The sequence below is a fragment of the Notamacropus eugenii genome, chromosome 6 (genome assembly GCF_028372415.1).
Source record: "Notamacropus eugenii isolate mMacEug1 chromosome 6, mMacEug1.pri_v2, whole genome shotgun sequence".
NCBI classification, from domain to species: Eukaryota; Metazoa; Chordata; class Mammalia; order Diprotodontia; family Macropodidae; genus Notamacropus; species Notamacropus eugenii.
The window spans coordinates 169,817,770-169,958,045 of record NC_092877.1 but is presented as its reverse complement, the minus strand read 5'-3'; positions in this window follow the sequence as shown (position 1 = coordinate 169,958,045).

The window sequence follows — 140,276 nt, the reverse complement described above, 5'->3', positions numbered from 1 at the left end:
TGGAGAGCATTTGAGGATAGTGCTAGGGTTAGAGTTAGGCTTAGCCTTCGCTTTCGTAGAATCGAGGGTTAGGCTTAAGGTAAGGCTTAGGGTTAGGGTTAGGGTTAGAATCAGGCGCATTTTTAGTGTTGTGGTTTTCTTCAGGGTATGGCTTAGAGTGCATTTAGTGGTAGGGGTATGAGTAGAGTTAGGATTAGGGTTAAGGTTTGTGTTGGTAGAATCGAGGTTTAGGGTTGGGCTTAGGGTCAGGAATGGCTTTTGGGTTAGAATCCAGTGCATTTAGGCTTAGGGATAGTGTTGAAATTGTCGATTTAGTGTTAGGGTTAGAATCGAGCACATTAGGGTTAGAGTTATGGTTAGAATCCACAGCATTTAGGCTTAGGGTTAGGGTTAGTTTTATTAGGGTCAGGATTAGAATCGAGAGCATTTAAGGATAGTGTTAGGGTTAGAGTTAGGTTTAGGGTTAGGTTTCGTAGAATTGAGGGTGAGCGTTAGGGTTAGGGTTAGAATCAAGCGCATTTTTAGTGTTAGGGGTTGGGTTAGGGTTAGGGTTAGAGTGCATACACAGGTAGGGATAGGAGTAGGGTTAGGATTTGGGTTAGGGTTTGTGTTGGTAGAATCGAGGTTTAGGGTTAGGCTTAGTGTCAGGATTGCCGTTTGTGTTCGAGTCGAGTGCATTTAGCGTAAGTCTTAGTGTTGAGATTGACGATTTAGAGTTAGTGTTAGAATCGAGCACATTAGGATTAGAGATACGGTTAGAATCCAGGGCTTTTAGGGTTAAGATTAGGGTTAGGGTTAGGGTTATGTTTAGGGTGAGGGTTAGAATCGAGTGCATTTAAGGATAGTGTTAGGGGTAGAGTTATGTATAAGTTTAGCTTTCGTAGAATGGAGGATTAGGGTTAGGGTTAGGATCAGGAGTGCCTTTTGGGTTAGAATCGAGTGCATTTAGGGTTAGGCTTAGTGTTGAGATTGACGATTTAGAGTTAGTGTTAGAATCAAGCACATTAGGATTAGAGTTATGGCTAGAATCCAGTGCATTTAGGTTTAGGATTAGGGGTAGGGTTAGGGTTATGTTTAGGGTGCGGGTTAGAATCGAGTGCATTTAAGGATAGTGTTAGGGTTAGAGTTAGGTATAGCGTTAGCTTTCGTAGAATCGAGGGTCAGTTTTAGGGTTAGTGTTATTGTTAGGATTAGGGTTAGAATCAAGCGCATTTTTAGTGTTAGGGTTGATGTTAAGGTTGGGGTTTGAGTGCATTTAGGGGTAGTGGACGAGTTGGGTTAGGATTAGGGTTAGGGATTGTGTTGCTGGAATCGAGGTTTTGGGTTAGGCTTAGGGTCAGGAGAGCATTTTCGGTCATAATTCAGAGCATTTAGGCTTACGGGTAGTGTTGAAATTGATAATTTAGTTCTAGCGTTAGGATGAAGCACATTTAGGGATAGAGTTATGATTAGAATTCAGTGCATTTAGGGTTAGGGTTAGGGGTAGGGGTAGGGTTAGGGGTAGGTTTAGGGTCAGGGTTAGAATCGAGAGCATTTAAGGATAGTGCTAGGGTTAGAGTTAGGTTTAGGGTTAGCTTCCGTAGAATCGAGTGTTAGGCTTAGGGTGAGGGTTAAGGTTAGAATCAAGCACAGTTTTAGTGTTAGCGTTAGGGTGAGGGTTAGGGTTAAAGTGCTTTTAGGGCTAGTGGTAGGGGTAGGGTTAGGATGAGGGGTAAGGTTTGTGTTGGTAGAATGGAGGTTTCGGTTGAGGCTTAGGGTCAGGATTGCATTTGGAATCAGAATCAAGTGTATTTAGGCTTTGGGTTAGTGTTGAAATTGACGATTTAGTTTGAGGGTTTGAATCGAGCACATTTAGGGTTAGAGTTATGGTTAAAATTCAGGGCATTTAGGGTTAGGTTTAGGGTTAGGGTTAGGTTTAGGGTCAGGGTTAAAATCGAGAGCATTTGAGGATAGTGCTAGGCTTAGAGTTAGGTTTAGTGTTCGCTTTCGTAGAATCGAGGGTTCGGCTTAAGGTTAGGCTTAGGGTTAGGGTTAGGGTTAGAATCAGGCGCATTTTTAGTGTTCTGCATTTCTTTAGGGTATGGCTTAGAGTGCATTTAAGGGTAGGGGTAGAAATAGGGTTAGGATTAGGGTTAAGGTTTGTGTTGGTAGAATCGAGGTTAAGCGTTAGGCTTAGGGTCAGGAATGGCTTTTGGGTTAGAATCCAGTGCACTTAGGCTTAGGGAGAGAGTGTTGAAATTGTCGATTTAGTGTTAGGGTTAGAATCGAGGTCACTTAGGGTTGGAGTTCTGGTAAGAATTCGTTAGGGTTAGGGTTAGTGTTAGGGGTAGGGGTAGGGTTAGAGTGCATTTAGGGCTAGGGGTAGGGGTAGGGTTAGGATTAGGGTTAGGGTTTGTGTTGGTAGAATCGAAGTTTGGCGTTAGGCTTAGCGTCAGGATTGCCTTTTGGGTTACACTCGAGTGCATTTAGGGTTAGGGTTAGTGTTGAGATTGACGATTTAGTGTGAGGCTTAGAATCAAGCACATGAGGGTTAGAGTTATGGTTAGAATCCACAGCATTTAGGCTTAGGGTTAGGGTTAGTTTTATTAGGGTCAGGATTAGAATCGAGAGCATTTAAGGATAGTGTTAGGGTTAGAGTTAGGTTAGGGTTAGGTTTCGTAGAATTGAGGGTGAGCGTTAGGGTTAGGGTTAGAATCAAGCGCATTTTTAGTGTTAGGGGTTAGGTTAGGGTTAGGGTTAGAGTGCATACACAGGTAGGGATAGGAGTAGGGTTAGGATTTGGGTTAGGATTTGTGTTGGTAGAATCGAGGTTTAGGGTTAGGCTTAGTGTCAGGATTGCCGTTTGTGTTCGAGTCGAGTGCATTTAGCGTAAGTCTTAGTGTTGAGATTGACGATTTAGAGTTAGTGTTAGAATCGAGCACATTAGGATTAGAGATACGGTTAGAATCCAGGGCTTTTAGGGTTAAGATTAGGGTTAGGGTTAGGGTTATGTTTAGGGTGAGGGTTAGAATCGAGTGCATTTAAGGATAGTGTTAGGGGTAGAGTTATGTATAAGTTTAGCTTTCGTAGAATGGAGGATTAGGGTTAGGGTTAGGATCAGGATTGCCTTTTGGGTTAGAATCGAGTGCATTTAGGGTTAGGGTTAGTGTTGAGATTGACGATTTAGGGTTAGTGTTAGAATCAAGCACATTAGGATTAGAGTTATGGCTAGAATCCAGTGCATTTAGGTTTAGGATTAGGGGTAGGGTTAGGGTTATGTTTAGGGTGCGGGTTAGAATCGAGTGCATTTAAGGATAGTGTTAGGGTTAGAGTTAGGTATAGCGTTAGCTTTCGTAGAATCGAGGGTCAGTTTTAGGGTTAGTGTTATTGTTAGGATTAGGGTTAGAATCAAGCGCATTTTTAGTGTTAGGGTTGATGTTAAGGTTGGGGTTTGAGTGCATTTAGGGGTAGTGGACGAGTTGGGTTAGGATTAGGGTTAGGGATTGTGTTGCTGGAATCGAGGTTTTGGGTTAGGCTTAGGGTCAGGAGAGCATTTTCGGTCATAATTCAGAGCATTTAGGCTTACGGGTAGTGTTGAAATTGATAATTTAGTTCTAGCGTTAGGATGAAGCACATTTAGGGATAGAGTTATGATTAGAATTCAGTGCATTTAGGGTTAGGGTTAGGGGTAGGGGTAGGGTTAGGGGTAGGTTTAGGGTCAGGGTTAGAATCGAGAGCATTTAAGGATAGTGCTAGGGTTAGAGTTAGGTTTAGGGTTAGCTTCCGTAGAATCGAGTGTTAGGCTTAGGGTGAGGGTTAAGGTTAGAATCAAGCACAGTTTTAGTGTTAGCGTTCGGGTGAGGGTTAGGGTTAAAGTGCTTTTAGGGCTAGTGGTAGGGGTAGGGTTAGGATGAGGGGTAAGGTTTGTGTTGGTAGAATGGAGGTTTCGGTTTAGGCTTAGGGTCAGGATTGCATTTGGAATCAGAATCAAGTGTATTTAGGCTTTGGGTTAGTGTTGAAATTGACGATTTAGTTTGAGGGTTTGAATCGAGCACATTTAGGGTTAGAGTTATGGTTAGAATTCAGTGCATTTAGGGTTAGGGTTAGGGTTAGGGTCAGGATTAAAATCGAGAGCATTTGAGGATAGTGCTAGGGTTAGAGTTAGGCTTAGCCTTCGCTTTCGTAGAATCGAGGGTTAGGCTTAAGGTAAGGCTTAGGGTTAGGGTTAGGGTTAGAATCAGGCGCATTTTTAGTGTTGTGGTTTTCTTCAGGGTATGGCTTAGAGTGCATTTAGTGGTAGGGGTATGAGTAGAGTTAGGATTAGGGTTAAGGTTTGTGTTGGTAGAATCGAGGTTTAGGGTTGGGCTTAGGGTCAGGAATGGGTTTTGGGTTAGAATCCAGTGCATTTAGGCTTAGGGATAGTGTTGAAATTGTCGATTTAGTGTTAGGGTTAGAATCGAGCACATTAGGGTTAGAGTTATGGTTAGAATCCACAGCATTTAGGCTTAGGGTTAGGGTTAGTTTTATTAGGGTCAGGATTAGAATCGAGAGCATTTAAGGATAGTGTTAGGGTTAGAGTTAGGTTTAGGGTTAGGTTTCGTAGAATTGAGGGTGAGCGTTAGGGTTAGGGTTAGAATCAAGCGCATTTTTAGTGTTAGGGGTTGGGTTAGGGTTAGGGTTAGAGTGCATACACAGGTAGGGATAGGAGTAGGGTTAGGATTTGGGTTAGGGTTTGTGTTGGTAGAATCGAGGTTTAGGGTTAGGCTTAGTGTCAGGATTGCCGTTTGTGTTCGAGTCGAGTGCATTTAGCGTAAGTCTTAGTGTTGAGATTGACGATTTAGAGTTAGTGTTAGAATCGAGCACATTAGGATTAGAGATACGGTTAGAATCCAGGGCTTTTAGGGTTAAGATTAGGGTTAGGGTTAGGGTTATGTTTAGGGTGAGGGTTAGAATCGAGTGCATTTAAGGATAGTGTTAGGGGTAGAGTTATGTATAAGTTTAGCTTTCGTAGAATGGAGGATTAGGGTTAGGGTTAGGATCAGGAGTGCCTTTTGGGTTAGAATCGAGTGCATTTAGGGTTAGGGTTAGTGTTGAGATTGACGATTTAGAGTTAGTGTTAGAATCAAGCACATTAGGATTAGAGTTATGGCTAGAATCCAGTGCATTTAGGTTTAGGATTAGGGGTAGGGTTAGGGTTATGTTTAGGGTGCGGGTTAGAATCGAGTGCATTTAAGGATAGTGTTAGGGTTAGAGTTAGGTATAGCGTTAGCTTTCGTAGAATCGAGGGTCAGTTTTAGGGTTAGTGTTATTGTTAGGATTAGGGTTAGAATCAAGCGCATTTTTAGTGTTAGGGTTGATGTTAAGGTTGGGGTTTGAGTGCATTTAGGGGTAGTGGACGAGTTGGGTTAGGATTAGGGTTAGGGATTGTGTTGCTGGAATCGAGGTTTTGGGTTAGGCTTAGGGTCAGGAGAGCATTTTCGGTCATAATTCAGAGCATTTAGGCTTACGGGTAGTGTTGAAATTGATAATTTAGTTCTAGCGTTAGGATGAAGCACATTTAGGGATAGAGTTATGATTAGAATTCAGTGCATTTAGGGTTAGGGTTAGGGGTAGGGGTAGGGGTAGGGTTAGGGGTAGGTTTAGGGTCAGGGTTAGAATCGAGAGCATTTAAGGATAGTGCTAGGGTTAGAGTTAGGTTTAGGGTTAGCTTCCGTAGAATCGAGTGTTAGGCTTAGGGTGAGGGTTAAGGTTAGAATCAAGCACAGTTTTAGTGTTAGCGTTAGGGTGAGGGTTAGGGTTAAAGTGCTTTTAGGGCTAGTGGTAGGGGTAGGGTTAGGATGAGGGGTAAGGTTTGTGTTGGTAGAATGGAGGTTTCGGTTTAGGCTTAGGGTCAGGATTGCATTTGGAATCAGAATCAAGTGTATTTAGGCTTTGGGTTAGTGTTGAAATTGACGATTTAGTTTGAGGGTTTGAATCGAGCACATTTAGGGTTAGAGTTATGGTTAAAATTCAGGGCATTTAGGGTTAGGTTTAGGGTTAGGGTTAGGTTTAGGGTCAGGGTTAAAATCGAGAGCATTTGAGGATAGTGCTAGGCTTAGAGTTAGGTTTAGTGTTCGCTTTCGTAGAATCGAGGGTTCGGCTTAAGGTTAGGCTTAGGGTTAGGGTTAGGGTTAGAATCAGGCGCATTTTTAGTGTTCTGCATTTCTTTAGGGTATGGCTTAGAGTGCATTTAAGGGTAGGGGTAGAAATAGGGTTAGGATTAGGGTTAAGGTTTGTGTTGGTAGAATCGAGGTTAAGGGTTAGGCTTAGGGTCAGGAATGGCTTTTGGGTTAGAATCCAGTGCACTTAGGCTTAGGGAGAGTGTTGAAATTGTCGATTTAGTGTTAGGGTTAGAATCGAGCTCACTTAGGGTTGGAGTTCTGGTAAGAATTCGTTAGGGTTAGGGTTAGTGTTAGGGGTAGGGGTAGGGTTAGAGTGCATTTAGGGGTAGGGGTAGGGGGTAGGGTTAGGATTAGGGTTAGGGTTTGTGTTGGTAGAATCGAAGTTTGGCGTTAGGCTTAGCGTCAGGATTGCCTTTTGGGTTACACTCGAGTGCATTTAGGGTTAGGGTTAGTGTTGAGATTGACGATTTAGTGTGAGGCTTAGAATCAAGCACATGAGGGTTAGAGTTATGGTTAGAATCCACAGCATTTAGGCTTAGGGTTAGGGTTAGTTTTATTAGGGTCAGGATTAGAATCGAGAGCATTTAAGGATAGTGTTAGGGTTAGAGTTAGGTTTAGGGTTAGGTTTCGTAGAATTGAGGGTGAGCGTTAGGGTTAGGGTTAGAATCAAGCGCATTTTTAGTGTTAGGGGTTAGGTTAGGGTTAGGGTTAGAGTGCATACACAGGTAGGGATAGGAGTAGGGGTTAGGATTTGGGTTAGGATTTGTGTTGGTAGAATCGAGGTTTAGGGTTAGGCTTAGTGTCAGGATTGCCGTTTGTGTTCGAGTCGAGTGCATTTAGCGTAAGTCTTAGTGTTGAGATTGACGATTTAGAGTTAGTGTTAGAATCGAGCACATTAGGATTAGAGATACGTTTAGAATCCAGGGCTTTTAGGGTTAAGATTAGGGTTAGGGTTAGGGTTATGTTTAGGGTGAGGGGTTAGAATCGAGTGCATTTAAGGATAGTGTTAGGGGTAGAGTTATGTATAAGTTTAGCTTTCGTAGAATGGAGGATTAGGGTTAGGGTTAGGATCAGGATTGCCTTTTGGGTTAGAATCGAGTGCATTTAGGGTTAGGCTTAGTGTTGAGATTGACGATTTAGAGTTAGTGTTAGAATCAAGCACATTAGGATTAGAGTTATGGCTAGAATCCAGTGCATTTAGGTTTAGGATTAGGGGTAGGGTTAGGGTTATGTTTAGGGTGCGGGTTAGAATCGAGTGCATTTAAGGATAGTGTTAGGGTTAGAGTTAGGTATAGCGTTAGCTTTCGTAGAATCGAGGGTCAGTTTTAGGGTTAGTGTTATTGTTAGGATTAGGGTTAGAATCAAGCGCATTTTTAGTGTTAGGGTTGATGTTAAGGTTGGGGTTTGAGTGCATTTAGGGGTAGTGGACGAGTTGGGTTAGGATTAGGGTTAGGGATTGTGTTGCTGGAATCGAGGTTTTGGGTTAGGCTTAGGGTCAGGAGAGCATTTTCGGTCATAATTCAGAGCATTTAGGCTTACGGGTAGTGTTGAAATTGATAATTTAGTTCTAGCGTTAGGATGAAGCACATTTAGGGATAGAGTTATGATTAGAATTCAGTGCATTTAGGGTTAGGGTTAGGGGTAGGGGTAGGGTTAGGGGTAGGTTTAGGGTCAGGGTTAGAATCGAGAGCATTTAAGGATAGTGCTAGGGTTAGAGTTAGGTTTAGGGTTAGCTTCCGTAGAATCGAGTGTTAGGCTTAGGGTGAGGGTTAAGGTTAGAATCAAGCACAGTTTTAGTGTTAGCGTTAGGGTGAGGGTTAGGGTTAAAGTGCTTTTAGGGCTAGTGGTAGGGGTAGGGTTAGGATGAGGGGTAAGGTTTGTGTTGGTAGAATGGAGGTTTCGGTTTAGGCTTAGGGTCAGGATTGCATTTGGAATCAGAATCAAGTGTATTTAGGCTTTGGGTTAGTGTTGAAATTGACGATTTAGTTTGAGGGTTTGAATCGAGCACATTTAGGGTTAGAGTTATGGTTAAAATTCAGGGCATTTAGGGTTAGGTTTAGGTTTAGGGTTAGGTTTAGGGTCAGGGTTAAAATCGAGAGCATTTGAGGATAGTGCTAGGCTTAGAGTTAGGTTTAGTGTTCGCTTTCGTAGAATCGAGGGTTCGGCTTAAGGTTAGGCTTAGGGTTAGGGTTAGGGTTAGAATCAGGCGCATTTTTAGTGTTCTGCATTTCTTTAGGGTATGGCTTAGAGTGCATTTAAGGGTAGGGGTAGAAATAGGGTTAGGATTAGGGTTAAGGTTTGTGTTGGTAGAATCGAGGTTAAGGGTTAGGCTTAGGGTCAGGAATGGCTTTTGGGTTAGAATCCAGTGCACTTAGGCTTAGGGAGAGTGTTGAAATTGTCGATTTAGTGTTAGGGTTAGAATCGAGCTCACTTAGGGTTGGAGTTCTGGTAAGAATTCGTTAGGGTTAGGGTTAGTGTTAGGGGTAGGGGTAGGGTTAGAGTGCATTTAGGGGTAGGGGTAGGGGTAGGGTTAGGATTAGGGTTAGGGTTTGTGTTGGTAGAATCGAAGTTTGGCGTTAGGCTTAGCGTCAGGATTGCCTTTTGGGTTACACTCGAGTGCATTTAGGGTTAGGGTTAGTGTTGAGATTGACGATTTAGTGTGAGGCTTAGAATCAAGCACATGAGGGTTAGAGTTATGGTTAGAATCCACAGCATTTAGGCTTAGGGTTAGGGTTAGGGTTATTAGGGTCAGGATTAGAATCGAGAGCATTTAAGGATAGTTTTAGGGTTAGAGTTAGGTTTAGGGTTAGGTTTCGTAGAATTGAGGGTTAGGGTTAGGGTTAGAGTCAAGCGCATTTTTAGTGTTAGGGGTTGGGTTAGGATTAGGGTTAGAGTGCATATAGAGGTAGGGATAAGAGTAGGGTTAGGATTAGGGTTAAGGTTTGTGTTGGTAGAATCGAGGTTTAAGGTTAGGCTTAGGGTCACGATTGCCTTCTGCGTTAGAGTCTAGTGCATTTAGGGTTAGGCTTAGTGTTGAGATTGACGATTTAGTGTTAGGGTTATAATCGAGCACATTAGGGTTAGAGTTATGGTTAGAATCCAGTGCATTTAGGGTTAGGATTAAGGTTAGGGTTAGGGTTATGTTCAGGGTGAGGGTTAGAATCGAGTGCATTTAAGGATAGTGTTAGGGGTAGAGTTATGTATAAAGTTAGCTTTCGTAGAATCCAGGGTTATGGTTAGGGTTAGGGTCAGGATTGCCTTTTGGGTTGGAATCGAGTGCATTTAGGGTTAGCGTTAGTGTTGATATTGACGATTTAGAGTTAGTGTTAGAATCAAGCACATTAGGATTAGAGTTATGGTTAGAATCCAGTGCATTTATTGTTAGGATTAGGGGTAGGGTTAGGGTTATGTTTAGGGTGAGGGTTAGAATCGAGTGCATTTAAGGGTAATGTTAGGGTCACAGTTAGATATAGGGTTAGCTTTCGTAGAATCGAGGGTTAGTGTTAGGGTTAATGTTAGGGTTAGGATTAGAGTTAGAATCAAGCTCATTTTTAGTGTTAGTCTTTGGGTTAGGATTAGGATTAGGGTTAGAATCAAGAGGATTTTTAGTGTTAGGGTTGGGGTTAGGGTTAAGATTTCAGTGCATTTAGGGATAGAGGAGGAGTTGGTTTAGGATTAGGGTTAGGATTTGTGGTGGTAGAATCGAGGTTTTGGGTTAGGCTTAGGGTCAGGAGAGCATTTTGGGTCATAATTCAGAGCATTTAAGCTTAGGGTTTGTGTTGAAATTGATGATTTAGTTTTAGCGTTAGAATCAAGCACGTTTAGGGATAGAGTTATGGTTGGAATTCAGCGCATTTAGGGTTAGGGTTAGGGTTAGATTTAGGGTCAGGGTTAGAATCGAGACCTTTTAATGATAGTGCTAGGATTAGCGTTAGCTTTAGGGTTAGCTTTCGTAGAATCGAGGGTTAGGCTTAGGGTTAGCCTTAGGTTGAGGGTTAGGGTTAGAATCAAGAACAGTTTTAGTGTTAGCGTTAGGGTGAGGGTTAGGGTTAAAGTGCTTTTAGGGCTAGTGGTACGGGTAGGGTTAGGATTAGGGTTAAGGTTTGTGTTGGTAGAATCGAGGTTTAGGTTTAGGCTTAGGGTCAGGATTGCATTTTGAATCAGAATCGAGTGTATTTAGGCTTTGGGTTAGTGTTCAAATTGACGCTTTAGTGGTAGGGTTTGAATCGAGCACATTTAGGGTTAGAGTTATGGTTAGAATTCAGTGCATTTAGGGTTAGGGTTAGGGTTAGGGTCAGGGTTAAAATCGAGAGCATTTAAGGACAGTGCTAGGGTTAGAGTGAGGTTTAGCTTTCACTTTCGTAGAATCGAGGGTTAGGCTTAAGGTTAGGCTTAGGGTTAGGGTTAAGGTTAGAATCAGGCGCATTTTTAGTGTTCTGGTTTTCGTCAGGGTATGGCTTACAGTGCATTTAGGGGTAGGGGTAGGAGTAGGGTTAGGATTAGGGTTAAGGTTTGTGTTGGTACAATCGAGGTTAAGGGTTAGGCTTAGGTCAGGAATGGCTTTTGGGTTAGAATCCAGTGCACTTAGGCTTAGGGATAGTGTTGAAATTGTCGATTTAGTGTTAGGGTTAGAATCTAGCACATTTAAGGTTAGAGTTTGGGTAAGAATTCGTTAGGGTTAGGGTTAGTGTTAGGGGTAGGGGTGGGGTTAGAGTGCATTTAGGGGTAGGGGTAGGGGTAGGGTTATGTTTAGGGTTAGGGTTTGTGTTGGTAGAATCGAAGTTTATTGTTAGGCATAGGGTCAGGATTGCCTTTTGGGTTACAATCGAGAGCATTTAGGGTTAGGGTTAGTGTTGAGATTGACGATTTAGTGTGAGGCTTAGAATCGAGCACATTAGGGTTAGAGTTATGGTTAGAATCCACTGCATTTAGGCTTAGGGTTAGGGGTAGTGTTGTCAGGGTCAGGATTAGAATCGAGAGCATTTAAGGATAGTGTTAGGGTTAGAGTTAGGTTTAGGGTTAGGTTTCGTAGAATTGAGGGTTAGGGTTAGGGTTGCAATCAAGCACATTTTTAGTGTTAGGGGTTGAGTTAGGGTTAGGGTTAGAGTGCATATAGAGGTAGGGATAGAAGTAGGGTTAGGATTAGGGTTAAGGTTTGTGTGGGTAGAATCGAGGTTTAGGTTTAGGCTTAGGGTCAGGATTGGATTTTGGATCAGAATCGAGTGTATTTAGGCTTTGGCTTAGTGTTTAAATTGACGGTTTAGTGTTAGGGTTTGAATCGAGCACATTTAGGGTTAGAGTTATGGTTAGAATTCAGTGCATTTAGGGTTAGGGTTAGGGTTAGGGTCAGGGTTAAAATGGAGAGCATTTGAGGATAGTGCTAGGGTTAGAGTTAGGCTTAGCCTTCGCTTTCGTAGAATCGAGGGTTAGGCTTAAGGTAAGGCTTAGGGTTAGGGTTAGGGTTAGAATCAGGCGCATTTTTAGTGTTGTGGTTTTCTTCAGGGTATGGCTTAGAGTGCATTTAGTGGTAGGGGTATGAGTAGAGTTAGGATTAGGGTTAAGGTTTGTGTTGGTAGAATCGAGGTTTAGGGTTGGGCTTAGGGTCAGGAATGGCTTTTGGGTTAGAATCCAGTGCATTTAGGCTTAGGGATAGTGTTGAAATTGTCGATTTAGTGTTAGGGTTAGAATCGAGCACATTAGGGTTAGAGTTATGGTTAGAATCCACAGCATTTAGGCTTAGGGTTAGGGTTAGTTTTATTAGGGTCAGGATTAGAATCGAGAGCATTTAAGGATAGTGTTAGGGTTAGAGTTAGGTTTAGGGTTAGGTTTCGTAGAATTGAGGGTGAGCGTTAGGGTTAGGGTTAGAATCAAGCGCATTTTTAGTGTTAGGGGTTGGGTTAGGGTTAGGGTTAGAGTGCATACACAGGTAGGGATAGGAGTAGGGTTAGGATTTGGGTTAGGGTTTGTGTTGGTAGAATCGAGGTTTAGGGTTAGGCTTAGTGTCAGGATTGCCGTTTGTGTTCGAGTCGAGTGCATTTAGCGTAAGTCTTAGTGTTGAGATTGACGATTTAGAGTTAGTGTTAGAATCGAGCACATTAGGATTAGAGATACGGTTAGAATCCAGGGCTTTTAGGGTTAAGATTAGGGTTAGGGTTAGGGTTATGTTTAGGGTGAGGGTTAGAATCGAGTGCATTTAAGGATAGTGTTAGGGGTAGAGTTATGTATAAGTTTAGCTTTCGTAGAATGGAGGATTAGGGTTAGGGTTAGGATCAGGAGTGCCTTTTGGGTTAGAATCGAGTGCATTTAGGGTTAGGGTTAGTGTTGAGATTGACGATTTAGAGTTAGTGTTAGAATCAAGCACATTAGGATTAGAGTTATGGCTAGAATCCAGTGCATTTAGGTTTAGGATTAGGGGTAGGGTTAGGGTTATGTTTAGGGTGCGGGTTAGAATCGAGTGCATTTAAGGATAGTGTTAGGGTTAGAGTTAGGTATAGCGTTAGCTTTCGTAGAATCGAGGGTCAGTTTTAGGGTTAGTGTTATTGTTAGGATTAGGGTTAGAATCAAGCGCATTTTTAGTGTTAGGGTTGATGTTAAGGTTGGGGTTTGAGTGCATTTAGGGGTAGTGGACGAGTTGGGTTAGGATTAGGGTTAGGGATTGTGTTGCTGGAATCGAGGTTTTGGGTTAGGCTTAGGGTCAGGAGAGCATTTTCGGTCATAATTCAGAGCATTTAGGCTTACGGGTAGTGTTGAAATTGATAATTTAGTTCTAGCGTTAGGATGAAGCACATTTAGGGATAGAGTTATGATTAGAATTCAGTGCATTTAGGGTTAGGGTTAGGGGTAGGGGTAGGGTTAGGGGTAGGTTTAGGGTCAGGGTTAGAATCGAGAGCATTTAAGGATAGTGCTAGGGTTAGAGTTAGGTTTAGGGTTAGCTTCCGTAGAATCGAGTGTTAGGCTTAGGGTGAGGGTTAAGGTTAGAATCAAGCACAGTTTTAGTGTTAGCGTTAGGGTGAGGGTTAGGGTTAAAGTGCTTTTAGGGCTAGTGGTAGGGGTAGGGTTAGGATGAGGGGTAAGGTTTGTGTTGGTAGAATGGAGGTTTCGGTTTAGGCTTAGGGTCAGGATTGCATTTGGAATCAGAATCAAGTGTATTTAGGCTTTGGGTTAGTGTTGAAATTGACGATTTAGTTTGAGGGTTTGAATCGAGCACATTTAGGGTTAGAGTTATGGTTAAAATTCAGGGCATTTAGGGTTAGGTTTAGGGTTAGGGTTAGGTTTAGGGTCAGGGTTAAAATCGAGAGCATTTGAGGATAGTGCTAGGCTTAGAGTTAGGTTTAGTGTTCGCTTTCGTAGAATCGAGGGTTCGGCTTAAGGTTAGGCTTAGGGTTAGGGTTAGGGTTAGAATCAGGCGCATTTTTAGTGTTCTGCATTTCTTTAGGGTATGGCTTAGAGTGCATTTAAGGGTAGGGGTAGAAATAGGGTTAGGATTAGGGTTAAGGTTTGTGTTGGTAGAATCGAGGTTAAGCGTTAGGCTTAGGGTCAGGAATGGCTTTTGGGTTAGAATCCAGTGCACTTAGGCTTAGGGAGAGAGTGTTGAAATTGTCGATTTAGTGTTAGGGTTAGAATCGAGGTCACTTAGGGTTGGAGTTCTGGTAAGAATTCGTTAGGGTTAGGGTTAGTGTTAGGGGTAGGGGTAGGGTTAGAGTGCATTTAGGGCTAGGGGTAGGGGTAGGGTTAGGATTAGGGTTAGGGTTTGTGTTGGTAGAATCGAAGTTTGGCGTTAGGCTTAGCGTCAGGATTGCCTTTTGGGTTACACTCGAGTGCATTTAGGGTTAGGGTTAGTGTTGAGATTGACGATTTAGTGTGAGGCTTAGAATCAAGCACATGAGGGTTAGAGTTATGGTTAGAATCCACAGCATTTAGGCTTAGGGTTAGGGTTAGTTTTATTAGGGTCAGGATTAGAATCGAGAGCATTTAAGGATAGTGTTAGGGTTAGAGTTAGGTTAGGGTTAGGTTTCGTAGAATTGAGGGTGAGCGTTAGGGTTAGGGTTAGAATCAAGCGCATTTTTAGTGTTAGGGGTTAGGTTAGGGTTAGGGTTAGAGTGCATACACAGGTAGGGATAGGAGTAGGGTTAGGATTTGGGTTAGGATTTGTGTTGGTAGAATCGAGGTTTAGGGTTAGGCTTAGTGTCAGGATTGCCGTTTGTGTTCGAGTCGAGTGCATTTAGCGTAAGTCTTAGTGTTGAGATTGACGATTTAGAGTTAGTGTTAGAATCGAGCACATTAGGATTAGAGATACGGTTAGAATCCAGGGCTTTTAGGGTTAAGATTAGGGTTAGGGTTAGGGTTATGTTTAGGGTGAGGGTTAGAATCGAGTGCATTTAAGGATAGTGTTAGGGGTAGAGTTATGTATAAGTTTAGCTTTCGTAGAATGGAGGATTAGGGTTAGGGTTAGGATCAGGATTGCCTTTTGGGTTAGAATCGAGTGCATTTAGGGTTAGGGTTAGTGTTGAGATTGACGATTTAGGGTTAGTGTTAGAATCAAGCACATTAGGATTAGAGTTATGGCTAGAATCCAGTGCATTTAGGTTTAGGATTAGGGGTAGGGTTAGGGTTATGTTTAGGGTGCGGGTTAGAATCGAGTGCATTTAAGGATAGTGTTAGGGTTAGAGTTAGGTATAGCGTTAGCTTTCGTAGAATCGAGGGTCAGTTTTAGGGTTAGTGTTATTGTTAGGATTAGGGTTAGAATCAAGCGCATTTTTAGTGTTAGGGTTGATGTTAAGGTTGGGGTTTGAGTGCATTTAGGGGTAGTGGACGAGTTGGGTTAGGATTAGGGTTAGGGATTGTGTTGCTGGAATCGAGGTTTTGGGTTAGGCTTAGGGTCAGGAGAGCATTTTCGGTCATAATTCAGAGCATTTAGGCTTACGGGTAGTGTTGAAATTGATAATTTAGTTCTAGCGTTAGGATGAAGCACATTTAGGGATAGAGTTATGATTAGAATTCAGTGCATTTAGGGTTAGGGTTAGGGGTAGGGGTAGGGTTAGGGGTAGGTTTAGGGTCAGGGTTAGAATCGAGAGCATTTAAGGATAGTGCTAGGGTTAGAGTTAGGTTTAGGGTTAGCTTCCGTAGAATCGAGTGTTAGGCTTAGGGTGAGGGTTAAGGTTAGAATCAAGCACAGTTTTAGTGTTAGCGTTCGGGTGAGGGTTAGGGTTAAAGTGCTTTTAGGGCTAGTGGTAGGGGTAGGGTTAGGATGAGGGGTAAGGTTTGTGTTGGTAGAATGGAGGTTTCGGTTTAGGCTTAGGGTCAGGATTGCATTTGGAATCAGAATCAAGTGTATTTAGGCTTTGGGTTAGTGTTGAAATTGACGATTTAGTTTGAGGGTTTGAATCGAGCACATTTAGGGTTAGAGTTATGGTTAGAATTCAGTGCATTTAGGGTTAGGGTTAGGGTTAGGGTCAGGATTAAAATCGAGAGCATTTGAGGATAGTGCTAGGGTTAGAGTTAGGCTTAGCCTTCGCTTTCGTAGAATCGAGGGTTAGGCTTAAGGTAAGGCTTAGGGTTAGGGTTAGGGTTAGAATCAGGCGCATTTTTAGTGTTGTGGTTTTCTTCAGGGTATGGCTTAGAGTGCATTTAGTGGTAGGGGTATGAGTAGAGTTAGGATTAGGGTTAAGGTTTGTGTTGGTAGAATCGAGGTTTAGGGTTGGGCTTAGGGTCAGGAATGGCTTTTGGGTTAGAATCCAGTGCATTTAGGCTTAGGGATAGTGTTGAAATTGTCGATTTAGTGTTAGGGTTAGAATCGAGCACATTAGGGTTAGAGTTATGGTTAGAATCCACAGCATTTAGGCTTAGGGTTAGGGTTAGTTTTATTAGGGTCAGGATTAGAATCGAGAGCATTTAAGGATAGTGTTAGGGTTAGAGTTAGGTTTAGGGTTAGGTTTCGTAGAATTGAGGGTGAGCGTTAGGGTTAGGGTTAGAATCAAGCGCATTTTTAGTGTTAGGGGTTGGGTTAGGGTTAGGGTTAGAGTGCATACACAGGTAGGGATAGGAGTAGGGTTAGGATTTGGGTTAGGGTTTGTGTTGGTAGAATCGAGGTTTAGGGTTAGGCTTAGTGTCAGGATTGCCGTTTGTGTTCGAGTCGAGTGCATTTAGCGTAAGTCTTAGTGTTGAGATTGACGATTTAGAGTTAGTGTTAGAATCGAGCACATTAGGATTAGAGATACGGTTAGAATCCAGGGCTTTTAGGGTTAAGATTAGGGTTAGGGTTAGGGTTATGTTTAGGGTGAGGGTTAGAATCGAGTGCATTTAAGGATAGTGTTAGGGGTAGAGTTATGTATAAGTTTAGCTTTCGTAGAATGGAGGATTAGGGTTAGGGTTAGGATCAGGAGTGCCTTTTGGGTTAGAATCGAGTGCATTTAGGGTTAGGGTTAGTGTTGAGATTGACGATTTAGAGTTAGTGTTAGAATCAAGCACATTAGGATTAGAGTTATGGCTAGAATCCAGTGCATTTAGGTTTAGGATTAGGGGTAGGGTTAGGGTTATGTTTAGGGTGCGGGTTAGAATCGAGTGCATTTAAGGATAGTGTTAGGGTTAGAGTTAGGTATAGCGTTAGCTTTCGTAGAATCGAGGGTCAGTTTTAGGGTTAGTGTTATTGTTAGGATTAGGGTTAGAATCAAGCGCATTTTTAGTGTTAGGGTTGATGTTAAGGTTGGGGTTTGAGTGCATTTAGGGGTAGTGGACGAGTTGGGTTAGGATTAGGGTTAGGGATTGTGTTGCTGGAATCGAGGTTTTGGGTTAGGCTTAGGGTCAGGAGAGCATTTTCGGTCATAATTCAGAGCATTTAGGCTTACGGGTAGTGTTGAAATTGATAATTTAGTTCTAGCGTTAGGATGAAGCACATTTAGGGATAGAGTTATGATTAGAATTCAGTGCATTTAGGGTTAGGGTTAGGGGTAGGGGTAGGGGTAGGGTTAGGGGTAGGTTTAGGGTCAGGGTTAGAATCGAGAGCATTTAAGGATAGTGCTAGGGTTAGAGTTAGGTTTAGGGTTAGCTTCCGTAGAATCGAGTGTTAGGCTTAGGGTGAGGGTTAAGGTTAGAATCAAGCACAGTTTTAGTGTTAGCGTTCGGGTGAGGGTTAGGGTTAAAGTGCTTTTAGGGCTAGTGGTAGGGGTAGGGTTAGGATGAGGGGTAAGGTTTGTGTTGGTAGAATGGAGGTTTCGGTTTAGGCTTAGGGTCAGGATTGCATTTGGAATCAGAATCAAGTGTATTTAGGCTTTGGGTTAGTGTTGAAATTGACGATTTAGTTTGAGGGTTTGAATCGAGCACATTTAGGGTTAGAGTTATGGTTAGAATTCAGTGCATTTAGGGTTAGGGTTAGGGTTAGGGTCAGGATTAAAATCGAGAGCATTTGAGGATAGTGCTAGGGTTAGAGTTAGGCTTAGCCTTCGCTTTCGTAGAATCGAGGGTTAGGCTTAAGGTAAGGCTTAGGGTTAGGGTTAGGGTTAGAATCAGGCGCATTTTTAGTGTTGTGGTTTTCTTCAGGGTATGGCTTAGAGTGCATTTAGTGGTAGGGGTATGAGTAGAGTTAGGATTAGGGTTAAGGTTTGTGTTGGTAGAATCGAGGTTTAGGGTTGGGCTTAGGGTCAGGAATGGCTTTTGGGTTAGAATCCAGTGCATTTAGGCTTAGGGATAGTGTTGAAATTGTCGATTTAGTGTTAGGGTTAGAATCGAGCACATTAGGGTTAGAGTTATGGTTAGAATCCACAGCATTTAGGCTTAGGGTTAGGGTTAGTTTTATTAGGGTCAGGATTAGAATCGAGAGCATTTAAGGATAGTGTTAGGGTTAGAGTTAGGTTTAGGGTTAGGTTTCGTAGAATTGAGGGTGAGCGTTAGGGTTAGGGTTAGAATCAAGCGCATTTTTAGTGTTAGGGGTTGGGTTAGGGTTAGGGTTAGAGTGCATACACAGGTAGGGATAGGAGTAGGGTTAGGATTTGGGTTAGGGTTTGTGTTGGTAGAATCGAGGTTTAGGGTTAGGCTTAGTGTCAGGATTGCCGTTTGTGTTCGAGTCGAGTGCATTTAGCGTAAGTCTTAGTGTTGAGATTGACGATTTAGAGTTAGTGTTAGAATCGAGCACATTAGGATTAGAGATACGGTTAGAATCCAGGGCTTTTAGGGTTAAGATTAGGGTTAGGGTTAGGGTTATGTTTAGGGTGAGGGTTAGAATCGAGTGCATTTAAGGATAGTGTTAGGGGTAGAGTTATGTATAAGTTTAGCTTTCGTAGAATGGAGGATTAGGGTTAGGGTTAGGATCAGGAGTGCCTTTTGGGTTAGAATCGAGTGCATTTAGGGTTAGGGTTAGTGTTGAGATTGACGATTTAGAGTTAGTGTTAGAATCAAGCACATTAGGATTAGAGTTATGGCTAGAATCCAGTGCATTTAGGTTTAGGATTAGGGGTAGGGTTAGGGTTATGTTTAGGGTGCGGGTTAGAATCGAGTGCATTTAAGGATAGTGTTAGGGTTAGAGTTAGGTATAGCGTTAGCTTTCGTAGAATCGAGGGTCAGTTTTAGGGTTAGTGTTATTGTTAGGATTAGGGTTAGAATCAAGCGCATTTTTAGTGTTAGGGTTGATGTTAAGGTTGGGGTTTGAGTGCATTTAGGGGTAGTGGACGAGTTGGGTTAGGATTAGGGTTAGGGATTGTGTTGCTGGAATCGAGGTTTTGGGTTAGGCTTAGGGTCAGGAGAGCATTTTCGGTCATAATTCAGAGCATTTAGGCTTACGGGTAGTGTTGAAATTGATAATTTAGTTCTAGCGTTAGGATGAAGCACATTTAGGGATAGAGTTATGATTAGAATTCAGTGCATTTAGGGTTAGGGTTAGGGGTAGGGGTAGGGGTAGGGTTAGGGGTAGGTTTAGGGTCAGGGTTAGAATCGAGAGCATTTAAGGATAGTGCTAGGGTTAGAGTTAGGTTTAGGGTTAGCTTCCGTAGAATCGAGTGTTAGGCTTAGGGTGAGGGTTAAGGTTAGAATCAAGCACAGTTTTAGTGTTAGCGTTAGGGTGAGGGTTAGGGTTAAAGTGCTTTTAGGGCTAGTGGTAGGGGTAGGGTTAGGATGAGGGGTAAGGTTTGTGTTGGTAGAATGGAGGTTTCGGTTTAGGCTTAGGGTCAGGATTGCATTTGGAATCAGAATCAAGTGTATTTAGGCTTTGGGTTAGTGTTGAAATTGACGATTTAGTTTGAGGGTTTGAATCGAGCACATTTAGGGTTAGAGTTATGGTTAAAATTCAGGGCATTTAGGGTTAGGTTTAGGGTTAGGGTTAGGTTTAGGGTCAGGGTTAAAATCGAGAGCATTTGAGGATAGTGCTAGGCTTAGAGTTAGGTTTAGTGTTCGCTTTCGTAGAATCGAGGGTTCGGCTTAAGGTTAGGCTTAGGGTTAGGGTTAGGGTTAGAATCAGGCGCATTTTTAGTGTTCTGCATTTCTTTAGGGTATGGCTTAGAGTGCATTTAAGGGTAGGGGTAGAAATAGGGTTAGGATTAGGGTTAAGGTTTGTGTTGGTAGAATCGAGGTTAAGCGTTAGGCTTAGGGTCAGGAATGGCTTTTGGGTTAGAATCCAGTGCACTTAGGCTTAGGGAGAGTGTTGAAATTGTCGATTTAGTGTTAGGGTTAGAATCGAGCTCACTTAGGGTTGGAGTTCGGGTAAGAATTCGTTAGGGTTAGGGTTAGTGTTAGGGGTAGGGGTAGGGTTAGAGTGCATTTAGGGGTAGGGGTAGGGGTAGGGTTAGGATTAGGGTTAGGGTTTGTGTTGGTAGAATCGAAGTTTGGCGTTAGGCTTAGCGTCAGGATTGCCTTTTGGGTTACACTCGAGTGCATTTAGGGTTAGGGTTAGTGTTGAGATTGACGATTTAGTGTGAGGCTTAGAATCAAGCACATGAGGGTTAGAGTTATGGTTAGAATCCACAGCATTTAGGCTTAGGGTTAGGGTTAGTTTTATTAGGGTCAGGATTAGAATCGAGAGCATTTAAGGATAGTGTTAGGGTTAGAGTTAGGTTTAGGGTTAGGTTTCGTAGAATTGAGGGTGAGCGTTAGGGTTAGGGTTAGAATCAAGCGCATTTTTAGTGTTAGGGGTTAGGTTAGGGTTAGGGTTAGAGTGCATACACAGGTAGGGATAGGAGTAGGGTTAGGATTTGGGTTAGGATTTGTGTTGGTAGAATCGAGGTTTAGGGTTAGGCTTAGTGTCAGGATTGCCGTTTGTGTTCGAGTCGAGTGCATTTAGCGTAAGTCTTAGTGTTGAGATTGACGATTTAGAGTTAGTGTTAGAATCGAGCACATTAGGATTAGAGATACGGTTAGAATCCAGGGCTTTTAGGGTTAAGATTAGGGTTAGGGTTAGGGTTATGTTTAGGGTGAGGGTTAGAATCGAGTGCATTTAAGGATAGTGTTAGGGGTAGAGTTATGTATAAGTTTAGCTTTCGTAGAATGGAGGATTAGGGTTAGGGTTAGGATCAGGATTGCCTTTTGGGTTAGAATCGAGTGCATTTAGGGTTAGGCTTAGTGTTGAGATTGACGATTTAGAGTTAGTGTTAGAATCAAGCACATTAGGATTAGAGTTATGGCTAGAATCCAGTGCATTTAGGTTTAGGATTAGGGGTAGGGTTAGGGTTATGTTTAGGGTGCGGGTTAGAATCGAGTGCATTTAAGGATAGTGTTAGGGTTAGAGTTAGGTATAGCGTTAGCTTTCGTAGAATCGAGGGTCAGTTTTAGGGTTAGTGTTATTGTTAGGATTAGGGTTAGAATCAAGCGCATTTTTAGTGTTAGGGTTGATGTTAAGGTTGGGGTTTGAGTGCATTTAGGGGTAGTGGACGAGTTGGGTTAGGATTAGGGTTAGGGATTGTGTTGCTGGAATCGAGGTTTTGGGTTAGGCTTAGGGTCAGGAGAGCATTTTCGGTCATAATTCAGAGCATTTAGGCTTACGGGTAGTGTTGAAATTGATAATTTAGTTCTAGCGTTAGGATGAAGCACATTTAGGGATAGAGTTATGATTAGAATTCAGTGCATTTAGGGTTAGGGTTAGGGGTAGGGGTAGGGTTAGGGGTAGGTTTAGGGTCAGGGTTAGAATCGAGAGCATTTAAGGATAGTGCTAGGGTTAGAGTTAGGTTTAGGGTTAGCTTCCGTAGAATCGAGTGTTAGGCTTAGGGTGAGGGTTAAGGTTAGAATCAAGCAGTTTTAGTGTTAGCGTTAGGGTGAGGGTTAGGGTTAAAGTGCTTTTAGGGCTAGTGGTAGGGGTAGGGTTAGGATGAGGGGTAAGGTTTGTGTTGGTAGAATGGAGGTTTCGGTTTAGGCTTAGGGTCAGGATTGCATTTGGAATCAGAATCAAGTGTATTTAGGCTTTGGGTTAGTGTTGAAATTGACGATTTAGTTTGAGGGTTTGAATCGAGCACATTTAGGGTTAGAGTTATGGTTAAAATTCAGGGCATTTAGGGTTAGGTTTAGGTTTAGGGTTAGGTTTAGGGTCAGGGTTAAAATCGAGAGCATTTGAGGATAGTGCTAGGCTTAGAGTTAGGTTTAGTGTTCGCTTTCGTAGAATCGAGGGTTCGGCTTAAGGTTAGGCTTAGGGTTAGGGTTAGGGTTAGAATCAGGCGCATTTTTAGTGTTCTGCATTTCTTTAGGGTATGGCTTAGAGTGCATTTAAGGGTAGGGGTAGAAATAGGGTTAGGATTAGGGTTAAGGTTTGTGTTGGTAGAATCGAGGTTAAGCGTTAGGCTTAGGGTCAGGAATGGCTTTTGGGTTAGAATCCAGTGCACTTAGGCTTAGGGAGAGTGTTGAAATTGTCGATTTAGTGTTAGGGTTAGAATCGAGCTCACTTAGGGTTGGAGTTCTGGTAAGAATTCGTTAGGGTTAGGGTTAGTGTTAGGGGTAGGGGTAGGGTTAGAGTGCATTTAGGGGTAGGGGTAGGGGTAGGGTTAGGATTAGGGTTAGGGTTTGTGTTGGTAGAATCGAAGTTTGGCGTTAGGCTTAGCGTCAGGATTGCCTTTTGGGTTACACTCGAGTGCATTTAGGGTTAGGGTTAGTGTTGAGATTGACGATTTAGTGTGAGGCTTAGAATCAAGCACATGAGGGTTAGAGTTATGGTTAGAATCCACAGCATTTAGGCTTAGGGTTAGGGTTAGTTTTATTAGGGTCAGGATTAGAATCGAGAGCATTTAAGGATAGTGTTAGGGTTAGAGTTAGGTTTAGGGTTAGGTTTCGTAGAATTGAGGGTGAGCGTTAGGGTTAGGGTTAGAATCAAGCGCATTTTTAGTGTTAGGGGTTAGGTTAGGGTTAGGGTTAGAGTGCATACACAGGTAGGGATAGGAGTAGGGTTAGGATTTGGGTTAGGATTTGTGTTGGTAGAATCGAGGTTTAGGGTTAGGCTTAGTGTCAGGATTGCCGTTTGTGTTCGAGTCGAGTGCATTTAGCGTAAGTCTTAGTGTTGAGATTGACGATTTAGAGTTAGTGTTAGAATCGAGCACATTAGGATTAGAGATACGGTTAGAATCCAGGGCTTTTAGGGTTAAGATTAGGGTTAGGGTTAGGGTTATGTTTAGGGTGAGGGTTAGAATCGAGTGCATTTAAGGATAGTGTTAGGGGTAGAGTTATGTATAAGTTTAGCTTTCGTAGAATGGAGGATTAGGGTTAGGGTTAGGATCAGGATTGCCTTTTGGGTTAGAATCGAGTGCATTTAGGGTTAGGCTTAGTGTTGAGATTGACGATTTAGAGTTAGTGTTAGAATCAAGCACATTAGGATTAGAGTTATGGCTAGAATCCAGTGCATTTAGGTTTAGGATTAGGGGTAGGGTTAGGGTTATGTTTAGGGTGCGGGTTAGAATCGAGTGCATTTAAGGATAGTGTTAGGGTTAGAGTTAGGTATAGCGTTAGCTTTCGTAGAATCGAGGGTCAGTTTTAGGGTTAGTGTTATTGTTAGGATTAGGGTTAGAATCAAGCGCATTTTTAGTGTTAGGGTTGATGTTAAGGTTGGGGTTTGAGTGCATTTAGGGGTAGTGGACGAGTTGGGTTAGGATTAAGGTTAGGGATTGTGTTGCTGGAATCGAGGTTTTGGGTTAGGCTTAGGGTCAGGAGAGCATTTTCGGTCATAATTCAGAGCATTTAGGCTTACGGGTAGTGTTGAAATTGATAATTTAGTTCTAGCGTTAGGATGAAGCACATTTAGGGATAGAGTTATGATTAGAATTCAGTGCATTTAGGGTTAGGGTTAGGGGTAGGGGTAGGGTTAGGGGTAGGTTTAGGGTCAGGGTTAGAATCGAGAGCATTTAAGGATAGTGCTAGGGTTAGAGTTAGGTTTAGGGTTAGCTTCCGTAGAATCGAGTGTTAGGCTTAGGGTGAGGGTTAAGGTTAGAATCAAGCACAGTTTTAGTGTTAGCGTTAGGGTGAGGGTTAGGGTTAAAGTGCTTTTAGGGCTAGTGGTAGGGGTAGGGTTAGGATGAGGGGTAAGGTTTGTGTTGGTAGAATGGAGGTTTCGGTTTAGGCTTAGGGTCAGGATTGCATTTGGAATCAGAATCAAGTGTATTTAGGCTTTGGGTTAGTGTTGAAATTGACGATTTAGTTTGAGGGTTTGAATCGAGCACATTTAGGGTTAGAGTTATGGTTAAAATTCAGGGCATTTAGGGTTAGGTTTAGGTTTAGGGTTAGGTTTAGGGTCAGGGTTAAAATCGAGAGCATTTGAGGATAGTGCTAGGCTTAGAGTTAGGTTTAGTGTTCGCTTTCGTAGAATCGAGGGTTCGGCTTAAGGTTAGGCTTAGGGTTAGGGTTAGGGTTAGAATCAGGCGCATTTTTAGTGTTCTGCATTTCTTTAGGGTATGGCTTAGAGTGCATTTAAGGGTAGGGGTAGAAATAGGGTTAGGATTAGGGTTAAGGTTTGTGTTGGTAGAATCGAGGTTAAGGGTTAGGCTTAGGGTCAGGAATGGCTTTTGGGTTAGAATCCAGTGCACTTAGGCTTAGGGAGAGTGTTGAAATTGTCGATTTAGTGTTAGGGTTAGAATCGAGCTCACTTAGGGTTGGAGTTCTGGTAAGAATTCGTTAGGGTTAGGGTTAGTGTTAGGGGTAGGGGTAGGGTTAGAGTGCATTTAGGGGTAGGGGTAGGGGTAGGGTTAGGATTAGGGTTAGGGTTTGTGTTGGTAGAATCGAAGTTTGGCGTTAGGCTTAGCGTCAGGATTGCCTTTTGGGTTACACTCGAGTGCATTTAGGGTTAGGGTTAGTGTTGAGATTGACGATTTAGTGTGAGGCTTAGAATCAAGCACATGAGGGTTAGAGTTATGGTTAGAATCCACAGCATTTAGGCTTAGGGTTAGGGTTAGGGTTATTAGGGTCAGGATTAGAATCGAGAGCATTTAAGGATAGTTTTAGGGTTAGAGTTAGGTTTAGGGTTAGGTTTCGTAGAATTGAGGGTTAGGGTTAGGGTTAGAGTCAAGCGCATTTTTAGTGTTAGGGGTTGGGTTAGGATTAGGGTTAGAGTGCATATAGAGGTAGGGATAAGAGTAGGGTTAGGATTAGGGTTAAGGTTTGTGTTGGTAGAATCGAGGTTTAAGGTTAGGCTTAGGGTCACGATTGCCTTCTGCGTTAGAGTCTAGTGCATTTAGGGTTAGGCTTAGTGTTGAGATTGACGATTTAGTGTTAGGGTTATAATCGAGCACATTAGGGTTAGAGTTATGGTTAGAATCCAGTGCATTTAGGGTTAGGATTAAGGTTAGGGTTAGGGTTATGTTCAGGGTGAGGGTTAGAATCGAGTGCATTTAAGGATAGTGTTAGGGGTAGAGTTATGTATAAAGTTAGCTTTCGTAGAATCCAGGGTTATGGTTAGGGTTAGGGTCAGGATTGCCTTTTGGGTTGGAATCGAGTGCATTTAGGGTTAGCGTTAGTGTTGATATTGACGATTTAGAGTTAGTGTTAGAATCAAGCACATTAGGATTAGAGTTATGGTTAGAATCCAGTGCATTTATTGTTAGGATTAGGGGTAGGGTTAGGGTTATGTTTAGGGTGAGGGTTAGAATCGAGTGCATTTAAGGGTAATGCTAGGGTCACAGTTAGGTATAGGGTTAGCTTTCGTAGAATCGAGGGTTAGTGTTAGGGTTAATGTTAGGGTTAGGATTAGAGTTAGAATCAAGCTCATTTTTAGTGTTAGTCTTTGGGTTAGGATTAGGATTAGGGTTAGAATCAAGAGGATTTTTAGTGTTAGGGTTGGGGTTAGGGTTAAGATTTCAGTGCATTTAGGGATAGAGGAGGAGTTGGTTTAGGATTAGGGTTAGGATTTGTGGTGGTAGAATCGAGGTTTTGGGTTAGGCTTAGGGTCAGGAGAGCATTTTGGGTCATAATTCAGAGCATTTAAGCTTAGGGTTAGTGTTGAAATTGATGATTTAGTTTTAGCGTTAGAATCAAGCACGTTTAGGGATAGAGTTATGGTTGGAATTCAGCGCATTTAGGGTTAGGGTTAGGGTTAGATTTAGGGTCAGGGTTAGAATCGAGACCTTTTAATGATAGTGCTAGGATTAGCGTTAGCTTTAGGGTTAGCTTTCGTAGAATCGAGGGTTAGGCTTAGGGTTAGCCTTAGGTTGAGGGTTAGGGTTAGAATCAAGAACAGTTATAGTGTTAGCGTTAGGGTGAGGGTTAGGGTTAAAGTGCTTTTAGGGCTAGTGGTACGGGTAGGGTTAGGATTAGGGTTAAGGTTTGTGTTGGTAGAATCGAGGTTTAGGTTTAGGCTTAGGGTCAGGATTGCATTTTGAATCAGAATCGAGTGTATTTAGGCTTTGGGTTAGTGTTCAAATTGACGCTTTAGTGGTAGGGTTTGAATCGAGCACATTTAGGGTTAGAGTTATGGTTAGAATTCAGTGCATTTAGGGTTAGGGTTAGGGTTAGGGTCAGGGTTAAAATCGAGAGCATTTAAGGACAGTGCTAGGGTTAGAGTTAGGTTTAGCGTTCACTTTCGTAGAATCGAGGGTTAGGCTTAAGGTTAGGCTTAGGGTTAGGGTTAAGGTTAGAATCAGGCGCATTTTTAGTGTTCTGGTTTTCGTCAGGGTATGGCTTACAGTGCATTTAGGGGTAGGGGTAGGAGTAGGGTTAGGATTAGGGTTAAGGTTTGTGTTGGTACAATCGAGGTTAAGGGTTAGGCTTAGGTCAGGAATGGCTTTTGGGTTAGAATCCAGTGCACTTAGGCTTAGGGATAGTGTTGAAATTGTCGATTTAGTGTTAGGGTTAGAATCTAGCACATTTAAGGTTAGAGTTTGGGTAAGAATTCGTTAGGGTTAGGGTTAGTGTTAGGGGTAGGGGTGGGGTTAGAGTGCATTTAGGGGTAGGGGTAAGGGTAGGGTTATGTTTAGGGTTAGGGTTTGTGTTGGTAGAATCGAAGTTTATTGTTAGGCATAGGGTCAGGATTGCCTTTTGGGTTACAATCGAGAGCATTTAGGGTTAGGGTTAGGGTTGAGATTGACGATTTAGTGTGAGGCTTAGAATCGAGCACATTAGGGTTAGAGTTATGGTTAGAATCCATTGCATTTAGGCTTAGGGTTAGGGTTAGTGTTGTCAGGGTCAGGATTAGAATCGAGAGCATTTAAGGATAGTGTTAGGGTTAGAGTTAGGTTTAGGGTTAGGTTTCGTAGAATTGAGGGTTAGGGTTAGGGTTGCAATCAAGCACATTTTTAGTGTTAGGGGTTGAGTTAGGGTTAGGGTTAGAGTGCATATAGAGGTAGGGATAGAAGTAGGGTTAGGATTAGGGTTAAGGTTTGTGTGGGTAGAATCGAGGTTTAGGTTTAGGCTTAGGGTCAGGATTGGATTTTGGATCAGAATCGAGTGTATTTAGGCTTTGGCTTAGTGTTTAAATTGACGGTTTAGTGTTAGGGTTTGAATCGAGCACATTTAGGGTTAGAGTTATGGTTAGAATTCAGTGCATTTAGGGTTAGGGTTAGGGTTAGGGTCAGGGTTAAAATGGAGAGCATTTGAGGATAGTGCTAGGGTTAGAGTTAGGCTTAGCCTTCGCTTTCGTAGAATCGAGGGTTAGGCTTAAGGTAAGGCTTAGGGTTAGGGTTAGGGTTAGAATCAGGCGCATTTTTAGTGTTGTGGTTTTCTTCAGGGTATGGCTTAGAGTGCATTTAGTGGTAGGGGTATGAGTAGAGTTAGGATTAGGGTTAAGGTTTGTGTTGGTAGAATCGAGGTTTAGGGTTGGGCTTAGGGTCAGGAATGGCTTTTGGGTTAGAATCCAGTGCATTTAGGCTTAGGGATAGTGTTGAAATTGTCGATTTAGTGTTAGGGTTAGAATCGAGCACATTAGGGTTAGAGTTATGGTTAGAATCCACAGCATTTAGGCTTAGGGTTAGGGTTAGTTTTATTAGGGTCAGGATTAGAATCGAGAGCATTTAAGGATAGTGTTAGGGTTAGAGTTAGGTTTAGGGTTAGGTTTCGTAGAATTGAGGGTGAGCGTTAGGGTTAGGGTTAGAATCAAGCGCATTTTTAGTGTTAGGGGTTGGGTTAGGGTTAGGGTTAGAGTGCATACACAGGTAGGGATAGGAGTAGGGTTAGGATTTGGGTTAGGGTTTGTGTTGGTAGAATCGAGGTTTAGGGTTAGGCTTAGTGTCAGGATTGCCGTTTGTGTTCGAGTCGAGTGCATTTAGCGTAAGTCTTAGTGTTGAGATTGACGATTTAGAGTTAGTGTTAGAATCGAGCACATTAGGATTAGAGATACGGTTAGAATCCAGGGCTTTTAGGGTTAAGATTAGGGTTAGGGTTAGGGTTATGTTTAGGGTGAGGGTTAGAATCGAGTGCATTTAAGGATAGTGTTAGGGGTAGAGTTATGTATAAGTTTAGCTTTCGTAGAATGGAGGATTAGGGTTAGGGTTAGGATCAGGATTGCCTTTTGGGTTAGAATCGAGTGCATTTAGGGTTAGGGTTAGTGTTGAGATTGACGATTTAGAGTTAGTGTTAGAATCAAGCACATTAGGATTAGAGTTATGGCTAGAATCCAGTGCATTTAGGTTTAGGATTAGGGGTAGGGTTAGGGTTATGTTTAGGGTGCGGGTTAGAATCGAGTGCATTTAAGGATAGTGTTAGGGTTAGAGTTAGGTATAGCGTTAGCTTTCGTAGAATCGAGGGTCAGTTTTAGGGTTAGTGTTATTGTTAGGATTAGGGTTAGAATCAAGCGCATTTTTAGTGTTAGGGTTGATGTTAAGGTTGGGGTTTGAGTGCATTTAGGGGTAGTGGACGAGTTGGGTTAGGATTAGGGTTAGGGATTGTGTTGCTGGAATCGAGGTTTTGGGTTAGGCTTAGGGTCAGGAGAGCATTTTCGGTCATAATTCAGAGCATTTAGGCTTACGGGTAGTGTTGAAATTGATAATTTAGTTCTAGCGTTAGGATGAAGCACATTTAGGGATAGAGTTATGATTAGAATTCAGTGCATTTAGGGTTAGGGGTAGGGGTAGGGGTAGGGTTAGGGGTAGGTTTAGGGTCAGGGTTAGAATCGAGAGCATTTAAGGATAGTGCTAGGGTTAGAGTTAGGTTTAGGGTTAGCTTCCGTAGAATCGAGTGTTAGGCTTAGGGTGAGGGTTAAGGTTAGAATCAAGCACAGTTTTAGTGTTAGCGTTCGGGTGAGGGTTAGGGTTAAAGTGCTTTTAGGGCTAGTGGTAGGGGTAGGGTTAGGATGAGGGGTAAGGTTTGTGTTGGTAGAATGGAGGTTTCGGTTTAGGCTTAGGGTCAGGATTGCATTTGGAATCAGAATCAAGTGTATTTAGGCTTTGGGTTAGTGTTGAAATTGACGATTTAGTTTGAGGGTTTGAATCGAGCACATTTAGGGTTAGAGTTATGGTTAAAATTCAGGGCATTTAGGGTTAGGTTTAGGGTTAGGGTTAGGTTTAGGGTCAGGGTTAAAATCGAGAGCATTTGAGGATAGTGCTAGGCTTAGAGTTAGGTTTAGTGTTCGCTTTCGTAGAATCGAGGGTTCGGCTTAAGGTTAGGCTTAGGGTTAGGGTTAGGGTTAGAATCAGGCGCATTTTTAGTGTTCTGCATTTCTTTAGGGTATGGCTTAGAGTGCATTTAAGGGTAGGGGTAGAAATAGGGTTAGGATTAGGGTTAAGGTTTGTGTTGGTAGAATCGAGGTTAAGGGTTAGGCTTAGGGTCAGGAATGGCTTTTGGGTTAGAATCCAGTGCACTTAGGCTTAGGGAGAGTGTTGAAATTGTCGATTTAGTGTTAGGGTTAGAATCGAGCTCACTTAGGGGTTGGAGTTCGGGTAAGAATTCGTTAGGGTTAGGGTTAGTGTTAGGGGTAGGGGTAGGGGTTAGAGTGCATTTAGGGGTAGGGGTAGGGGTAGGGTTAGGATTAGGGTTAGGGTTTGTGTTGGTAGAATCGAAGTTTGGCGTTAGGCTTAGCGTCAGGATTGCCTTTTGGGTTACACTCGAGTGCATTTAGGGTTAGGGTTAGTGTTGAGATTGACGATTTAGTGTGAGGCTTAGAATCAAGCACATGAGGGTTAGAGTTATGGTTAGAATCCACAGCATTTAGGCTTAGGGTTAGGGTTAGGGTTATTAGGGTCAGGATTAGAATCGAGAGCATTTAAGGATAGTTTTAGGGTTAGAGTTAGGTTTAGGGTTAGGTTTCGTAGAATTGAGGGTTAGGGTTAGGGTTAGAGTCAAGCGCATTTTTAGTGTTAGGGGTTGGGTTAGGATTAGGGTTAGAGTGCATATAGAGGTAGGGATAAGAGTAGGGTTAGGATTAGGGTTAAGGTTTGTGTTGGTAGAATCGAGGTTTAAGGTTAGGCTTAGGGTCACGATTGCCTTCTGCGTTAGAGTCTAGTGCATTTAGGGTTAGGCTTAGTGTTGAAATTGACGATTTAGTGTTAGGGTTATAATCGAGCACATTAGGGTTAGAGTTATGGTTAGAATCCAGTGCATTTAGGGTTAGGATTAAGGTTAGGGTTAGGGTTATGTTCAGGGTGAGGGTTAGAATCGAGTGCATTTAAGGATAGTGTTAGGGGTAGAGTTATGTATAAAGTTAGCTTTCGTAGAATCCAGGGTTATGGTTAGGGTTAGGGTCAGGATTGCCTTTTGGGTTGGAATCGAGTGCATTTAGGGTTAGCGTTAGTGTTGATATTGACGATTTAGAGTTAGTGTTAGAATCAAGCACATTAGGATTAGAGTTATGGTTAGAATCCAGTGCATTTAGGGTTAGGATTAGGGTTAGGGTTAGGGTTATGTTTAGGGTGAGGGTTAGAATCGAGTGCATTTAAGGGTAGTGTTAGGGTCACAGTTAGGTATAGGGTTAGCTTTCGTAGAATCGAGGGTTAGTGTTAGGGTTAATGTTAGGGTTAGGATTAGAGTTAGAATCAAGCTCATTTTTAGTGTTAGGCTTTGGGTTAGCATTAGGATTAGGGTTAGAATCAAGAGCATTTTTAGTGTTAGGGTTGGGGTTAGGGTTAAGATTTCAGTGCATTTAGGGATAGAGGAGGAGTTGGTTTAGGATTAGGGTTAGGATTTGTGGTGGTAGAATCGAGGTTTTGGGTTAGGCTTAGGGTCAGGAGAGCATTTTGGGTCATAATTCAGAGCATTTAAGCTTAGGGTTAGTGTTGAAATTGATGATTTAGTTTTAGCGTTAGAATCAAGCACGTTTAGGGATAGAGTTATGGTTGGAATTCAGCGCATTTAGGGTTAGGGTTAGGGTTAGATTTAGGGTCAGGGTTAGAATCGAGACCTTTTAATGATAGTGCTAGGATTAGCGTTAGCTTTAGGGTTAGCTTTCGTAGAATCGAGGGTTAGGCTTAGGGTTAGCCTTAGGTTGAGGGTTAGGGTTAGAATCAAGAACAGTTATAGTGTTAGCGTTAGGGTGAGGGTTAGGGTTAAAGTGCTTTTAGGGCTAGTGGTACGGGTAGGGTTAGGATTAGGGTTAAGGTTTGTGTTGGTAGAATCGAGGTTTAGGTTTAGGCTTAGGGTCAGGATTGCATTTTGAATCAGAATCGAGTGTATTTAGGCTTTGGGTTAGTGTTCAAATTGACGCTTTAGTGGTAGGGTTTGAATCGAGCACATTTAGGGTTAGAGTTATGGTTAGAATTCAGTGCATTTAGGGTTAGGGTTAGGGTTAGGGTCAGGGTTAAAATCGAGAGCATTTAAGGACAGTGCTAGGGTTAGAGTTAGGTTTAGCGTTCACTTTCGTAGAATCGAGGGTTAGGCTTAAGGTTAGGCTTAGGGTTAGGGTTAAGGTTAGAATCAGGCGCATTTTTAGTGTTCTGGTTTTCGTCAGGGTATGGCTTACAGTGCATTTAGGGGTAGGGGTAGGAGTAGGGTTAGGATTAGGGTTAAGGTTTGTGTTGGTACAATCGAGGTTAAGGGTTAGGCTTAGGTCAGGAATGGCTTTTGGGTTAGAATCCAGTGCACTTAGGCTTAGGGATAGTGTTGAAATTGTCGATTTAGTGTTAGGGTTAGAATCTAGCACATTTAAGGTTAGAGTTTGGGTAAGAATTCGTTAGGGTTAGGGTTAGTGTTAGGGGTAGGGGTGGGGTTAGAGTGCATTTAGGGGTAGGGGTAAGGGTAGGGTTATGTTTAGGGTTAGGGTTTGTGTTGGTAGAATCGAAGTTTATTGTTAGGCATAGGGTCAGGATTGCCTTTTGGGTTACAATCGAGAGCATTTAGGGTTAGGGTTAGGGTTGAGATTGACGATTTAGTGTGAGGCTTAGAATCGAGCACATTAGGGTTAGAGTTATGGTTAGAATCCATTGCATTTAGGCTTAGGGTTAGGGTTAGTGTTGTCAGGGTCAGGATTAGAATCGAGAGCATTTAAGGATAGTGTTAGGGTTAGAGTTAGGTTTAGGGTTAGGTTTCGTAGAATTGAGGGTTAGGGTTAGGGTTGCAATCAAGCACATTTTTAGTGTTAGGGGTTGAGTTAGGGTTAGGGTTAGAGTGCATATAGAGGTAGGGATAGAAGTAGGGTTAGGATTAGGGTTAAGGTTTGTGTGGGTAGAATCGAGGTTTAGGTTTAGGCTTAGGGTCAGGATTGGATTTTGGATCAGAATCGAGTGTATTTAGGCTTTGGCTTAGTGTTTAAATTGACGGTTTAGTGTTAGGGTTTGAATCGAGCACATTTAGGGTTAGAGTTATGGTTAGAATTCAGTGCATTTAGGGTTAGGGTTAGGGTTAGGGTCAGGGTTAAAATGGAGAGCATTTGAGGATAGTGCTAGGGTTAGAGTTAGGCTTAGCCTTCGCTTTCGTAGAATCGAGGGTTAGGCTTAAGGTAAGGCTTAGGGTTAGGGTTAGGGTTAGAATCAGGCGCATTTTTAGTGTTGTGGTTTTCTTCAGGGTATGGCTTAGAGTGCATTTAGTGGTAGGGGTATGAGTAGAGTTAGGATTAGGGTTAAGGTTTGTGTTGGTAGAATCGAGGTTTAGGGTTGGGCTTAGGGTCAGGAATGGCTTTTGGGTTAGAATCCAGTGCATTTAGGCTTAGGGATAGTGTTGAAATTGTCGATTTAGTGTTAGGGTTAGAATCGAGCACATTAGGGTTAGAGTTATGGTTAGAATCCACAGCATTTAGGCTTAGGGTTAGGGTTAGTTTTATTAGGGTCAGGATTAGAATCGAGAGCATTTAAGGATAGTGTTAGGGTTAGAGTTAGGTTTAGGGTTAGGTTTCGTAGAATTGAGGGTGAGCGTTAGGGTTAGGGTTAGAATCAAGCGCATTTTTAGTGTTAGGGGTTGGGTTAGGGTTAGGGTTAGAGTGCATACACAGGTAGGGATAGGAGTAGGGTTAGGATTTGGGTTAGGGTTTGTGTTGGTAGAATCGAGGTTTAGGGTTAGGCTTAGTGTCAGGATTGCCGTTTGTGTTCGAGTCGAGTGCATTTAGCGTAAGTCTTAGTGTTGAGATTGACGATTTAGAGTTAGTGTTAGAATCGAGCACATTAGGATTAGAGATACGGTTAGAATCCAGGGCTTTTAGGGTTAAGATTAGGGTTAGGGTTAGGGTTATGTTTAGGGTGAGGGTTAGAATCGAGTGCATTTAAGGATAGTGTTAGGGGTAGAGTTATGTATAAGTTTAGCTTTCGTAGAATGGAGGATTAGGGTTAGGGTTAGGATCAGGATTGCCTTTTGGGTTAGAATCGAGTGCATTTAGGGTTAGGGTTAGTGTTGAGATTGACGATTTAGAGTTAGTGTTAGAATCAAGCACATTAGGATTAGAGTTATGGCTAGAATCCAGTGCATTTAGGTTTAGGATTAGGGGTAGGGTTAGGGTTAGGTTTAGGGTGCGGGTTAGAATCGAGTGCATTTAAGGATAGTGTTAGGGTTAGAGTTAGGTATAGCGTTAGCTTTCGTAGAATCGAGGGTCAGTTTTAGGGTTAGTGTTATTGTTAGGATTAGGGTTAGAATCAAGCGCATTTTTAGTGTTAGGGTTGATGTTAAGGTTGGGGTTTGAGTGCATTTAGGGGTAGTGGACGAGTTGGGTTAGGATTAGGGTTAGGGATTGTGTTGCTGGAATCGAGGTTTTGGGTTAGGCTTAGGGTCAGGAGAGCATTTTCGGTCATAATTCAGAGCATTTAGGCTTACGGGTAGTGTTGAAATTGATAATTTAGTTCTAGCGTTAGGATGAAGCACATTTAGGGATAGAGTTATGATTAGAATTCAGTGCATTTAGGGTTAGGGGTAGGGGTAGGGGTAGGGTTAGGGGTAGGTTTAGGGTCAGGGTTAGAATCGAGAGCATTTAAGGATAGTGCTAGGGTTAGAGTTAGGTTTAGGGTTAGCTTCCGTAGAATCGAGTGTTAGGCTTAGGGTGAGGGTTAAGGTTAGAATCAAGCACAGTTTTAGTGTTAGCGTTCGGGTGAGGGTTAGGGTTAAAGTGCTTTTAGGGCTAGTGGTAGGGGTAGGGTTAGGATGAGGGGTAAGGTTTGTGTTGGTAGAATGGAGGTTTCGGTTTAGGCTTAGGGTCAGGATTGCATTTGGAATCAGAATCAAGTGTATTTAGGCTTTGGGTTAGTGTTGAAATTGACGATTTAGTTTGAGGGTTTGAATCGAGCACATTTAGGGTTAGAGTTATGGTTAAAATTCAGGGCATTTAGGGTTAGGTTTAGGTTTAGGGTTAGGTTTAGGGTCAGGGTTAAAATCGAGAGCATTTGAGGATAGTGCTAGGCTTAGAGTTAGGTTTAGTGTTCGCTTTCGTAGAATCGAGTGTTCGGCTTAAGGTTAGGCTTAGGGTTAGGGTTAGGGTTAGAATCAGGCGCATTTTTAGTGTTCTGCATTTCTTTAGGGTATGGCTTAGAGTGCATTTAAGGGTAGGGGTAGAAATAGGGTTAGGATTAGGGTTAAGGTTTGTGTTGGTAGAATCGAGGTTAAGGGTTAGGCTTAGGGTCAGGAATGGCTTTTGGGTTAGAATCCAGTGCACTTAGGCTTAGGGAGAGTGTTGAAATTGTCGATTTAGTGTTAGGGTTAGAATCGAGCTCACTTAGGGTTGGAGTTCGGGTAAGAATTCGTTAGGGTTAGGGTTAGTGTTAGGGGTAGGGGTAGGGTTAGAGTGCATTTAGGGGTAGGGGTAGGGGTAGGGTTAGGATTAGGGTTAGGGTTTGTGTTGGTAGAATCGAAGTTTGGCGTTAGGCTTAGCGTCAGGATTGCCTTTTGGGTTACACTCGAGTGCATTTAGGGTTAGGGTTAGTGTTGAGATTGACGATTTAGTGTGAGGCTTAGAATCAAGCACATGAGGGTTAGAGTTATGGTTAGAATCCACAGCATTTAGGCTTAGGGTTAGGGTTAGGGTTATTAGGGTCAGGATTAGAATCGAGAGCATTTAAGGATAGTTTTAGGGTTAGAGTTAGGTTTAGGGTTAGGTTTCGTAGAATTGAGGGTTAGGGTTAGGGTTAGAGTCAAGCGCATTTTTAGTGTTAGGGGTTGGGTTAGGATTAGGGTTAGAGTGCATATAGAGGTAGGGATAAGAGTAGGGTTAGGATTAGGGTTAAGGTTTGTGTTGGTAGAATCGAGGTTTAAGGTTAGGCTTAGGGTCACGATTGCCTTCTGCGTTAGAGTCTAGTGCATTTAGGGTTAGGCTTAGTGTTGAAATTGACGATTTAGTGTTAGGGTTATAATCGAGCACATTAGGGTTAGAGTTATGGTTAGAATCCAGTGCATTTAGGGTTAGGATTAAGGTTAGGGTTAGGGTTATGTTCAGGGTGAGGGTTAGAATCGAGTGCATTTAAGGATAGTGTTAGGGGTAGAGTTATGTATAAAGTTAGCTTTCGTAGAATCCAGGGTTATGGTTAGGGTTAGGGTCAGGATTGCCTTTTGGGTTGGAATCGAGTGCATTTAGGGTTAGCGTTAGTGTTGATATTGACGATTTAGAGTTAGTGTTAGAATCAAGCACATTAGGATTAGAGTTATGGTTAGAATCCAGTGCATTTAGGGTTAGGATTAGGGTTAGGGTTAGGGTTATGTTTAGGGTGAGGGTTAGAATCGAGTGCATTTAAGGGTAGTGTTAGGGTCACAGTTAGGTATAGGGTTAGCTTTCGTAGAATCGAGGGTTAGTGTTAGGGTTAATGTTAGGGTTAGGATTAGAGTTAGAATCAAGCTCATTTTTAGTGTTAGGCTTTGGGTTAGCATTAGGATTAGGGTTAGAATCAAGAGCATTTTTAGTGTTAGGGTTGGGGTTAGGGTTAAGATTTCAGTGCATTTAGGGATAGAGGAGGAGTTGGTTTAGGATTAGGGTTAGGATTTGTGGTGGTAGAATCGAGGTTTTGGGTTAGGCTTAGGGTCAGGAGAGCATTTTGGGTCATAATTCAGAGCATTTAAGCTTAGGGTTAGTGTTGAAATTGATGATTTAGTTTTAGCGTTAGAATCAAGCACGTTTAGGGATAGAGTTATGGTTGGAATTCAGTGCATTTAGGGTTAGGGTTAGGGTTAGATTTAGGGTCAGGGTTAGAATCGAGACCTTTTAATGATAGTGCTAGGATTAGCGTTAGCTTTAGGGTTAGCTTTCGTAGAATAGAGGGTTAGGCTTAGGGTTAGCCTTAGGTTGAGGGTTAGGGTTAGAATCAAGAACAGTTTTAGTGTTAGCGTTAGGGTGAGGGTTAGGGTTAAAGTGCTTTTAGGGCTAGTGGTACGGGTAGGGTTAAGATTTGGGTTAAGGTTTGTGTTGGTAGAATCGAGGTTTAGGTTTAGGCTTAGGGTCAGGATTGCATTTTGAATCAGAATCGAGTGTATTTAGGCTTTGGGTTAGTGTTCAAATTGACGCTTTAGTGGTAGGGTTTGAATCGAGCACATTTAGGGTTAGAGTTATGGTTAGAATTCAGTGCATTTAGGGTTAGGGTTAGGGTTAGGGTCAGGGTTAAAATCGAGAGCATTTAAGGACAGTGCTAGGGTTAGAGTGAGGTTTAGCGTTCACTTTCGTAGAATCGAGGGTTAGGCTTAAGGTAAGGCTTAGGGTTAGGGTTAAGGTTAGAATCAGGCGCATTTTTAGTGTTCTGGTTTTCGTCAGGGTATGGCTTACAGTGCATTTAGGGGTAGGGGTAGGAGTAGGGTTAGGATTAGGGTTAAGGTTTGTGTTGGTACAATCGAGGTTAAGGGTTAGGCTTAGGTCAGGAATGGCTTTTGGGTTAGAATCCAGTGCACTTAGGCTTAGGGATAGTGTTGAAATTGTCGATTTAGTGTTAGGGTTAGAATCTAGCACATTTAAGGTTAGAGTTTGGGTAAGAATTCGTTAGGGTTAGGGTTAGTGTTAGGGGTAGGGGTGGGGTTAGAGTGCATTTAGGGGTAGGGGTAGGGGTAGGGTTATGTTTAGGGTTAGGGTTTGTGTTGGTAGAATCGAAGTTTATTGTTAAGCATAGGGTCAGGATTGCCTTTTGGGTTACAATCGAGAGCATTTAGGGTTAGGGTTAGTGTTGAGATTGACGATTTAGTGTGAGGCTTAGAATCGAGCACATTAGGGTTAGAGTTATGGTTAGAATCCACTGCATTTAGGCTTAGGGTTAGGGGTAGTGTTGTCAGGGTCAGGATTAGAATCGAGAGCATTTAAGGATAGTGTTAGGGTTAGAGTTAGGTTTAGGGTTAGGTTTCGTAGAATTGAGGGTTAGGGTTAGGGTTGCAATCAAGCACATTTTTAGTGTTAGGGGTTGAGTTAGGGTTAGGGTTAGAGTGCATATAGAGGTAGGGATAGAAGTAGGGTTAGGATTAGGGTTAAGGTTTGTGTGGGTAGAATCGAGGTTTAGGTTTAGGCTTAGGGTCAGGATTGCATTTTGGATCAGAATCGAGTGTATTTAGGCTTTGGCTTAGTGTTTAAATTGACGGTTTAGTGTTAGGGTTTGAATCGAGCACATTTAGGGTTAGAGTTATGGTTAGAATTCAGTGCATTTAGGGTTAGGGTTAGGGTTAGGGTCAGGGTTAAAATGGAGAGCATTTGAGGATAGTGCTAGGGTTAGAGTTAGGCTTAGCCTTCGCTTTCGTAGAATCGAGGGTTAGGCTTAAGGTAAGGCTTAGGGTTAGGGTTAGGGTTAGAATCAGGCGCATTTTTAGTGTTGTGGTTTTCTTCAGGGTATGGCTTAGAGTGCATTTAGTGGTAGGGGTATGAGTAGAGTTAGGATTAGGGTTAAGGTTTGTGTTGGTAGAATCGAGGTTTAGGGTTGGGCTTAGGGTCAGGAATGGCTTTTGGGTTAGAATCCAGTGCATTTAGGCTTAGGGATAGTGTTGAAATTGTCGATTTAGTGTTAGGGTTAGAATCGAGCACATTAGGGTTAGAGTTATGGTTAGAATCCACAGCATTTAGGCTTAGGGTTAGGGTTAGTTTTATTAGGGTCAGGATTAGAATCGAGAGCATTTAAGGATAGTGTTAGGGTTAGAGTTAGGTTTAGGGTTAGGTTTCGTAGAATTGAGGGTGAGCGTTAGGGTTAGGGTTAGAATCAAGCGCATTTTTAGTGTTAGGGGTTGGGTTAGGGTTAGGGTTAGAGTGCATACACAGGTAGGGATAGGAGTAGGGTTAGGATTTGGGTTAGGGTTTGTGTTGGTAGAATCGAGGTTTAGGGTTAGGCTTAGTGTCAGGATTGCCGTTTGTGTTCGAGTCGAGTGCATTTAGCGTAAGTCTTAGTGTTGAGATTGACGATTTAGAGTTAGTGTTAGAATCGAGCACATTAGGATTAGAGATACGGTTAGAATCCAGGGCTTTTAGGGTTAAGATTAGGGTTAGGGTTAGGGTTATGTTTAGGGTGAGGGTTAGAATCGAGTGCATTTAAGGATAGTGTTAGGGGTAGAGTTATGTATAAGTTTAGCTTTCGTAGAATGGAGGATTAGGGTTAGGGTTAGGATCAGGAGTGCCTTTTGGGTTAGAATCGAGTGCATTTAGGGTTAGGGTTAGTGTTGAGATTGACGATTTAGAGTTAGTGTTAGAATCAAGCACATTAGGATTAGAGTTATGGCTAGAATCCAGTGCATTTAGGTTTAGGATTAGGGGTAGGGTTAGGGTTATGTTTAGGGTGCGGGTTAGAATCGAGTGCATTTAAGGATAGTGTTAGGGTTAGAGTTAGGTATAGCGTTAGCTTTCGTAGAATCGAGGGTCAGTTTTAGGGTTAGTGTTATTGTTAGGATTAGGGTTAGAATCAAGCGCATTTTTAGTGTTAGGGTTGATGTTAAGGTTGGGGTTTGAGTGCATTTAGGGGTAGTGGACGAGTTGGGTTAGGATTAGGGTTAGGGATTGTGTTGCTGGAATCGAGGTTTTGGGTTAGGCTTAGGGTCAGGAGAGCATTTTCGGTCATAATTCAGAGCATTTAGGCTTACGGGTAGTGTTGAAATTGATAATTTAGTTCTAGCGTTAGGATGAAGCACATTTAGGGATAGAGTTATGATTAGAATTCAGTGCATTTAGGGTTAGGGGTAGGGGTAGGGGTAGGGTTAGGGGTAGGTTTAGGGTCAGGGTTAGAATCGAGAGCATTTAAGGATAGTGCTAGGGTTAGAGTTAGGTTTAGGGTTAGCTTCCGTAGAATCGAGTGTTAGGCTTAGGGTGAGGGTTAAGGTTAGAATCAAGCACAGTTTTAGTGTTAGCGTTAGGGTGAGGGTTAGGGTTAAAGTGCTTTTAGGGCTAGTGGTAGGGGTAGGGTTAGGATGAGGGGTAAGGTTTGTGTTGGTAGAATGGAGGTTTCGGTTTAGGCTTAGGGTCAGGATTGCATTTGGAATCAGAATCAAGTGTATTTAGGCTTTGGGTTAGTGTTGAAATTGACGATTTAGTTTGAGGGTTTGAATCGAGCACATTTAGGGTTAGAGTTATGGTTAAAATTCAGGGCATTTAGGGTTAGGTTTAGGGTTAGGGTTAGGTTTAGGGTCAGGGTTAAAATCGAGAGCATTTGAGGATAGTGCTAGGCTTAGAGTTAGGTTTAGTGTTCGCTTTCGTAGAATCGAGGGTTCGGCTTAAGGTTAGGCTTAGGGTTAGGGTTAGGGTTAGAATCAGGCACATTTTTAGTGTTCTGCATTTCTTTAGGGTATGGCTTAGAGTGCATTTAAGGGTAGGGGTAGAAATAGGGTTAGGATTAGGGTTAAGGTTTGTGTTGGTAGAATCGAGGTTAAGCGTTAGGCTTAGGGTCAGGAATGGCTTTTGGGTTAGAATCCAGTGCACTTAGGCTTAGGGAGAGTGTTGAAATTGTCGATTTAGTGTTAGGGTTAGAATCGAGGTCACTAAGGGTTGGAGTTCGGGTAAGAATTCGTTAGGGTTAGGGTTAGTGTTAGGGGTAGGGGTAGGGTTAGAGTGCATTTAGGGGTAGGGGTAGGGGTAGGGTTAGGATTAGGGTTAGGGTTTGTGTTGGTAGAATCGAAGTTTGGGGTTAGGCTTAGCGTCAGGATTGCCTTTTGGGTTACACTCGAGTGCATTTAGGGTTAGGGTTAGTGTTGAGATTGACGATTTAGTGTGAGGCTTAGAATCAAGCACATGAGGGTTAGAGTTATGGTTAGAATCCACAGCATTTAGGCTTAGGGTTAGGGTTAGGGTTATTAGGGTCAGGATTAGAATCGAGAGCATTTAAGGATAGTTTTAGGGTTAGAGTTAGGTTTAGGGTTAGGTTTCGTAGAATTGAGGGTTAGGGTTAGGGTTAGAGTCAAGCGCATTTTTAGTGTTAGGGGTTGGGTTAGGATTAGGGTTAGAGTGCATATAGAGGTAGGGATAAGAGTAGGGTTAGGATTAGGGTTAAGGTTTGTGTTGGTAGAATCGAGGTTTAAGGTTAGGCTTAGGGTCACGATTGCCTTCTGCGTTAGAGTCTAGTGCATTTAGGGTTAGGCTTAGTGTTGAGATTGACGATTTAGTGTTAGGGTTATAATCGAGCACATTAGGGTTAGAGTTATGGTTAGAATCCAGTGCATTTAGGGTTAGGATTAAGGTTAGGGTTAGGGTTATGTTCAGGGTGAGGGTTAGAATCGAGTGCATTTAAGGATAATATTAGGGGTAGAGTTATGTATAAAGTTAGCTTTCGTAGAATCCAGGGTTATGGTTAGGGTTAGGGTCAGGATTGCCTTTTGGGTTAGAATCGAGTGCATTTAGGGTTAGCGTTAGTGTTGATATTGACGATTTAGAGTTAGTGTGAGAATCAAGCCCATTAGGATTAGAGTTATGGTTAGAATCCAGTGCATTTAGGGTTAGGATTAGGGTTAGGGTTAGGGTTATGTTTAGGGTGAGGGTTAGAATCGAGTGCATTTAAGGGTAGTGTTAGGGTCACAGTTAGGTATAGGGTTAGTTTCGTAGAATCGAGGGTTAGTGTTAGGGTTAATGTTAGGGTTAGGATTAGAGTTAGAATCAAGCTCATTTTTAGTGTTAGGGTTGGGGTTAGGGTTAGGATTTCAGTGCATTTAGGGATAGAGGAGGAGTTGGTTTCGGATTAGGGTTAGGATTTGTGGTGGTAGAATCGAGGTTTTGGGTTAGGCTTAGGGTCAGGAGAGCATTTTGGGTCATAATTCAGAGCATTTAAGCTTACGGTTAGTGTTGAAATTGATGATTTAGTTTTAGCGTTAGAATCAAGCACGTTTAGGGATAGAGTTATGGTTGGAATTCAGTGCATTTAGGGTTAGGGTTAGGGTTAGATTTAGGGTCAGGGTTAGAATCGAGACCTTTTAATGATAGTGCTAGGATTAGCGTTAGCTTTAGGGTTAGCTTTCGTAGAATCGAGGGTTAGGCTTAAGGTTAGCCTTAGGTTGAGGGTTAGGGTTAGAATCAAGAACAGTTTTAGTGTTAGCGTTAGGGTGAGGGTTAGGGTTAAAGTGCTTTTAGGGCTAGTGGTACGGGTAGGGTTAAGATTAGGGTTAAGGTTTGTGTTGGTAGAATCGAGGTTTAGGTTTAGGCTTAGGGTCAGGATTGCATTTTGAATCAGAATCGAGTGTATTTAGGCTTTGGGTTAGTGTTCAAATTGACGCTTTAGTGGTAGGGTTTGAATCGAGCACATTTAGGGTTAGAGTTATGGTTAGAATTCAGTGCATTTAGGGTTAGGGTTAGGGTTAGGGTCAGGGTTAAAATCGAGAGCATTTAAGGACAGTGCTAGGGTTAGAGTGAGGTTTAGCGTTCACTTTCGTAGAATCGAGGGTTAGGCTTAAGGTTAGGCTTAGGGTTAGGGTTAAGGTTAGAATCAGGCGCATTTTTAGTGTTCTGGTTTTCGTCAGGGTATGGCTTACAGTGCATTTAGGGGTAGGGGTAGGAGTAGGGTTAGGATTAGGGTTAAGGTTTGTGTTGGTACAATCGAGGTTAAGGGTTAGGCTTAGGTCAGGAATGGCTTTTGGGTTAGAATCCAGTGCACTTAGGCTTAGGGATAGTGTTGAAATTGTCGATTTAGTGTTAGGGTTAGAATCTAGCACATTTAAGGTTAGAGTTTGGGTAAGAATTCGTTAGGGTTAGGGTTAGTGTTAGGGGTAGGGGTGGGGTTAGAGTGCATTTAGGGGTAGGGGTAAGGGTAGGGTTATGTTTAGGGTTAGGGTTTGTGTTGGTAGAATCGAAGTTTATTGTTAGGCATAGGGTCAGGATTGCCTTTTGGGTTACAATCGAGAGCATTTAGGGTTAGGGTTAGGGTTGAGATTGACGATTTAGTGTGAGGCTTAGAATCGAGCACATTAGGGTTAGAGTTATGGTTAGAATCCATTGCATTTAGGCTTAGGGTTAGGGTTAGTGTTGTCAGGGTCAGGATTAGAATCGAGAGCATTTAAGGATAGTGTTAGGGTTAGAGTTAGGTTTAGGGTTAGGTTTCGTAGAATTGAGGGTTAGGGTTAGGGTTGCAATCAAGCACATTTTTAGTGTTAGGGGTTGAGTTAGGGTTAGGGTTAGAGTGCATATAGAGGTAGGGATAGAAGTAGGGTTAGGATTAGGGTTAAGGTTTGTGTGGGTAGAATCGAGGTTTAGGTTTAGGCTTAGGGTCAGGATTGGATTTTGGATCAGAATCGAGTGTATTTAGGCTTTGGCTTAGTGTTTAAATTGACGGTTTAGTGTTAGGGTTTGAATCGAGCACATTTAGGGTTAGAGTTATGGTTAGAATTCAGTGCATTTAGGGTTAGGGTTAGGGTTAGGGTCAGGGTTAAAATGGAGAGCATTTGAGGATAGTGCTAGGGTTAGAGTTAGGCTTAGCCTTCGCTTTCGTAGAATCGAGGGTTAGGCTTAAGGTAAGGCTTAGGGTTAGGGTTAGGGTTAGAATCAGGCGCATTTTTAGTGTTGTGGTTTTCTTCAGGGTATGGCTTAGAGTGCATTTAGTGGTAGGGGTATGAGTAGAGTTAGGATTAGGGTTAAGGTTTGTGTTGGTAGAATCGAGGTTTAGGGTTGGGCTTAGGGTCAGGAATGGCTTTTGGGTTAGAATCCAGTGCATTTAGGCTTAGGGATAGTGTTGAAATTGTCGATTTAGTGTTAGGGTTAGAATCGAGCACATTAGGGTTAGAGTTATGGTTAGAATCCACAGCATTTAGGCTTAGGGTTAGGGTTAGTTTTATTAGGGTCAGGATTAGAATCGAGAGCATTTAAGGATAGTGTTAGGGTTAGAGTTAGGTTTAGGGTTAGGTTTCGTAGAATTGAGGGTGAGCGTTAGGGTTAGGGTTAGAATCAAGCGCATTTTTAGTGTTAGGGGTTGGGTTAGGGTTAGGGTTAGAGTGCATACACAGGTAGGGATAGGAGTAGGGTTAGGATTTGGGTTAGGGTTTGTGTTGGTAGAATCGAGGTTTAGGGTTAGGCTTAGTGTCAGGATTGCCGTTTGTGTTCGAGTCGAGTGCATTTAGCGTAAGTCTTAGTGTTGAGATTGACGATTTAGAGTTAGTGTTAGAATCGAGCACATTAGGATTAGAGATACGGTTAGAATCCAGGGCTTTTAGGGTTAAGATTAGGGTTAGGGTTAGGGTTATGTTTAGGGTGAGGGTTAGAATCGAGTGCATTTAAGGATAGTGTTAGGGGTAGAGTTATGTATAAGTTTAGCTTTCGTAGAATGGAGGATTAGGGTTAGGGTTAGGATCAGGAGTGCCTTTTGGGTTAGAATCGAGTGCATTTAGGGTTAGGGTTAGTGTTGAGATTGACGATTTAGAGTTAGTGTTAGAATCAAGCACATTAGGATTAGAGTTATGGCTAGAATCCAGTGCATTTAGGTTTAGGATTAGGGGTAGGGTTAGGGTTATGTTTAGGGTGCGGGTTAGAATCGAGTGCATTTAAGGATAGTGTTAGGGTTAGAGTTAGGTATAGCGTTAGCTTTCGTAGAATCGAGGGTCAGTTTTAGGGTTAGTGTTATTGTTAGGATTAGGGTTAGAATCAAGCGCATTTTTAGTGTTAGGGTTGATGTTAAGGTTGGGGTTTGAGTGCATTTAGGGGTAGTGGACGAGTTGGGTTAGGATTAGGGTTAGGGATTGTGTTGCTGGAATCGAGGTTTCGGTTTAGGCTTAGGGTCAGGATTGCATTTGGAATCAGAATCAAGTGTATTTAGGCTTTGGGTTAGTGTTGAAATTGACGATTTAGTTTGAGGGTTTGAATCGAGCACATTTAGGGTTAGAGTTATGGTGAGAATTTGTTATAGTTAGTATTAGAGTTTTTTCTTAGAATCGAGGTTTAGGGTTAGGCATAGTGTTAGGATTGCATTTTGCTTAGAATAGAGTGCATTTAGGCTTAGGGTTAGTGTTGAAATTGACGAGTGAGTGTTAGGGTTAGAAACGAACACATTTAGGGTTAGAGTTACTGTTAGAATTCGTTTGGGTTAGGGCTAAGGTTTTTCTTCGTAGAATCGAGGTTTAGTGTTAGGTTTTGTGTCAGAATTGCATTTTGGTTAGATTAGAGTGCATTTGAGCTTAAGGTTAGTGTTGAAATTGATGACAGTGTTACGGTTAGAAACGAGCACATTTAGGGTTAGAGTTATGGTGAGAATTTGTTATAGTTAGTATTAGAGTTTTTTTCGTAGAATCGAGGTTTAGGGTTAGGCATACTGTCAGGATTGCATTTTGCTTAGAATAGAGTGCATTTGGGCTTAGGGTTAGTGTTGAAATTGACGAGTTAGTGTTAGGGTTAGAAACGAGCACATTTAGGGTTAGAGTTATGGTGAGAATTCGTTTAGTTAGTATTAGAGTTTTTTTCGTAGAATCGAGGTCTAGAGATAGGCTTAGTGTCAGGATTGCATTTTGGTTAGAATAGAGTGCATTTAGGCTTAGGGTTAGTGTTGAAATTGACGAGTGAGTGTTAGGGTTAGAAACGAACACATTTAGGGTTAGAGTTACTGTTAGAATTCGTTTGGGTTAGGGCTAGGGTTTTTGTTCGTAGAATGGAGGTTTAGTGTTAGGTTTTGTCAGAATTGCATTTTGGTTAGAATAGAGTGCATTTGGGCTTTAGGTTAGTGTTGAAATTGACGACAGTGTTACGGTTAGTAACGAGCACATTTAGGGTTAGAGTTATGGTGAGAATTTGTTATAGTTAGTATTAGAGTTTTTTTTCGTAGAACCGAGGTTTAGGGTTAGGCATAGTGTCAGGATTGCATTTTGCTTAGAATAGAGTGCATTTGGGCTTAGGGTTAGTGTTGAAATTGACGACTTAGTGTTAGGGTTAGAAACGAGCACATTTAGGCTTAGAGTTATGGTGAGAATTTATTATAGTTAGTATTAGAGTTTTATTTCGTAGATTCGAGGTCTATGGTTAGGCTTAGTGTCAGGACTGCATTTTGGTTAGAATAGATTGCATTTAGGCTTAGGGTTAGTGTTCAAATTGACAACTTAGTGTTAGGGTTAGAAACGAGCACATTTAGGGTTAGAGTTATGGTGAGGATTAGTTATAGTTAGTATTAGAGTTTTATTTCGTAGATTCGAGGTCTATGGTTAGGGTTAGTGTCAGGACTTCATTTTGGTTAGAATAGATTGCATTTAGGCTTAGGGTTAGTGGTCAAATTGACAACTTAGTGTTAGGGTTAGAAACGAGCACATTTAGGGTTAGAGTTATGGTGAGAATTCGTTTGCGTTAGGGCTAGGGTTTTTGTTCGTAGAATCGAGGTTTAGTGTTAGATTTTGTGTCAGGATGGCATTTTGGTTAGAATAGAGTGCATTTGGGCTTAGGGTTAGTGTTGAAATTGACGACTTAGTGTTAGTGTTAGAACGAGCACATTTAGGGTTAGAGTTATGGTGAGAATTCATTTAGTTATTATTAGAGGTTTTTTTCGTAGAATCTCGGTTTAGGGTTAGGCTTAGTGTCAGGACTGCATTTTGGTTAGAATAGATTGCATTTGAACTTAGGGTTAGTGTTGAAATTGACGAGTTAGTGTTAGGGTTAGAAACGAGCACATTTAGGGTTAGAGTTATGGTGAGAATTTGTTATAGTTAGTATTAGAGGTTTTTTTCGTAGAATCGAGGTTTAGGGTTAGGCTTAGTGTCAGGACTGCATTTGGGTTAGAATAGATTGCATTTGGACTTAGGGTTAGTGTTGAAATTGACGAGTTAGTGTTAGGGTTAGAAACGAGCACATTTAGGGTTAGAGTTACGGTTAGAATTCGTTTGGGTTAGGGCTAGGGTTTTTGTTCGCAGAATCGAGGTTTAGGGTTAGGTTTTGTGTCAGGATTGCATTTTGGTTAGAATAGAGTGCATTTGGGCTTAGGGTTAGTGTTGAAATTGACGACTTAGTGTTAGGGTTAGAAACGAGCACATTTAGGGTTAGAGTTATGGTGAGAATTTGTTATAGTTAGTGTTAGAGGTTTTTTTCGTAGAATCGAGGTTTAGGGTTAGGCTTAGTGTCAGGACTGCATTTTGGTCAGAATAGAGTGCATTTAGGCTTAGGGGTAGTGTTGAAATTGACGACTTAGTGTTAGTGTTAGAAAGGAGCACATTTAGCGTTAGAGTTGTGGTGAGAATTTGTTATAGTTAGTATTAGAGCTTTTTTGCGTAGAATCGAGGTTTAGGGTTAGGCTTAGTGTCAGGACTGCATTTTGGTTAGAATAGAGTGCATTTAGGCTTACGGTTAGTGTTGAAATTGACGACTTAGTGTTCAGGTTAGAAACGAGCACATTTAGGGTTAGAGTTATGTGGTAATTCGTTATAGTTATAAGTAGAGTTTTATTCGTAGAATCGAGGTTTATTGTTAGGCTTAGTGTCAGGATTGGATTTTGCTTAGAATAGAGTGCATTTAGGCTTAGGGCTAGTGTTGAAATTGACGACTTAGTGTTAGGGTTAGAAACGAGCACATTTAGGGTTAGAGTTATGGTGAGAATTTGTTATAGTTAGTATTAGAGTTTTTTTCGTAGAATCGAGGTTTATGGTTAAGCTTAGTGTCAGGATTGCATTTTGGTTAGAATAGAGTGCATTTGGGCTTAGGGTTAGTGTTGAAATTGACGACTTAGTGTTAGGGTTAGAAACGAGCACATTTAGGGTTAGAGTTTTGGTGAGAATTCGTTTAGTTAGTATTAGAGTTTTTTCGTAGAACTGAGGTCTAGGGATAGGCTTAGTGTCAGGAGTGCATTTTGGTTAGAATAGATTGCATTTAGGCTTAGGATTAGTGTTGAAATTGACGAGTTAGTGTTAGGGTTAGAAACGAGCACATTTAGGGTTAGAGTTACGGTTAGAACTCGTTTGGGTTAGGGCTAGGGTTTTTGTTCGTTGAATCGAGGTTTAGTGTTAGGTTTTGTGTCAGGATTGCATTTTGGTTAGAATAGAGTGCATTTGGGCTTAGGGTTAGTGTTTAAATTGACGACTTAGTGTTAGGGTTTGAAAGAGCACATTTAGGATTAGAGTCATGGTGAGAATTCGTTTAGTTAGTATTAGAGTTTTTTAAGTAGAATCGAGGTCTAGAGTTAGGCTTAGTGTGAGGATTGCAATTTGGTTAGAATAGAGTACATTTAGGCTTAGGGTTAGTGTTGAAATTGACGAGTGAGTGTTAGGGTTAGAAACGAACACATTTAGGGTTAGAGTTACGGTTAGAATTCGTTTGGGTTAGGGCTAGGGTTTTTGTTCGTAGAATCGAGGTTTAGTGTTAGGTTTTGTGTCAGGATTGCATTTTGCTTAGAATAGAGTGCATTTGGGCTTAGGGTTAGTGTTGAAATTTACGACTTAGTGTTAGGGTTAGAAACGAGCACATTTAGGTTTAGAGTTATGGTGAGAATTCGTTTAGTTAGTATTAGAGTTTTTTTCGTAGAACCGAGGTCTAGGGATAGGCTTAGTGTCAGGATTGCATTTTGGTTAGAATAGATTGCATTTAGGCTTAGGATTAGTGTTGAAATTGACGAGTTAGTGTTATTGTTAGAAACGAGCACATTTAGGGTAAGAGTTATGTGAGAATTCGTTATAGTTAGTAGTAGAGTTTTTTTCATAGAATCGAGGTTTAGTGTTAGGTTTTGTGTCAGGATTGCATTTTGCTGAGAATAGAGTAGATTTGGGCTTAGGGTTAGTGTTGAAATTGACGAGTTAGTGTTAGGGTTAGAAACGAGCACATTTAGGGTTAGAGATATGGTGAGAATTCGTTATAGTTATTAGTAGAGTTTTATTCGTAGAATCGAGGTTTAGTGTTAGGGTTAGTGTCAGGATTGCATTTTGGATAGAATAGAGTACATTTAGGCTTAGGTTTAGTGTTGAAATTGGCGACTTAGTGTAATGGTTAGAAACGAGCACATTTAGGGTTAGAGTTATGTGGGAAGTCATTGTAGTTAGTAGTAGAGTTTTTTTTTCGTAGAATCGAGGTTTAGGGTTTGGCTTAGTGTCAGGATTGCATTTTGGTTAGAATAGAGTGCATTTAGGCTTAGGGGTAGTGTTGAAATTGACGAGTTAGTGTTAGGGTTTGAAAGAGCACATTTAGGATTAGAGTCATGGTGAGAATTCGTTTAGTTAGTATTAGAGTTTTTTAAGTAGAATCGAGGTCTAGAGTTAGGCTTAGTGTGAGGATTGCAATTTGGTTAGAATAGAGTACATTTAGGCTTAGGGTTAGTGTTGAAATTGACGAGTGAGTGTTAGGGTTAGAAACGAACACATTTAGGGTTAGAGTTACGGTTAGAATTCGTTTGGGTTAGGGCTAGGGTTTTTGTTCGGAGAATCGAGGTTTAGTGTTAGGTTTTGTGTCAGGATTGCATTTTGCTTAGAATAGAGTGCATTTGGGCTTAGGGTTAGTGTTGAAATTGACGACTTAGTGTTAGGGTTAGAAACGAGCAAATTTAGGGTTAGAGTTATGGTGAGAATTTGTTATAGTTAGTATTAGAGTTTTTTTCGTAGAACCGAGGTTTAGGGTTAGGCATAGTGTCAGGATTGCATTTTGCTTAGAATAGAGTGCATTTGGGCTTAGGGTTAGTGTTGAAATTGACGAGTTAGTGTTAGGGTTGGAAACGAGCACATTTAGGGTAGAGTTATGGTGAGAATTTGTTATAGTTAGTATTAGAGTTTTATTTCGTAGAATCGAGGTTTAGGGTTAGGCTTAGTGTCAGGAGTGCATTTCGGTTGGAATAGATTGCATTTAGGCTTAGGGTTATTGTTGAAATTGACGACTTAGTGTTAGGGTTAGAAACGAGCACATTTAGGATTTGAGTTATGGTGAGAATTCGTTTAGTTAGTATTAGAGTTATTTTCGCAGAATCGAGGTTTAGGGTTAGGCTTAGTGTCATGATTTCATTTTGGTTAGAATAGAGTGCATTAGGCTTAGGATGAGTGTTGAAATTGACGACTTAGTGTTGGGGTTTGAAACGAGTACTTTTAGGGTTAGAGTTATGGTGAGACTTCGTTATAGTTACTATTAGAGTTTTTTTCGTAGAATCGAGGTTTAGGGTAAGGCTTAGTGTCAGGATTGCATTTTGGTTAGAATAGAGTGCATTAGGTCTTAGGGTTAGTGTTGAAATTGAAGAGTTAGTGTTAGGGTTAGAAACGAGCACATTTAGGCTTAGAGTTATGGTGAGAATTTATTATAGTTAGTATTAGAGTTTTATTTCGTAAATTCGAGGTCTATGGTTAGGGTTAGTGTCAGGACTTCATTTTGGTTAGAATAGATTGCATTTAGGCTTAGGGTTAGTGTTCAAATTGACAACTTAGTGTTAGGGTTAGAAACGAGCACATTTAGGGTTAGAGTTATGGTGAGAATTCGTTTGCGTTAGGGCTAGGGTTTTTGTTCGTAGAATCGAGGTTTAGTGTTAGATTTTGTGTCAGGATGGCATTTTGGTTAGAATAGAGTGCATTTGGGCTTAGGGTTAGTGTTGAAATTGACGACTTAGTGTTAGTGTTAGAAACGAGCACATTTAGGGTTAGAGTTATGGTGAGAATTCATTTAGTTATTATTAGAGGTTTTTTTCGTAGAATCTCGGTTTAGGGTTAGGCTTAGTGTCACGACTGCATTTTGGTTAGAATAGATTGCATTTGAACTTAGGGTTAGTGTTGAAATTGACGAGTTAGTGTTAGGGTTAGAAACGAGCACATTTAGGGTTAGAGTTATGGTGAGAATTTGTTATAGTTAGTATTCGAGGTTTTTTTCGTAGAATCGAGGTTTAGGGTTAGGCTTAGTGTCAGGACTGCATTTGGGTTAGAATAGATTGCATTTGGACTTAGGGTTAGTGTTGAAATTGACGAGTTAGTGTTAGGGTTAGAAACGAGCACATTTAGGGTTAGAGTTACGGTTAGAATTCGTTTGGGTTAGGGCTAGGGTTTTTGTTCGCAGAATCGAGGTTTAGGGTTAGGTTTTGTGTCAGGATTGCATTTTGCTTAGAATAGAGTGCATTTGGGCTTAGGGTTAGTGTTGAAATTGCCGACTGAGTATTAGGGTTAGAAACGAGCACATTTAGGGTTAGAGTTATGGTGAGAATTTGTTATAGTTAGTGTTAGAGGTTTTTTTCGTAGACTCGAGGTTTAGGGTTAGGCTTAGTGTCAGGACTGCATTTTGGTCAGAATAGAGGGCATTTAGGCTTAGGGGTAGTGTTGAAATTGACGACTTAGTGTTAGTGTTAGAAATGAGCACATTTAGCGTTAGAGTTGTGGTGAGAATTTGTTATAGTTAGTATTAGAGCTTTTTTGCGTAGAATCGAGGTTTAGGGTTAGGCTTAGTGTCAGGACTGCATTTTGGTTAGAATAGAGTGCATTTAGGCTTAGGGTTAGTGTTGAAATTGACGACTTAGTGTTCAGGTTAGAAACGAGCACATTTAGGGTTAGAGTTATGTGGTAATTCGTTATAGTTATTAGTAGAGTTTTATTGGTAGAATCGAGGTTTATTGTTAAGCTTAGTGTCAGGATTGGATTTTGCTTAGAATAGAGTGCATTTAAGCTTAGGGCTAGTGTTGAAATTGACGACTTAGTGTTAGGGTTAGAAACGAGCACATTTAGGGTTAGAGTTATGGTGAGAATTTGTTATAGTTAGTATTAGAGTTTTTTTCGTAGAATCGAGGTTTATGGTTAAGCTTAGTGTCAGGATTGCATTTTGGTTAGAATAGAGTGCATTTGGGCTTAGGGTTAGTGTTGAAATTGACGACTTAGTGTTAGGGTTAGAAACGAGCACATTTAGGGTTAGAGTTATGGTGAGAATTCGTTTAGTTAGTATTAGAGTTTTTTCGTAGAACCGAGGTCTAGGGATAGGCTTAGTGTCAGGAGTGCATTTTGGTTAGAATAGATTGCATTTAGGCTTAGGATTAGTGTTGAAATTGACGAGTTAGTGTTAGGGTTAGAAACGAGCACATTTAGGGTTAGAGTTACGGTTAGAACTCGTTTGGGTTAGGGCTAGGGTTTTTGTTCGTTGAATCGAGGTTTAGTGTTAGGTTTTGTGTCAGGATTGCATTTTGCTTAGAATAGAGTGCATTTGGGCTTAGGGTTAGTGTTGAAATTGACGACTTAGTGTTAGGGTTAGAAAGAGCACATTTAGGATTAGAGTCATGGTGAGAATTCGTTTAGTTAGTATTAGAGTTTTTTAAGTAGAATCGAGGTCTAGAGTTAGGCTTAGTGTGAGGATTGCAATTTGGTTAGAATAGAGTACATTTAGGCTTAGGGTTAGTGTTGAAATTGACGAGTGAGTGTTAGGGTTAGAAACGAACACATTTAGGGTTAGAGTTACGGTTAGAATTCGTTTGGGTTAGGGCTAGGGTTTTTGTTCGTAGAATCAAGGTTTAGTGTTAGGTTTTGTGTCAGGATTGCATTTTGCTTAGAATAGAGTGCATTTGGGCTTAGGGTTAGTGTTGAAATTGCCGACTGAGTATTAGGGTTAGAAACGAGCACATTTAGGGTTAGAGTTATGGTGAGAATTTGTTATAGTTAGTATTAGAGTTTTTTTCGTAGAATCGAGGTTTATGGTTAGGCATACTGTCAGGATTGCATTTTGGTTAGAATAGAGTGCATTTGGGCTTAGGGTTAGTGTTGAAATTCACGAGTTAGTGTTAGGGTTAGAAACGAGCACATTTAGGCTTAGAGTTATGGTGAGAATTTATTATAGTTAGTATTAGAGTTTTATTTCGTAGATTCGAGGTCTATGGTTAGGGTTAGTGTCAGGACTTCATTTTGGTTAGAATAGATTGCATTTAGGCTTAGGGTTAGTGTTCAAATTGACAACTTAGTGTTAGGGTTAGAAACGAGCACATTTAGGGTTAGAGTTATGGTGAGAATTCGTTTGGGTTAGGGCTAGGGTTTTTGTTCGTAGAATCGAAATTTAGTGTTAGGTTTTGTGTCAGGATGGCATTTTGGTTAGAATAGAGTGCATTTGGGCTTAGGGTTAGTGTTGAAATTGACGACTTAGTGTTAGGGTTAGAAACGAGCACATTTAGGGTTAGAGTTATGGTGAGAATTCATTTAGTTATTATTAGAGGTTTTTTTCGTAGAATCTCGGTTTAGGGTTAGGCTTAGTGTCACGACTGCATTTTGGTTAGAATAGATTGCATTTGAACTTAGGGTTAGTGTTGAAATTGACGAGTTAGTGTTAGGGTTAGAAACGAGCACATTTAGGGTTAGAGTTATGGTGAGAATTTGTTATAGTTAGTATTAGAGGTTTTTTTCGTAGAATCGAGGTTTAGGGTTAGGCTTAGTGTCAGGACTGCATTTGGGTTAGAATAGATTGCATTTGGACTTAGGGTTAGTGTTGAAATTGACGAGTTAGTGTTAGGGTTAGAAACGAGCACATTTAGGGTTAGAGTTACGGTTAGAATTCGTTTGGGTTAGGGCTAGGGCTTTTGTTCGCAGAATCGAGGTTTAGGGTTAGGTTTTGTGTCAGGATTGCATTTTGCTTAGAATAGAGTGCATTTGGGCTTAGGGTTTGTGTTGAAATTGCCGACTGAGTATTAGGGTTAGAAACGAGCACATTTAGGGTTAGAGTTATGGTGAGAATTTGTTATAGTTAGTGTTAGAGGTTTTTTTCGTAGACTCGAGGTTTAGGGTTAGGCTTAGTGTCAGGACTGCATTTTGGTCAGAATAGAGTGCATTTAGGCTTAGGGGTAGTGTTGAAATTGACGACTTAGTGTTAGTGTTAGAAAGGAGCACATTTAGCGTTAGAGTTGTGGTGAGAATTTGTTATAGTTAGTATTAGAGCTTTTTTGCGTAGAATCGAGGTTTAGGGTTAGGCTTAGTGTCAGGACTGCATTTTGGTTAGAATAGAGTGCATTTAGGCTTAGGGTTAGTGTTGAAATTGACGACTTAGTGTTCAGGTTAGAAATGAGCACATTTAGGGTTAGAGTTATGTGGTAATTCGTTATAGTTATTAGTAGAGTTTTATTCGTAGAATCGAGGTTTATTGTTAAGCTTAGTGTCAGGATTGGATTTTGCTTAGAATAGAGTGCATTTAGGCTTAGGGCTAGTGTTGAAATTGACGAGTTAGTGTTAGGGTTAGAAACGAGAACATTTAGGGTTAGAGTTATGGTGAGAATTTGTTATAGTTAGTATTAGAGTTTTTTTCGTAGAATCGAGGTTTATGGTTAAGCTTAGTGTCAGGATTGCATTTTGGTTAGAATAGAGTGCATTTGGGCTTAGGGTTAGTGTTGAAATTGACGACTTAGTGTTAGGGTTAGAAACGAGCACATTTAGGGTTAGAGTTATGGTGAGAATTCGTTTAGTTAGTATTAGAGTTTTTTCGTAGAACTGAGGTCTAGGGATAGGCTTAGTGTCAGGAGTGCATTTTGGTTAGAATAGATTGCATTTAGGCTTAGGATTAGTGTTGAAATTGACGAGTTAGTGTTAGGGTTAGAAACGAGCACATTTAGGGTTAGAGTTACGGTTAGAACTCGTTTGGGTTAGGGCTAGGGTTTTTGTTCGTTGAATCGAGGTTTAGTGTTAGGTTTTGTGTCAGGATTGCATTTTGGTTAGAATAGAGTGCATTTGGGCTTAGGGTTAGTGTTGAAATTGACGACTTAGTGTTAGGGTTAGAAAGAGCACATTTAGGATTAGAGTCATGGTGAGAATTCGTTTAGTTAGTATTAGAGTTTTTTAAGTAGAATCGAGGTCTAGAGTTAGGCTTAGTGTGAGGATTGCAATTTGGTTAGAATAGAGTACATTTAGGCTTAGGGTTAGTGTTGAAATTGACGAGTGAGTGTTAGGGTTAGAAACGAACACATTTAGGGTTAGAGTTACGGTTAGAATTCGTTTGGGTTAGGGCTAGGGTTTTTGTTCGGAGAATCGAGGTTTAGTGTTAGGTTTTGTGTCAGGATTGCATTTTGCTTAGAATAGAGTGCATTTGGGCTTAGGGTTAGTGTTGAAATTGACGACTTAGTGTTAGGGTTAGAAACGAGCAAATTTAGGGTTAGAGTTATGGTGAGAATTTGTTATAGTTAGTATTAGAGTTTTTTTCGTAGAACCGAGGTTTAGGGTTAGGCATAGTGTCAGGATTGCATTTTGCTTAGAATAGAGTGCATTTGGGCTTAGGGTTAGTGTTGAAATTGACGAGTTAGTGTTAGGGTTGGAAACGAGCACATTTAGGGTAGAGTTATGGTGAGAATTTGTTATAGTTAGTATTAGAGTTTTATTTCGTAGAATCGAGGTTTAGGGTTAGGCTTAGTGTCAGGAGTGCATTTCGGTTGGAATAGATTGCATTTAGGCTTAGGGTTATTGTTGAAATTGACGACTTAGTGTTAGGGTTAGAAACGAGCACATTTAGGATTTGAGTTATGGTGAGAATTCGTTTAGTTAGTATTAGAGTTATTTTCGCAGAATCGAGGTTTAGGGTTAGGCTTAGTGTCATGATTTCATTTTGGTTAGAATAGAGTGCATTAGGCTTAGGATGAGTGTTGAAATTGACGACTTAGTGTTGGGGTTTGAAACGAGTACTTTTAGGGTTAGAGTTATGGTGAGACTTCGTTATAGTTACTATTAGAGTTTTTTTCGTAGAATCGAGGTTTAGGGTAAGGCTTAGTGTCAGGATTGCATTTTGGTTAGAATAGAGTGCATTTAGGCTTAGGTTTAGTGATGAAATTGACGACTTAGTGTTAGGGTTAGAAACGAGCACATTTAGGGTAAGAGTCATGGTGAGAATTTGTTTAGTTAGTATTAGAGTTTTATTTCGTAAAATCGAGGTTTAGGGTTAGGCTTAGTGTCAGGATTGCATTTTGGTTAGAATAGAGTGCATTTAGGCTTAGGGTTAGTGTTGAAATTGACGACTTAGTGTTAGGGTTAGAAACGAGCACATTTAGGGTTAGAGTTATGGTGAGAATTTGTTATAGTTAGTATTAGAGTTTTTTTCGTAGAATCGAGGTTTATTGTAAGGCTTAGTGTCAGGATTGCATTTTGGTTAGAATAGAGTGCATTTGGGCTTAGGGTTAGTGTTGAAACTGACGAGTGAGTGTTAGGGTTAGAAACGAGCACATTTAGGTTTAGAGTTATGGTGAGAATTCGTTTAGTTAGTATTAGAGTTTTTTCGTAGAACCGAGGTCTAGGGATAGGCTTAGTGTCAGGATTACATTTTGGTTAGAATAGATTGCATTTAGGCTTAGGATTAGTGTTGAAATTGACGAGTTAGTGTTATTGTTAGAAACGAGCACATTTAGGGTAAGAGTTATGTGAGAATTCGTTATAGTTAGTAGTAGAGTTTTTTTCATAGAATCGAGGTTTAGTGTTAGGTTTTGTGTCAGGATTGCATTTTGCTGAGAATAGAGTGCATTTGGGCTTAGGGTTAGTGTTGAAATTGACGAGTTAGTGTTAGTGTTAGAAACGAGCACATTTAGGGTTAGAGTTATGGTGAGAATTCGTTTGGGTTAGGGCTAGGGTTTTTGTTCGTAGAATCGAAATTTAGTGTTAGGTTTTGTGTCAGGATGGCATTTTGGTTAGAATAGAGTGCATTTGGGCTTAGGGTTAGTGTTGAAATTGACGACTTAGTGTTAGGGTTAGAAACGAGCACATTTAGGGTTAGAGTTATGGTGAGAATTCATTTAGTTATTATTAGAGGTTTTTTTCGTAGAATCTCGGTTTAGGGTTAGGCTTAGTGTCACGACTGCATTTTGGTTAGAATAGATTGCATTTGAACTTAGGGTTAGTGTTGAAATTGACGAGTTAGTGTTAGGGTTAGAAACGAGCACATTTAGGGTTAGAGTTATGGTGAGAATTTGTTATAGTTAGTATTAGAGGTTTTTTTCGTAGAATCGAGGTTTAGGGTTAGGCTTAGTGTCAGGACTGCATTTGGGTTAGAATAGATTGCATTTGGACTTAGGGTTAGTGTTGAAATTGACGAGTTAGTGTTAGGGTTAGAAACGAGCACATTTAGGGTTAGAGTTACGGTTAGAATTCGTTTGGGTTAGGGCTAGGGTTTTTGTTCGCAGAATCGAGGTTTAGGGTTAGGTTTTGTGTCAGGATTGCATTTTGCTTAGAATAGAGTGCATTTGGGCTTAGGGTTTGTGTTGAAATTGCCGACTGAGTATTAGGGTTAGAAACGAGCACATTTAGGGTTAGAGTTATGGTGAGAATTTGTTATAGTTAGTGTTAGAGGTTTTTTTCGTAGACTCGAGGTTTAGGGTTAGGCTTAGTGTCAGGACTGCATTTTGGTCAGAATAGAGTGCATTTAGGCTTAGGGGTAGTGTTGAAATTGACGACTTAGTGTTAGTGTTAGAAAGGAGCACATTTAGCGTTAGAGTTGTGGTGAGAATTTGTTATAGTTAGTATTAGAGCTTTTTTGCGTAGAATCGAGGTTTAGGGTTAGGCTTAGTGTCAGGACTGCATTTTGGTTAGAATAGAGTGCATTTAGGCTTAGGGTTAGTGTTGAAATTGACGACTTAGTGTTCAGGTTAGAAATGAGCACATTTAGGGTTAGAGTTATGTGGTAATTCGTTATAGTTATTAGTAGAGTTTTATTCGTAGAATCGAGGTTTATTGTTAAGCTTAGTGTCAGGATTGGATTTTGCTTAGAATAGAGTGCATTTAGGCTTAGGGCTAGTGTTGAAATTGACGACTTAGTGTTAGGGTTAGAAACGAGCACATTTAGGGTTAGAGTTATGGTGAGAATTTGTTATAGTTAGTATTAGAGTTTTTTTCGTAGAATCGAGGTTTATGGTTAAGCTTAGTGTCAGGATTGCATTTTGGTTAGAATAGAGTGCATTTGGGCTTAGGGTTAGTGTTGAAATTGACGACTTAGTGTTAGGGTTAGAAACGAGCACATTTAGGGTTAGAGTTATGGTGAGAATTCGTTTAGTTAGTATTAGAGTTTTTTCGTAGAACTGAGGTCTAGGGATAGGCTTAGTGTCAGGAGTGCATTTTGGTCAGAATAGAGTGCATTTAGGCTTAGGGGTAGTGTTGAAATTGACGACTTAGTGTTAGTGTTAGAAAGGAGCACATTTAGCGTTAGAGTTGTGGTGAGAATTTGTTATAGTTAGTATTAGAGCTTTTTTGCGTAGAATCGAGGTTTAGGGTTAGGCTTAGTGTCAGGACTGCATTTTGGTTAGAATAGAGTGCATTTAGGCTTAGGGTTAGTGTTGAAATTGACGACTTAGTGTTCAGGTTAGAAATGAGCACATTTAGGGTTAGAGTTATGTGGTAATTCGTTATAGTTATTAGTAGAGTTTTATTCGTAGAATCGAGGTTTATTGTTAAGCTTAGTGTCAGGATTGGATTTTGCTTAGAATAGAGTGCATTTAGGCTTAGGGCTAGTGTTGAAATTGACGACTTAGTGTTAGGGTTAGAAACGAGCACATTTAGGGTTAGAGTTATGGTGAGAATTTGTTATAGTTAGTGTTAGAGGTTTTTTTCGTAGACTCGAGGTTTAGGGTTAGGCTTAGTGTCAGGACTGCATTTTGGTCAGAATAGAGTGCATTTAGGCTTAGGGGTAGTGTTGAAATTGACGACTTAGTGTTAGTGTTAGAAAGGAGCACATTTAGCGTTAGAGTTGTGGTGAGAATTTGTTATAGTTAGTATTAGAGCTTTTTTGCGTAGAATCAAGGTTTAGGGTTAGGCTTAGTGTCAGGACTGCATTTTGGTTAGAATAGAGTGCATTTAGGCTTAGGGTTAGTGTTGAAATTGACGACTTAGTGTTCAGGTTAGAAATGAGCACATTTAGGGTTAGAGTTATGTGGTAATTCGTTATAGTTATTAGTAGAGTTTTATTCGTAGAATCGAGGTTTATTGTTAAGCTTAGTGTCAGGATTGGATTTTGCTTAGAATAGAGTGCATTTAGGCTTAGGGCTAGTGTTGAAATTGACGAGTTAGTGTTAGGGTTAGAAACGAGAACATTTAGGGTTAGAGTTATGGTGAGAATTTGTTATAGTTAGTATTAGAGTTTTTTTCGTAGAATCGAGGTTTATGGTTAAGCTTAGTGTCAGGATTGCATTTTGGTTAGAATAGAGTGCATTTGGGCTTAGGGTTAGTGTTGAAATTGACGACTTAGTGTTAGGGTTAGAAACGAGCACATTTAGGGTTAGAGTTATGGTGAGAATTCGTTTAGTTAGTATTAGAGTTTTTTCGTAGAACTGAGGTCTAGGGATAGGCTTAGTGTCAGGAGTGCATTTTGGTTAGAATAGATTGCATTTAGGCTTAGGATTAGTGTTGAAATTGACGAGTTAGTGTTAGGGTTAGAAACGAGCACATTTAGGGTTAGAGTTACGGTTAGAACTCGTTTGGGTTAGGGCTAGGGTTTTTGTTCGTTGAATCGAGGTTTAGTGTTAGGTTTTGTGTCAGGATTGCATTTTGGTTAGAATAGAGTGCATTTGGGCTTAGGGTTAGTGTTGAAATTGACGACTTAGTGTTAGGGTTAGAAAGAGCACATTTAGGATTAGAGTCATGGTGAGAATTCGTTTAGTTAGTATTAGAGTTTTTTAAGTAGAATCGAGGTTTAGGGTTAGGCTTAGTGTCAGGACTGCATTTGGGTTAGAATAGATTGCATTTGGACTTAGGGTTAGTGTTGAAATTGACGAGTTAGTGTTAGGGTTAGAAACGAGCACATTTAGGGTTAGAGTTACGGTTAGAATTCGTTTGGGTTAGGGCTAGGGTTTTTGTTCGCAGAATCGAGGTTTAGGGTTAGGTTTTGTGTCAGGATTGCATTTTGGTTAGAATAGAGTGCATTTGGGCTTAGGGTTAGTGTTGAAATTGACGACTTAGTGTTAGGGTTAGAAAGAGCACATTTAGGATTAGAGTCATGGTGAGAATTCGTTTAGTTAGTATTAGAGTTTTTTAAGTAGAATCGAGGTTTAGGGTTAGGCTTAGTGTCAGGACTGCATTTTGGTTAGAATAGAGTGCATTTAGGCTTAGGGTTAGTATTGAAATTGACGACTTAGTGTTCAGGTTAGAAACGAGCACATTTAGGGTTAGAGTTATGTGGTAATTCGTTATAGTTATTAGTAGAGTTTTATTGGTAGAATCGAGGTTTATTGTTAAGCTTAGTGTCAGGATTGGATTTTGCTTAGAATAGAGTGCATTTAAGCTTAGGGCTAGTGTTGAAATTGACGACTTAGTGTTAGGGTTAGAAACGAGCACATTTAGGGTTAGAGTTATGGTGAGAATTTGTTATAGTTAGTATTAGAGTTTTTTTCGTAGAATCGAGGTTTATGGTTAAGCTTAGTGTCAGGATTGCATTTTGGTTAGAATAGAGTGCATTTGGGCTTAGGGTTAGTGTTGAAATTGACGACTTAGTGTTAGGGTTAGAAACGAGCACATTTAGGGTTAGAGTTATGGTGAGAATTCGTTTAGTTAGTATTAGAGTTTTTTCGTAGAACCGAGGTCTAGGGATAGGCTTAGTGTCAGGAGTGCATTTTGGTTAGAATAGATTGCATTTAGGCTTAGGATTAGTGTTGAAATTGACGAGTTAGTGTTAGGGTTAGAAACGAGCACATTTAGGGTTAGAGTTACGGTTAGAACTCGTTTGGGTTAGGGCTAGGGTTTTTGTTCGTTGAATCGAGGTTTAGTGTTAGGTTTTGTGTCAGGATTGCATTTTGCTTAGAATAGAGTGCATTTGGGCTTAGGGTTAGTGTTGAAATTGACGACTTAGTGTTAGGGTTAGAAAGAGCACATTTAGGATTAGAGTCATTGTGAGAATTCGTTTAGTTAGTATTAGAGTTTTTTAAGTAGAATCGAGGTCTAGAGTTAGGCTTAGTGTGAGGATTGCAATTTGGTTAGAATAGAGTACATTTAGGCTTAGGGTTAGTGTTGAAATTGACGAGTGAGTGTTAGGGTTAGAAACGAACACATTTAGGGTTAGAGTTACGGTTAGAATTCGTTTGGGTTAGGGCTAGGGTTTTTGTTCGTAGAATCAAGGTTTAGTGTTAGGTTTTGTGTCAGGATTGCATTTTGCTTAGAATAGAGTGCATTTGGGCTTAGGGTTAGTGTTGAAATTGCCGACTGAGTATTAGGGTTAGAAACGAGCACATTTAGGGTTAGAGTTATGGTGAGAATTTGTTATAGTTAGTATTAGAGTTTTTTTCGTAGAATCGAGGTTTATGGTTAGGCATACTGTCAGGATTGCATTTTGGTTAGAATAGAGTGCATTTGGGCTTAGGGTTAGTGTTGAAATTCACGAGTTAGTGTTAGGGTTAGAAACGAGCACATTTAGGCTTAGAGTTATGGTGAGAATTTATTATAGTTAGTATTAGAGTTTTATTTCGTAGATTCGAGGTCTATGGTTAGGGTTAGTGTCAGGACTTCATTTTGGTTAGAATAGATTGCATTTAGGCTTAGGGTTAGTGTTCAAATTGACAACTTAGTGTTAGGGTTAGAAACGAGCACATTTAGGGTTAGAGTTATGGTGAGAATTCGTTTGGGTTAGGGCTAGGGTTTTTGTTCGTAGAATCGAAATTTAGTGTTAGGTTTTGTGTCAGGATGGCATTTTGGTTAGAATAGAGTGCATTTGGGCTTAGGGTTAGTGTTGAAATTGACGACTTAGTGTTAGGGTTAGAAACGAGCACATTTAGGGTTAGAGTTATGGTGAGAATTCATTTAGTTATTATTAGAGGTTTTTTTCGTAGAATCTCGGTTTAGGGTTAGGCTTAGTGTCACGACTGCATTTTGGTTAGAATAGATTGCATTTGAACTTAGGGTTAGTGTTGAAATTGACGAGTTAGTGTTAGGGTTAGAAACGAGCACATTTAGGGTTAGAGTTATGGTGAGAATTTGTTATAGTTAGTATTAGAGGTTTTTTTCGTAGAATCGAGGTTTAGGGTTAGGCTTAGTGTCAGGACTGCATTTGGGTTAGAATAGATTGCATTTGGACTTAGGGTTAGTGTTGAAATTGACGAGTTAGTGTTAGGGTTAGAAACGAGCACATTTAGGGTTAGAGTTACGGTTAGAATTCGTTTGGGTTAGGGCTAGGGCTTTTGTTCGCAGAATCGAGGTTTAGGGTTAGGTTTTGTGTCAGGATTGCATTTTGCTTAGAATAGAGTGCATTTGGGCTTAGGGTTTGTGTTGAAATTGCCGACTGAGTATTAGGGTTAGAAACGAGCACATTTAGGGTTAGAGTTATGGTGAGAATTTGTTATAGTTAGTGTTAGAGGTTTTTTTCGTAGACTCGAGGTTTAGGGTTAGGCTTAGTGTCAGGACTGCATTTTGGTCAGAATAGAGTGCATTTAGGCTTAGGGGTAGTGTTGAAATTGACGACTTAGTGTTAGTGTTAGAAAGGAGCACATTTAGCGTTAGAGTTGTGGTGAGAATTTGTTATAGTTAGTATTAGAGCTTTTTTGCGTAGAATCGAGGTTTAGGGTTAGGCTTAGTGTCAGGACTGCATTTTGGTTAGAATAGAGTGCATTTAGGCTTAGGGTTAGTGTTGAAATTGACGACTTAGTGTTCAGGTTAGAAATGAGCACATTTAGGGTTAGAGTTATGTGGTAATTCGTTATAGTTATTAGTAGAGTTTTATTCGTAGAATCGAGGTTTATTGTTAAGCTTAGTGTCAGGATTGGATTTTGCTTAGAATAGAGTGCATTTAGGCTTAGGGCTAGTGTTGAAATTGACGAGTTAGTGTTAGGGTTAGAAACGAGAACATTTAGGGTTAGAGTTATGGTGAGAATTTGTTATAGTTAGTATTAGAGTTTTTTTCGTAGAATCGAGGTTTATGGTTAAGCTTAGTGTCAGGATTGCATTTTGGTTAGAATAGAGTGCATTTGGGCTTAGGGTTAGTGTTGAAATTGACGACTTAGTGTTAGGGTTAGAAACGAGCACATTTAGGGTTAGAGTTATGGTGAGAATTCGTTTAGTTAGTATTAGAGTTTTTTCGTAGAACTGAGGTCTAGGGATAGGCTTAGTGTCAGGAGTGCATTTTGGTTAGAATAGATTGCATTTAGGCTTAGGATTAGTGTTGAAATTGACGAGTTAGTGTTAGGGTTAGAAACGAGCACATTTAGGGTTAGAGTTACGGTTAGAACTCGTTTGGGTTAGGGCTAGGGTTTTTGTTCGTTGAATCGAGGTTTAGTGTTAGGTTTTGTGTCAGGATTGCATTTTGGTTAGAATAGAGTGCATTTGGGCTTAGGGTTAGTGTTGAAATTGACGACTTAGTGTTAGGGTTAGAAAGAGCACATTTAGGATTAGAGTCATGGTGAGAATTCGTTTAGTTAGTATTAGAGTTTTTTAAGTAGAATCGAGGTCTAGAGTTAGGCTTAGTGTGAGGATTGCAATTTGGTTAGAATAGAGTACATTTAGGCTTAGGGTTAGTGTTGAAATTGACGAGTGAGTGTTAGGGTTAGAAACGAACACATTTAGGGTTAGAGTTACGGTTAGAATTCGTTTGGGTTAGGGCTAGGGTTTTTGTTCGGAGAATCGAGGTTTAGTGTTAGGTTTTGTGTCAGGATTGCATTTTGCTTAGAATAGAGTGCATTTGGGCTTAGGGTTAGTGTTGAAATTGACGACTTAGTGTTAGGGTTAGAAACGAGCAAATTTAGGGTTAGAGTTATGGTGAGAATTTGTTATAGTTAGTATTAGAGTTTTTTTCGTAGAACCGAGGTTTAGGGTTAGGCATAGTGTCAGGATTGCATTTTGCTTAGAATAGAGTGCATTTGGGCTTAGGGTTAGTGTTGAAATTGACGAGTTAGTGTTAGGGTTGGAAACGAGCACATTTAGGGTAGAGTTATGGTGAGAATTTGTTATAGTTAGTATTAGAGTTTTATTTCGTAGAATCGAGGTTTAGGGTTAGGCTTAGTGTCAGGAGTGCATTTCGGTTGGAATAGATTGCATTTAGGCTTAGGGTTATTGTTGAAATTGACGACTTAGTGTTAGGGTTAGAAACGAGCACATTTAGGATTTGAGTTATGGTGAGAATTCGTTTAGTTAGTATTAGAGTTATTTTCGCAGAATCGAGGTTTAGGGTTAGGCTTAGTGTCATGATTTCATTTTGGTTAGAATAGAGTGCATTAGGCTTAGGATGAGTGTTGAAATTGACGACTTAGTGTTGGGGTTTGAAACGAGTACTTTTAGGGTTAGAGTTATGGTGAGACTTCGTTATAGTTACTATTAGAGTTTTTTTCGTAGAATCGAGGTTTAGGGTAAGGCTTAGTGTCAGGATTGCATTTTGGTTAGAATAGAGTGCATTTAGGCTTAGGTTTAGTGATGAAATTGACGACTTAGTGTTAGGGTTAGAAACGAGCACATTTAGGGTAAGAGTCATGGTGAGAATTTGTTTAGTTAGTATTAGAGTTTTATTTCGTAAAATCGAGGTTTAGGGTTAGGCTTAGTGTCAGGATTGCATTTTGGTTAGAATAGAGTGCATTTAGGCTTAGGGTTAGTGTTGAAATTGACGACTTAGTGTTAGGGTTAGAAACGAGCACATTTAGGGTTAGAGTTATGGTGAGAATTTGTTATAGTTAGTATTAGAGTTTTTTTCGTAGAATCGAGGTTTATTGTAAGGCTTAGTGTCAGGATTGCATTTTGCTTAGAATAGAGTGCATTTGGGCTTAGGGTTAGTGTTGAAACTGACGAGTGAGTGTTAGGGTTAGAAACGAGCACATTTAGGTTTAGAGTTATGGTGAGAATTCGTTTAGTTAGTATTAGAGTTTTTTCGTAGAACCGAGGTCTAGGGATAGGCTTAGTGTCAGGATTACATTTTGGTTAGAATAGATTGCATTTAGGCTTAGGATTAGTGTTGAAATTGACGAGTTAGTGTTATTGTTAGAAACGAGCACATTTAGGGTAAGAGTTATGTGAGAATTCGTTATAGTTAGTAGTAGAGTTTTTTTCATAGAATCGAGGTTTAGTGTTAGGTTTTGTGTCAGGATTGCATTTTGCTGAGAATAGAGTGCATTTGGGCTTAGGGTTAGTGTTGAAATTGACGAGTTAGTGTTAGTGTTAGAAACGAGCACATTTAGGGTTAGAGTTATGGTGAGAATTCGTTTGGGTTAGGGCTAGGGTTTTTGTTCGTAGAATCGAAATTTAGTGTTAGGTTTTGTGTCAGGATGGCATTTTGGTTAGAATAGAGTGCATTTGGGCTTAGGGTTAGTGTTGAAATTGACGACTTAGTGTTAGGGTTAGAAACGAGCACATTTAGGGTTAGAGTTATGGTGAGAATTCATTTAGTTATTATTAGAGGTTTTTTTCGTAGAATCTCGGTTTAGGGTTAGGCTTAGTGTCACGACTGCATTTTGGTTAGAATAGATTGCATTTGAACTTAGGGTTAGTGTTGAAATTGACGAGTTAGTGTTAGGGTTAGAAACGAGCACATTTAGGGTTAGAGTTATGGTGAGAATTTGTTATAGTTAGTATTAGAGGTTTTTTTCGTAGAATCGAGGTTTAGGGTTAGGCTTAGTGTCAGGACTGCATTTGGGTTAGAATAGATTGCATTTGGACTTAGGGTTAGTGTTGAAATTGACGAGTTAGTGTTAGGGTTAGAAACGAGCACATTTAGGGTTAGAGTTACGGTTAGAATTCGTTTGGGTTAGGGCTAGGGTTTTTGTTCGCAGAATCGAGGTTTAGGGTTAGGTTTTGTGTCAGGATTGCATTTTGCTTAGAATAGAGTGCATTTGGGCTTAGGGTTTGTGTTGAAATTGCCGACTGAGTATTAGGGTTAGAAACGAGCACATTTAGGGTTAGAGTTATGGTGAGAATTTGTTATAGTTAGTGTTAGAGGTTTTTTTCGTAGACTCGAGGTTTAGGGTTAGGCTTAGTGTCAGGACTGCATTTTGGTCAGAATAGAGTGCATTTAGGCTTAGGGGTAGTGTTGAAATTGACGACTTAGTGTTAGTGTTAGAAAGGAGCACATTTAGCGTTAGAGTTGTGGTGAGAATTTGTTATAGTTAGTATTAGAGCTTTTTTGCGTAGAATCGAGGTTTAGGGTTAGGCTTAGTGTCAGGACTGCATTTTGGTTAGAATAGAGTGCATTTAGGCTTAGGGTTAGTGTTGAAATTGACGACTTAGTGTTCAGGTTAGAAATGAGCACATTTAGGGTTAGAGTTATGTGGTAATTCGTTATAGTTATTAGTAGAGTTTTATTCGTAGAATCGAGGTTTATTGTTAAGCTTAGTGTCAGGATTGGATTTTGCTTAGAATAGAGTGCATTTAGGCTTAGGGCTAGTGTTGAAATTGACGACTTAGTGTTAGGGTTAGAAACGAGCACATTTAGGGTTAGAGTTATGGTGAGAATTTGTTATAGTTAGTATTAGAGTTTTTTTCGTAGAATCGAGGTTTATGGTTAAGCTTAGTGTCAGGATTGCATTTTGGTTAGAATAGAGTGCATTTGGGCTTAGGGTTAGTGTTGAAATTGACGACTTAGTGTTAGGGTTAGAAACGAGCACATTTAGGGTTAGAGTTATGGTGAGAATTCGTTTAGTTAGTATTAGAGTTTTTTCGTAGAACTGAGGTCTAGGGATAGGCTTAGTGTCAGGAGTGCATTTTGGTCAGAATAGAGTGCATTTAGGCTTAGGGGTAGTGTTGAAATTGACGACTTAGTGTTAGTGTTAGAAAGGAGCACATTTAGCGTTAGAGTTGTGGTGAGAATTTGTTATAGTTAGTATTAGAGCTTTTTTGCGTAGAATCGAGGTTTAGGGTTAGGCTTAGTGTCAGGACTGCATTTTGGTTAGAATAGAGTGCATTTAGGCTTAGGGTTAGTGTTGAAATTGACGACTTAGTGTTCAGGTTAGAAATGAGCACATTTAGGGTTAGAGTTATGTGGTAATTCGTTATAGTTATTAGTAGAGTTTTATTCGTAGAATCGAGGTTTATTGTTAAGCTTAGTGTCAGGATTGGATTTTGCTTAGAATAGAGCGCATTTAGGCTTAGGGCTAGTGTTGAAATTGACGACTTAGTGTTAGGGTTAGAAACGAGCACATTTAGGGTTAGAGTTATGGTGAGAATTTGTTATAGTTAGTGTTAGAGGTTTTTTTCGTAGACTCGAGGTTTAGGGTTAGGCTTAGTGTCAGGACTGCATTTTGGTCAGAATAGAGTGCATTTAGGCTTAGGGGTAGTGTTGAAATTGACGACTTAGTGTTAGTGTTAGAAAGGAGCACATTTAGCGTTAGAGTTGTGGTGAGAATTTGTTATAGTTAGTATTAGAGCTTTTTTGCGTAGAATCGAGGTTTAGGGTTAGGCTTAGTGTCAGGACTGCATTTTGGTTAGAATAGAGTGCATTTAGGCTTAGGGTTAGTGTTGAAATTGACGACTTAGTGTTCAGCTTAGAAATGAGCACATTTAGGGTTAGAGTTATGTGGTAATTCGTTATAGTTATTAGTAGAGTTTTATTCGTAGAATCGAGGTTTATTGTTAAGCTTAGTGTCAGGATTGGATTTTGCTTAGAATAGAGTGCATTTAGGCTTAGGGCTAGTGTTGAAATTGACGAGTTAGTGTTAGGGTTAGAAACGAGAACATTTAGGGTTAGAGTTATGGTGAGAATTTGTTATAGTTAGTATTAGAGTTTTTTTCGTAGAATCGAGGTTTATGGTTAAGCTTAGTGTCAGGATTGCATTTTGGTTAGAATAGAGTGCATTTGGGCTTAGGGTTAGTGTTGAAATTGACGACTTAGTGTTAGGGTTAGAAACGAGCACATTTAGGGTTAGAGTTATGGTGAGAATTCGTTTAGTTAGTATTAGAGTTTTTTCGTAGAACTGAGGTCTAGGGATAGGCTTAGTGTCAGGAGTGCATTTTGGTTAGAATAGATTGCATTTAGGCTTAGGATTAGTGTTGAAATTGACGAGTTAGTGTTAGGGTTAGAAACGAGCACATTTAGGGTTAGAGTTACGGTTAGAACTCGTTTGGGTTAGGGCTAGGGTTTTTGTTCGTTGAATCGAGGTTTAGTGTTAGGTTTTGTGTCAGGATTGCATTTTGGTTAGAATAGAGTGCATTTGGGCTTAGGGTTAGTGTTGAAATTGACGACTTAGTGTTAGGGTTAGAAAGAGCACATTTAGGATTAGAGTCATGGTGAGAATTCGTTTAGTTAGTATTAGAGTTTTTTAAGTAGAATCGAGGTTTAGGGTTAGGCTTAGTGTCAGGACTGCATTTGGGTTAGAATAGATTGCATTTGGACTTAGGGTTAGTGTTGAAATTGACGAGTTAGTGTTAGGGTTAGAAACGAGCACATTTAGGGTTAGAGTTACGGTTAGAATTCGTTTGGGTTAGGGCTAGGGTTTTTGTTCGCAGAATCGAGGTTTAGGGTTAGGTTTTGTGTCAGGATTGCATTTTGGTTAGAATAGAGTGCATTTGGGCTTAGGGTTAGTGTTGAAATTGACGACTTAGTGTTAGGGTTAGAAACGAGCACATTTAGGGTTAGAGTTATGGTGAGAATTTGTTATAGTTAGTGTTAGAGGTTTTTTTCGTAGAATCGAGGTTTAGGGTTAGGCTTAGTGTCAGGACTGCATTTTGGTCAGAATAGAGTGCATTTAGGCTTAGGGGTAGTGTTGAAATTGACGACTTAGTGTTAGTGTTAGAAAGGAGCACATTTAGCGTTAGAGTTGTGGTGAGAATTTGTTATAGTTAGTATTAGAGCTTTTTTGCGTAGAATCGAGGTTTAGGGTTAGGCTTAGTGTCAGGACTGCATTTTGGTTAGAATAGAGTGCATTTAGGCTTACGGTTAGTGTTGAAATTGACGACTTAGTGTTCAGGTTAGAAACGAGCACATTTAGGGTTAGAGTTATGTGGTAATTCGTTATAGTTATAAGTAGAGTTTTATTCGTAGAATCGAGGTTTATTGTTAGGCTTAGTGTCAGGATTGGATTTTGCTTAGAATAGAGTGCATTTAGGCTTAGGGCTAGTGTTGAAATTGACGACTTAGTGTTAGGGTTAGAAACGAGCACATTTAGGGTTAGAGTTATGGTGAGAATTTGTTATAGTTAGTATTAGAGTTTTTTTCGTAGAATCGAGGTTTATGGTTAAGCTTAGTGTCAGGATTGCATTTTGGTTAGAATAGAGTGCATTTGGGCTTAGGGTTAGTGTTGAAATTGACGACTTAGTGTTAGGGTTAGAAACGAGCACATTTAGGGTTAGAGTTTTGGTGAGAATTCGTTTAGTTAGTATTAGAGTTTTTTCGTAGAACTGAGGTCTAGGGATAGGCTTAGTGTCAGGAGTGCATTTTGGTTAGAATAGATTGCATTTAGGCTTAGGATTAGTGTTGAAATTGACGAGTTAGTGTTAGGGTTAGAAACGAGCACATTTAGGGTTAGAGTTACGGTTAGAACTCGTTTGGGTTAGGGCTAGGGTTTTTGTTCGTTGAATCGAGGTTTAGTGTTAGGTTTTGTGTCAGGATTGCATTTTGGTTAGAATAGAGTGCATTTGGGCTTAGGGTTAGTGTTTAAATTGACGACTTAGTGTTAGGGTTTGAAAGAGCACATTTAGGATTAGAGTCATGGTGAGAATTCGTTTAGTTAGTATTAGAGTTTTTTAAGTAGAATCGAGGTCTAGAGTTAGGCTTAGTGTGAGGATTGCAATTTGGTTAGAATAGAGTACATTTAGGCTTAGGGTTAGTGTTGAAATTGACGAGTGAGTGTTAGGGTTAGAAACGAACACATTTAGGGTTAGAGTTACGGTTAGAATTCGTTTGGGTTAGGGCTAGGGTTTTTGTTCGTAGAATCGAGGTTTAGTGTTAGGTTTTGTGTCAGGATTGCATTTTGCTTAGAATAGAGTGCATTTGGGCTTAGGGTTAGTGTTGAAATTTACGACTTAGTGTTAGGGTTAGAAACGAGCACATTTAGGTTTAGAGTTATGGTGAGAATTCGTTTAGTTAGTATTAGAGTTTTTTTCGTAGAACCGAGGTCTAGGGATAGGCTTAGTGTCAGGATTGCATTTTGGTTAGAATAGATTGCATTTAGGCTTAGGATTAGTGTTGAAATTGACGAGTTAGTGTTATTGTTAGAAACGAGCACATTTAGGGTAAGAGTTATGTGAGAATTCGTTATAGTTAGTAGTAGAGTTTTTTTCATAGAATCGAGGTTTAGTGTTAGGTTTTGTGTCAGGATTGCATTTTGCTGAGAATAGAGTAGATTTGGGCTTAGGGTTAGTGTTGAAATTGACGAGTTAGTGTTAGGGTTAGAAACGAGCACATTTAGGGTTAGAGATATGGTGAGAATTCGTTATAGTTATTAGTAGAGTTTTATTCGTAGAATCGAGGTTTAGTGTTAGGGTTAGTGTCAGGATTGCATTTTGGATAGAATAGAGTACATTTAAGCTTAGGTTTAGTGTTGAAATTGGCGACTTAGTGTAATGGTTAGAAACGAGCACATTTAGGGTTAGAGTTATGTGGGAAGTCATTGTAGTTAGTAGTAGAGTTTTTTTTTCGTAGAATCGAGGTTTAGGGTTTGGCTTAGTGTCAGGATTGCATTTTGGTTAGAATAGAGTGCATTTAGGCTTAGGGGTAGTGTTGAAATTGACGAGTTAGTGTTAGGGTTTGAAAGAGCACATTTAGGATTAGAGTCATGGTGAGAATTCGTTTAGTTAGTATTAGAGTTTTTTAAGTAGAATCGAGGTCTAGAGTTAGGCTTAGTGTGAGGATTGCAATTTGGTTAGAATAGAGTACATTTAGGCTTAGGGTTAGTGTTGAAATTGACGAGTGAGTGTTAGGGTTAGAAACGAACACATTTAGGGTTAGAGTTACGGTTAGAATTCGTTTGGGTTAGGGCTAGGGTTTTTGTTCGGAGAATCGAGGTTTAGTGTTAGGTTTTGTGTCAGGATTGCATTTTGCTTAGAATAGAGTGCATTTGGGCTTAGGGTTAGTGTTGAAATTGACGACTTAGTGTTAGGGTTAGAAACGAGCAAATTTAGGGTTAGAGTTATGGTGAGAATTTGTTATAGTTAGTATTAGAGTTTTTTTCGTAGAACCGAGGTTTAGGGTTAGGCATAGTGTCAGGATTGCATTTTGCTTAGAATAGAGTGCATTTGGGCTTAGGGTTAGTGTTGAAATTGACGAGTTAGTGTTAGGGTTGGAAACGAGCACATTTAGGGTAGAGTTATGGTGAGAATTTGTTATAGTTAGTATTAGAGTTTTATTTCGTAAAATCGAGGTTTAGGGTTAGGCTTAGTGTCAGGAGTGCATTTCGGTTGGAATAGATTGCATTTAGGCTTAGGGTTATTGTTGAAATTGACGACTTAGTGTTAGGGTTAGAAACGAGCACATTTAGGATTTGAGTTATGGTGAGAATTCGTTTAGTTAGTATTAGAGTTATTTTCGCAGAATCGAGGTTTAGGGTTAGGCTTAGTGTCATGATTTCATTTTGGTTAGAATAGAGTGCATTAGGCTTAGGATGAGTGTTGAAATTGACGACTTAGTGTTGGGGTTTGAAACGAGTACTTTTAGGGTTAGAGTTATGGTGAGACTTCGTTATAGTTACTATTAGAGTTTTTTTCGTAGAATCGAGGTTTAGGGTAAGGCTTAGTGTCAGGATTGCATTTTGGTTAGAATAGAGTGCATTAGGTCTTAGGGTTAGTGTTGAAATTGAAGAGTTAGTGTTAGGGTTAGAAACGAGCACATTTAGGCTTAGAGTTATGGTGAGAATTTATTATAGTTAGTATTAGAGTTTTATTTCGTAAATTCGAGGTCTATGGTTAGGGTTAGTGTCAGGACTTCATTTTGGTTAGAATAGATTGCATTTAGGCTTAGGGTTAGTGTTCAAATTGACAACTTAGTGTTAGGGTTAGAAACGAGCACATTTAGGGTTAGAGTTATGGTGAGAATTCGTTTGCGTTAGGGCTAGGGTTTTTGTTCGTAGAATCGAGGTTTAGTGTTAGATTTTGTGTCAGGATGGCATTTTGGTTAGAATAGAGTGCATTTGGGCTTAGGGTTAGTGTTGAAATTGACGACTTAGTGTTAGTGTTAGAAACGAGCACATTTAGGGTTAGAGTTATGGTGAGAATTCATTTAGTTATTATTAGAGGTTTTTTTCGTAGAATCTCGGTTTAGGGTTAGGCTTAGTGTCACGACTGCATTTTGGTTAGAATAGATTGCATTTGAACTTAGGGTTAGTGTTGAAATTGACGAGTTAGTGTTAGGGTTAGAAACGAGCACATTTAGGGTTAGAGTTATGGTGAGAATTTGTTATAGTTAGTATTCGAGGTTTTTTTCGTAGAATCGAGGTTTAGGGTTAGGCTTAGTGTCAGGACTGCATTTGGGTTAGAATAGATTGCATTTGGACTTAGGGTTAGTGTTGAAATTGACGAGTTAGTGTTAGGGTTAGAAACGAGCACATTTAGGGTTAGAGTTACGGTTAGAATTCGTTTGGGTTAGGGCTAGGGTTTTTGTTCGCAGAATAGAGGTTTAGGGTTAGGTTTTGTGTCAGGATTGCATTTTGCTTAGAATAGAGTGCATTTGGGCTTAGGGTTAGTGTTGAAATTGCCGACTGAGTATTAGGGTTAGAAACGAGCACATTTAGGGTTAGAGTTATGGTGAGAATTTGTTATAGTTAGTGTTAGAGGTTTTTTTCGTAGACTCGAGGTTTAGGGTTAGGCTTAGTGTCAGGACTGCATTTTGGTCAGAATAGAGTGCATTTAGGCTTAGGGGTAGTGTTGAAATTGACGACTTAGTGTTAGTGTTAGAAATGAGCACATTTAGCGTTAGAGTTGTGGTGAGAATTTGTTATAGTTAGTATTAGAGCTTTTTTGCGTAGAATCGAGGTTTAGGGTTAGGCTTAGTGTCAGGACTGCATTTTGGTTAGAATAGAGTGCATTTAGGCTTAGGGTTAGTGTTGAAATTGACGACTTAGTGTTCAGGTTAGAAACGAGCACATTTAGGGTTAGAGTTATGTGGTAATTCGTTATAGTTATTAGTAGAGTTTTATTGGTAGAATCGAGGTTTATTGTTAAGCTTAGTGTCAGGATTGGATTTTGCTTAGAATAGAGTGCATTTAAGCTTAGGGCTAGTGTTGAAATTGACGACTTAGTGTTAGGGTTAGAAACGAGCACATTTAGGGTTAGAGTTATGGTGAGAATTTGTTATAGTTAGTATTAGAGTTTTTTTCGTAGAATCGAGGTTTATGGTTAAGCTTAGTGTCAGGATTGCATTTTGGTTAGAATAGAGTGCATTTGGGCTTAGGGTTAGTGTTGAAATTGACGACTTAGTGTTAGGGTTAGAAACGAGCACATTTAGGGTTAGAGTTATGGTGAGAATTCGTTTAGTTAGTATTAGAGTTTTTTCGTAGAACCGAGGTCTAGGGATAGGCTTAGTGTCAGGAGTGCATTTTGGTTAGAATAGATTGCATTTAGGCTTAGGATTAGTGTTGAAATTGACGAGTTAGTGTTAGGGTTAGAAACGAGCACATTTAGGGTTAGAGTTACGGTTAGAACTCGTTTGGGTTAGGGCTAGGGTTTTTGTTCGTTGAATCGAGGTTTAGTGTTAGGTTTTGTGTCAGGATTGCATTTTGCTTAGAATAGAGTGCATTTGGGCTTAGGGTTAGTGTTGAAATTGACGACTTAGTGTTAGGGTTAGAAAGAGCACATTTAGGATTAGAGTCATGGTGAGAATTCGTTTAGTTAGTATTAGAGTTTTTTAAGTAGAATCGAGGTCTAGAGTTAGGCTTAGTGTGAGGATTGCAATTTGGTTAGAATAGAGTACATTTAGGCTTAGGGTTAGTGTTGAAATTGACGAGTGAGTGTTAGGGTTAGAAACGAACACATTTAGGGTTAGAGTTACGGTTAGAATTCGTTTGGGTTAGGGCTAGGGTTTTTGTTCGTAGAATCAAGGTTTAGTGTTAGGTTTTGTGTCAGGATTGCATTTTGCTTAGAATAGAGTGCATTTGGGCTTAGGGTTAGTGTTGAAATTGCCGACTGAGTATTAGGGTTAGAAACGAGCACATTTAGGGTTAGAGTTATGGTGAGAATTTGTTATAGTTAGTATTAGAGTTTTTTTCGTAGAATCGAGGTTTATGGTTAGGCATACTGTCAGGATTGCATTTTGGTTAGAATAGAGTGCATTTGGGCTTAGGGTTAGTGTTGAAATTCACGAGTTAGTGTTAGGGTTAGAAACGAGCACATTTAGGCTTAGAGTTATGGTGAGAATTTATTATAGTTAGTATTAGAGTTTTATTTCGTAGATTCGAGGTCTATGGTTAGGGTTAGTGTCAGGACTTCATTTTGGTTAGAATAGATTGCATTTAGGCTTAGGGTTAGTGTTCAAATTGACAACTTAGTGTTAGGGTTAGAAACGAGCACATTTAGGGTTAGAGTTATGGTGAGAATTCGTTTGGGTTAGGGCTAGGGTTTTTGTTCGTAGAATCGAAATTTAGTGTTAGGTTTTGTGTCAGGATGGCATTTTGGTTAGAATAGAGTGCATTTGGGCTTAGGGTTAGTGTTGAAATTGACGACTTAGTGTTAGGGTTAGAAACGAGCACATTTAGGGTTAGAGTTATGGTGAGAATTCATTTAGTTATTATTAGAGGTTTTTTTCGTAGAATCTCGGTTTAGGGTTAGGCTTAGTGTCACGACTGCATTTTGGTTAGAATAGATTGCATTTGAACTTAGGGTTAGTGTTGAAATTGACGAGTTAGTGTTAGGGTTAGAAACGAGCACATTTAGGGTTAGAGTTATGGTGAGAATTTGTTATAGTTAGTATTAGAGGTTTTTTTCGTAGAATCGAGCTTTAGGGTTAGGCTTAGTGTCAGGACTGCATTTGGGTTAGAATAGATTGCATTTGGACTTAGGGTTAGTGTTGAAATTGACGAGTTAGTGTTAGGGTTAGAAACGAGCACATTTAGGGTTAGAGTTACGGTTAGAATTCGTTTGGGTTAGGGCTAGGGCTTTTGTTCGCAGAATCGAGGTTTAGGGTTAGGTTTTGTGTCAGGATTGCATTTTGCTTAGAATAGAGTGCATTTGGGCTTAGGGTTTGTGTTGAAATTGCCGACTGAGTATTAGGGTTAGAAACGAGCACATTTAGGGTTAGAGTTATGGTGAGAATTTGTTATAGTTAGTGTTAGAGGTTTTTTTCGTAGACTCGAGGTTTAGGGTTAGGCTTAGTGTCAGGACTGCATTTTGGTCAGAATAGAGTGCATTTAGGCTTAGGGGTAGTGTTGAAATTGACGACTTAGTGTTAGTGTTAGAAAGGAGCACATTTAGCGTTAGAGTTGTGGTGAGAATTTGTTATAGTTAGTATTAGAGCTTTTTTGCGTAGAATCGAGGTTTAGGGTTAGGCTTAGTGTCAGGACTGCATTTTGGTTAGAATAGAGTGCATTTAGGCTTAGGGTTAGTGTTGAAATTGACGACTTAGTGTTAGGGTTAGAAAGAGCACATTTAGGATTAGAGTCATGGTGAGAATTCGTTTAGTTAGTATTAGAGTTTTTTAAGTAGAATCGAGGTCTAGAGTTAGGCTTAGTGTGAGGATTGCAATTTGGTTAGAATAGAGTACATTTAGGCTTAGGGTTAGTGTTGAAATTGACGAGTGAGTGTTAGGGTTAGAAACGAACACATTTAGGGTTAGAGTTACGGTTAGAATTCGTTTGGGTTAGGGCTAGGGTTTTTGTTCGGAGAATCGAGGTTTAGTGTTAGGTTTTGTGTCAGGATTGCATTTTGCTTAGAATAGAGTGCATTTGGGCTTAGGGTTAGTGTTGAAATTGACGACTTAGTGTTAGGGTTAGAAACGAGCAAATTTAGGGTTAGAGTTATGGTGAGAATTTGTTATAGTTAGTATTAGAGTTTTTTTCGTAGAACCGAGGTTTAGGGTTAGGCATAGTGTCAGGATTGCATTTTGCTTAGAATAGAGTGCATTTGGGCTTAGGGTTAGTGTTGAAATTGACGAGTTAGTGTTAGGGTTGGAAACGAGCACATTTAGGGTAGAGTTATGGTGAGAATTTGTTATAGTTAGTATTAGAGTTTTATTTCGTAGAATCGAGGTTTAGGGTTAGGCTTAGTGTCAGGAGTGCATTTCGGTTGGAATAGATTGCATTTAGGCTTAGGGTTATTGTTGAAATTGACGACTTAGTGTTAGGGTTAGAAACGAGCACATTTAGGATTTGAGTTATGGTGAGAATTCGTTTAGTTAGTATTAGAGTTATTTTCGCAGAATCGAGGTTTAGGGTTAGGCTTAGTGTCATGATTTCATTTTGGTTAGAATAGAGTGCATTAGGCTTAGGATGAGTGTTGAAATTGACGACTTAGTGTTGGGGTTTGAAACGAGTACTTTTAGGGTTAGAGTTATGGTGAGACTTCGTTATAGTTACTATTAGAGTTTTTTTCGTAGAATCGAGGTTTAGGGTAAGGCTTAGTGTCAGGATTGCATTTTGGTTAGAATAGAGTGCATTTAGGCTTAGGTTTAGTGATGAAATTGACGACTTAGTGTTAGGGTTAGAAACGAGCACATTTAGGGTAAGAGTCATGGTGAGAATTTGTTTAGTTAGTATTAGAGTTTTATTTCGTAAAATCGAGGTTTAGGGTTAGGCTTAGTGTCAGGATTGCATTTTGGTTAGAATAGAGTGCATTTAGGCTTAGGGTTAGTGTTGAAATTGACGACTTAGTGTTAGGGTTAGAAACGAGCACATTTAGGGTTAGAGTTATGGTGAGAATTTGTTATAGTTAGTATTAGAGTTTTTTTCGTAGAATCGAGGTTTATTGTAAGGCTTAGTGTCAGGATTGCATTTTGGTTAGAATAGAGTGCATTTGGGCTTAGGGTTAGTGTTGAAACTGACGAGTGAGTGTTAGGGTTAGAAACGAGCACATTTAGGTTTAGAGTTATGGTGAGAATTCGTTTAGTTAGTATTAGAGTTTTTTCGTAGAACCGAGGTCTAGGGATAGGCTTAGTGTCAGGATTACATTTTGGTTAGAATAGATTGCATTTAGGCTTAGGATTAGTGTTGAAATTGACGAGTTAGTGTTATTGTTAGAAACGAGCACATTTAGGGTAAGAGTTATGTGAGAATTCGTTATAGTTAGTAGTAGAGTTTTTTTCATAGAATCGAGGTTTAGTGTTAGGTTTTGTGTCAGGATTGCATTTTGCTGAGAATAGAGTGCATTTGGGCTTAGGGTTAGTGTTGAAATTGACGAGTTAGTGTTAGTGTTAGAAACGAGCACATTTAGGGTTAGAGTTATGGTGAGAATTCGTTTGGGTTAGGGCTAGGGTTTTTGTTCGTAGAATCGAAATTTAGTGTTAGGTTTTGTGTCAGGATGGCATTTTGGTTAGAATAGAGTGCATTTGGGCTTAGGGTTAGTGTTGAAATTGACGACTTAGTGTTAGGGTTAGAAACGAGCACATTTAGGGTTAGAGTTATGGTGAGAATTCATTTAGTTATTATTAGAGGTTTTTTTCGTAGAATCTCGGTTTAGGGTTAGGCTTAGTGTCACGACTGCATTTTGGTTAGAATAGATTGCATTTGAACTTAGGGTTAGTGTTGAAATTGACGAGTTAGTGTTAGGGTTAGAAACGAGCACATTTAGGGTTAGAGTTATGGTGAGAATTTGTTATAGTTAGTATTAGAGGTTTTTTTCGTAGAATCGAGGTTTAGGGTTAGGCTTAGTGTCAGGACTGCATTTGGGTTAGAATAGATTGCATTTGGACTTAGGGTTAGTGTTGAAATTGACGAGTTAGTGTTAGGGTTAGAAACGAGCACATTTAGGGTTAGAGTTACGGTTAGAATTCGTTTGGGTTAGGGCTAGGGTTTTTGTTCGCAGAATCGAGGTTTAGGGTTAGGTTTTGTGTCAGGATTGCATTTTGCTTAGAATAGAGTGCATTTGGGCTTAGGGTTTGTGTTGAAATTGCCGACTGAGTATTAGGGTTAGAAACGAGCACATTTAGGGTTAGAGTTATGGTGAGAATTTGTTATAGTTAGTGTTAGAGGTTTTTTTCGTAGACTCGAGGTTTAGGGTTAGGCTTAGTGTCAGGACTGCATTTTGGTCAGAATAGAGTGCATTTAGGCTTAGGGGTAGTGTTGAAATTGACGACTTAGTGTTAGTGTTAGAAAGGAGCACATTTAGCGTTAGAGTTGTGGTGAGAATTTGTTATAGTTAGTATTAGAGCTTTTTTGCGTAGAATCGAGGTTTAGGGTTAGGCTTAGTGTCAGGACTGCATTTTGGTTAGAATAGAGTGCATTTAGGCTTAGGGTTAGTGTTGAAATTGACGACTTAGTGTTCAGGTTAGAAATGAGCACATTTAGGGTTAGAGTTATGTGGTAATTCGTTATAGTTATTAGTAGAGTTTTATTCGTAGAATCGAGGTTTATTGTTAAGCTTAGTGTCAGGATTGGATTTTGCTTAGAATAGAGTGCATTTAGGCTTAGGGCTAGTGTTGAAATTGACGACTTAGTGTTAGGGTTAGAAACGAGCACATTTAGGGTTAGAGTTATGGTGAGAATTTGTTATAGTTAGTATTAGAGTTTTTTTCGTAGAATCGAGGTTTATGGTTAAGCTTAGTGTCAGGATTGCATTTTGGTTAGAATAGAGTGCATTTGGGCTTAGGGTTAGTGTTGAAATTGACGACTTAGTGTTAGGGTTAGAAACGAGCACATTTAGGGTTAGAGTTATGGTGAGAATTCGTTTAGTTAGTATTAGAGTTTTTTCGTAGAACTGAGGTCTAGGGATAGGCTTAGTGTCAGGAGTGCATTTTGGTCAGAATAGAGTGCATTTAGGCTTAGGGGTAGTGTTGAAATTGACGACTTAGTGTTAGTGTTAGAAAGGAGCACATTTAGCGTTAGAGTTGTGGTGAGAATTTGTTATAGTTAGTATTAGAGCTTTTTTGCGTAGAATCGAGGTTTAGGGTTAGGCTTAGTGTCAGGACTGCATTTTGGTTAGAATAGAGTGCATTTAGGCTTAGGGTTAGTGTTGAAATTGACGACTTAGTGTTCAGGTTAGAAATGAGCACATTTAGGGTTAGAGTTATGTGGTAATTCGTTATAGTTATTAGTAGAGTTTTATTCGTAGAATCGAGGTTTATTGTTAAGCTTAGTGTCAGGATTGGATTTTGCTTAGAATAGAGTGCATTTGGGCTTAGGGTTAGTGTTGAAATTGACGACTTAGTGTTAGGGTTAGAAAGAGCACATTTAGGATTAGAGTCATGGTGAGAATTCGTTTAGTTAGTATTAGAGTTTTTTAAGTAGAATCGAGGTCTAGAGTTAGGCTTAGTGTGAGGATTGCAATTTGGTTAGAATAGAGTACATTTAGGCTTAGGGTTAGTGTTGAAATTGACGAGTGAGTGTTAGGGTTAGAAACGAACACATTTAGGGTTAGAGTTACGGTTAGAATTCGTTTGGGTTAGGGCTAGGGTTTTTGTTCGTAGAATCAAGGTTTAGTGTTAGGTTTTGTGTCAGGATTGCATTTTGCTTAGAATAGAGTGCATTTGGGCTTAGGGTTAGTGTTGAAATTGCCGACTGAGTATTAGGGTTAGAAACGAGCACATTTAGGGTTAGAGTTATGGTGAGAATTTGTTATAGTTAGTATTAGAGTTTTTTTCGTAGAATCGAGGTTTATGGTTAGGCATACTGTCAGGATTGCATTTTGGTTAGAATAGAGTGCATTTGGGCTTAGGGTTAGTGTTGAAATTCACGAGTTAGTGTTAGGGTTAGAAACGAGCACATTTAGGCTTAGAGTTATGGTGAGAATTTATTATAGTTAGTATTAGAGTTTTATTTCGTAGATTCGAGGTCTATGGTTAGGGTTAGTGTCAGGACTTCATTTTGGTTAGAATAGATTGCATTTAGGCTTAGGGTTAGTGTTCAAATTGACAACTTAGTGTTAGGGTTAGAAACGAGCACATTTAGGGTTAGAGTTATGGTGAGAATTCGTTTGGGTTAGGGCTAGGGTTTTTGTTCGTAGAATCGAAATTTAGTGTTAGGTTTTGTGTCAGGATGGCATTTTGGTTAGAATAGAGTGCATTTGGGCTTAGGGTTAGTGTTGAAATTGACGACTTAGTGTTAGGGTTAGAAACGAGCACATTTAGGGTTAGAGTTATGGTGAGAATTCATTTAGTTATTATTAGAGGTTTTTTTCGTAGAATCTCGGTTTAGGGTTAGGCTTAGTGTCACGACTGCATTTTGGTTAGAATAGATTGCATTTGAACTTAGGGTTAGTGTTGAAATTGACGAGTTAGTGTTAGGGTTAGAAACGAGCACATTTAGGGTTAGAGTTATGGTGAGAATTTGTTATAGTTAGTATTAGAGGTTTTTTTCGTAGAATCGAGGTTTAGGGTTAGGCTTAGTGTCAGGACTGCATTTGGGTTAGAATAGATTGCATTTGGACTTAGGGTTAGTGTTGAAATTGACGAGTTAGTGTTAGGGTTAGAAACGAGCACATTTAGGGTTAGAGTTATGGTGAGAATTCGTTTAGTTAGTATTAGAGTTTTTTCGTAGAACTGAGGTCTAGGGATAGGCTTAGTGTCAGGAGTGCATTTTGGTCAGAATAGAGTGCATTTAGGCTTAGGGGTAGTGTTGAAATTGACGACTTAGTGTTAGTGTTAGAAAGGAGCACATTTAGCGTTAGAGTTGTGGTGAGAATTTGTTATAGTTAGTATTAGAGCTTTTTTGCGTAGAATCGAGGTTTAGGGTTAGGCTTAGTGTCAGGACTGCATTTTGGTTAGAATAGAGTGCATTTAGGCTTAGGGTTAGTGTTGAAATTGACGACTTAGTGTTCAGGTTAGAAATGAGCACATTTAGGGTTAGAGTTATGTGGTAATTCGTTATAGTTATTAGTAGAGTTTTATTCGTAGAATCGAGGTTTATTGTTAAGCTTAGTGTCAGGATTGGATTTTGCTTAGAATAGAGTGCATTTGGGCTTAGGGTTAGTGTTGAAATTGACGACTTAGTGTTAGGGTTAGAAAGAGCACATTTAGGATTAGAGTCATGGTGAGAATTCGTTTAGTTAGTATTAGAGTTTTTTAAGTAGAATCGAGGTCTAGAGTTAGGCTTAGTGTGAGGATTGCAATTTGGTTAGAATAGAGTACATTTAGGCTTAGGGTTAGTGTTGAAATTGACGAGTGAGTGTTAGGGTTAGAAACGAACACATTTAGGGTTAGAGTTACGGTTAGAATTCGTTTGGGTTAGGGCTAGGGTTTTTGTTCGTAGAATCAAGGTTTAGTGTTAGGTTTTGTGTCAGGATTGCATTTTGCTTAGAATAGAGTGCATTTGGGCTTAGGGTTAGTGTTGAAATTGCCGACTGAGTATTAGGGTTAGAAACGAGCACATTTAGGGTTAGAGTTATGGTGAGAATTTGTTATAGTTAGTATTAGAGTTTTTTTCGTAGAATCGAGGTTTATGGTTAGGCATACTGTCAGGATTGCATTTTGGTTAGAATAGAGTGCATTTGGGCTTAGGGTTAGTGTTGAAATTCACGAGTTAGTGTTAGGGTTAGAAACGAGCACATTTAGGCTTAGAGTTATGGTGAGAATTTATTATAGTTAGTATTAGAGTTTTATTTCGTAGATTCGAGGTCTATGGTTAGGGTTAGTGTCAGGACTTCATTTTGGTTAGAATAGATTGCATTTAGGCTTAGGGTTAGTGTTCAAATTGACAACTTAGTGTTAGGGTTAGAAACGAGCACATTTAGGGTTAGAGTTATGGTGAGAATTCGTTTGGGTTAGGGCTAGGGTTTTTGTTCGTAGAATCGAAATTTAGTGTTAGGTTTTGTGTCAGGATGGCATTTTGGTTAGAATAGAGTGCATTTGGGCTTAGGGTTAGTGTTGAAATTGACGACTTAGTGTTAGGGTTAGAAACGAGCACATTTAGGGTTAGAGTTATGGTGAGAATTCATTTAGTTATTATTAGAGGTTTTTTTCGTAGAATCTCGGTTTAGGGTTAGGCTTAGTGTCACGACTGCATTTTGGTTAGAATAGATTGCATTTGAACTTAGGGTTAGTGTTGAAATTGACGAGTTAGTGTTAGGGTTAGAAACGAGCACATTTAGGGTTAGAGTTATGGTGAGAATTTGTTATAGTTAGTATTAGAGGTTTTTTTCGTAGAATCGAGGTTTAGGGTTAGGCTTAGTGTCAGGACTGCATTTGGGTTAGAATAGATTGCATTTGGACTTAGGGTTAGTGTTGAAATTGACGAGTTAGTGTTAGGGTTAGAAACGAGCACATTTAGGGTTAGAGTTACGGTTAGAATTCGTTTGGGTTAGGGCTAGGGCTTTTGTTCGCAGAATCGAGGTTTAGGGTTAGGTTTTGTGTCAGGATTGCATTTTGCTTAGAATAGAGTGCATTTGGGCTTAGGGTTTGTGTTGAAATTGCCGACTGAGTATTAGGGTTAGAAACGAGCACATTTAGGGTTAGAGTTATGGTGAGAATTTGTTATAGTTAGTGTTAGAGGTTTTTTTCGTAGACTCGAGGTTTAGGGTTAGGCTTAGTGTCAGGACTGCATTTTGGTCAGAATAGAGTGCATTTAGGCTTAGGGGTAGTGTTGAAATTGACGACTTAGTGTTAGTGTTAGAAAGGAGCACATTTAGCGTTAGAGTTGTGGTGAGAATTTGTTATAGTTAGTATTAGAGCTTTTTTGCGTAGAATCGAGGTTTAGGGTTAGGCTTAGTGTCAGGACTGCATTTTGGTTAGAATAGAGTGCATTTAGGCTTAGGGTTAGTGTTGAAATTGACGACTTAGTGTTCAGGTTAGAAATGAGCACATTTAGGGTTAGAGTTATGTGGTAATTCGTTATAGTTATTAGTAGAGTTTTATTCGTAGAATCGAGGTTTATTGTTAAGCTTAGTGTCAGGATTGGATTTTGCTTAGAATAGAGTGCATTTAGGCTTAGGGCTAGTGTTGAAATTGACGAGTTAGTGTTAGGGTTAGAAACGAGAACATTTAGGGTTAGAGTTATGGTGAGAATTTGTTATAGTTAGTATTAGAGTTTTTTTCGTAGAATCGAGGTTTATGGTTAAGCTTAGTGTCAGGATTGCATTTTGGTTAGAATAGAGTGCATTTGGGCTTAGGGTTAGTGTTGAAATTGACGACTTAGTGTTAGGGTTAGAAACGAGCACATTTAGGGTTAGAGTTATGGTGAGAATTCGTTTAGTTAGTATTAGAGTTTTTTCGTAGAACTGAGGTCTAGGGATAGGCTTAGTGTCAGGAGTGCATTTTGGTTAGAATAGATTGCATTTAGGCTTAGGATTAGTGTTGAAATTGACGAGTTAGTGTTAGGGTTAGAAACGAGCACATTTAGGGTTAGAGTTACGGTTAGAACTCGTTTGGGTTAGGGCTAGGGTTTTTGTTCGTTGAATCGAGGTTTAGTGTTAGGTTTTGTGTCAGGATTGCATTTTGGTTAGAATAGAGTGCATTTGGGCTTAGGGTTAGTGTTGAAATTGACGACTTAGTGTTAGGGTTAGAAAGAGCACATTTAGGATTAGAGTCATGGTGAGAATTCGTTTAGTTAGTATTAGAGTTTTTTAAGTAGAATCGAGGTCTAGAGTTAGGCTTAGTGTGAGGATTGCAATTTGGTTAGAATAGAGTACATTTAGGCTTAGGGTTAGTGTTGAAATTGACGAGTGAGTGTTAGGGTTAGAAACGAACACATTTAGGGTTAGAGTTACGGTTAGAATTCGTTTGGGTTAGGGCTAGGGTTTTTGTTCGGAGAATCGAGGTTTAGTGTTAGGTTTTGTGTCAGGATTGCATTTTGCTTAGAATAGAGTGCATTTGGGCTTAGGGTTAGTGTTGAAATTGACGACTTAGTGTTAGGGTTAGAAACGAGCAAATTTAGGGTTAGAGTTATGGTGAGAATTTGTTATAGTTAGTATTAGAGTTTTTTTCGTAGAACCGAGGTTTAGGGTTAGGCATAGTGTCAGGATTGCATTTTGCTTAGAATAGAGTGCATTTGGGCTTAGGGTTAGTGTTGAAATTGACGAGTTAGTGTTAGGGTTGGAAACGAGCACATTTAGGGTAGAGTTATGGTGAGAATTTGTTATAGTTAGTATTAGAGTTTTATTTCGTAGAATCGAGGTTTAGGGTTAGGCTTAGTGTCAGGAGTGCATTTCGGTTGGAATAGATTGCATTTAGGCTTAGGGTTATTGTTGAAATTGACGACTTAGTGTTAGGGTTAGAAACGAGCACATTTAGGATTTGAGTTATGGTGAGAATTCGTTTAGTTAGTATTAGAGTTATTTTCGCAGAATCGAGGTTTAGGGTTAGGCTTAGTGTCATGATTTCATTTTGGTTAGAATAGAGTGCATTAGGCTTAGGATGAGTGTTGAAATTGACGACTTAGTGTTGGGGTTTGAAACGAGTACTTTTAGGGTTAGAGTTATGGTGAGACTTCGTTATAGTTACTATTAGAGTTTTTTTCGTAGAATCGAGGTTTAGGGTAAGGCTTAGTGTCAGGATTGCATTTTGGTTAGAATAGAGTGCATTTAGGCTTAGGTTTAGTGATGAAATTGACGACTTAGTGTTAGGGTTAGAAACGAGCACATTTAGGGTAAGAGTCATGGTGAGAATTTGTTTAGTTAGTATTAGAGTTTTATTTCGTAAAATCGAGGTTTAGGGTTAGGCTTAGTGTCAGGATTGCATTTTGGTTAGAATAGAGTGCATTTAGGCTTAGGGTTAGTGTTGAAATTGACGACTTAGTGTTAGGGTTAGAAACGAGCACATTTAGGGTTAGAGTTATGGTGAGAATTTGTTATAGTTAGTATTAGAGTTTTTTTCGTAGAATCGAGGTTTATTGTAAGGCTTAGTGTCAGGATTGCATTTTGGTTAGAATAGAGTGCATTTGGGCTTAGGGTTAGTGTTGAAACTGACGAGTGAGTGTTAGGGTTAGAAACGAGCACATTTAGGTTTAGAGTTATGGTGAGAATTCGTTTAGTTAGTATTAGAGTTTTTTCGTAGAACCGAGGTCTAGGGATAGGCTTAGTGTCAGGATTACATTTTGGTTAGAATAGATTGCATTTAGGCTTAGGATTAGTGTTGAAATTGACGAGTTAGTGTTATTGTTAGAAACGAGCACATTTAGGGTAAGAGTTATGTGAGAATTCGTTATAGTTAGTAGTAGAGTTTTTTTCATAGAATCGAGGTTTAGTGTTAGGTTTTGTGTCAGGATTGCATTTTGCTGAGAATAGAGTGCATTTGGGCTTAGGGTTAGTGTTGAAATTGACGAGTTAGTGTTAGTGTTAGAAACGAGCACATTTAGGGTTAGAGTTATGGTGAGAATTCGTTTGGGTTAGGGCTAGGGTTTTTGTTCGTAGAATCGAAATTTAGTGTTAGGTTTTGTGTCAGGATGGCATTTTGGTTAGAATAGAGTGCATTTGGGCTTAGGGTTAGTGTTGAAATTGACGACTTAGTGTTAGGGTTAGAAACGAGCACATTTAGGGTTAGAGTTATGGTGAGAATTCATTTAGTTATTATTAGAGGTTTTTTTCGTAGAATCTCGGTTTAGGGTTAGGCTTAGTGTCACGACTGCATTTTGGTTAGAATAGATTGCATTTGAACTTAGGGTTAGTGTTGAAATTGACGAGTTAGTGTTAGGGTTAGAAACGAGCACATTTAGGGTTAGAGTTATGGTGAGAATTTGTTATAGTTAGTATTAGAGGTTTTTTTCGTAGAATCGAGGTTTAGGGTTAGGCTTAGTGTCAGGACTGCATTTGGGTTAGAATAGATTGCATTTGGACTTAGGGTTAGTGTTGAAATTGACGAGTTAGTGTTAGGGTTAGAAACGAGCACATTTAGGGTTAGAGTTACGGTTAGAATTCGTTTGGGTTAGGGCTAGGGTTTTTGTTCGCAGAATCGAGGTTTAGGGTTAGGTTTTGTGTCAGGATTGCATTTTGCTTAGAATAGAGTGCATTTGGGCTTAGGGTTTGTGTTGAAATTGCCGACTGAGTATTAGGGTTAGAAACGAGCACATTTAGGGTTAGAGTTATGGTGAGAATTTGTTATAGTTAGTGTTAGAGGTTTTTTTCGTAGACTCGAGGTTTAGGGTTAGGCTTAGTGTCAGGACTGCATTTTGGTCAGAATAGAGTGCATTTAGGCTTAGGGGTAGTGTTGAAATTGACGACTTAGTGTTAGTGTTAGAAAGGAGCACATTTAGCGTTAGAGTTGTGGTGAGAATTTGTTATAGTTAGTATTAGAGCTTTTTTGCGTAGAATCGAGGTTTAGGGTTAGGCTTAGTGTCAGGACTGCATTTTGGTTAGAATAGAGTGCATTTAGGCTTAGGGTTAGTGTTGAAATTGACGACTTAGTGTTCAGGTTAGAAATGAGCACATTTAGGGTTAGAGTTATGTGGTAATTCGTTATAGTTATTAGTAGAGTTTTATTCGTAGAATCGAGGTTTATTGTTAAGCTTAGTGTCAGGATTGGATTTTGCTTAGAATAGAGTGCATTTAGGCTTAGGGCTAGTGTTGAAATTGACGACTTAGTGTTAGGGTTAGAAACGAGCACATTTAGGGTTAGAGTTATGGTGAGAATTTGTTATAGTTAGTATTAGAGTTTTTTTCGTAGAATCGAGGTTTATGGTTAAGCTTAGTGTCAGGATTGCATTTTGGTTAGAATAGAGTGCATTTGGGCTTAGGGTTAGTGTTGAAATTGACGACTTAGTGTTAGGGTTAGAAACGAGCACATTTAGGGTTAGAGTTATGGTGAGAATTCGTTTAGTTAGTATTAGAGTTTTTTCGTAGAACTGAGGTCTAGGGATAGGCTTAGTGTCAGGAGTGCATTTTGGTCAGAATAGAGTGCATTTAGGCTTAGGGGTAGTGTTGAAATTGACGACTTAGTGTTAGTGTTAGAAAGGAGCACATTTAGCGTTAGAGTTGTGGTGAAAATTTGTTATAGTTAGTATTAGAGCTTTTTTGCGTAGAATCGAGGTTTAGGGTTAGGCTTAGTGTCAGGACTGCATTTTGGTTAGAATAGAGTGCATTTAGGCTTAGGGTTAGTGTTGAAATTGACGACTTAGTGTTCAGGTTAGAAATGAGCACATTTAGGGTTAGAGTTATGTGGTAATTCGTTATAGTTATTAGTAGAGTTTTATTCGTAGAATCGAGGTTTATTGTTAAGCTTAGTGTCAGGATTGGATTTTGCTTAGAATAGAGTGCATTTAGGCTTAGGGCTAGTGTTGAAATTGACGACTTAGTGTTAGGGTTAGAAACGAGCACATTTAGGGTTAGAGTTATGGTGAGAATTTGTTATAGTTAGTATTAGAGTTTTTTTCGTAGAATCGAGGTTTATGGTTAAGCTTAGTGTCAGGATTGCAGTTTGGTTAGAATAGAGTGCATTTGGGCTTAGGGTTAGTGTTGAAATTGACGACTTAGTGTTAGGGTTAGAAACGAGCACATTTAGGGTTAGAGTTATGGTGAGAATTCGTTTAGTTAGTATTAGAGTTTTTTCGTAGAACTGAGGTCTAGGGATAGGCTTAGTGTCAGGAGTGCATTTTGGTTAGAATAGATTGCATTTAGGCTTAGGATTAGTGTTGAAATTGACGAGTTAGTGTTAGGGTTAGAAACGAGCACATTTAGGGTTAGAGTTACGGTTAGAACTCGTTTGGGTTAGGGCTAGGGTTTTTGTTCGTTGAATCGAGGTTTAGTGTTAGGTTTTGTGTCAGGATTGCATTTTGGTTAGAATAGAGTGCATTTGGGCTTAGGGTTAGTGTTGAAATTGACGACTTAGTGTTAGGGTTAGAAAGAGCACATTTAGGATTAGAGTCATGGTGAGAATTCGTTTAGTTAGTATTAGAGTTTTTTAAGTAGAATCGAGGTCTAGAGTTAGGCTTAGTGTGAGGATTGCAATTTGGTTAGAATAAAGTACATTTAGGCTTAGGGTTAGTGTTGAAATTGACGAGTGAGTGTTAGGGTTAGAAACGAACACATTTAGGGTTAGAGTTACGGTTAGAATTCGTTTGGGTTAGGGCTAGGGTTTTTGTTCGGAGAATCGAGGTTTAGTGTTAGGTTTTGTGTCAGGATTGCATTTTGCTTAGAATAGAGTGCATTTGGGCTTAGGGTTAGTGTTGAAATTGACGACTTAGTGTTAGGGTTAGAAACGAGCAAATTTAGGGTTAGAGTTATGGTGAGAATTTGTTATAGTTAGTATTAGAGTTTTTTTCGTAGAACCGAGGTTTAGGGTTAGGCATAGTGTCAGGATTGCATTTTGCTTAGAATAGAGTGCATTTGGGCTTAGGGTTAGTGTTGAAATTGACGAGTTAGTGTTAGGGTTGGAAACGAGCACATTTAGGGTAGAGTTATGGTGAGAATTTGTTATAGTTAGTATTAGAGTTTTATTTCGTAGAATCGAGGTTTAGGGTTAGACTTAGTGTCAGGATTGCATTTTGGTTAGAATAGAGTGCATTTAGGCTTAGGGTTAGTGTTGAAATTGACGACTTAGTGTTAGGGTTAGAAACGAGCACATTTAGGGTTAGAGTTATGGTGAGAATTTGTTATAGTTAGTATTAGAGTTTTTTTCGTAGAATCGAGGTTTATTGTAAGGCTTAGTGTCAGGATTGCATTTTGGTTAGAATAGAGTGCATTTGGGCTTAGGGTTAGTGTTGAAACTGACGAGTGAGTGTTAGGGTTAGAAACGAGCACATTTAGGTTTAGAGTTATGGTGAGAATTCGTTTAGTTAGTATTAGAGTTTTTTCGTAGAACCGAGGTCTAGGGATAGGCTTAGTGTCAGGATTACATTTTGGTTAGAATAGATTGCATTTAGGCTTAGGATTAGTGTTGAAATTGACGAGTTAGTGTTATTGTTAGAAACGAGCACATTTAGGGTAAGAGTTATGTGAGAATTCGTTATAGTTAGTAGTAGAGTTTTTTTCATAGAATCGAGGTTTAGTGTTAGGTTTTGTGTCAGGATTGCATTTTGCTGAGAATAGAGTGCATTTGGGCTTAGGGTTAGTGTTCAAATTGACAACTTAGTGTTAGGGTTAGAAACGAGCACATTTAGGGTTAGAGTTATGGTGAGAATTCGTTTGGGTTAGGGCTAGGGTTTTTGTTCGTAGAATCGAAATTTAGTGTTAGGTTTTGTGTCAGGATGGCATTTTGGTTAGAATAGAGTGCATTTGGGCTTAGGGTTAGTGTTGAAATTGACGACTTAGTGTTAGGGTTAGAAACGAGCACATTTAGGGTTAGAGTTATGGTGAGAATTCATTTAGTTATTATTAGAGGTTTTTTTCGTAGAATCTCGGTTTAGGGTTAGGCTTAGTGTCACGACTGCATTTTGGTTAGAATAGATTGCATTTGAACTTAGGGTTAGTGTTGAAATTGACGAGTTAGTGTTAGGGTTAGAAACGAGCACATTTAGGGTTAGAGTTATGGTGAGAATTTGTTATAGTTAGTATTAGAGGTTTTTTTCGTAGAATCGAGGTTTAGGGTTAGGCTTAGTGTCAGGACTGCATTTGGGTTAGAATAGATTGCATTTGGACTTAGGGTTAGTGTTGAAATTGACGAGTTAGTGTTAGGGTTAGAAACGAGCACATTTAGGGTTAGAGTTACGGTTAGAATTCGTTTGGGTTAGGGCTAGGGTTTTTGTTCGCAGAATCGAGGTTTAGGGTTAGGTTTTGTGTCAGGATTGCATTTTGCTTAGAATAGAGTGCATTTGGGCTTAGGGTTTGTGTTGAAATTGCCGACTGAGTATTAGGGTTAGAAACGAGCACATTTAGGGTTAGAGTTATGGTGAGAATTTGTTATAGTTAGTGTTAGAGGTTTTTTTCGTAGACTCGAGGTTTAGGGTTAGGCTTAGTGTCAGGACTGCATTTTGGTCAGAATAGAGTGCATTTAGGCTTAGGGGTAGTGTTGAAATTGACGACTTAGTGTTAGTGTTAGAAAGGAGCACATTTAGCGTTAGAGTTGTGGTGAGAATTTGTTATAGTTAGTATTAGAGCTTTTTTGCGTAGAATCGAGGTTTAGGGTTAGGCTTAGTGTCAGGACTGCATTTTGGTTAGAATAGAGTGCATTTAGGCTTAGGGTTAGTGTTGAAATTGACGACTTAGTGTTCAGGTTAGAAATGAGCACATTTAGGGTTAGAGTTATGTGGTAATTCGTTATAGTTATTAGTAGAGTTTTATTCGTAGAATCGAGGTTTATTGTTAAGCTTAGTGTCAGGATTGGATTTTGCTTAGAATAGAGTGCATTTAGGCTTAGGGCTAGTGTTGAAATTGACGACTTAGTGTTAGGGTTAGAAACGAGCACATTTAGGGTTAGAGTTATGGTGAGAATTTGTTATAGTTAGTATTAGAGTTTTTTTCGTAGAATCGAGGTTTATGGTTAAGCTTAGTGTCAGGATTGCATTTTGGTTAGAATAGAGTGCATTTGGGCTTAGGGTTAGTGTTGAAATTGACGACTTAGTGTTAGGGTTAGAAACGAGCACATTTAGGGTTAGAGTTATGGTGAGAATTCGTTTAGTTAGTATTAGAGTTTTTTCGTAGAACTGAGGTCTAGGGATAGGCTTAGTGTCAGGAGTGCATTTTGGTCAGAATAGAGTGCATTTAGGCTTAGGGGTAGTGTTGAAATTGACGACTTAGTGTTAGTGTTAGAAAGGAGCACATTTAGCGTTAGAGTTGTGGTGAGAATTTGTTATAGTTAGTATTAGAGCTTTTTTGCGTAGAATCGAGGTTTAGGGTTAGGCTTAGTGTCAGGACTGCATTTTGGTTAGAATAGAGTGCATTTAGGCTTAGGGGTAGTGTTGAAATTGACGACTTAGTGTTAGTGTTAGAAAGGAGCACATTTAGCGTTAGAGTTGTGGTGAGAATTTGTTATAGTTAGTATTAGAGCTTTTTTTCGTAGAATCGAGGTTTAGGGTTAGGCTTAGTGTCAGGACTGCATTTTGGTTAGAATAGAGTGCATTTAGGCTTAGGGTTAGTGTTGAAATTGACGACTTAGTGTTCAGGTTAGAAATGAGCACATTTAGGGTTAGAGTTATGTGGTAATTCGTTATAGTTATTAGTAGAGTTTTATTCGTAGAATCGAGGTTTATTGTTAAGCTTAGTGTCAGGATTGGATTTTGCTTAGAATAGAGTGCATTTAGGCTTAGGGCTAGTGTTGAAATTGACGACTTAGTGTTAGGGTTAGAAACGAGCACATTTAGGGTTAGAGTTATGGTGAGAATTTGTTATAGTTAGTATTAGAGTTTTTTTTCGTAGAATCGAGGTTTATGGTTAAGCTTAGTGTCAGGATTGCAGTTTGGTTAGAATAGAGTGCATTTGGGCTTAGGGTTAGTGTTGAAATTGACGACTTAGTGTTAGGGTTAGAAACGAGCACATTTAGGGTTAGAGTTATGGTGAGAATTCGTTTAGTTAGTATTAGAGTTTTTTCGTAGAACTGAGGTCTAGGGATAGGCTTAGTGTCAGGAGTGCATTTTGGTTAGAATAGATTGCATTTAGGCTTAGGATTAGTGTTGAAATTGACGAGTTAGTGTTAGGGTTAGAAACGAGCACATTTAGGGTTAGAGTTACGGTTAGAACTCGTTTGGGTTAGGGCTAGGGTTTTTGTTCGTTGAATCGAGGTTTAGTGTTAGGTTTTGTGTCAGGATTGCATTTTGGTTAGAATAGAGTGCATTTGGGCTTAGGGTTAGTGTTGAAATTGACGACTTAGTGTTAGGGTTAGAAAGAGCACATTTAGGATTAGAGTCATGGTGAGAATTCGTTTAGTTAGTATTAGAGTTTTTTAAGTAGAATCGAGGTCTAGAGTTAGGCTTAGTGTGAGGATTGCAATTTGGTTAGAATAGAGTACATTTAGGCTTAGGGTTAGTGTTGAAATTGACGAGTGAGTGTTAGGGTTAGAAACGAACACATTTAGGGTTAGAGTTACGGTTAGAATTCGTTTGGGTTAGGGCTAGGGTTTTTGTTCGGAGAATCGAGGTTTAGTGTTAGGTTTTGTGTCAGGATTGCATTTTGCTTAGAATAGAGTGCATTTGGGCTTAGGGTTAGTGTTGAAATTGACGACTTAGTGTTAGGGTTAGAAACGAGCAAATTTAGGGTTAGAGTTATGGTGAGAATTTGTTATAGTTAGTATTAGAGTTTTTTTCGTAGAACCGAGGTTTAGGGTTAGGCATAGTGTCAGGATTGCATTTTGCTTAGAATAGAGTGCATTTGGGCTTAGGGTTAGTGTTGAAATTGACGAGTTAGTGTTAGGGTTGGAAACGAGCACATTTAGGGTAGAGTTATGGTGAGAATTTGTTATAGTTAGTATTAGAGTTTTATTTCGTAGAATCGAGGTTTAGGGTTAGACTTAGTGTCAGGATTGCATTTTGGTTAGAATAGAGTGCATTTAGGCTTAGGGTTAGTGTTGAAATTGACGACTTAGTGTTAGGGTTAGAAACGAGCACATTTAGGGTTAGAGTTATGGTGAGAATTTGTTATAGTTAGTATTAGAGTTTTTTTCGTAGAATCGAGGTTTATTGTAAGGCTTAGTGTCAGGATTGCATTTTGGTTAGAATAGAGTGCATTTGGGCTTAGGGTTAGTGTTGAAACTGACGAGTGAGTGTTAGGGTTAGAAACGAGCACATTTAGGTTTAGAGTTATGGTGAGAATTCGTTTAGTTAGTATTAGAGTTTTTTCGTAGAACCGAGGTCTAGGGATAGGCTTAGTGTCAGGATTACATTTTGGTTAGAATAGATTGCATTTAGGCTTAGGATTAGTGTTGAAATTGACGAGTTAGTGTTATTGTTAGAAACGAGCACATTTAGGGTAAGAGTTATGTGAGAATTCGTTATAGTTAGTAGTAGAGTTTTTTTCATAGAATCGAGGTTTAGTGTTAGGTTTTGTGTCAGGATTGCATTTTGCTGAGAATAGAGTGCATTTGGGCTTAGGGTTAGTGTTGAAATTGACGAGTTAGTGTTAGTGTTAGAAACGAGCACATTTAGGGTTAGAGTTATGGTGAGAATTCGTTTGGGTTAGGGCTAGGGTTTTTGTTCGTAGAATCGAAATTTAGTGTTAGGTTTTGTGTCAGGATGGCATTTTGGTTAGAATAGAGTGCATTTGGGCTTAGGGTTAGTGTTGAAATTGACGACTTAGTGTTAGGGTTAGAAACGAGCACATTTAGGGTTAGAGTTATGGTGAGAATTCATTTAGTTATTATTAGAGGTTTTTTTCGTAGAATCTCGGTTTAGGGTTAGGCTTAGTGTCACGACTGCATTTTGGTTAGAATAGATTGCATTTGAACTTAGGGTTAGTGTTGAAATTGACGAGTTAGTGTTAGGGTTAGAAACGAGCACATTTAGGGTTAGAGTTATGGTGAGAATTTGTTATAGTTAGTATTAGAGGTTTTTTTCGTAGAATCGAGGTTTAGGGTTAGGCTTAGTGTCAGGACTGCATTTGGGTTAGAATAGATTGCATTTGGACTTAGGGTTAGTGTTGAAATTGACGAGTTAGTGTTAGGGTTAGAAACGAGCACATTTAGGGTTAGAGTTACGGTTAGAATTCGTTTGGGTTAGGGCTAGGGTTTTTGTTCGCAGAATCGAGGTTTAGGGTTAGGTTTTGTGTCAGGATTGCATTTTGCTTAGAATAGAGTGCATTTGGGCTTAGGGTTTGTGTTGAAATTGCCGACTGAGTATTAGGGTTAGAAACGAGCACATTTAGGGTTAGAGTTATGGTGAGAATTTGTTATAGTTAGTGTTAGAGGTTTTTTTCGTAGACTCGAGGTTTAGGGTTAGGCTTAGTGTCAGGACTGCATTTTGGTCAGAATAGAGTGCATTTAGGCTTAGGGGTAGTGTTGAAATTGACGACTTAGTGTTAGTGTTAGAAAGGAGCACATTTAGCGTTAGAGTTGTGGTGAGAATTTGTTATAGTTAGTATTAGAGCTTTTTTTCGTAGAATCGAGGTTTAGGGTTAGGCTTAGTGTCAGGACTGCATTTTGGTTAGAATAGAGTGCATTTAGGCTTAGGGTTAGTGTTGAAATTGACGACTTAGTGTTCAGGTTAGAAATGAGCACATTTAGGGTTAGAGTTATGTGGTAATTCGTTATAGTTATTAGTAGAGTTTTATTCGTAGAATCGAGGTTTATTGTTAAGCTTAGTGTCAGGATTGGATTTTGCTTAGAATAGAGTGCATTTAGGCTTAGGGCTAGTGTTGAAATTGACGACTTAGTGTTAGGGTTAGAAACGAGCACATTTAGGGTTAGAGTTATGGTGAGAATTTGTTATAGTTAGTATTAGAGTTTTTTTCGTAGAATCGAGGTTTATGGTTAAGCTTAGTGTCAGGATTGCATTTTGGTTAGAATAGAGTGCATTTGGGCTTAGGGTTAGTGTTGAAATTGACGACTTAGTGTTAGGGTTAGAAACGAGCACATTTAGGGTTAGAGTTATGGTGAGAATTCGTTTAGTTAGTATTAGAGTTTTTTCGTAGAACTGAGGTCTAGGGATAGGCTTAGTGTCAGGAGTGCATTTTGGTCAGAATAGAGTGCATTTAGGCTTAGGGGTAGTGTTGAAATTGACGACTTAGTGTTAGTGTTAGAAAGGAGCACATTTAGCGTTAGAGTTGTGGTGAGAATTTGTTATAGTTAGTATTAGAGCTTTTTTGCGTAGAATCGAGGTTTAGGGTTAGGCTTAGTGTCAGGACTGCATTTTGGTTAGAATAGAGTGCATTTAGGCTTAGGGGTAGTGTTGAAATTGACGACTTAGTGTTAGTGTTAGAAAGGAGCACATTTAGCGTTAGAGTTGTGGTGAGAATTTGTTATAGTTAGTATTAGAGCTTTTTTGCGTAGAATCGAGGTTTAGGGTTAGGCTTAGTGTCAGGACTGCATTTTGGTTAGAATAGAGTGCATTTAGGCTTAGGGTTAGTGTTGAAATTGACGACTTAGTGTTCAGGTTAGAAATGAGCACATTTAGGGTTAGAGTTATGTGGTAATTCGTTATAGTTATTAGTAGAGTTTTATTCGTAGAATCGAGGTTTATTGTTAAGCTTAGTGTCAGGATTGGATTTTGCTTAGAATAGAGTGCATTTAGGCTTAGGGCTAGTGTTGAAATTGACGACTTAGTGTTAGGGTTAGAAACGAGCACATTTAGGGTTAGAGTTATGGTGAGAATTTGTTATAGTTAGTATTAGAGTTTTTTTCGTAGAATCGAGGTTTATGGTTAAGCTTAGTGTCAGGATTGCATTTTGGTTAGAATAGAGTGCATTTGGGCTTAGGGTTAGTGTTGAAATTGACGACTTAGTGTTAGGGTTAGAAACGAGCACATTTAGGGTTAGAGTTATGGTGAGAATTCGTTTAGTTAGTATTAGAGTTTTTTCGTAGAACTGAGGTCTAGGGATAGGCTTAGTGTCAGGAGTGCATTTTGGTTAGAATAGATTGCATTTAGGCTTAGGATTAGTGTTGAAATTGACGAGTTAGTGTTAGGGTTAGAAACGAGCACATTTAGGGTTAGAGTTACGGTTAGAACTCGTTTGGGTTAGGGCTAGGGTTTTTGTTCGTTGAATCGAGGTTTAGTGTTAGGTTTTGTGTCAGGATTGCATTTTGGTTAGAATAGAGTGCATTTGGGCTTAGGGTTAGTGTTGAAATTGACGACTTAGTGTTAGGGTTAGAAAGAGCACATTTAGGATTAGAGTCATGGTGAGAATTCGTTTAGTTAGTATTAGAGTTTTTTAAGTAGAATCGAGGTCTAGAGTTAGGCTTAGTGTGAGGATTGCAATTTGGTTAGAATAGAGTACATTTAGGCTTAGGGTTAGTGTTGAAATTGACGAGTGAGTGTTAGGGTTAGAAACGAACACATTTAGGGTTAGAGTTACGGTTAGAATTCGTTTGGGTTAGGGCTAGGGTTTTTGTTCGGAGAATCGAGGTTTAGTGTTAGGTTTTGTGTCAGGATTGCATTTTGCTTAGAATAGAGTGCATTTGGGCTTAGGGTTAGTGTTGAAATTGACGACTTAGTGTTAGGGTTAGAAACGAGCAAATTTAGGGTTAGAGTTATGGTGAGAATTTGTTATAGTTAGTATTAGAGTTTTTTTCGTAGAACCGAGGTTTAGGGTTAGGCATAGTGTCAGGATTGCATTTTGCTTAGAATAGAGTGCATTTGGGCTTAGGGTTAGTGTTGAAATTGACGAGTTAGTGTTAGGGTTGGAAACGAGCACATTTAGGGTAGAGTTATGGTGAGAATTTGTTATAGTTAGTATTAGAGTTTTATTTCGTAGAATCGAGGTTTAAGGTTAGGCTTAGTGTCAGGAGTGCATTTCGGTTGGAATAGATTGCATTTAGGCTTAGGGTTATTGTTGAAATTGACGACTTAGTGTTAGGGTTAGAAACGAGCACATTTAGGATTTGAGTTATGGTGAGAATTCGTTTAGTTAGTATTAGAGTTATTTTCGCAGAATCGAGGTTTAGGGTTAGGCTTAGTGTCATGATTTCATTTTGGTTAGAATAGAGTGCATTAGGCTTAGGATGAGTGTTGAAATTGACGACTTAGTGTTGGGGTTTGAAACGAGTACTTTTAGGGTTAGAGTTATGGTGAGACTTCGTTATAGTTACTATTAGAGTTTTTTTCGTAGAATCGAGGTTTAGGGTAAGGCTTAGTGTCAGGATTGCATTTTGGTTAGAATAGAGTGCATTTAGGCTTAGGGTTAGTGTTGAAATTGACGACTTAGTGTTAGGGTTAGAAACGAGCACATTTAGGGTTAGAGTTATGGTGAGAATTTGTTATAGTTAGTATTAGAGTTTTTTTCGTAGAATCGAGGTTTATTGTAAGGCTTAGTGTCAGGATTGCATTTTGGTTAGAATAGAGTGCATTTGGGCTTAGGGTTAGTGTTGAAACTGACGAGTGAGTGTTAGGGTTAGAAACGAGCACATTTAGGTTTAGAGTTATGGTGAGAATTCGTTTAGTTAGTATTAGAGTTTTTTCGTAGAACCGAGGTCTAGGGATAGGCTTAGTGTCAGGATTACATTTTGGTTAGAATAGATTGCATTTAGGCTTAGGATTAGTGTTGAAATTGACGAGTTAGTGTTATTGTTAGAAACGAGCACATTTAGGGTAAGAGTTATGTGAGAATTCGTTATAGTTAGTAGTAGAGTTTTTTTCATAGAATCGAGGTTTAGTGTTAGGTTTTGTGTCAGGATTGCATTTTGCTGAGAATAGAGTGCATTTGGGCTTAGGGTTAGTGTTCAAATTGACAACTTAGTGTTAGGGTTAGAAACGAGCACATTTAGGGTTAGAGTTATGGTGAGAATTCGTTTGGGTTAGGGCTAGGGTTTTTGTTCGTAGAATCGAAATTTAGTGTTAGGTTTTGTGTCAGGATGGCATTTTGGTTAGAATAGAGTGCATTTGGGCTTAGGGTTAGTGTTGAAATTGACGACTTAGTGTTAGGGTTAGAAACGAGCACATTTAGGGTTAGAGTTATGGTGAGAATTCATTTAGTTATTATTAGAGGTTTTTTTCGTAGAATCTCGGTTTAGGGTTAGGCTTAGTGTCACGACTGCATTTTGGTTAGAATAGATTGCATTTGAACTTAGGGTTAGTGTTGAAATTGACGAGTTAGTGTTAGGGTTAGAAACGAGCACATTTAGGGTTAGAGTTATGGTGAGAATTTGTTATAGTTAGTATTAGAGGTTTTTTTCGTAGAATCGAGGTTTAGGGTTAGGCTTAGTGTCAGGACTGCATTTGGGTTAGAATAGATTGCATTTGGACTTAGGGTTAGTGTTGAAATTGACGAGTTAGTGTTAGGGTTAGAAACGAGCACATTTAGGGTTAGAGTTACGGTTAGAATTCGTTTGGGTTAGGGCTAGGGTTTTTGTTCGCAGAATCGAGGTTTAGGGTTAGGTTTTGTGTCAGGATTGCATTTTGCTTAGAATAGAGTGCATTTGGGCTTAGGGTTTGTGTTGAAATTGCCGACTGAGTATTAGGGTTAGAAACGAGCACATTTAGGGTTAGAGTTATGGTGAGAATTTGTTATAGTTAGTGTTAGAGGTTTTTTTCGTAGACTCGAGGTTTAGGGTTAGGCTTAGTGTCAGGACTGCATTTTGGTCAGAATAGAGTGCATTTAGGCTTAGGGGTAGTGTTGAAATTGACGACTTAGTGTTAGTGTTAGAAAGGAGCACATTTAGCGTTAGAGTTGTGGTGAGAATTTGTTATAGTTAGTATTAGAGCTTTTTTGCGTAGAATCGAGGTTTAGGGTTAGGCTTAGTGTCAGGACTGCATTTTGGTTAGAATAGAGTGCATTTAGGCTTAGGGTTAGTGTTGAAATTGACGACTTAGTGTTCAGGTTAGAAATGAGCACATTTAGGGTTAGAGTTATGTGGTAATTCGTTATAGTTATTAGTAGAGTTTTATTCGTAGAATCGAGGTTTATTGTTAAGCTTAGTGTCAGGATTGGATTTTGCTTAGAATAGAGTGCATTTAGGCTTAAGGCTAGTGTTGAAATTGAGGACTTAGCGTTAGGGTTAGAAACGAGCACATTTAGGGTTAGAGTTATGGTGAGAATTTGTTATAGTTAGTATTAGAGTTTTTTTCGTAGAATCGAGGTTTATGGTTAAGCTTAGTGTCAGGATTGCATTTTGGTTAGAATAGAGTGCATTTGGGCTTAGGGTTAGTGTTGAAATTGACGACTTAGTGTTAGGGTTAGAAACGAGCACATTTAGGGTTAGAGTTATGGTGAGAATTCGTTTAGTTAGTATTAGAGTTTTTTCGTAGAACTGAGGTCTAGGGATAGGCTTAGTGTCAGGAGTGCATTTTGGTTAGAATAGATTGCATTTAGGCTTAGGATTAGTGTTGAAATTGACGAGTTAGTGTTAGGGTTAGAAACGAGCACATTTAGGGTTAGAGTTACGGTTAGAACTCGTTTGGGTTAGGGCTAGGGTTTTTGTTCGTTGAATCGAGGTTTAGTGTTAGGTTTTGTGTCAGGATTGCATTTTGGTTAGAATAGAGTGCATTTGGGCTTAGGGTTAGTGTTGAAATTGACGACTTAGTGTTAGGGTTAGAAAGAGCACATTTAGGATTAGAGTCATGGTGAGAATTCGTTTAGTTAGTATTAGAGTTTTTTAAGTAGAATCGAGGTCTAGAGTTAGGCTTAGTGTGAGGATTGCAATTTGGTTAGAATAGAGTACATTTAGGCTTAGGGTTAGTGTTGAAATTGACGAGTGAGTGTTAGGGTTAGAAACGAACACATTTAGGGTTAGAGTTACGGTTAGAATTCGTTTGGGTTAGGGCTAGGGTTTTTGTTCGGAGAATCGAGGTTTAGTGTTAGGTTTTGTGTCAGGATTGCATTTTGCTTAGAATAGAGTGCATTTGGGCTTAGGGTTAGTGTTGAAATTGACGACTTAGTGTTAGGGTTAGAAACGAGCAAATTTAGGGTTAGAGTTATGGTGAGAATTTGTTATAGTTAGTATTAGAGTTTTTTTCGTAGAACCGAGGTTTAGGGTTAGGCATAGTGTCAGGATTGCATTTTGCTTAGAATAGAGTGCATTTGGGCTTAGGGTTAGTGTTGAAATTGACGAGTTAGTGTTAGGGTTGGAAACGAGCACATTTAGGGTAGAGTTATGGTGAGAATTTGTTATAGTTAGTATTAGAGTTTTATTTCGTAGAATCGAGGTTTAGGGTTAGGCTTAGTGTCAGGAGTGCATTTCGGTTGGAATAGATTGCATTTAGGCTTAGGGTTATTGTTGAAATTGACGACTTAGTGTTAGGGTTAGAAACGAGCACATTTAGGATTTGAGTTATGGTGAGAATTCGTTTAGTTAGTATTAGAGTTATTTTCGCAGAATCGAGGTTTAGGGTTAGGCTTAGTGTCATGATTTCATTTTGGTTAGAATAGAGTGCATTAGGCTTAGGATGAGTGTTGAAATTGACGACTTAGTGTTGGGGTTTGAAACGAGTACTTTTAGGGTTAGAGTTATGGTGAGACTTCGTTATAGTTACTATTAGAGTTTTTTTCGTAGAATCGAGGTTTAGGGTAAGGCTTAGTGTCAGGATTGCATTTTGGTTAGAATAGAGTGCATTTAGGCTTAGGTTTAGTGATGAAATTGACGACTTAGTGTTAGGGTTAGAAACGAGCACATTTAGGGTAAGAGTCATGGTGAGAATTTGTTTAGTTAGTATTAGAGTTTTATTTCGTAAAATCGAGGTTTAGGGTTAGGCTTAGTGTCAGGATTGCATTTTGGTTAGAATAGAGTGCATTTAGGCTTAGGGTTAGTGTTGAAATTGACGACTTAGTGTTAGGGTTAGAAACGAGCACATTTAGGGTTAGAGTTATGGTGAGAATTTGTTATAGTTAGTATTAGAGTTTTTTTCGTAGAATCGAGGTTTATTGTAAGGCTTAGTGTCAGGATTGCATTTTGGTTAGAATAGAGTGCATTTGGGCTTAGGGTTAGTGTTGAAACTGACGAGTGAGTGTTAGGGTTAGAAACGAGCACATTTAGGTTTAGAGTTATGGTGAGAATTCGTTTAGTTAGTATTAGAGTTTTTTCGTAGAACCGAGGTCTAGGGATAGGCTTAGTGTCAGGATTACATTTTGGTTAGAATAGATTGCATTTAGGCTTAGGATTAGTGTTGAAATTGACGAGTTAGTGTTATTGTTAGAAACGAGCACATTTAGGGTAAGAGTTATGTGAGAATTCGTTATAGTTAGTAGTAGAGTTTTTTTCATAGAATCGAGGTTTAGTGTTAGGTTTTGTGTCAGGATTGCATTTTGCTGAGAATAGAGTGCATTTGGGCTTAGGGTTAGTGTTGAAATTGACGAGTTAGTGTTAGTGTTAGAAACGAGCACATTTAGGGTTAGAGTTATGGTGAGAATTCGTTTGGGTTAGGGCTAGGGTTTTTGTTCGTAGAATCGAAATTTAGTGTTAGGTTTTGTGTCAGGATGGCATTTTGGTTAGAATAGAGTGCATTTGGGCTTAGGGTTAGTGTTGAAATTGACGACTTAGTGTTAGGGTTAGAAACGAGCACATTTAGGGTTAGAGTTATGGTGAGAATTCATTTAGTTATTATTAGAGGTTTTTTTCGTAGAATCTCGGTTTAGGGTTAGGCTTAGTGTCACGACTGCATTTTGGTTAGAATAGATTGCATTTGAACTTAGGGTTAGTGTTGAAATTGACGAGTTAGTGTTAGGGTTAGAAACGAGCACATTTAGGGTTAGAGTTATGGTGAGAATTTGTTATAGTTAGTATTAGAGGTTTTTTTCGTAGAATCGAGGTTTAGGGTTAGGCTTAGTGTCAGGACTGCATTTGGGTTAGAATAGATTGCATTTGGACTTAGGGTTAGTGTTGAAATTGACGAGTTAGTGTTAGGGTTAGAAACGAGCACATTTAGGGTTAGAGTTACGGTTAGAATTCGTTTGGGTTAGGGCTAGGGTTTTTGTTCGCAGAATCGAGGTTTAGGGTTAGGTTTTGTGTCAGGATTGCATTTTGCTTAGAATAGAGTGCATTTGGGCTTAGGGTTTGTGTTGAAATTGCCGACTGAGTATTAGGGTTAGAAACGAGCACATTTAGGGTTAGAGTTATGGTGAGAATTTGTTATAGTTAGTGTTAGAGGTTTTTTTCGTAGACTCGAGGTTTAGGGTTAGGCTTAGTGTCAGGACTGCATTTTGGTCAGAATAGAGTGCATTTAGGCTTAGGGGTAGTGTTGAAATTGACGACTTAGTGTTAGTGTTAGAAAGGAGCACATTTAGCGTTAGAGTTGTGGTGAGAATTTGTTATAGTTAGTATTAGAGCTTTTTTGCGTAGAATCGAGGTTTAGGGTTAGGCTTAGTGTCAGGACTGCATTTTGGTTAGAATAGAGTGCATTTAGGCTTAGGGTTAGTGTTGAAATTGACGACTTAGTGTTCAGGTTAGAAATGAGCACATTTAGGGTTAGAGTTATGTGGTAATTCGTTATAGTTATTAGTAGAGTTTTATTCGTAGAATCGAGGTTTATTGTTAAGCTTAGTGTCAGGATTGGATTTTGCTTAGAATAGAGTGCATTTAGGCTTAGGGCTAGTGTTGAAATTGACGAGTTAGTGTTAGGGTTAGAAACGAGCACATTTAGGGTTAGAGTTATGGTGAGAATTTGTTATAGTTAGTATTAGAGTTTTTTTCGTAGAATCGAGGTTTATGGTTAAGCTTAGTGTCAGGATTGCATTTTGGTTAGAATAGAGTGCATTTGGGCTTAGGGTTAGTGTTGAAATTGACGAGTTAGTGTTAGGGTTAGAAACGAGCACATTTAGGGTTAGAGTTATGGTGAGAATTCGTTTAGTTAGTATTAGAGTTATTTTCGCAGAATCGAGGTTTAGGGTTAGGCTTAGTGTCATGATTTCATTTTGGTTAGAATAGAGTGCATTAGGCTTAGGATGAGTGTTGAAATTGACAACTTAGTGTTGGGGTTTGAAACGAGTACTTTTAGGGTTAGAGTTATGGTGAGACTTCGTTATAGTTACTATTAGAGTTTTTTTCGTAGAATCGAGGTTTAGGGTAAGGCTTAGTGTCAGGATTGCATTTTGGTTAGAATAGAGTGCATTTAGGCTTAGGGTTAGTGTTGAAATTGACGACTTAGTGTTAGGGTTAGAAACGAGCACATTTAGGGTTAGAGTTATGGTGAGAATTTGTTATAGTTAGTATTAGAGTTTTTTTCGTAGAATCGAGGTTTATTGTAAGGCTTAGTGTCAGGATTGCATTTTGGTTAGAATAGAGTGCATTTGGGCTTAGGGTTAGTGTTGAAACTGACGAGTGAGTGTTAGGGTTAGAAACGAGCACATTTAGGTTTAGAGTTATGGTGAGAATTCGTTTAGTTAGTATTAGAGTTTTTTCGTAGAACCGAGGTCTAGGGATAGGCTTAGTGTCAGGATTACATTTTGGTTAGAATAGATTGCATTTAGGCTTAGGATTAGTGTTGAAATTGACGAGTTAGTGTTATTGTTAGAAACGAGCACATTTAGGGTAAGAGTTATGTGAGAATTCGTTATAGTTAGTAGTAGAGTTTTTTTCATAGAATCGAGGTTTAGTGTTAGGTTTTGTGTCAGGATTGCATTTTGCTGAGAATAGAGTGCATTTGGGCTTAGGGTTAGTGTTCAAATTGACAACTTAGTGTTAGGGTTAGAAACGAGCACATTTAGGGTTAGAGTTATGGTGAGAATTCGTTTGGGTTAGGGCTAGGGTTTTTGTTCGTAGAATCGAAATTTAGTGTTAGGTTTTGTGTCAGGATGGCATTTTGGTTAGAATAGAGTGCATTTGGGCTTAGGGTTAGTGTTGAAATTGACGACTTAGTGTTAGGGTTAGAAACGAGCACATTTAGGGTTAGAGTTATGGTGAGAATTCATTTAGTTATTATTAGAGGTTTTTTTCGTAGAATCTCGGTTTAGGGTTAGGCTTAGTGTCACGACTGCATTTTGGTTAGAATAGATTGCATTTGAACTTAGGGTTAGTGTTGAAATTGACGAGTTAGTGTTAGGGTTAGAAACGAGCACATTTAGGGTTAGAGTTATGGTGAGAATTTGTTATAGTTAGTATTAGAGGTTTTTTTCGTAGAATCGAGGTTTAGGGTTAGGCTTAGTGTCAGGACTGCATTTGGGTTAGAATAGATTGCATTTGGACTTAGGGTTAGTGTTGAAATTGACGAGTTAGTGTTAGGGTTAGAAACGAGCACATTTAGGGTTAGAGTTACGGTTAGAATTCGTTTGGGTTAGGGCTAGGGTTTTTGTTCGCAGAATCGAGGTTTAGGGTTAGGTTTTGTGTCAGGATTGCATTTTGCTTAGAATAGAGTGCATTTGGGCTTAGGGTTTGTGTTGAAATTGCCGACTGAGTATTAGGGTTAGAAACGAGCACATTTAGGGTTAGAGTTATGGTGAGAATTTGTTATAGTTAGTGTTAGAGGTTTTTTTCGTAGACTCGAGGTTTAGGGTTAGGCTTAGTGTCAGGACTGCATTTTGGTCAGAATAGAGTGCATTTAGGCTTAGGGGTAGTGTTGAAATTGACGACTTAGTGTTAGTGTTAGAAAGGAGCACATTTAGCGTTAGAGTTGTGGTGAGAATTTGTTATAGTTAGTATTAGAGCTTTTTTGCGTAGAATCGAGGTTTAGGGTTAGGCTTAGTGTCAGGACTGCATTTTGGTTAGAATAGAGTGCATTTAGGCTTAGGGTTAGTGTTGAAATTGACGACTTAGTGTTCAGGTTAGAAATGAGCACATTTAGGGTTAGAGTTATGTGGTAATTCGTTATAGTTATTAGTAGAGTTTTATTCGTAGAATCGAGGTTTATTGTTAAGCTTAGTGTCAGGATTGGATTTTGCTTAGAATAGAGTGCATTTAGGCTTAGGGCTAGTGTTGAAATTGACGAGTTAGTGTTAGGGTTAGAAACGAGAACATTTAGGGTTAGAGTTATGGTGAGAATTTGTTATAGTTAGTATTAGAGTTTTTTTCGTAGAATCGAGGTTTATGGTTAAGCTTAGTGTCAGGATTGCATTTTGGTTAGAATAGAGTGCATTTGGGCTTAGGGTTAGTGTTCAAATTGACGAGTTAGTGTTAGGGTTAGAAACGAGCACATTTAGGGTTAGAGTTATGGTGAGAATTCGTTTAGTTAGTATTAGAGTTTTTTCGTAGAACTGAGGTCTAGGGATAGGCTTAGTGTCAGGAGTGCATTTTGGTTAGAATAGATTGCATTTAGGCTTAGGATTAGTGTTGAAATTGACGAGTTAGTGTTAGGGTTAGAAACGAGCACATTTAGGGTTAGAGTTATGGTGAGAATTCGTTTAGTTAGTATTAGAGTTTTTTAAGTAGAATCGAGGTCTAGAGTTAGGCTTAGTGTGAGGATTGCAATTTGGTTAGAATAGAGTACATTTAGGCTTAGGGTTAGTGTTGAAATTGACGAGTGAGTGTTAGGGTTAGAAACGAACACATTTAGGGTTAGAGTTACGGTTAGAATTCGTTTGGGTTAGGGCTAGGGTTTTTGTTCGGAGAATCGAGGTTTAGTGTTAGGTTTTGTGTCAGGATTGCATTTTGCTTAGAATAGAGTGCATTTGGGCTTAGGGTTAGTGTTGAAATTGACGACTTAGTGTTAGGGTTAGAAACGAGCAAATTTAGGGTTAGAGTTATGGTGAGAATTTGTTATAGTTAGTATTAGAGTTTTTTTCGTAGAACCGAGGTTTAGGGTTAGGCATAGTGTCAGGATTGCATTTTGCTTAGAATAGAGTGCATTTGGGCTTAGGGTTAGTGTTGAAATTGACGAGTTAGTGTTAGGGTTGGAAACGAGCACATTTAGGGTAGAGTTATGGTGAGAATTTGTTATAGTTAGTATTAGAGTTTTATTTCGTAGAATCGAGGTTTAGGGTTAGGCTTAGTGTCAGGAGTGCATTTCGGTTGGAATAGATTGCATTTAGGCTTAGGGTTATTGTTGAAATTGACGACTTAGTGTTAGGGTTAGAAACGAGCACATTTAGGATTTGAGTTATGGTGAGAATTCGTTTAGTTAGTATTAGAGTTATTTTCGCAGAATCGAGGTTTAGGGTTAGGCTTAGTGTCATGATTTCATTTTGGTTAGAATAGAGTGCATTAGGCTTAGGATGAGTGTTGAAATTGACAACTTAGTGTTGGGGTTTGAAACGAGTACTTTTAGGGTTAGAGTTATGGTGAGACTTCGTTATAGTTACTATTAGAGTTTTTTTCGTAGAATCGAGGTTTAGGGTAAGGCTTAGTGTCAGGATTGCATTTTGGTTAGAATAGAGTGCATTTAGGCTTAGGGTTAGTGTTGAAATTGACGACTTAGTGTTAGGGTTAGAAACGAGCACATTTAGGGTTAGAGTTATGGTGAGAATTTGTTATAGTTAGTATTAGAGTTTTTTTCGTAGAATCGAGGTTTATTGTAAGGCTTAGTGTCAGGATTGCATTTTGGTTAGAATAGAGTGCATTTGGGCTTAGGGTTAGTGTTGAAACTGACGAGTGAGTGTTAGGGTTAGAAACGAGCACATTTAGGTTTAGAGTTATGGTGAGAATTCGTTTAGTTAGTATTAGAGTTTTTTCGTAGAACCGAGGTCTAGGGATAGGCTTAGTGTCAGGATTACATTTTGGTTAGAATAGATTGCATTTAGGCTTAGGATTAGTGTTGAAATTGACGAGTTAGTGTTATTGTTAGAAACGAGCACATTTAGGGTAAGAGTTATGTGAGAATTCGTTATAGTTAGTAGTAGAGTTTTTTTCATAGAATCGAGGTTTAGTGTTAGGTTTTGTGTCAGGATTGCATTTTGCTGAGAATAGAGTGCATTTGGGCTTAGGGTTAGTGTTCAAATTGACAACTTAGTGTTAGGGTTAGAAACGAGCACATTTAGGGTTAGAGTTATGGTGAGAATTCGTTTGGGTTAGGGCTAGGGTTTTTGTTCGTAGAATCGAAATTTAGTGTTAGGTTTTGTGTCAGGATGGCATTTTGGTTAGAATAGAGTGCATTTGGGCTTAGGGTTAGTGTTGAAATTGACGACTTAGTGTTAGGGTTAGAAACGAGCACATTTAGGGTTAGAGTTATGGTGAGAATTCATTTAGTTATTATTAGAGGTTTTTTTCGTAGAATCTCGGTTTAGGGTTAGGCTTAGTGTCACGACTGCATTTTGGTTAGAATAGATTGCATTTGAACTTAGGGTTAGTGTTGAAATTGACGAGTTAGTGTTAGGGTTAGAAACGAGCACATTTAGGGTTAGAGTTATGGTGAGAATTTGTTATAGTTAGTATTAGAGGTTTTTTTCGTAGAATCGAGGTTTAGGGTTAGGCTTAGTGTCAGGACTGCATTTGGGTTAGAATAGATTGCATTTGGACTTAGGGTTAGTGTTGAAATTGACGAGTTAGTGTTAGGGTTAGAAACGAGCACATTTAGGGTTAGAGTTACGGTTAGAATTCGTTTGGGTTAGGGCTAGGGTTTTTGTTCGCAGAATCGAGGTTTAGGGTTAGGTTTTGTGTCAGGATTGCATTTTGCTTAGAATAGAGTGCATTTGGGCTTAGGGTTTGTGTTGAAATTGCCGACTGAGTATTAGGGTTAGAAACGAGCACATTTAGGGTTAGAGTTATGGTGAGAATTTGTTATAGTTAGTGTTAGAGGTTTTTTTCGTAGACTCGAGGTTTAGGGTTAGGCTTAGTGTCAGGACTGCATTTTGGTCAGAATAGAGTGCATTTAGGCTTAGGGGTAGTGTTGAAATTGACGACTTAGTGTTAGTGTTAGAAAGGAGCACATTTAGCGTTAGAGTTGTGGTGAGAATTTGTTATAGTTAGTATTAGAGCTTTTTTGCGTAGAATCGAGGTTTAGGGTTAGGCTTAGTGTCAGGACTGCATTTTGGTTAGAATAGAGTGCATTTAGGCTTAGGGTTAGTGTTGAAATTGACGACTTAGTGTTCAGCTTAGAAATGAGCACATTTAGGGTTAGAGTTATGTGGTAATTCGTTATAGTTATTAGTAGAGTTTTATTCGTAGAATCGAGGTTTATTGTTAAGCTTAGTGTCAGGATTGGATTTTGCTTAGAATAGAGTGCATTTAGGCTTAGGGCTAGTGTTGAAATTGACGAGTTAGTGTTAGGGTTAGAAACGAGCACATTTAGGGTTAGAGTTATGGTGAGAATTTGTTATAGTTAGTATTAGAGTTTTTTTCGTAGAATCGAGGTTTATGGTTAAGCTTAGTGTCAGGATTGCATTTTGGTTAGAATAGAGTGCATTTGGGCTTAGGGTTAGTGTTCAAATTGACGAGTTAGTGTTAGGGTTAGAAACGAGCACATTTAGGGTTAGAGTTATGGTGAGAATTCGTTTAGTTAGTATTAGAGTTTTTTCGTAGAACTGAGGTCTAGGGATAGGCTTAGTGTCAGGAGTGCATTTTGGTTAGAATAGATTGCATTTAGGCTTAGGATTAGTGTTGAAATTGACGAGTTAGTGTTAGGGTTAGAAACGAGCACATTTAGGGTTAGAGTTATGGTGAGAATTCGTTTAGTTAGTATTAGAGTTTTTTAAGTAGAATCGAGGTCTAGAGTTAGGCTTAGTGTGAGGATTGCAATTTGGTTAGAATAGAGTACATTTAGGCTTAGGGTTAGTGTTGAAATTGACGAGTGAGTGTTAGGGTTAGAAACGAACACATTTAGGGTTAGAGTTACGGTTAGAATTCGTTTGGGTTAGGGCTAGGGTTTTTGTTCGGAGAATCGAGGTTTAGTGTTAGGTTTTGTGTCAGGATTGCATTTTGCTTAGAATAGAGTGCATTTGGGCTTAGGGTTAGTGTTGAAATTGACGACTTAGTGTTAGGGTTAGAAACGAGCAAATTTAGGGTTAGAGTTATGGTGAGAATTTGTTATAGTTAGTATTAGAGTTTTTTTCGTAGAACCGAGGTTTAGGGTTAGGCATAGTGTCAGGATTGCATTTTGCTTAGAATAGAGTGCATTTGGGCTTAGGGTTAGTGTTGAAATTGACGAGTTAGTGTTAGGGTTGGAAACGAGCACATTTAGGGTAGAGTTATGGTGAGAATTTGTTATAGTTAGTATTAGAGTTTTATTTCGTAGAATCGAGGTTTAGGGTTAGGCTTAGTGTCAGGAGTGCATTTCGGTTGGAATAGATTGCATTTAGGCTTAGGGTTATTGTTGAAATTGACGACTTAGTGTTAGGGTTAGAAACGAGCACATTTAGGATTTGAGTTATGGTGAGAATTCGTTTAGTTAGTATTAGAGTTATTTTCGCAGAATCGAGGTTTAGGGTTAGGCTTAGTGTCATGATTTCATTTTGGTTAGAATAGAGTGCATTAGGCTTAGGATGAGTGTTGAAATTGACAACTTAGTGTTGGGGTTTGAAACGAGTACTTTTAGGGTTAGAGTTATGGTGAGACTTCGTTATAGTTACTATTAGAGTTTTTTTCGTAGAATCGAGGTTTAGGGTAAGGCTTAGTGTCAGGATTGCATTTTGGTTAGAATAGAGTGCATTTAGGCTTAGGGTTAGTGTTGAAATTGACGACTTAGTGTTAGGGTTAGAAACGAGCACATTTAGGGTTAGAGTTATGGTGAGAATTTGTTATAGTTAGTATTAGAGTTTTTTTCGTAGAATCGAGGTTTATTGTAAGGCTTAGTGTCAGGATTGCATTTTGGTTAGAATAGAGTGCATTTGGGCTTAGGGTTAGTGTTGAAACTGACGAGTGAGTGTTAGGGTTAGAAACGAGCACATTTAGGTTTAGAGTTATGGTGAGAATTCGTTTAGTTAGTATTAGAGTTTTTTCGTAGAACCGAGGTCTAGGGATAGGCTTAGTGTCAGGATTACATTTTGGTTAGAATAGATTGCATTTAGGCTTAGGATTAGTGTTGAAATTGACGAGTTAGTGTTATTGTTAGAAACGAGCACATTTAGGGTAAGAGTTATGTGAGAATTCGTTATAGTTAGTAGTAGAGTTTTTTTCATAGAATCGAGGTTTAGTGTTAGGTTTTGTGTCAGGATTGCATTTTGCTGAGAATAGAGTGCATTTGGGCTTAGGGTTAGTGTTGAAATTGACGAGTTAGTGTTAGTGTTAGAAACGAGCACATTTAGGGTTAGAGTTATGGTGAGAATTCGTTTGGGTTAGGGCTAGGGTTTTTGTTCGTAGAATCGAAATTTAGTGTTAGGTTTTGTGTCAGGATGGCATTTTGGTTAGAATAGAGTGCATTTGGGCTTAGGGTTAGTGTTGAAATTGACGACTTAGTGTTAGGGTTAGAAACGAGCACATTTAGGGTTAGAGTTATGGTGAGAATTCATTTAGTTATTATTAGAGGTTTTTTTCGTAGAATCTCGGTTTAGGGTTAGGCTTAGTGTCACGACTGCATTTTGGTTAGAATAGATTGCATTTGAACTTAGGGTTAGTGTTGAAATTGACGAGTTAGTGTTAGGGTTAGAAACGAGCACATTTAGGGTTAGAGTTATGGTGAGAATTTGTTATAGTTAGTATTAGAGGTTTTTTTCGTAGAATCGAGGTTTAGGGTTAGGCTTAGTGTCAGGACTGCATTTGGGTTAGAATAGATTGCATTTGGACTTAGGGTTAGTGTTGAAATTGACGAGTTAGTGTTAGGGTTAGAAACGAGCACATTTAGGGTTAGAGTTACGGTTAGAATTCGTTTGGGTTAGGGCTAGGGTTTTTGTTCGCAGAATCGAGGTTTAGGGTTAGGTTTTGTGTCAGGATTGCATTTTGCTTAGAATAGAGTGCATTTGGGCTTAGGGTTTGTGTTGAAATTGCCGACTGAGTATTAGGGTTAGAAACGAGCACATTTAGGGTTAGAGTTATGGTGAGAATTTGTTATAGTTAGTGTTAGAGGTTTTTTTCGTAGACTCGAGGTTTAGGGTTAGGCTTAGTGTCAGGACTGCATTTTGGTCAGAATAGAGTGCATTTAGGCTTAGGGGTAGTGTTGAAATTGACGACTTAGTGTTAGTGTTAGAAAGGAGCACATTTAGCGTTAGAGTTGTGGTGAGAATTTGTTATAGTTAGTATTAGAGCTTTTTTGCGTAGAATCGAGGTTTAGGGTTAGGCTTAGTGTCAGGACTGCATTTTGGTTAGAATAGAGTGCATTTAGGCTTAGGGTTAGTGTTGAAATTGACGACTTAGTGTTCAGGTTAGAAATGAGCACATTTAGGGTTAGAGTTATGTGGTAATTCGTTATAGTTATTAGTAGAGTTTTATTCGTAGAATCGAGGTTTATTGTTAAGCTTAGTGTCAGGATTGGATTTTGCTTAGAATAGAGTGCATTTAGGCTTAGGGCTAGTGTTGAAATTGACGAGTTAGTGTTAGGGTTAGAAACGAGAACATTTAGGGTTAGAGTTATGGTGAGAATTTGTTATAGTTAGTATTAGAGTTTTTTTCGTAGAATCGAGGTTTATGGTTAAGCTTAGTGTCAGGATTGCATTTTGGTTAGAATAGAGTGCATTTGGGCTTAGGGTTAGTGTTCAAATTGACGAGTTAGTGTTAGGGTTAGAAACGAGCACATTTAGGGTTAGAGTTATGGTGAGAATTCGTTTAGTTAGTATTAGAGTTTTTTCGTAGAACTGAGGTCTAGGGATAGGCTTAGTGTCAGGAGTGCATTTTGGTTAGAATAGATTGCATTTAGGCTTAGGATTAGTGTTGAAATTGACGAGTTAGTGTTAGGGTTAGAAACGAGCACATTTAGGGTTAGAGTTATGGTGAGAATTCGTTTAGTTAGTATTAGAGTTTTTTAAGTAGAATCGAGGTCTAGAGTTAGGCTTAGTGTGAGGATTGCAATTTGGTTAGAATAGAGTACATTTAGGCTTAGGGTTAGTGTTGAAATTGACGAGTGAGTGTTAGGGTTAGAAACGAACACATTTAGGGTTAGAGTTACGGTTAGAATTCGTTTGGGTTAGGGCTAGGGTTTTTGTTCGGAGAATCGAGGTTTAGTGTTAGGTTTTGTGTCAGGATTGCATTTTGCTTAGAATAGAGTGCATTTGGGCTTAGGGTTAGTGTTGAAATTGACGACTTAGTGTTAGGGTTAGAAACGAGCAAATTTAGGGTTAGAGTTATGGTGAGAATTTGTTATAGTTAGTATTAGAGTTTTTTTCGTAGAACCGAGGTTTAGGGTTAGGCATAGTGTCAGGATTGCATTTTGCTTAGAATAGAGTGCATTTGGGCTTAGGGTTAGTGTTGAAATTGACGAGTTAGTGTTAGGGTTGGAAACGAGCACATTTAGGGTAGAGTTATGGTGAGAATTTGTTATAGTTAGTATTAGAGTTTTATTTCGTAGAATCGAGGTTTAGGGTTAGGCTTAGTGTCAGGAGTGCATTTCGGTTGGAATAGATTGCATTTAGGCTTAGGGTTATTGTTGAAATTGACGACTTAGTGTTAGGGTTAGAAACGAGCACATTTAGGATTTGAGTTATGGTGAGAATTCGTTTAGTTAGTATTAGAGTTATTTTCGCAGAATCGAGGTTTAGGGTTAGGCTTAGTGTCATGATTTCATTTTGGTTAGAATAGAGTGCATTAGGCTTAGGATGAGTGTTGAAATTGACAACTTAGTGTTGGGGTTTGAAACGAGTACTTTTAGGGTTAGAGTTATGGTGAGACTTCGTTATAGTTACTATTAGAGTTTTTTTCGTAGAATCGAGGTTTAGGGTAAGGCTTAGTGTCAGGATTGCATTTTGGTTAGAATAGAGTGCATTTAGGCTTAGGGTTAGTGTTGAAATTGACGACTTAGTGTTAGGGTTAGAAACGAGCACATTTAGGGTTAGAGTTATGGTGAGAATTTGTTATAGTTAGTATTAGAGTTTTTTTCGTAGAATCGAGGTTTATTGTAAGGCTTAGTGTCAGGATTGCATTTTGGTTAGAATAGAGTGCATTTGGGCTTAGGGTTAGTGTTGAAACTGACGAGTGAGTGTTAGGGTTAGAAACGAGCACATTTAGGTTTAGAGTTATGGTGAGAATTCGTTTAGTTAGTATTAGAGTTTTTTCGTAGAACCGAGGTCTAGGGATAGGCTTAGTGTCAGGATTACATTTTGGTTAGAATAGATTGCATTTAGGCTTAGGATTAGTGTTGAAATTGACGAGTTAGTGTTATTGTTAGAAACGAGCACATTTAGGGTAAGAGTTATGTGAGAATTCGTTATAGTTAGTAGTAGAGTTTTTTTCATAGAATCGAGGTTTAGTGTTAGGTTTTGTGTCAGGATTGCATTTTGCTGAGAATAGAGTGCATTTGGGCTTAGGGTTAGTGTTCAAATTGACAACTTAGTGTTAGGGTTAGAAACGAGCACATTTAGGGTTAGAGTTATGGTGAGAATTCGTTTGGGTTAGGGCTAGGGTTTTTGTTCGTAGAATCGAAATTTAGTGTTAGGTTTTGTGTCAGGATGGCATTTTGGTTAGAATAGAGTGCATTTGGGCTTAGGGTTAGTGTTGAAATTGACGACTTAGTGTTAGGGTTAGAAACGAGCACATTTAGGGTTAGAGTTATGGTGAGAATTCATTTAGTTATTATTAGAGGTTTTTTTCGTAGAATCTCGGTTTAGGGTTAGGCTTAGTGTCACGACTGCATTTTGGTTAGAATAGATTGCATTTGAACTTAGGGTTAGTGTTGAAATTGACGAGTTAGTGTTAGGGTTAGAAACGAGCACATTTAGGGTTAGAGTTATGGTGAGAATTTGTTATAGTTAGTATTAGAGGTTTTTTTCGTAGAATCGAGGTTTAGGGTTAGGCTTAGTGTCAGGACTGCATTTGGGTTAGAATAGATTGCATTTGGACTTAGGGTTAGTGTTGAAATTGACGAGTTAGTGTTAGGGTTAGAAACGAGCACATTTAGGGTTAGAGTTACGGTTAGAATTCGTTTGGGTTAGGGCTAGGGTTTTTGTTCGCAGAATCGAGGTTTAGGGTTAGGTTTTGTGTCAGGATTGCATTTTGCTTAGAATAGAGTGCATTTGGGCTTAGGGTTTGTGTTGAAATTGCCGACTGAGTATTAGGGTTAGAAACGAGCACATTTAGGGTTAGAGTTATGGTGAGAATTTGTTATAGTTAGTGTTAGAGGTTTTTTTCGTAGACTCGAGGTTTAGGGTTAGGCTTAGTGTCAGGACTGCATTTTGGTCAGAATAGAGTGCATTTAGGCTTAGGGGTAGTGTTGAAATTGACGACTTAGTGTTAGTGTTAGAAAGGAGCACATTTAGCGTTAGAGTTGTGGTGAGAATTTGTTATAGTTAGTATTAGAGCTTTTTTGCGTAGAATCGAGGTTTAGGGTTAGGCTTAGTGTCAGGACTGCATTTTGGTTAGAATAGAGTGCATTTAGGCTTAGGGTTAGTGTTGAAATTGACGACTTAGTGTTCAGGTTAGAAATGAGCACATTTAGGGTTAGAGTTATGTGGTAATTCGTTATAGTTATTAGTAGAGTTTTATTCGTAGAATCGAGGTTTATTGTTAAGCTTAGTGTCAGGATTGGATTTTGCTTAGAATAGAGTGCATTTAGGCTTAGGGCTAGTGTTGAAATTGACGAGTTAGTGTTAGGGTTAGAAACGAGAACATTTAGGGTTAGAGTTATGGTGAGAATTTGTTATAGTTAGTATTAGAGTTTTTTTCGTAGAATCGAGGTTTATGGTTAAGCTTAGTGTCAGGATTGCATTTTGGTTAGAATAGAGTGTATTTGGGCTTAGGGTTAGTGTTGAAATTGACGAGTTAGTGTTAGGGTTAGAAACGAGCACATTTAGGGTTAGAGTTATGGTGAGAATTCGTTTAGTTAGTATTAGAGTTTTTTCGTAGAACTGAGGTCTAGGGATAGGCTTAGTGTCAGGAGTGCATTTTGGTTAGAATAGATTGCATTTAGGCTTAGGATTAGTGTTGAAATTGACGAGTTAGTGTTAGGGTTGGAAACGAGCACATTTAGGGTTAGAGTTATGGTGAGAATTCGTTTAGTTAGTATTAGAGTTTTTTAAGTAGAATCGAGGTCTAGAGTTAGGCTTAGTGTGAGGATTGCAATTTGGTTAGAATAGAGTACATTTAGGCTTAGGGTTAGTGTTGAAATTGACGAGTGAGTGTTAGGGTTAGAAACGAACACATTTAGGGTTAGAGTTACGGTTAGAATTCGTTTGGGTTAGGGCTAGGGTTTTTGTTCGGAGAATCGAGGTTTAGTGTTAGGTTTTGTGTCAGGATTGCATTTTGCTTACTATTAGAGTTTTTTTCGTAGAATCGAGGTTTAGGGTAAGGCTTAGTGTCAGGATTGCATTTTGGTTAGAATAGAGTGCATTTAGGCTTAGGTTTAGTGATGAAATTGACGACTTAGTGTTAGGGTTAGAAACGAGCACATTTAGGGTTAGAGTTATGGTGAGAATTTGTTATAGTTAGTATTAGAGTTTTTTTCGTAGAATCGAGGTTTATTGTAAGGCTTAGTGTCAGGATTGCATTTTGGTTAGAATAGAGTGCATTTGGGCTTAGGGTTAGTGTTGAAACTGACGAGTGAGTGTTAGGGTTAGAAACGAGCACATTTAGGTTTAGAGTTATGGTGAGAATTCGTTTAGTTAGTATTAGAGTTTTTTCGTAGAACCGAGGTCTAGGGATAGGCTTAGTGTCAGGATTACATTTTGGTTAGAATAGATTGCATTTAGGCTTAGGATTAGTGTTGAAATTGACGAGTTAGTGTTATTGTTAGAAACGAGCACATTTAGGGTAAGAGTTATGTGAGAATTCGTTATAGTTAGTAGTAGAGTTTTTTTCATAGAATCGAGGTTTAGTTTTAGGTTTTGTGTCAGGATTGCATTTTGCTGAGAATAGAGTGCATTTGGGCTTAGGGTTAGTGTTGAAATTGACGAGTTAGTGTTAGGGTTAGAAACGAGCACATTTAGGGTTAGAGATATGGTGAGAATTCGTTATAGTTATTAGTAGAGTTTTATTCGTAGAATCGAGGTTTAGTGTTAGGGTTAGTGTCAGGATTGCATTTTGGATAGAATAGAGTACATTTAGGCTTAGGTTTAGTGTTGAAATTGGCGACTTAGTGTAATGGTTAGAAACGAGCACATTTAGGGTTAGAGTTATGTGGGAAGTCATTGTAGTTAGTAGTAGAGTTTTTTTTTCGTAGAATCGAGGTTTAGGGTTTGGCTTAGTGTCAGGATTGCATTTTGGTTAGAATAGAGTGCATTTAAGCTTAGGGGTAGTGTTGAAATTGAGGACTTAGTTTTAGGATTAGAAACGAGCACATTTAGGGTTAGAGATATGGTGAGAATTTGTTATAGTTAGTATTAGAGTTTTTTTCGTAGAATCGAGGTTTAGAGTTAGGCTTAGTGTCAGGATTGCATTTTGGTTAGAATAGAGTGCATTTTGGCTTAGGGTTAGTGTTGAAATTGACGACTTAGTGTTAGGGTTAGAAACGAGCACATTTAGGGTTAGAGTTATGGTGAGAATTCGTTTAGTTAGTATTAGAGTTTTTTCGTAGAACCGAGGTTTAGGGTTAGGCTTAGTGTCAGGATTGCATTTTGGTTAGAATAGAGTGCATTTTGGCTTAGGGTTAGTGTTGAAATAGGCGACTTAGTGTTAGGGTTAGAAACGAGCACATTTAGGGTTAGAGTTACGGTTAGAACTCGTTTGGGTTAGGGCTAGGGTTTTTGTTCGTTGAATCGAGGTTTAGTGTTAGGTTTTGTGTCAGGATTGCATTTTGCTTAGAATAGAGTGCATTTGGGCTTGGGGTTAGTGTTGAAATTGACGACTTAGTGTTAGGGTTAGAAACGAGCAAATTTAGGGTTAGAGTTATGGTGAGAATTTGTTATAGTTAGTATTAGAGTTTTTTTCGTAGAACCGAGGTTTAGGGTTAGGCATAGTGTCAGGATTGCATTTTGCTTAGAATAGAGTGCATTTGGGCTTAGGGTTAGTGTTGAAATTGAAGAGTTAGTGTTAGGGTTGGAAACGAGCACATTTAGGGTAGAGTTATGGTGAGAATTTGTTATAGTTAGTATTAGAGTTTTATTTCGTAGAATCGAGGTTTAGGGTTAGGCTTAGTGTCAGGAGTGCATTTCGGTTGGAATAGATTGCATTTAGGCTTAGGGTTATTGTTGAAATTGACGACTTAGTGTTAGGGTTAGAAACGAGCACATTTAGGATTTGAGTTATGGTGAGAATTCGTTTAGTTAGTATTAGAGTTATTTTCGCAGAATCGAGGTTTAGGGTTAGGCTTAGTGTCATGATTTCATTTTGGTTAGAATAGAGTGCATTAGGCTTAGGATGAGTGTTGAAATTGACAACTTAGTGTTGGGGTTTGAAACGAGTACTTTTAGGGTTAGAGTTATGGTGAGACTTCGTTATAGTTACTATTAGAGTTTTTTTCGTAGAATCGAGGTTTAGGGTAAGGCTTAGTGTCAGGATTGCATTTTGGTTAGAATAGAGTGCATTTAGGCTTAGGTTTAGTGATGAAATTGACGACTTAGTGTTAGGGTTAGAAACGAGCACATTTAGGGTAAGAGTCATGGTGAGAATTTGTTTAGTTAGTATTAGAGTTTTATTTCGTAAAATCGAGGTTTAGGGTTAGGCTTAGTGTCAGGATTGCATTTTGGTTAGAATAGAGTGCATTTAGGCTTAGGGTTAGTGTTGAAACTGACGACTTAGTGTTAGGGTTAGAAACGAGCACATTTAGGGTTAGAGTTATGGTGAGAATTTGTTATAGTTAGTATTAGAGTTTTTTTCGTAGAATCGAGGTTTATTGTAAGGCTTAGTGTCAGGATTGCATTTTGGTTAGAATAGAGTGCATTTGGGCTTAGGGTTAGTGTTGAAACTGACGAGTGAGTGTTAGGGTTAGAAACGAGCACATTTAGGTTTAGAGTTATGGTGAGAATTCGTTTAGTTAGTATTAGAGTTTTTTCGTAGAACCGAGGTCTAGGGATAGGCTTAGTGTCAGGATTGCATTTTGGTTAGAATAGATTGCATTTAGGCTTAGGATTAGTGTTGAAATTGACGAGTTAGTGTTATTGTTAGAAACGAGCACATTTAGGGTAAGAGTTATGTGAGAATTCTTTATAGTTAGTAGTAGAGTTTTTTTCATAGAATGGAGGTTTAGTGTTAGGTTTTGTGTCAGGATTGCATTTTGCTGAGAATAGAGTGCATTTGGGCTTAGGGTTAGTGTTGAAATTGACGACTTAATGTTCGGGTTAGAAACCAACACATTTAGGGTTAGAGTTATGTGGGAGTTCGTTATAGGTATTAGTAGAGTTTTATTCGTAGAATCGAGATATAGTGTTAGGCTTAGTGTCAGGATTGCATTTCGGATAGAATAGAGTACATTTAGGCTTAGGGTTAGTGTTGAAATAGGCGACTTAGTGTTAGGGTTAGAAACGAGCACATTTAGGGTTAGAGATATGGTGAGAATTTGTTATAGTTATTAGTAGAGTTTTATTCGTAGAATCGAGGTCTAGGGATAGGCTTAGTGTCAGGATTGCATTTTGGTTAGAATAGAGTGCATTTTGGCTTAGGGTTAGTGTTGAAATTGACGAGTTAGTGTTAGGGTTAGAAACGAGCACATTTAGGGTTAGAGTTACGGTTAGAACTCGTTTGGGTTAGGGCTAGGGTTTTTGTTCGTTGAATCGAGGTTTAGTGTTAGGTTTTGTGTCAGGATTGCATTTTGCTTAGAATAGAGTGCATTTGGGCTTAGGGTTAGTGTTGAAATTGACGACTTAGTGTTAGGGTTAGAAACGAGCAAATTTAGGGTTAGAGTTATGGTGAGAATTTGTTATAGTTAGTATTAGAGTTTTTTTCGTAGAACCGAGGTTTAGGGTTAGGCATAGTGTCAGGATTGCATTTTGCTTAGAATAGAGTGCATTTGGGCTTAGGGTTAGTGTTGAAATTGACGAGTTAGTGTTAGGGTTGGAAACGAGCACATTTAGGGTAGAGTTATGGTGAGAATTTGTTATAGTTAGTATTAGAGTTTTATTTCGTAGAATCGAGGTTTAGGGTTAGGCTTAGTGTCAGGAGTGCATTTCGGTTGGAATAGATTGCATTTAGGCTTAGGGTTATTGTTGAAATTGACGACTTAGTGTTAGGGTTAGAAACGAGCACATTTAGGATTTGAGTTATGGTGAGAATTCGTTTAGTTAGTATTAGAGTTATTTTCGCAGAATCGAGGTTTAGGGTTAGGCTTAGTGTCATGATTTCATTTTGGTTAGAATAGAGTGCATTAGGCTTAGGATGAGTGTTGAAATTGACAACTTAGTGTTGGGGTTTGAAACGAGTACTTTTAGGGTTAGAGTTATGGTGAGACTTCGTTATAGTTACTATTAGAGTTTTTTTCGTAGAATCGAGGTTTAGGGTAAGGCTTAGTGTCAGGATTGCATTTTGGTTAGAATAGAGTGCATTTAGGCTTAGGTTTAGTGATGAAATTGACGACTTAGTGTTAGGGTTAGAAACGAGCACATTTAGGGTAAGAGTCATGGTGAGAATTTGTTTAGTTAGTATTAGAGTTTTATTTCGTAAAATCGAGGTTTAGGGTTAGGCTTAGTGTCAGGATTGCATTTTGGTTAGAATAGAGTGCATTTAGGCTTAGGGTTAGTGTTGAAACTGACGACTTAGTGTTAGGGTTAGAAACGAGCACATTTAGGGTTAGAGTTATGGTGAGAATTTGTTATAGTTAGTATTAGAGTTTTTTTCGTAGAATCGAGGTTTATTGTAAGGCTTAGTGTCAGGATTGCATTTTGGTTAGAATAGAGTGCATTTGGGCTTAGGGTTAGTGTTGAAACTGACGAGTGAGTGTTAGGGTTAGAAACGAGCACATTTAGGTTTAGAGTTATGGTGAGAATTCGTTTAGTTAGTATTAGAGTTTTTTCGTAGAACCGAGGTCTAGGGATAGGCTTAGTGTCAGGATTGCATTTTGGTTAGAATAGATTGCATTTAGGCTTAGGATTAGTGTTGAAATTGACGAGTTAGTGTTATTGTTAGAAACGAGCACATTTAGGGTAAGAGTTATGTGAGAATTCTTTATAGTTAGTAGTAGAGTTTTTTTCATAGAATGGAGGTTTAGTGTTAGGTTTTGTGTCAGGATTGCATTTTGCTGAGAATAGAGTGCATTTGGGCTTAGGGTTAGTGTTGAAATTGACGACTTAATGTTCGGGTTAGAAACCAACACATTTAGGGTTAGAGTTATGTGGGAGTTCGTTATAGGTATTAGTAGAGTTTTATTCGTAGAATCGAGATATAGTGTTAGGCTTAGTGTCAGGATTGCATTTCGGATAGAATAGAGTACATTTAGGCTTAGGGTTAGTGTTGAAATAGGCGACTTAGTGTTAGGGTTAGAAACGAGCACATTTAGGGTTAGAGATATGGTGAGAATTTGTTATAGTTATTAGTAGAGTTTTATTCGTAGAATCGAGGTTTAGGGTTAGGCTTAGTGTCAGGATTGCATTTTGGTTAGAATAGAGTACATTTAGGCTTAGGGTTAGTGTTGAAATTGGCGACTTACTGCTAGGCCTAGAAACGAGCACATTTAGGGTTAGAGTTATGGTGAGAATTCGTTATAGTTACTTAGTATTAGAGTTTTTTCCGTAGAATTGAGGTTTAGTGTTAGGCTTAGTGTCAGGATTGCATTTTGTTTAGAATAGAGTACATTTAGGCTTAGGGTTAGTGTTGAAATAGGCGACTTAGTGTTAGGGTTAGAAACGAGCACATTTAGGGTTAGAGATATGGTGAGAATTCGTTATAGTTATTAGTAGAGTTTTATTCGTAGAATCGAGGTTTAGGATTAGGCTTAGTGTCAGGATTGCATTTTGGTTAGAATAGAGTGCATTTAGGCTTAGGATTAGTGTTGAAATTGACGACTTAGTGTAAGGGTTAGAAACGAGCACATTTAGCGTTAGAGTTATGTGGGAATTCGTTATAGTTAGTAATAGAGTTTTTTTTCGTAGAATCGAGGTTTAGGGTTAGGCTTAGTGTCACGATTGCATTTTGGTTAGAATAGAGTGCATTTATGCTTTGGGTTAGTGTTGAAATTGGCGACTTAGTGTTAGGGTTAGAAACGAGCACATTTAGGTTTAGAGAAATGATGAGAATTCCTTATAGTTATTAGTAGAGTTTTATTCGTAGAATCGAGGTTTAGTGTTAGGCTTAGTGTCAGGATTGCATTTTGGTTAGAATAGAGTGTATTTAGGCTTAGGGTTAGTGTTGAAATTGACGACTTACTGTACGGGTTAGAAACGAGCACATTTAGTGTTAGAGTTATGGTGAGAATTTGTTATAGTTAGTCTTAGAGTTTTTTTCGTAGAATCGAAGTTTAGGGTTAGGCTTAGTGTCAGGATTGCATTGTGGTTAGAATAGAGTGCATTTAGGCTTAGGGTTAGTGTTGAAATTGGCGACTTAGTGTTAGGGTTAGAAACGAGCACATTTAGGGTTAGAGATATGGTGAGAATTCGTTATAGTTATTAGTAGAGTTTTATTCGTAGAATCGAGGTTTAGGGTTAGGCTTAGTGTCAGGATTGCATTTTGGTTAGAATAGAGTGCATTTAGGCTTAGGATTAGTGTTGAAATTGACGACTTACTGTAAGGGTTAGAAACGAGCACTTTTAGCGTTTGAGTTATGTGGGAATTCGTTATAGTTAGTAATAGAGTTTTTTTTCGTAGAATCGTGGTTTAGGGTTAGGCTTAGTGTCAGGATTGCATTTTGGTTAGAATAGAGTGCATTTAGGCTTAGGGTTAGTGTTGAAATTGGCGACTTAGTGTTAGGGTTAGAAACGAGCACATTTATCGTTAGAGATATGGTGAGAATTTGTTATAGTTAGTATTAGAGTTTTTTTCGTAGAATCGAAGTTTAGGGTTAGGCTTAGTGTCAGGATTGCATTTTGGTTAGAATAGACTGCATTTAGGCTTAGGTTTAGTGTTGAAATTGTCGACTTAGTGTTAGGGTTAGAAAGGAGCACATTAAGGGTTAGAGTTATGTGAGAATTCGTTATAGTTAGGACTAGAGTTTTTTTCGTAGAATCGAGGTTTAGTGATAGGCTTAGTGTCAGCATTGCATTTTGGTTAGAATAGAGTGCATTTTGGCTTAGGGTTAGTGTTGAAATTGACGACTTAGTGTTAGGGTTAGAAACGAGCACATTTAGGGTTAGAGTTATGGTGAGAATTCGTTTAGTTAGTATTAGAGTTTTTTCGTAGAACTGAGGTCTAGGGATAGGCTTAGTGGCAGGAGTGCATTTTGGTTAGAATAGATTGCATTTAGGCTTAGGATTAGTGTTGAAATTGACGAGTTAGTGTTAGGGTTAGAAACGAGCACATTTAGGGTTAGAGTTACGGTTAGAACTCGTTTGGGTTAGGGCTAGGGTTTTTGTTCGTTGAATCGAGGTTTAGTGTTAGGTTTTGTGTCAGGATTGCATTTTGGTTAGAATAGAGTGCATTTGGGCTTAGGGTTAGTGTTGAAATTGACGACTTAGTGTTAGGGTTAGAAAGAGCACATTTAGGATTAGAGTCATGGTGAGAATTCGTTTAGTTAGTATTAGAGTTTTTTAAGTAGAATCGAGGTCTAGAGTTAGGCTTAGTGTGAGGATTGCAATTTGGTTAGAATAGAGTATATTTAGGCTTAGGGTTAGTGTTGAAATTGACGAGTGAGTGTTAGGGTTAGAAACGAACACATTTAGGGTTAGAGTTACGGTTAGAATTCGTTTGGGTTAGGGCTAGGGTTTTTGTTCGGAGAATCGAGGTTTAGTGTTAGGTTTTGTGTCAGGATTGCATTTTGCTTAGAATAGAGTGCATTTAGGCTTAGGGTTAGTGTTGAAATTGGCGACTTAGTGTTAGGGTTAGAAACGAGCACATTTATCGTTAGAGATATGGTGAGAATTTGTTATAGTTAGTATTAGAGTTTTTTTCGTAGAATCGAAGTTTAGGGTTAGGCTTAGTGTCAGGATTGCATTTTGGTTAGAATAGACTGCATTTAGGCTTAGGTTTAGTGTTGAAATTGTAGACTTAGTGTTAGGGTTAGAAAGGAGCACATTAAGGGTTAGAGTTATGTGAGAATTCGTTATAGTTAGGACTAGAGTTTTTTTCGTAGAATCGAGGTTTAGTGATAGGCTTAGTGTCAGCATTGCATTTTGGTTAGAATAGAGTGCATTTTGGCTTAGGGTTAGTGTTGAAATTGACGACTTAGTGTTAGGGTTAGAAACGAACACATTTAGGGTTAGAGTTATGGTGAGAATTCGTTTAGTTAGTATTAGAGTTTTTTCGTAGAACTGAGGTCTAGGGATAGGCTTAGTGGCAGGAGTGCATTTTGGTTAGAATAGATTGCATTTAGGCTTAGGATTAGTGTTGAAATTGACGAGTTAGTGTTAGGGTTAGAAACGAGCACATTTAGGGTTAGAGTTACGGTTAGAACTCGTTTGGGTTAGGGCTAGGGTTTTTGTTCGTTGAATCGAGGTTTAGTGTTAGGTTTTGTGTCAGGATTGCATTTTGCTGAGAATAGAGTGCATTTGGGCTTAGGGTTAGGGTTGAAATTGACGACTTAATGTTCCGGTTAGAAACCAACACATTTAGGGTTAGAGTTATGTGGGAGTTCGTTATAGGTATTAGTAGAGTTTTATTCGTAGAATCGAGATATAGTGTTAGGCTTAGTGTCAGGATTGCATTTCGGATAGAATAGAGTACATTTAGGCTTAGGGTTAGTGTTGAAATAGGCGACTTAGTGTTAGGGTTAGAAACGAGCACATTTAGGGTTAGAGATATGGTGAGAATTTGTTATAGTTATTAGTAGAGTTTTATTCGTAGAATCGAGGTTTAGGGTTAGGCTTAGTGTCAGGATTGCATTTTGGTTAGAATAGAGTACATTTAGGCTTAGGGTTAGTGTTGAAATTGGCGACTTACTGCTAGGCCTAGAAACGAGCACATTTAGGGTTAGAGTTATGGTGAGAATTCGTTATAGTTACTTAGTATTAGAGTTTTTTCCGTAGAATTGAGGTTTAGTGTTAGGCTTAGTGTCAGGATTGCATTTTGTTTAGAATAGAGTACATTTAGGCTTAGGGTTAGTGTTGAAATAGGCGACTTAGTGTTAGGGTTAGAAACGAGCACATTTAGGGTTAGAGATATGGTGAGAATTCGTTATAGTTATTAGTAGAGTTTTATTCGTAGAATCGAGGTTTAGAGTTAGGCTTAGTGTCAGGATTGCATTTTGGTTAGAATAGAGTGCATTTAGGCTTAGGATTAGTGTTGAAATTGACGACTTAGTGTAAGGGTTAGAAACGAGCACATTTAGCGTTAGAGTTATGTGGGAATTCGTTATAGTTAGTAATAGAGTTTTTTTTTCGTAGAATCGAGGTTTAGGGTTAGGCTTAGTGTCACGATTGCATTTTGGTTAGAATAGAGTGCATTTATGCTTTGGGTTAGTGTTGAAATTGGCGACTTAGTGTTAGGGTTAGAAACGAGCACATTTAGGTTTAGAGAAATGATGAGAATTCCTTATAGTTATTAGTAGAGTTTTATTCGTAGAATCGAGGTTTAGTGTTAGGCTTAGTGTCAGGATTGCATTTTGGTTAGAATAGAGTGTATTTAGGCTTAGGGTTAGTGTTGAAATTGACGACTTACTGTACGGGTTAGAAACGAGCACATTTAGTGTTAGAGTTATGGTGAGAATTTGTTATAGTTAGTCTTAGAGTTTTTTTCGTAGAATCGAAGTTTAGGGTTAGGCTTAGTGTCAGGATTGCATTGTGGTTAGAATAGAGTGCATTTAGGCTTAGGGTTAGTGTTGAAATTGGCGACTTAGTGTTAGGGTTAGAAACGAGCACATTTAGGGTTAGAGATATGGTGAGAATTCGTTATAGTTATTAGTAGAGTTTTATTCGTAGAATCGAGGTTTAGGGTTAGGCTTAGTGTCAGGATTGCATTTTGGTTAGAATAGAGTGCATTTAGGCTTAGGATTAGTGTTGAAATTGACGACTTACTGTAAGGGTTAGAAACGAGCACTTTTAGCGTTTGAGTTATGTGGGAATTCGTTATAGTTAGTAATAGAGTTTTTTTTCGTAGAATCGAGGTTTAGGGTTAGGCTTAGTGTCAGGATTGCATTTTGGTTAGAATAGAGTGCATTTAGGCTTAGGGTTAGTGTTGAAATTGGCGACTTAGTGTTAGGGTTAGAAACGAGCACATTTATCGTTAGAGATATGGTGAGAATTTGTTATAGTTAGTATTAGAGTTTTTTTCGTAGAATCGAAGTTTAGGGTTAGGCTTAGTGTCAGGATTGCATTTTGGTTAGAATAGACTGCATTTAGGCTTAGGTTTAGTGTTGAAATTGTCGACTTAGTGTTAGGGTTAGAAAGGAGCACATTAAGGGTTAGAGTTATGTGAGAATTCGTTATAGTTAGGACTAGAGTTTTTTTCGTAGAATCGAGGTTTAGTGATAGGCTTAGTGTCAGCATTGCATTTTGGTTAGAATAGAGTGCATTTTGGCTTAGGGTTAGTGTTGAAATTGACGACTTAGTGTTAGGGTTAGAAACGAGCACATTTAGGGTTAGAGTTATGGTGAGAATTCGTTTAGTTAGTATTAGAGTTTTTTCGTAGAACTGAGGTCTAGGGATAGGCTTAGTGGCAGGAGTGCATTTTGGTTAGAATAGATTGCATTTAGGCTTAGGATTAGTGTTGAAATTGACGAGTTAGTGTTAGGGTTAGAAACGAGCACATTTAGGGTTAGAGTTACGGTTAGAACTCGTTTGGGTTAGGGCTAGGGTTTTTGTTCGTTGAATCGAGGTTTAGTGTTAGGTTTTGTGTCAGGATTGCATTTTGGTTAGAATAGAGTGCATTTGGGCTTAGGGTTAGTGTTGAAATTGACGACTTAGTGTTAGGGTTAGAAAGAGCACATTTAGAATTAGAGTCATGGTGAGAATTCGTTTAGTTAGTATTAGAGTTTTTTAAGTAGAATCGAGGTCTAGAGTTAGGCTTAGTGTGAGGATTGCAATTTGGTTAGAATAGAGTATATTTAGGCTTAGGGTTAGTGTTGAAATTGACGAGTGAGTGTTAGGGTTAGAAACGAACACATTTAGGGTTAGAGTTACGGTTAGAATTCGTTTGGGTTAGGGCTAGGGTTTTTGTTCGGAGAATCGAGGTTTAGTGTTAGGTTTTGTGTCAGGATTGCATTTTGCTTAGAATAGAGTGCATTTGGGCTTAGGGTTAGTGTTGAAATTGACGACTTAGTGTTAGGGTTAGAAACGAGCAAATTTAGGGTTAGAGTTATGGTGAGAATTTGTTATAGTTAGTATTAGAGTTTTTTTCGTAGAACCGAGGTTTAGGGTTAGGCATAGTGTCAGGATTGCATTTTGCTTAGAATAGAGTGCATTTGGGCTTAGGGTTAGTGTTGAAATTGACGAGTTAGTGTTAGGGTTGGAAACGAGCACATTTAGGGTAGAGTTATGGTGAGAATTTGTTATAGTTAGTATTAGAGTTTTATTTCGTAGAATCGAGGTTTAGGGTTAGGCTTAGTGTCAGGAGTGCGTTTCGGTTGGAATAGATTGCATTTAGGCTTAGGGTTATTGTTGAAATTGACGACTTAGTGTTAGGGTTAGAAACGAGCACATTTAGGATTTGAGTTATGGTGAGAATTCGTTTAGTTAGTATTAGAGTTATTTTCGCAGAATCGAGGTTTAGGGTTAGGCTTAGTGTCATGATTTCATTTTGGTTAGAATAGAGTGCATTTAGGCTTAGGATTAGTGTTGAAATTGACGAGTTAGTGTTATTGTTAGAAACGAGCACATTTAGGGTAAGAGTTATGTGAGAATTCTTTATAGTTAGTAGTAGAGTTTTTTTCGTAGAATCGAGGTTTAGGGTTAGGCTTAGTGTCAGGATTGCATTTTGGTTAGAATAGAGTGCATTTAGGCTTAGGGTTAGTGTTGAAATTGACGACTTAATGTTCGGGTTAGAAACCAACACATTTAGGGTTAGAGTTATGTGGGAGTTCGTTATAGGTATTAGTAGAGTTTTATTCGTAGAATCGAGATATAGTGTTAGGCTTAGTGTCAGGATTGCATTTCGGATAGAATAGAGTACATTTAGGCTTAGGGTTAGTGTTGAAATAGGCGACTTAGTGTTAGGGTTAGAAACGAGCACATTTAGGGTTAGAGATATGGTGAGAATTTGTTATAGTTATTAGTAGAGTTTTATTCGTAGAATCGAGGTTTAGGGTTAGGCTTAGTGTCAGGATTGCATTTTGGTTAGAATAGAGTACATTTAGGCTTAGGGTTAGTGTTGAAATTGGCGACTTACTGCTAGGCCTAGAAACGAGCACATTTAGGGTTAGAGTTATGGTGAGAATTCGTTATAGTTACTTAGTATTAGAGTTTTTTCCGTAGAATTGAGGTTTAGTGTTAGGCTTAGTGTCAGGATTGCATTTTGTTTAGAATAGAGTACATTTAGGCTTAGGGTTAGTGTTGAAATAGGCGACTTAGTGTTAGGGTTAGAAACGAGCACATTTAGGGTTAGAGATATGGTGAGAATTCGTTATAGTTATTAGTAGAGTTTTATTCGTAGAATCGAGGTTTAGGGTTAGGCTTAGTGTCAGGATTGCATTTTGGTTAGAATAGACTGCATTTAGGCTTAGGTTTAGTGTTGAAATTGTCGACTTAGTGTTAGGGTTAGAAAGAAGCACATTAAGGGTTAGAGTTATGTGAGAATTCGTTATAGTTAGGACTAGAGTTTTTTTCGTAGAATCGAGGTTTAGTGATAGGCTTAGTGTCAGCATTGCATTTTGGTTAGAATAGAGTGCATTTTGGCTTAGGGTTAGTGTTGAAATTGACGACTTAGTGTTAGGGTTAGAAACGAGCACATTTAGGGTTAGAGTTATGGTGAGAATTCGTTTAGTTAGTATTAGAGTTTTTTCGTAGAACTGAGGTCTAGGGATAGGCTTAGTGTCAGGAGTGCATTTTGGTTAGAATAGATTGCATTTAGGCTTAGGATTAGTGTTGAAATTGACGAGTTAGTGTTAGGGTTAGAAACGAGCACATTTAGGGTTAGAGTTACGGTTAGAACTCGTTTGGGTTAGCGCTAGGGTTTTTGTTCGTTGAATCGAGGTTTAGTGTTAGGTTTTGTGTCAGGATTGCATTTTGGTTAGAATAGAGTGCATTTGGGCTTAGGGTTAGTGTTGAAATTGACGACTTAGTGTTAGGGTTAGAAAGAGCACATTTAGGATTAGAGTCATGGTGAGAATTCGTTTAGTTAGTATTAGAGTTTTTTAAGTAGAATCGAGGTCTAGAGTTAGGCTTAGTGTGAGGATTGCAATTTGGTTAGAATAGAGTACATTTAGGCTTAGGGTTAGTGTTGAAATTGACGAGTGAGTGTTAGGGTAAGAAACGAACACATTTAGGGTTAGAGTTACGGTTAGAATTCGTTTGGGTTAGGGCTAGGTTTTTTGTTCGTAGAATCGAGGTTTAGTGTTAGGTTTTGTGTCAGGACTGCATTTTGCTTAGAATAGAGTGCATTTGGGCTTAGGGTTAGTGTTGAAATTGACGACTTAGTGTTAGGGTTAGAAACGAGCACATTTAGGGTTAGAGTTATGTGGGAATTCGTTATAGTTAGTAGTAGAGTTTTTTTTTCGTAGAATCGAGGTTTAGGGTTTGGCTTAGTGTCAGGATTGCTTTTTTTTAGAATAGAGTGCATTTAGGCTTAGGGTTAGTGTTGAAATTGATGACTTAGTGTTAGGGTTAGAAAGGAGCACCTTAAGGGTTAGAGTTATGTGAGAATTCGTTATAGTTAGTAGTGGAGTTTTTTTCGTAGAATCGAGGTTTAATGTTAGGCTTAGTGTCAGCATTGCATTTTGGTTAGAATAGAGTGCATTTAGGCTTACGGTTAGTGTTGAAATTGACGACTTAGTGTTAGGGTTAGAAACGAGCACATTTAGGGTTAGAGATATGGTGAGAATTTGTTATAGTTAGTATTAGAGTTTTTTCGTAGAATCGAGGTTTAGTGTTAGGCTTAGTGTCTGGATTGCATTTTGGTTAGAATAGAGTCCATTTATGCTTAGGGTTAGTGTTGAAATTGACGACTTAGTGTTCGGGTTAGAAACTAGCACATTTAGGGTTAGAGTTATGTGGGAGTTCGTTATAGTTATTAGTAGAGTTTTATTCGTAGAATCGAGGTATAGTGTTAGGCTTAGTGTCAGGATTGCATTTTGGATAGAATAGAGAACATTTAGGCTTAGGTTTAGTGTAGAAATTGGCGACTTTGTGTAATGGTTAGAAACGAGCACATTTAGGGTTAGAGATATGGTGAGAATTTGTTATAGTTAGTATAAGAGTTTTTTTCGTAGAATCGAGGTTTAGGGTTAGGCTTAGTGTCAGGATTGCATTGTGGTTAGAATAGAGTACATACAGGCTTAGGTTTAGTGTTGAAATTGGCGACTTAGTGTAAGGGTTAGAAACGAGCACATATAGGGTTAGAGTTACGGTTAAAATTAGTGTGGCTAGGGCTAGGGTTTTTGTTTGTAGAATCGAGGTTTGGGGTTAGGCTTAGTGTCAGGATTGCATTTTGGTTAGAATAGAGTGCATTTAGGCTTAGGGTTAGTGTTGAAACTGGCGACTTAGTGTTAAGGTTAGAAAGGAGTACATTAAAGGTTAGAGTTATGTGAGAATTCGTTATAGTTAGTAGTAGAGTTTTTTTCGTAGAATCGAGGTTTAGTGATAGGCTTAGTGTCAGCATTGCCTTTTGGTTAGAATAGAGTGCATTTAGGCTTACGGTTAGTGTTGAAATTGGCGACTTACTGCTAGGCTTAGAAACGAGCACATTTAGGGGTAGAGTTATGGTGAGAATTTGTTATAGTTAGTATTAGAGTTTTTCCGTAGAATCGAGGTTTAGTGTTAGGCTTAGTGTCAGGATTGCATTTTGGATAGAATAGAGTACATTTAGGCTTAGGTTTACTGTTGAAATTGGCGACTTAGTGTAATGGTTAGAAACGAGCACACTTAGGGTTAGAGTTATGTGGGAAGTCTTTATAGTTAGTAGTAGAGTTTTTTTCAGTAGAATCGAAGTTTAGGGTTTGGCTTAGTGTGAGGATTGCCTTTTTTTTAGAATAGAGTGCATTTAGGCTTAGGGTTAGTGTTGAAATTGACGACTTAGTGGTGGGGTTAGAAAGGAGCACATTAAGGGTTAGAGTTATGTGAGAATTCGTTATACTTAGTAGTAGAGCTTTTTTCGAAGAATCGAGGTTTAGTGTTAGGCTTAGTGTCCGCATTGCATTTTGGTTAGAATAGAGTGCATTTAGGCTTAAGGTTAGTGTTGAAATTGACGACTTACTGCTAGGCTTAGAAACGAGCACATTTAGGGGTAGAGATATGGTGAGAATTTGTTATAGTTAGTATTAGAGTTTTTCCGTAGAATCGAGGTTTAGTGTTCGGCTTAGTGTCAGGATTGCATTTTGGATAGAATAGAGTACATTTAGGCTTAGGGTTAGTGTTGAAATTGACGACTTAGTGTTAGGGTTAGAAACGAGCACATTTAGGGTTAGAGTTATGTGGGAATTCGTTATAGTTAGTAGTAGAGTTTTTTTTTCGTAGAATCGAGGTTTAGGGTTTGGCTTAGTGTCAGGATTGCTTTTTTTTAGAATAGAGTGCATTTAGGCTTAGGGTTAGTGTTGAAATTGACGACTTAGTGTTAGGGTTAGAAAGGAGCACCTTAAGGGTTAGAGTTATGTGAGAATTCGTTATAGTTAGTAGTGGAGTTTTTTTCGTAGAATCGAGGTTTAGTGTTAGGCTTAGTGTCTGGATTGCATTTTGGTTAGAATAGAGTCCATTCATGCTTAGGGTTAGTGTTGAAATTGACGACTTAGTGTTCGGGTTAGAAACTAGCACATTTAGGGTTAGAGTTATGTGGGAGTTCCTTATAGTTATTAGTAGAGTTTTATTCGTAGAATCGAGGTATAGTGTTAGGCTTAGTGTGTGGATTGCATTTTGGATAGAATAGAGAACATTCAGGCTTAGGTTTAGTGTAGAAATTGGCGACTTTGTGTAATGGTTAGAAACGAGCACATTTAGGGTTAGAGATATGGTGAGAATTTGTTATAGTTAGTATGAGTTTTTTTCGTAGAATCGAGGTTTAGGGTTAGGCTTAGTGTCAGGATTGCATTTTGGTTAGAATAGAGTACATACAGGCTTAGGTTTAGTGTTGAAATTGGCGACTTAGTGTAAGGGTTAGAAACGAGCACATTTAGGGTTAGAGTTACGGTTAAAATTAGTGTGGCTAGGGCTAGGGTTTTTGTTTGTAGAATCGAGGTTTAGGGTTAGGCTTAGTGTCAGGATTGCATTTTGGTTAGAATAGAGTGCATTTAGGCTTAGGGTTAGTGTTGAAATTGGCGACTTACTGCTAGGCTTAGAAACGAACACATTTAGGGTTAGAGTTATGTGAGAATTCGTTATAGTTAGTAGTAGAGTTTTTTTTTCGTAGAATCGAGGTTTATTGTTTGGCTTAGTGTCAGGATTGCCTTTTTTTTGCAATAGAGTGCATTTAGGCTTAGGGTTAGTGTTGAAACTGGCGACTTAGTTTTAAGGTTAGAAAGGAGTACATTAAAGGTTTTAGTTATGTGAGAATTCGTTATAGTTAGTAGTAGTAGAGTTTTTTTCGTAGAATCGAGGTTTAGTGATAGGCTTAGTGTCAGCATTGCCTTTTGGTTAGAATAGAGTGCATTTAGGCTTACGGTTAGTGTTGAAATTGGCGACTTAGTGTTAGGGTTAGAAACGAGCACATTTAGGGTTAGAGTTATGTGGGAATTCGTTACAGTTATTAGTAGAGTTTTTTTCGTAGAATCGAGGTATACTGTTAGGCTTAGTGTCAGGATTGCATTTTGGTTAGAATAGAGTACATACAGGCTTAGGTTTAGTGTTGAAATTGGCGACTTAGTGTAAGGGTTAGAAACGAGCACATTTAGGGTTAGAGTTACGGTTAAAATTAGTGTGGCTAGGGCTAGGGTTTTTTTTTGTAGAATCGAGGTTTAGGGTTAGGCTTAGTGTCAGGATTGCATTTTGGGTAGAATAGAGTGCATTTAGGCTTAGGATTAGTGTTGAAATTGACGACTTTGTGTAAGGGTTAGAAACGAGCACATTTACCGTTAGAGTTATGTGGAAATTCGTTATAGTTAGTAGTAGAGTTTTATTCGTAGAATCGAGGTATAGTGATAGGTTTAGTGTCAGCATTGCCTTTTGGATAGAATAGAGTACATTCAGGCTTAGGATTAGTGTTGAAATTGGCGACTTAGTGTAATGGTTAGAAACGAGCACATTTAGGGTTAGAGTTATGTGGAAATACGTTATAGTTAGTAGTAGAGTTTTTTTTCGTAGAATCGGGGTTTAGAGTTAGGCTTAGTGTCAGGATTGCATTTTGGTTAGAATAGAGTCCATTTATGCTTAGGGTTAGTGTTGAAATTGACGACTTAGTGTTCGGGTTAGAAACTAGCACATTTAGGGTTAGAGTTATGTGGGAGTTCGTTATAGTTATTAGTAGAGTTTTATTCGTAGAATCGAGGTATAGTGTTAGGCTTAGTGTCAGGATTGCATGTTGGATAGAATAGAGTACATTTAGGCTTAGGTTTAGTGTTGAAATTGGCGACTTAGTGTAATGGTTAGAAACGAGCACATTTAGGGTTAGAGTTATGTGGGAAGTCGTTATAGTTAGTAGTAGAGTTTTTTTTTCGTAGAATCTTGGTTTAGGGTTTGGCTTAGTGTCAGGATTGCTTTTTTTTAGAATAGAGTGCATTTAGGCTTAGGGTTAGTGTTGAAATTGACGACTTAGTGTTAGGGTTAGAAAGGAGCACATTAAGGGTTAGAGTTATGTGAGAATTCGTTATAGTTAGTAGTAGAGATTTTTTCGTAGGATCGAGGTTTAATGTTAGGCTTAGTGTCAGCATTTCATTTTGGTTAGAATAGAGTGCATTTAGGCTTACGGTGAGTGTTGAAATTGACGACTTAGTGTTAGGGTTAGAAACGAGCACATTTAGGGTTAGAGATATGGTGAGAATTTGTTATAGTTAGTATTAGAGTTTTTTTCGTAGAATCGAGGTTTAGTGTTAGGTTAGTGTCAGGATTGCATTTTGGTTAGAATAGAGTCCATTTATGCTTAGGGTTAGTGTTGAAATTGACGACTTAGTGTTCGGGTTAGAAACTACCACATTTAGGGTTAGAGTTATGTGGGAGTTCGTTATAGTTATTAGTAGAGTTTTATTCGTAGAATCGAGGTATAGTGTTAGGCTTAGTGTCAGGATTGCATTTTGGATAGAATAGAGTACATTTAGGCTTAGGTTTAGTGTTGAAATTGGCGACTTTGTGTAATGGTTAGAAACGAGCACATTTAGGGTTAGAGTTATGTGAGAATTCGTTATAGTTAGTAGTAGAGTTTTTTTCGTAGAATCGAGGTCAAGGGTTTGGCTTAGTGTGAGGATTGCCTTTTTTTTAGAATAGAGTGCATTTAGGCTTAGGGTTAGTGTTGAAATTGACGACTTTGTGTAAGGGTTAGAAAGGAGCACATTAAGGGTTAGAGTTATGTGAGAATTCGTTATACTTAGTAGTAGAGTTTTTTTCGTAGAATCGAGGTTTAGTGTTAGGCTTAGTGTCCGCATTGCATTTTGGTTAGAATAGAGTCCATTTATGCTTAGGGTTAGTGTTGAAATTGACGACTTAGTGTTCGGGTTAGAAACTAGCACATTTAGGGTTAGAGTTATGTGGGAGTTCGTTATAGTTAGTAGAGTTTTATTCGTAGAATCGAGGTATAGTGTTAGGCTTAGTGTCAGGATTGCATTTTGGATAGAATAGAGTACATTTAGGCTTACGTTTAGTGTTGAAATTGGCGACTTAGTGTAATGGTTAGAAACGAGCACATTTAGCGTTAGAGTTATGTGGGAATTCGTTATAGTTAGTAGTAGAGTTTTTTTTCGTAGAATCGAGGTTTAGGGTTAGGCTTAGTGCCAGTATTGCATTTTGGTTAGAATAGAGTGCATTTATGATCGGGTTAGTGTTGAAATTGGCGACTTACTGCTAGGCTTAATAACGAGCATATTTAGGGTTAGAGTTATGGGGAGAATTCGTTATAGTTACTTAGTATTAGAGTTTTTTTCGTAGAATTGAGGTTTAGTGTTAGGCTTAGTGTCAGGATTGCATTTTGGTTAAAATAGAGTCCATTTATGCTTAGGGTTAGTGTTGAAATTGCCGACTTAGTGTTAGGGTTAGAAACGAGCACATTAAGGGTTAGAGTTATGTGAGAATTCGTTATAGTTAGGAGTAGAGTTTTTTTCGTAGAATCGAGGTTTAGTGATAGGCTTAGTGTCAGCATTGCATTTTGGTTAGAATAGACTGCATTTAGGCTTACGGTTAGTGTTGAAATTGGCGACTTAGTGTTAGGGTTAGAAACGAGCAAATTTAGGGTTAGAGATATGGTGAGAATTCGTTATAGTTAGTAGTAGACTTTTTTTTTCGTAGAATCGAGGTTTAGTTTTAGGCTTAGTGTCAGGATTGCATTTTGGTTAGAATAGAGTGCATTTATGCTTAGGGTTAGTGTTGACATTGACGACTTACTGCTAGGCCTAGAAAGGAGCACATTTAGGGTTAGAGTTATGGTGAGAATTCGTTATAGTTACTTAGTATTAGAGTTTTTTCCGTAGATTTGAGGTTTAGTGTTAGGCTTAGTGTCAGGATTGCATTTTGGTTAGAATAGAGTGTATTTAGGCTTAGGGTTAGTGTTGAAATTGACGACTTACTGTACGGGTTAGAAACGAGCACATTTAGGGTTAGAGTTATGGTGAGAATTTGTTGTAGTTAGTATTAGAGTTTTTTCGTAGAATTGAGGTTTAGTGTTAGGCTTAGTGTCAGGATTGCATTTTGGTTAGAATAGAGTTCATTTAGGCTTAGGGGTAGTGTTGAAATTGACGACTTAGTGTTAGGGTTAGAAACGAGCACATTTATCGTTAGAGATATGGTGAGAATTTGTTATAGTTAGTATTAGAGTTTTTTTCGTAGAATCGAAGTTTAGGGTTAGGCTTAGTGTCAGGATTGCATTTTGGTTAGAATAGAGTGCATTTAGGCTTACGGTTAGTGTTGAAATTGTCGACTTAGTGTTAGGGTAAGAAAGGAGCACATTAAGGGTTAGAGTTATGTGAGAATTCGTTATAGTTAGGAGTAGAGTTTTTTTCGTAGAATCGAGGTTTAGTGATAGGCTTAGTGTCAGCATTGCATTTTGGTTAGAATAGACTGCATTTAGGCTTAGGGTTAGTGTTGAAATTGACGACTTAGTGTTAGGGTTAGAAACGAGCACATTTAGGGTTAGAGATATGGTGAGAATTCGTTATAGTTAGTAGTAGGGGTTTTTTTCGTAGAATCGGGGTTTAGAGTTAGGCTTAGTGTCAGGATTGCATTTTGGTTAGAATAGAGTGCATTTATGCTTAGGGTTAGTGTTGAAATTGGCGACTTACTGCTAGGCTTAGAAACGAGCACATTTAGGGGTAGAGTTATGGTGAGAATTTGTTATAGTTAGTATTAGAGTTTTTCCGTAGAATCGAGGTTTAGTGTTAGGCTTAGTGTCAGGATTGCATTTTGGATAGAATAGAGTACATTTAGGCTTAGGTTTACTGTTGAAATTGGCGACTTAGTGTAATGGTTAGAAACGAGCACACTTAGGGTTAGAGTTATGCGGGAAGTCATTATAGTTAGTAGTAGAGTTTTTTTCAGTAGAATCGAAGTTTAGGGTTTGGCTTAGTGTGAGGATTGCCTTTTTTTTAGAATAGAGTGCATTTAGGCTTAGGGTTAGTGTTGAAATTGACGACTTAGTGGTGGGGTTAGAAAGGAGCACATTAAGGGTTAGAGTTATGTGAGAATTCGTTATACTTAGTAGTAGAGCTTTTTTCGAAGAATCGAGGTTTAGTGTTAGGCTTAGTGTCCGCATTGCATTTTGGTTAGAATAGAGTGCATTTAGGCTTAGGGTTAGTGTTGAAATTGACGACTTAGTGTTAGGGTTAGAAACGAGCACATTTAGGGTTAGAGTTATGTGGGAATTCGTTATAGTTAGTAGTAGAGTTTTTTTTTCGTAGAATCGAGGTTTAGGGTTTGGCTTAGTGTCAGGATTGCTTTTTTTTAGAATAGAGTGCATTTCGGCTTAGGGTTAGTGTTGAAATTGACGACTTAGTGTTAGGGTTAGAAAGGAGCACATTAAGGGTTAGAGTTATGTGAGAATTCGTTATAGTTAGTAGTGGAGTTTTTTTCGTAGAATCGAGGTTTAATGTTAGGCTTAGTGTCAGCATTGCATTTTGGTTAGAATAGAGTGCATTTAGGCTTACGGTTAGTGTTGAAATTGACGACTTAGTGTTAGGGTTAGAAACGAGCACATTTAGGGTTAGAGATATGGTGAGAATTTGTTATAGTTAGTATTAGAGTTTTTTTCGTAGAATCGAGGTTTAGTGTTAGGCTTAGTGTCTGGATTGCATTTTGGTTAGAATAGAGTCCATTTATGCTTACGGTTAGTGTTGAAATTGACGACTTAGTGTTCGGGTTACAAACTAGCACATTTAGGGTTAGAGTTATGTGGGAGTTCGTTATAGTTATTAGTAGAGTTTTATTCGTAGGATCGAGGTATAGTGTTAGGCTTAGTGTCAGGATTGCATTTTGGATAGAATAGAGAACATTTAGGCTTAGGTTTAGTGTTGATATTGGCGACTTAGTGTTAGGGTTAGAAACGAGCACATTTAGGGTTAGAGTTATGTGGGAATTCGTTACAGTTATTAGTAGAGTTTTTTTCGTAGAATCGAGGTATACTGTTAGGCTTAGTGTCAGGATTGCATTTTGGTTAGAATAGAGTACATACAGGCTTAGGTTTAGTGTTGAAATTGGCGACTTAGTGTAAGGGTTGGAAACGAGCACATTTAGGGTTAGAGTTACGGTTAAAATTAGTGTGGCTAGGGCTAGGGTTTTTGTTTGTAGAATCGAGGTTTAGGGTTAGGCTTAGTGTCAGGATTGCATTTTGGTTAGAATAGAGTGCATTTAGGCTTAGGATTAGTGTTGAAATTGACGACTTTGTGTAAGGGTTAGAAACGAGCACATTTAGCGTTAGAGTTATGTGGGAATTCGTTATAGTTAGTAGTAGAGTTTTTTTTCGTAGAATCGAGGTTTAGGGTTAGGCTTAGTGCCAGTATTGCATTTTGGTTAGAATAGAGTGCATTTATGCTTAGGGTTAGTGTTGAAATTGGCGACTTACTGCTAGGCTTAGAAACGAGCACATTTAGGGGTAGAGTTATGGTGAGAATTTGTTATAGTTAGTATTAGAGTTTTTCCGTAGAATCGAGGTTTAGTGTTAGGCTTAGTGTCAGGATTGCATTTTGGTTAGAATAGAGTGCATTAAGGCTGAGGGGTAGTGTTGAAATTGACGACTTAGTGTAAGGGTTAGAAACGAGCACATTTAGCGTTAGAGATATGGTGAGAATTTGTTATAGTTAGTATTAGAGTTTTTTTCGTAGAATCGAGGTATAATGTTAGGCTTAGTGTCAGGATTGCATTTTGGATAGAATAGAGTACATTTAGGCTTAGGTTTAGTGTTGAAATTGGCGACTTAGTGTAATGGTTAGAAACGAGCACATTTAGGGTTAGAGTTATGTGAGAATTCGTTATAGTTAGTAGTAGAGTTTTTTTCGTAGAATCGAGGTCAAGGGTTTGGCTTAGTGTGAGGATTGCCTTTTTTTTAGAATAGAGTGCATTTAGGCTTAGGGTTAGTGTTGAAATTGACGACTTTGTGTAAGGGTTAGAAAGGAGCACATTAAGGGTTAGAGTTATGTGAGAATTCGTTATACTTAGTAGTAGAGTTTTTTTCGTAGAATCGAGGTTTAGTGTTAGGCTTAGTGTCCGCATTGCATTTTGGTTAGAATAGAGTCCATTTATGCTTAGGGTTAGTGTTGAAATTGACGACTTAGTGTTCGGGTTAGAAACTAGCACATTTAGGGTTAGAGTTATGTGGGAGTTCGTTATAGTTATTAGTAGAGTTTTATTCGTAGGATCGAGGTATAGTGTTAGGCTTAGTGTCAGGATTGCATTTTGGATAGAATAGAGAACATTTAGGCTTAGGTTTAGTGTTGATATTGGCGACTTAGTGTTAGGGTTAGAAACGAGCACATTTAGGGTTAGAGTTATGTGGGAATTCGTTACAGTTATTAGTAGAGTTTTTTTCGTAGAATCGAGGTATACTGTTAGGCTTAGTGTCAGGATTGCATTTTGGTTAGAATAGAGTACATACAGGCTTAGGTTTAGTGTTGAAATTGGCGACTTAGTGTAAGGGTTAGAAACGAGCACATTTAGGGTTAAAGTTACGGTTAAAATTAGTGTGGCTAGGGCTAGGGTTTTTGTTTGTAGAATCGAGGTTTAGGGTTAGGCTTAGTGTCAGGATTGCATTTTGGTTAGAATAGAGTGCATTTAGGCTTAGGATTAGTGTTGAAATTGACGACTTTGTGTAAGGGTTAGAAACGAGCACATTTAGCGTTAGAGTTATGTGGGAATTCGTTATAGTTAGTAGTAGAGTTTTTTTTTCGTAGAATCGAGGTTTAGGGTTTGGCTTAGTGTCAGGATTGCTTTTTTTTAGAATAGAGTGCATTTAGGCTTAGGGTTAGTGTTGAAATTGACGACTTTGTGTAAGGGTTAGAAAGGAGCACCTTAAGGGTTAGAGTTATGTGAGAATTCGTTATAGTTAGTAGTGGAGTTTTTTTCGTAGAATCGAGGTTTAGGGTTAGGCTTAGTGCCAGTATTGCATTTTGGTTAGAATAGAGTGCATTTATGCTTAGGGTTAGTGTTGAAATTGGCGACTTACTGCTAGGCTTAGAAACGAGCACATTTAGGGGTAGAGTTATGGTGAGAATTTGTTATAGTTAGTATTAGAGTTTTTCCGTAGAATCGAGGTTTAGTGTTAGGCTTAGTGTCAGGATTGCATTTTGGTTAGAATAGAGTGCATTAAGGCTGAGGGGTAGTGTTGAAATTGACGACTTAGTGTAAGGGTTAGAAACGAGCACATTTAGCGTTAGAGATATGGTGAGAATTTGTTATAGTTAGTATTAGAGTTTTTTTCGTAGAATCGAGGTATAATGTTAGGCTTAGTGTCAGGATTGCATTTTGGATAGAATAGAGTACATTTAGGCTTAGGTTTAGTGTTGAAATTGGCGACTTAGTGTAATGGTTAGAAACGAGCACATTTAGGGTTAGAGTTATGTGAGAATTCGTTATAGTTAGTAGTAGAGTTTTTTTCGTAGAATCGAGGTCAAGGGTTTGGCTTAGTGTGAGGATTGCCTTTTTTTTAGAATAGAGTGCATTTAGGCTTAGGGTTAGTGTTGAAATTGACGACTTTGTGTAAGGGTTAGAAAGGAGCACATTAAGGGTTAGAGTTATGTGAGAATTCGTTATACTTAGTAGTAGAGTTTTTTTCGTAGAATCGAGGTTTAGTGTTAGGCTTAGTGTCCGCATTGCATTTTGGTTAGAATAGAGTCCATTTATGCTTAGGGTTAGTGTTGAAATTGACGACTTAGTGTTCGGGTTAGAAACTAGCACATTTAGGGTTAGAGTTATGTGGGAGTTCGTTATAGTTAGTAGAGTTTTATTCGTAGAATCGAGGTATAGTGTTAGGCTTAGTGTCAGGATTGCATTTTGGATAGAATAGAGTACATTTAGGCTTACGTTTAGTGTTGAAATTGGCGACTTAGTGTAATGGTTAGAAACGAGCACATTTAGCGTTAGAGTTATGTGGGAATTCGTTATAGTTAGTAGTAGAGTTTTTTTTCATAGAATCGAGGTTTAGGGTTAGGCTTAGTGCCAGTATTGCATTTTGGTTAGAATAGAGTGCATTTATGATCGGGTTAGTGTTGAAATTGGCGACTTACTGCTAGGCTTAATAACGAGCATATTTAGGGTTAGAGTTATGGGGAGAATTCGTTATAGTTACTTAGTATTAGAGTTTTTTTCGTAGAATTGAGGTTTAGTGTTAGGCTTAGTGTCAGGATTGCATTTTGGTTAGAATAGAGTCCATTTAGGCTTAGGGGTAGTGTTGAAATTGACGACTTAGTGTTAGGGTTAGAAACGAGCACATTAAGGGTTAGAGTTATGTGAGAATTCGTTATAGTTAGGAGTAGAGGTTTTTTCGTAGAATCGAGGTTTAGTGATAGGCTTAGTGTCAGCATTGCATTTTGGTTAGAATAGACTGCATTTAGGCTTACGGTTAGTGTTGAAATTGGCGACTTAGTGTTAGGGTTAGAAACGAGCACATTTAGGGTTAGAGATATGGTGAGAATTCGTTATAGTTAGTAGTAGGGGTTTTTTTCGTAGAATCGGGGTTTAGAGTTAGGCTTAGTGTCAGGATTGCATTTTGGTTAGAATAGAGTGCATTTATGCTTAGGGTTAGTGTTGAAATTGGCGACTTACTGCTAGGCTTAGAAACGAGCACATTTAGGGGTAGAGTTATGGTGAGAATTTGTTATAGTTAGTATTAGAGTTTTTCCGTAGAATCGAGGTTTAGTGTTAGGCTTAGTGTCAGGATTGCATTTTGGATAGAATAGAGTACATTTAGGCTTAGGTTTACTGTTGAAATTGGCGACTTAGTGTAATGGTTAGAAACGAGCACACTTAGGGTTAGAGTATTGCGGGAAGTCATTATAGTTAGTAGTAGAGTTTTTTTCAGTAGAATCGAAGTTTAGGGTTTGGCTTAGTGTGAGGATTGCCCTTTTTTTAGAATAGAGTGCATTTAGGCTTAGGGTTAGTGTTGAAATTGACGACTTAGTGGTGGGGTTAGAAAGGAGCACATTAAGGGTTAGAGTTATGTGAGAATTCGTTATACTTAGTAGTAGAGCTTTTTTCGAAGAATCGAGGTTTAGTGTTAGGCTTAGAGTCCGCATTGCATTTTGGTTAGAATAGAGTGCATTTAGGCTTAGGGTTAGTGTTGAAATTGACGACTTAGTGTTAGGGTTAGAAACGAGCACATTTAGGGTTAGAGTTATGTGGGAATTCGTTATAGTTAGTAGTAGAGTTTTTTTTTCGTAGAATCGAGGTTTAGGGTTTGGCTTAGTGTCAGGATTGCTTTTTTTTAGAATAGAGTGCATTTCGGCTTAGGGTTAGTGTTGAAATTGACGACTTAGTGTTAGGGTTAGAAAGGAGCACATTAAGGGTTAGAGTTATGTGAGAATTCGTTATAGTTAGTAGTGGAGTTTTTTTCGTAGAATCGAGGTTTAATGTTAGGCTTAGTGTCAGCATTGCATTTTGGTTAGAATAGAGTGCATTTAGGCTTACGGTTAGTGTTGAAATTGACGACTTAGTGTTAGGGTTAGAAACGAGCACATTTAGGGTTAGAGATATGGTGAGAATTTGTTATAGTTAGTATTAGAGTTTTTTTCGTAGAATCGAGGTTTAGTGTTAGGCTTAGTGTCTGGATTGCATTTTGGTTAGAATAGAGTCCATTTATGCTTACGGTTAGTGTTGAAATTGACGACTTAGTGTTCGGGTTACAAACTAGCACATTTAGGGTTAGAGTTATGTGGGAGTTCGTTATAGTTATTAGTACAGTTTTATTCGTAGGATCGAGGTATAGTGTTAGGCTTAGTGTCAGGATTGCATTTTGGATAGAATAGAGAACATTTAGGCTTAGGTTTAGTGTTGATATTGGCGACTTAGTGTTAGGGTTAGAAACGAGCACATTTAGGGTTAGAGTTATGTGGGAGTTCGTTATAGTTATTAGTAGAGTTTTATTCGTAGGATCGAGGTATAGTGTTAGGCTTAGTGTCAGGATTGCATTTTGGATAGAATAGAGAACATTTAGGCTTAGGTTTAGTGTTGATATTGGCGACTTAGTGTTAGGGTTAGAAACGAGCACATTTAGGGTTAGAGTTATGTGGGAATTCGTTACAGTTATTAGTAGAGTTTTTTTCGTAGAATCGAGGTATACTGTTAGGCTTAGTGTCAGGATTG